The sequence below is a fragment of the Abrus precatorius genome, unplaced genomic scaffold (genome assembly GCF_003935025.1).
Source record: "Abrus precatorius isolate BTA unplaced genomic scaffold, Abrus_2018 Scaffold6, whole genome shotgun sequence".
NCBI lineage: Eukaryota > Viridiplantae > Streptophyta > Magnoliopsida > Fabales > Fabaceae > Abrus > Abrus precatorius.
The window spans coordinates 21799526-21926926 of record NW_020874406.1 but is presented as its reverse complement, the minus strand read 5'-3'; the positions used below and the strand labels follow the sequence as shown (position 1 = coordinate 21926926).

The following is a 127401-nucleotide window of genomic DNA, read 5'->3' as shown; positions in this document are numbered from 1 at the left end:
GTGTGGTATTAGATTAAAACATCTTAAACAAGAAAAGCAAAGTAAAGCAAAAACAAAAGGTTGAGGACGTCAAGGAGAGGGTAAGTGTGTGTAAAATTAGGATTGAAAGTGATGGCAATGAATAACGGTGGTCCTGATAAGTGAAGGGTCATGTCACAAAAGACTTTTGGGCAATGCCGGATGATTTGGTGCCAAAAGTTATGTTTGAAAATGAAATTTAGGTTATGCTAGCTAGGTTCATATTAATCAATTCAAACACTCTGTCCATTTTCTAGAAAAAATTATTCTTTAGACTATAAAAGGTCTCAATATTATTTGAAGTTATTAATTATGCTGTTTTTCTTAATTAATATAAATTAAATGTTTCATAGATTTTACTCCGGACTGATAAATTGTAAAACAATTCCTTTTTCAAAAAGAAGCAAATTTCATCTTCAAATATAACTATAATAAGTATATATTATGTGAAAAGTTTGTATTTTTAAAATAATAATAAATTAAAGAAAATATATGCATACATAATTAATTTAAGTACAAAGTTTAACTATAAATTAACAGGTAAAAAATTATAAAAATATAAATGTTTAAATAAAAATATTTTAAATTTAAAACTTAAACAAAAGACGAGTTTTAAGAATAAAAAGTATCATTTTCTAAGAGAGAATATACTAAAATTTTAAATCTTTTAAGATGATGTATTATCTAATTTAATATATTTGACGGAATTAGCTTAAAATTGGAGCAAAACATCACATAAAAATAATTATTTTGGAGTGAAACAATTAAAAAAAAAGGAAACATAAAGAAATTATTTGGAGAATATCATTTCTAAGCTCATATTATGGAAGAAATTATAGATTTTAATATTAAATGAAAATTATAGGTAATTAAATAAATAAGAATTTTTAAAAATCGAGTAAGAACTTTATTTTATTAAAAAAGAAATTACTTTTTAAATTAATATATATGAGAGAGAGATACTATTACTTGTATGTAACTAAAATAAATAATTATGTAATTATAAAAAGCGAGTAATTTTGTAAAATATCGAACTTTCTAAATGATTGTTGTGACTGCCACAGGCATAAAAAATTATGTAAATAGTAAAGCAAAAATATTAAGTATCATTCTTACAAAGATTTCATAACAATTACTCATTTACATATGTAATAGACATTCTTTGGACTACATTGATTGAAGGGAGTTTTACTAGTAAATAAATGACCACATAGAACAGGCAAAGCATCTTTGGTTTCATGAAAACACAAAAGTAACGATCTGAAACATATGAAAGAAATCATAATTAAAGGCATGATGTTCAAACATCACTTGGTCCTTGCTACATTATTCAATCAAAATTCAAGTTCTCAATCTTCAATTCTTGTTAAATTTCCACTTTTAATTAAAATTCAATTCCTTGGTATTTTAACAAGTTTGTCAATCAATTAAAATGACATGATACCTTAATATGATCTTAATTAAAATAGACATTGGAAAACAAGGGAATTCGAAGAGGGCCACATGAAAGACTACATTTATTCCTAAATATCATATGCTAATTTCCTAAAACATGTAAATTATCTTCCATTCATCTAATAAATAACTAGTTCAATAAACAATAACAAAAATAATCACCCAATTAAATAAAAAAAATTGAATGAAGTTCAATTATATAATAACATTAAGTTTAATTTAAGACCGGTCTCACTAACAAGCAGGTTTAATTACACACGGAGAAGAAAAGAGAAAATGTAAAGATAAAGCAAAACTCAATTGATTGAAATTGAAGGATTTGATCATTGATGCTTCCACACACCCTGGATCCATATCTTTATTAAAATTCAACCTCTAGAGTTGTACTTTTAGATTAGAAAAATGTATAAGAAAAAAATGTTATCTTTTATCTTTTCTATTTTTTTATATTAGGTAAAAGTAGTTGTTAGTACCTTAGTAATGATTTCATGAGTCACTAACTCATATAAAAAATTAAAAAATTTTGAAATATTTTATTGAATTTAAATTATAAGTTAATATAATTAATTAAAAAATTCAATAGAATATTGTATTGTTGGAAATTGAGAAATCATGTATATTTTGATTGCTAGTATATGAATTTTGTAGGAATTAGAAGAAGAAAATTGGCAAATGGACTAAAGTGCATAACTTAAGTGCTGCAGTACTCAATTGTAGGAACACAAATTTTTTATTGTGGGGACACGAGACTGACTGAACATATAAAAGCAAAAAAATTCTAAAAAGAAAGATATTTTATTTCTTTCCTTTTTAATACATTCCAGAGTGTAGAAAACTAAATTTTACATATGGGTTACGTAGAATATAGTAGCTAGGGTATTTTCTTTACATCTTTACTAGAGAATTTTTATGAGAACTTGGATTTCATCTTATTTTCTCTGGTTTATGTAATGGAACAATAACTTTCTCATTTCATCTATTTGTTGTAAGCGTTTCTGTAAACATGAATTCTGTTTCTGTAATATATTTCAGTTTTATATTATTTACTTTCATTATGTCTAGCTAAATATCTTTGGGTTGAGTGAGGATGAACCTATACTTTTGCCTTTTGCAATGAACTAATACTGAATATAGTTCAAGATACATACTTTAATCTAACATATTGATTCTGAACTAAATGCTTTTCTGTTCTACGTAAATGAGATTGATGAAAAAGAGTTTATTGCTGGAAAGTAATGAACTTTCTTGAAAAATGATTAATTTGCTCATTATGAATTATCTAGAAATAGAAATTTTTGATAATGTGGTTAATGGATTTAATTATTAATGCTGAATATCTTTAGTTGTATCTAAGGAATTAGGACACTAATTTCATTTTAGAACCAATTACCAAGGAATTGGGTTAGGTACTTTAGAAAATCTGATCATTAGATGAAATTGTATTTTAAGTTATACATATATTTACATGCAAAGAGAGAAGGATAAGAGATTCCAAACTCAACTTGCTTTTAATTGTGTTTATACTCATCTCCAGTAATTTAGACATTTATATTCTGTAATTATTTTAATTCTTACTTCATTTTTAGTCTCGCAGTTTCTATTCATTTATAAATATTAAATTCGACACTTTTAATTTTGTTTTTACGATTCTGCACTGAGTTAAATTTTGTTCTATTTTTACTTTGTTCTTGGTGACTTAACTAGTATCATTCTTGTGATTTGGTATTTAGCATTAATTTCTGTGAACAATAATCTTTTGTTACTTCAAACAATTTGGTACATTTGTTAAAAAGTTTATCAATTTCTCAATACTAGGGTGATATATGCCTAAGAAAGCCTTATGATTCACACGTATCTAGTGCTAAAATCCTAGAGTGCCACCGTTATGGCAGGTACCTAGTCTTATATATAGCATTAACATTTTAGCACTAAGCTTAAGCCGCTGGATATATATATCAAAGGAAAAAAAATAAAAATTCTTCCAATGCTTTTGATGATACTAATGATATTGACCATGACAATTTTATTCAACAATTATACCATCAGCATATTTATTTTAAAAAGGAAAATTCCTTCTTTGTTTACTGTCTTGCCATTGATAATTTTCATTAGATAAAAGTATACTTTCTCATAATGTTGGTAAAATATTTTATAAAATAAAAAAATTAGAATAAAGTATCCTTTTTTTATTTAGTTAAATCGGAGATATACAATTATTTTTTGTGTAAATTATCTTATTTGATATATTAAAGAAATGTAATTAAAATGTTATAAAAATATTGTTAATAAGTATTGACTCAATTACTATGAGTAAAGACTAAGTTGAGCTTGCATGTCCACTCAAGTATGAGATAAGATGTCAAATTACTTTGCGTATGATCAAGTTAGCAAGGGGATTAGATTCATGGTAAATGTGAATACTAAAATTTTGATTTAAAAATTTTTTACTTTAAAAAAAAATCTGAATTTTAATATTACAAAAGGATAATGAAAACAAAAGGTTTTAAGAAAAAACAAAAATTTACCTTAATAAAATACGAAAATTTCAGAATTAATTTTTTAAAAAGAAAATAAAATATTACAAATAATTAAACTCTTTAACCAAAAGGAAAAATTCAGAATTTTTGACATTTTGTAAAAACCTTAGCAATAAGAGGGGGAAAAAATCATGGAGAGAGGGGGTATCAAAGGGGTTGAAAATTTTGTTTAAGTGAAAATATTTTAAACCCAAAGAGAAAGAGGTTGAAAGAGGGTAGAAGCAAAAATAAAAGTAAGAAAAATTTCAAAAACATGTAAGTTTCATCATGTATTTTATACATTTTTTTTATGTATATTAATATTTTAAGTGAACATTTCATATATCAAATTAATTTTAAATGGCAAAATAATAATAATAATAAGCTTTACCATTCTTTATCTCTTTCTTTTCTCCAAACCACACCACATTCAACCATCCAAAAATTCACCCTTTTTTTCATTCATTTTTTTTTTCTTTTCCAAACTACCACTTCAAGCATCAAGACACACCATCTCTCCACCCATTCCTTTATCCATCATCATTCCAAACACAAAACTCATTAAAGAATTTCCTTCCCTACATTTTCTCCTTTCTCTTCTTTTTTCTCACACTAATTTTCATCACCCAAAACCATGGCCTCCATTAACTTCACATCTACCTTTTCATAACTTTTTTATTTTTCTTAGAGAAAAGTACACCCTTAACCCGAAGGTTCTTCCCTCTCAAATCTAAAAATTTTAAATTTTGGACCATTTTACCCTTTTTTTATTTTTTTATTATTTTTTTGTCCTAATTTTTTATTTATTTTTATGTTACCTTTTTTTATTATTTAGCTCAACATACAATTTTTTATTTTAGTTTTATTTATTTATTCATCATCATTATTTATTATTATGACAATTATTAATTTATTTAATGAATGAGTTCTTATTATTTATTTTTGTTTTTTTATGTTAGCCTAGTTTAAATTATTTTATTTTATTTTAATTTAATTTATCTGTTTATTTTAATTCTCTTGATACCATTTATTTTACAATATTATATTTAAGTTATTATTTTTTTTAATTTATCTCATTCTAACATTAACAATAAATATTCCTTTTTTATATATTTTATTATTTATATTTTAATTATCATGCTGATTTTTTTTACTTTTTAGGATTGTTATCTTTTATTTTATTTATTATATATTTGTAGAATATTGATGTAATTTAATTTTATATTTATGATTACTTTATCTTATATTGTAAATAGCAAATTACTTTTTTTTGTATAATTAATTAATAAATAATAATATAATTGTCTCAATTTATAATATTAACGTACAACTTTTCTAGCGTCATGTTTTATAAATTGATAAAGTCTAAGTATACTTGCGTTACCAAGACTTTATGCAATATTAATTTATTATATATTATCATTAATTAATTAGTTAACCACTTTAATAATAAATCAAGATATATTTCTCTTCTAATTACTAATTTATGAATCAATCAACTAATTTAAATCTAAATTATTTTATTAACGAAACAATTTATAATGCTAATGTGTAACGACTCTACCTTTATGCGTTATAAATTGTCAAAAATCTATGTGTATCAATGTTACCTTAAGTTTTATATGATATAAATCTATCAAATGAAATTTGTAATCTTTTTATTAAATGAGTATCTTCTTTAATCAATTTAAATAAATTTATATTTTTTATTAAAATGAAAGTAATTTCATATTTTAAAATTTCTTGAATCGTATTTCTAATTTTGATAAATTAAATAACTAATTATTTCTCAATTTTCATTTTATTATACAAATATTTGCAATATCGTTGTGTGATTTACATTACCTTCGATTATCCAAAAATTATAAGAGATTAATATATAACTTACGCTATCTTAAATTCTCTTTTAACATTAATTATAATCAAAATTAAAATTCAAATACTTTGTTTACGAATAAAATATTTTTTTAGGATTTGCAGTATAATTGTGTGATATTCCTTCACATTCTGTATTGTTTCTTGTAGGGTACATGTATAATCGCGTTATTTTATATCCTAAACATTATAATTTTACAAAAATAATTTTAATTTCAAAATAAATTTTCTTTTATTACATTTATTTTTAATCAATCAATTTGTAATTTTTAAATAGAACTATGTGACTTTGAGTTTTTCATTGCACCTGTGGATATGTCGGAGTGGAACCAAACCTGTCAAGTCAAAATATTTTTCAAAATAAATTTTATTTATTAAGATATCCAAATAATATCTCAATAAATAATATTTCTTCTTCTAAATTGAAAATAAAAAAATAATTATTATTTAGGGATTAAATAAATATTTTCAAAATTAAGATGAATTTACACAATTAATTTAAGGTAACCGTTTTTAAACGGACATTATGGGATGTTAATACCTTCCCTGCACATAAATGACTCTTGAACTCATTTTTTGTTTCAAAGATCATATTATTCTAAAAAAAAAATTCAAAGTTTTCTTAAAATAAACTTTGGTGGCGACTCCTTTGGTTTTTAGGAAAATATTTTTATTCTTGAAAGATATTTTTCTTAAACTTCATTGCGTCCATAATAAAGACGTTTACTGTCTACTCTTGATTCAAAACACTTCCACTGTAGTGTCCGAGTTGATACTCTTATTTTCTCTCGAACCATAGTAATATATATATATATATATATATATATATATATATATTTGATCAAACCCTTGAATTGTTTATTTCTCTTGAAATCTTTTTCATGTTTATTTTTAATTTTACACACGTCTTTTTTTCGGAGACTTACATCCATTATGTGGCATAGGGGTTACATCCTGTATAAAATTTAATAGTATACCATTTATACGAATAGCTCTTAATGCCGCATCTCTTCCGAGACCGGGGCTTTTTATCATGACTTCTGCTTGTTGCATGCCTTGATCCGCTACTGTTCGAATAGCATTTCCTGCTGCGGTTTGAGTGGCAAATGGTGTACCCCTTCGTGTACCCTTGAATCCACAAGTACCGGCGGAGGACCAAGAAATAACCTGACCACGTACATCTGTAACAGTCACAATAGTATTGTTAAAACTAGCTTGAACATGAATAACTCCCTTTGGTATTTTATGAGCATGCTTACGCGAACCAATACGTCCATTTTTACGTAAACTCATTTTTGGTATAGGTTTTGTCATATTTGATTATTTCATAAAAATAAGTCCGAGATATATGGATATATCCATTTCATTCAAAAACGGATCCTTTACTTTTTTTCTAACTAGTTTCTAACTAGAATTCATATTTGATTTATATATATCAATTGTATTTTTATATTAATCGACATCGAATATGAATTTTTGAAATAAAATTTCAAATTGGAAATACCAATAATAAAAAATTTCTTCTAATATTTTATAAAATATATATTCTAATATTTTTATATTCTATTTTTATAAAAAATCCTCTTTTGTGGAAATATTATCCTTGTCTTTGTTTATGTTTTGGATTGGAACAAATTACTAGAATTCGCTCTTGCCTGTGAATTAATCGACATTTTTTACAAATTTTATGGACGGAGGCCTCTATTTTCATATTTGTAATTCCTTAATAAGTTAATACCAAATCTATTTATTGGAAGAAAATAAGGTTTCCTTACATTTTGAACTTGTACCCAAAAAAAAAAGGATTGTTGAAATTAAAAAATAGTCTAATACCAAATCTATTTGTCGTACTGTTGCAACCGCCTAATTACAACAGTCACTAATAATTATTTGTGTATTTCACTGCTTAATTGTCTATTGTTTACATAATCAAAATTCATACCACAAACTTTCAGGTTGATTTAAAGTAAATTATTAATTTAAAAATAAATTAATTAATGTAATAATATGAAGTAATGTAAGACCATTAATGTACTAACATTATATATTCTTACGTTAGTAGCTACATCTATAATTTGTCCCTCAAATTAACAAAGCTTAATACGAATCTTATTATCATGAATTATAGATTTTCATTCATAGAGCATGCCAACGCTTATGGTTCGCAAACTGTATCAACTATTAATAGGAAACCAATGGTTTTGTACAAAATATTTTAATTTTATTATTTTTGTTTTGGTTTTATTAAGAACAATAAGTCGAGAGTAACGACAGAGATATAAAAAGAAATAGTTACCTAGTTGTACAGCCCAAATATTTATTAATCCATTGATAGCAACTTTTTTAAGGTGTACTTGATACTTGAAATTAGAATTGTAGTATAAAGATATTATTTTAATTTTAATTATGTTAGAGTTAGAATTTATTTAGAATAATAATTCTTAAATTCTGGTTGTGAATTAGAGCATGTAATTATTATTTAAAGTTGATTTTTAATTATTTCTTTTACTCTTTTAACTAATTTGGGATAGTCGTGAATAAGATTACGTCAAATTTCAGTGAATAAGTGACTGGTATTGACGATAATTAGTAATAGTAAAGATAATGAAAGTAAATAATTAATGACAATAACAATTATGATAAAAATTAATAATAACAAGAATTACAATGAAATTGATAATAACAGTGGTAATGGTAATGGTAAATACACGGTGATAAATTCAAAGTGACAATAATTAATGATAGTAACAGAGATAACAAAAATGATAAAAATAAATAAAATTAAGCAGCTACGTAATTTAAAGTGAAATTAAAAATTATAACTTGAAAGATAAATATTAGAAATTATTATTTATAGTTATATTAATTTTTTTTGAATAAAACCTTAGAATTATTATTCTAATTTTTAAAGAACTCATAATCGCCATAATTATAATTTCAATATAAATTCTATATCGAATTTCATGCATCGTACACACACATTGGTTTTTACCATTTTCTATATATACTCAATTCTGAAAACAAGAAATCAAATAAAAATAATGTGACATTTTATATTTAAAAATAAAAATATTTTCTCAAATCGAAGAATTTCTTAGGGATCATTTAGTTTGAAAATTATTTTTTGTTTGTTTATAAAAAATATTAGTGTTTTTATCTTATTTTCTATTTTTAAATTTTGCATAAAAATAAAAAAATAATTATTTTGCATATGAATTTTTAAATTAAATTAAAAATAAGAATATTTTGATAATTAAATATAAAAATAAAAACATCTTTTGAGAGAAAAATATAAAATATTTAGTGGAATTTTTTAAGGAAAATTGTTTTATGTATATTTTTTTAAAGATAATTTTAATTGGTTATTTTATTTTTAAATATATTTTTATTATATATAATAAAAATAAAAAAGATTTATACAATATACTATATTACATTAATTTTTTTAATCATTCACATAAATTTGAAGTACGGATAGAATAGTACTGAGCGCTAGTAACTCCGCTGTCGTCATTGTCTTCACGGTCTTCTCTCGCTTCGTTTTTCTTTTGATTAATGGCAATGAAGATAAAGCATTCTTGTTCCTGCGTGTCGAAATCTCATTGCATTCTTATCAAATTCAGAGCTCATTGCTTATCACTTATGAAGACGTTTCTTAGTATTTGGTTAGCTTAAAATTGAATGAAATTAATTTATAACCTTTTTTAAGATATGTAGAAATCAATCTGATCATTGACAGCTATTGAGCGGGTGAGAGTGGATTATTATAATTTTCAACACATAATTGTGTACAATTTGAATAATTTAAAGATTATAATGAAATTTGGAGTGTCATCTAGTAATTCACGAAGATAAAATGTTGGAATATGTTAAGACAAGATTTCTGTTAACGTTCCGGCGAAAAAGCATTGCAAATTGACGGAAAAAAGGGGGTAACGTCAACTTTTCTTATAAAGATCTTCAAATAGAATTTCAGAGGAAATTTTAATTTGAGTTTCTTCATTAACAATGTGCATAAACCTATGTCAGTGTTGTAGCAGCTGATCTTAATAGATTTGACAATGATTTGATGTTGATGGCTCACCAAAAATTTTCCAGCAGTTTTCTTTTGTGCATTCACAATGTGTGAAACCATCTGGCCTAAGAAGACTGCCATATCGTATATTTTATTGGGTGGGTCCACATAATGCATTATTTTCAAACTAGTTGCATGACACGTGATTGACTCATCACAATATCATAGTTGTAATTTTTGGGGTCCTAAGAGTGCCACCTCTAATGCGTTGCATCATTTTGACACAGTCCTTTGCTTAAACATTAGCATAGATGTGGAATGGGTTGCATCATTTTGGCTACATGTGGAATGGACACACTAATCTAAATGCATGCCTAAGAAAGATACAATTTGCATGGAATGCGATGGTTGAAACTAAGACCCTTGTTTCTAATTGGGCTTTTAAGGTTAGAGGTCTTTGCCTTGCTTTCTTTGATTCAACCCCAAGATTTTATATGCACCTTTCAAAGGGGGCAAACACAGTTGCTAGATTGAAGCAAGCTTTTGAGCTTGTCCATCATAGTTCTACTGTATATGTGAGAGAGATGTGCTGTACATTTGAGCCATCCATTACTGTGAACATGATTGACAAATGTCTAACATTCTTAAGGAGACAATGCCTATGCTATGAAGTGGAAAACAGATCTCACTCAAAACACCAGAAGGCGGGTAATTCATTATTCCTCCATTAATTCAGTAAATCTTCAAATTAGTCTTCTAAATTATATGAAAAAGACATTTTAATCCTTAAAATCTTAAAAAATCCTTAATTAATCTCAAATAAATGACATCTTGGAAAATCAAGAATTACTAAACTATTTTTAAAATCTCAAAAAACAAAAATACCCGATTCATACGGTCTTAAGGACCAATCTAAGTCTGATAGTCATTAAATTAATGATGATAAAATCCTTTCTTATTCGGATCATTCAAAGGATGTGAAATCCGTGAAATTCTTACCTAGGCATTGGTAGCATCTAATAGATGTGCTAATACATGATGAAATATAACAAAAGAAATTATATTTTGTTTAATTTGTTTTAAGAACAAAACAGAACAGAAAATGAAATTAAAAATTCGACTCAATTTGATTTCACTTAAAAAAAGAAACCAAAAAAAGATTGGAGCATAGTAGGATGTTTCATTCCATCCTACCCTGGCGTCAAACACTATCATTATCTATTACATGTACTCAAATTGAAAACTGACAAGTATAGAGACATTTTAAAAATGAGTTCATTTCTAACACGAAACATATGTAACATCCTATTGATTTGAAAGTCTATAGTAGCAAGTGCCTGCTTAAAAGTTTCTCTTCAAGCATTTAATCATTTTGTCTATAACTACTTTGTCCACCAAAACTCAATAATACATAACCCTACAGCAGGTGGCTATGGTCCTTTTGTGCTGCAATCACAGTGCTTCCAGGAAGCACGTTGTTTCTGTCCCAGATTGCTGGGTATAAAGCAACACAAAAAAAGTAACTCTAACAATTATTATAAACTGTAATCCAGCACCACCAAAAAGGAAAAAAGTCACTGACATTTCTAAACAACACATTATTCTCGCTCGTTACTAATGACAATCCTAACAAGTTAATAACTGCATGAAATATGACTAAATGCCAAAAAAAACAAGGAAAGTACTTCTGGGCCATGGAAAAAACACGAGGAATATACAGTGATCAAAATGGGAATGACACAATTTTTCAACGACACTCTAATAACAATGTTAAGGTCTTGGTTCCTCATACTTGAGCATTAACTTGCTCCAAGCACACCTATGGTCTTGTATCAAAAAGACCCCAGTCAATAACCCTGAAGCTTGTAACAGCAAGTTTAAAGACCTCATCCATGGGCAAACATCCAGCTTGGGCAGCTGGAACAGCTATACCAGCACCGACTGTGTCTGCACTTTCACTCAAAGGGCTGCAGAGATAAAATATAATGAAATGTCTTGCACACTGATAGCTTCCACAAAATCAGATTTCTTATTTCTATTTTCTGATTTAATCTCTAATCTGAATAGCGCAAGCATTAGGCTTGTTATGAAAAAGATATTCCAAAACTTACTTAATAACGATGGGCTCATATGCAGTCACTAGTACGTCAGTTTCAACTCCTTTAAGACGCAAATTTGCCAAATAAACCTGAACAAATCAAACAATTTAGGAATGATTCATCAGAACAGTGTCAAATTAGCATTTGCAGTAATTCAACACATGCCAGTTGCCAGGTAAAGTAGAACATACCTTCACAATATTTTGCGCTTCCCTTCCTTGCCGTCCCTTAGAAATTGCCTAGCAATGATTATGGATGACAGAGTGAGGGATAAAAACAAGTACAATGGCATAAAAAACTTTAAAAAGTCACACACACACACACACACAACACGTAAAAGAATAATCTTACTAAGGGCCATATGAAAGAAATATCAATTTTCTCTTGCAAAGAAAACAAGAATAGCTACATATCAATGAGTAAAAATACATATATCATATTCCTATCCTTTAAATGAATTAACTTAAGAGTAGCATCTGAAATGCAAACAACAAATTAATATTGTATTTAACTAGTACAGGACATCTGTTATTAAATCAACAGACCTATAATAGAAGTAAACAAAAATGTGTGTTCCAGTTTGCACAGCCTCAACAAGAAAATCAGATAGAAAAGCTTGATAAACCTAAATGACCATTGTAAAGGACGTTTTTAGATAAATTAATGCCACAGTTTCCTGGTCTTCAAATCACAAAAATTCAAGAATTTTTTCTTATTTTCACAAGTCAAGACTGAGAAGTTAAAGAAACTTTTGCAACAACTCGTGGACCAAAGATGGATTAAGGAAAAGTTGGCATCTTTGTATTATTATGCAGATATGGTGCTTGTGCTTGGACCAATTACAATATGCTGCTTCATAACCATGGAGAGACATTTCATGTGTCCCATTCAGGAAGGATATAGAACAAATTTAAACATATTTCACAGACAAAACTCAACGTCTCATCTGATAATTTCATATCGAAATAGACATAGGTCAACAACATGGCAATCATTGTTCCCACTGAGAAACATCCGAGTTCTTGACAATACAAGCAGAATTCACAAAACCAATGAATTACAAGCATATATTGGGAATTTTATCAGCAGTATGCAGACAATAAGGTAATCAACAAAAATGTCTAAGGAAAGAGGTAAAACAGGCTATATGCTTTGGCTGTAAAGAAGTCCTCCTAGGCCTAGCATAACCCCAAAGGAAAAATCCATACAACATCTCAGACTGCCTCTGAAAAATAATAAGGGAAATCTGCTCATACTTATTGAAAAATTTTAAAAAGTAGGTAGATATCAATTTACCAGTATGGACAAATTGATGGCCACCAAGATACCAAAATTAAAAAGACAGATACAATTCATACTACATGGGGAACATAACGAGGTTACAATACAATTACTCAAGTAATCATGCAAAAAAATGTCACAAAATAATATCAAGATCAAGAGCAACAAATAATAGATAGGTAGGTATTTACTATATGAGGAAGTCAATAAAATTTTTCCCACTTAACACTGTCTTTACATGCCCTCAATCTATGTACTCTGAATATAGAAAATAACAAAGCACGTAAGGCATGAGTGGATTAGAAAATGTAATTAAAAAGCCAAAGTGTAAGAACAGAATGTATGAACATTAATCCAAGGTGACTCATTTAGATGACCAGGATATGACATGGTAACACATAATCAAAGTCAAAAAAAGTATTGAAACTTTACCATTTGACCCACTGCAGTTGTTACAACGGCAGGTGTATTGTTATACATTAAACCAAGAGCTTCAAGTATTCCCGACTGCTCTAAAACCTGAAGTAATTTAAATGAAAAAGACGATCAGGAAACACAATAAACTTCTGCAACAAATAAGACACTAAAACTAACCGAAGGAAAGCTAACTTCTCCGACAGAAATACCTTTTCCTGTGTGCTGGGAGGTAATACATGCACACACCCAAACAGAGCCCCACATGAATTTTATCCAATAATAGAGAGTTAATTGAAAACAATGTGTTAGAAAGTGTATTGCTAGCATTTCTCAAAAGAAGAAATATCACCTTACATGCAATGTTATAATATGCTGAATGGGGAAATAGAGTCTATTAATCATTAACAACAGCCAAACCTCCCAAGACACATACAAAACATTCACACAAAGTCAAAGATCATCATAATACCCAACCTCAGGCATGATAGACAATATTAAATAGTTAAATTAAGCAACGAAACCACTACCATTAACCAAAAAACTTTTACAAGCTTTGATAAATTAAATAAATAGCAAATAGCACACTTAATGAAACTAAACCAACCAAGCCACCTAAGCACTTATTTTCATTGAACTTAATAGTTTGGGATAACAATCAAAGACTCAAAAAGACACCTACACTTGGTACTGCACACACATTACATGAACATTTTTTACCCATGCATAGGAAGACCACAACAAAATCCAGTTCCTATATACCGATTACAGAGTCACACTTCATAAATCTTGTAACTTAAAAGAGACTATAATGAAATAATGACATACCACACTTCCTTCAGCATCTTGCTCGCTGCCAAGGTCTTGAAGAAACCATGCAGCACTTCCATTATCAGCAACATCAGACTTTAATTCTAAAAGCTCAAAGATCAAGCTCTCATCACGGCTCGGGTCTGCAAACACCTCCTATAGAGCATCGAGACCAAAAAGTAAGTTAGCAAAAGGATTAAACAGCTCATAAAATACAATGAAAGACAAAGCATTACAAACCTGATGATCAGGTACTTCTCTAATGTTGCTGACATCCTACAAGCTCAGCAAAACAAAATTCACAGTTACAGTGGTTGATGCAAAGAACAGATAACACAACAACAATCTGGGAATAATAATAATAATAACAACAACAACGATGAATGACCTGAAACCTGTTGGGAAACGTGCTTAATATTTTGCCCCCAAACAACGGATGTTCGAAAACAATATCTTCTGGCATTTTTGCGCTAATAAGAAAAACAGGAGACACCACCACCGCCCTAGTTCGTATAAAAATGCAAACCAACCACCAATGTTAGGAATTCACATGAACCATAACCCAAAAATCGATGCCTTTTTAAAAATTCTTGGTTTCGACGATAATCAACCCAACACGAACAAACAAAAGCTGTCACAGTGTTGGCTATCCCACCCTTCATTCAAAAAGTTCCGAAAGTTTGAAGCCACAGTTGAAAAACGTTGTCGTGGAAAAAAAATCCTAAGTGGGATTTACCTGGGATTGCTGAGAGTAACTATCGAATATGAACAGAAGAGCCTAGCTTGTTCTGTCACTGCTTCCTTTGCTAATTGTTTGCCGCTGATGTTGCATTACTGCTTCCAATGTAAGCTTTCTTTCTGGGCTCTTTTTTATACATGAAATTTTGAGAAAAATTACATAAATATAAAAAACTTTTATAAATGGTCTGATAGCGTAAATTTTTTATAATTTTAAAATAATTTAATGACAACGATTTGTAGTATTTTAAACTTTTTTAACATTTCTTTAAAAATTTAACAATGATAATTTTAGTATTTTATATTTTTAAAGTTTTTTATCTCTTAATTTATATACCTTTAATGATAATATATTATTTTATATTTTTTAAATTTTTTCTAAAATTTCATTTCAATATATATTTTTTAAAATACTGTATAAAAATAAAATTTATTTTTTTTATTTTTTTCTATTTTATAAAAATGACAAAAAAAAAATGCACATTTAGTTTAAAAATTAAAGTATTTGCGACTATATTTCTGCTGAAAATAGTTTGACTCCTAGTAAATATGCTGTAATTTTTATTAAAATATTTTGTATAAAATAAATTTAAAATTTATTTTTTAAATATAAAAAATATACTTTTCAACAAATAACAAATTTATTATTTATTAAATAACAATAAATTTTTATTATATTAAATAAAATATTAAATGCATTTATAAAAAATTACATATTTTTTATATTAAATCCAATAAGTTTTCATTAATCTTTACTAAATTTTTTATGAATTTTAAAAATTATGAATTAGTTATTATTTAAGTTTATACATAATAAGGTTATTTCAATAAAAATATAAAGTAAACTTAGTATTTTTATCTTTAGGTAAGTTTTGAAGTACAATTTTTTTTATTCTTCTTTCTAGTCTTTTAATTTTTTTAGAAATTTTTAAAATAAGTCATTTTTCACTAAAAATATTAACTTGTTAAAAGTTTTTTTTTTTCACGTGTATCGTTATATATTATTCATTATATATTTTAAATTTTAAATTAAAATGAGAGGTCTCTCATATTCTCACTAAAAATTAAAATTGGCATAAAAATTAAGTTAATCTTTTGAAGCTCGGAACATGGTTAAAAAAAACAAAAATAGTTAGTTTGCATTTTAGATACAAATTAAAAGATTATTCAAAGAGTTGGAAAATGAAATTAAAACTTCCTCAAAAGTATAAGTGGTAAACACTAAAATGCCTAAATATAAATATGTAAAACATTATATTATGATTTTTAGTGATTTTACATAAATGCACAGATATAGGTAGATCATTTGTTTAAAATATTTTTGTAAAATATATATATATATATAACTGTAAATATATTTTTAAAATATAATAATTCATAAATATTTATAGAAATCAGCAAATAAAAATAGAAATTAAAAATTAAATTATCATTTTATTTATTATTTTATATATAATATATAATTAACTATTAATTTATAATATATTTAATCTTTTGTTGGTTCAAAATAATTTTTTTTATAAAATTAAAATTGTAATTATATGTATTTAAAATTACAACCGCTAATATAAACTTATATAGATCATTTTTTAAAAACAATTCTAAAAGCGAAATATATATTTGTAAATATATACTTAAAATATAATGATTGATAAATATTTAAAAATAAAAAAAAAATTAGAAACTAAAACTTAAATTATTATTTTATTTATCAAATTTGTATATAATACATAATTAAATATTTAAATTTATTGTGAAGTTAATATACCCTTTTATGTTATATTAACGTTGTAATGTAATTTTACAATTATTTGTAGTTAATCAATTGTTATTATTATTATTTTTAAAAAATAAATTTTATGAATATAAGTAGTTACAAATTTAATATTAATAATAATTTTAATTTATTGTATAGTTAATATATTTTTGTGATTACAAGTAGTTGCAAATTTAATCAATTGTCATTATTTAATTTTTTTCAAATTTTTTTTATGAATATAAGTAGTTACAAATTTAATATCAATAATTAGTTAAATTTATCATATTAATTCTAATATTTTTCTGTAAATTAGGTCTAATCAATCATTTTTATTTTTTCCAAAGTTATTTTTTTAAAATATTAATGGTTACAAAATAAATATATTCAACTTTCGTTATTTAGTTTGTTGTTACTTTTTATAAATTTTAATGACTATTTATTTTATTATAAATATATATAATATTATATAATGCAGGTATATATATATATATATATATATATATATATATATATATAATCTAAAAAACTAACGTCAAACAACTCTTAAGAATATATAGCATGCTTGCAAAGGATTTCTTTAATAAAAATAAAATTATTAAACATATTTCTTACAATATTGATAAAAGTTTTTAAAATAAAATTATTTTAAGAACGTATTGCATTTATATTAACTTATAAAATCATTATTATTACTTAGCTTTAAAAGTTAGATTTACTTGCACATAATTAGTAAATTGTCGACAAAACTCTAAAATGGTAATTCTTTTTACTTGATTTTTTTTTTCTCTTTATCATTCAAAAAAGTCATGAAAATTTTAGGATAACAAACATTTTTTAAAATTTTGTTTAAATTCAAACCCATAACTAATGATAGAACTAACATAAGTATTTATATTTTCTACTCACGAGTCCATATCCTTGCTTTTCTATCAATCTTTAATTATAATCTCTCCTTATTTTGATATAGACCGAAATTCTGTTATGATCCAATTCTCATCCGTAATAGATATCAGGGAGAGATTTATGGAGAATTTTCTTAAACAATTAAAACATAATTAAAGTTGTTTATTAAAAATTAAAAGAAATATATATTAACAATATCATAAATACACAGATATATTCTATTACAATTTTGACTAATGATTTTATTAACAGTTATAATTCTATTTTTTGTCTTTGGAGTGAACCTCTTACTTTAAAAAAAGTCTAATCGTTAAAACTAGTAAGTAAGAATCTCAACATAAATGCTAAAGTAGGAGTATGATAGGACACATTAGCAGTCATCGGTTCCGTTTGTTCTGTTCTCAACGTAGCCTTCCATGCTGGTTCTATTATGACTTTCAAGTGTGCTTCTTTTCTAGTCTGCCATTGAAGCATCATCATCCTCTTTTATCTGGGACATTTTATTGTAATTGTGGTAATTTGTTGAAGATTTGTTTTTTTCTATTCCTATACATTTCACCAAAACTTAGTAAAATATAAATCCATACTAATATATCTTGAATTTTCAATAATCTTCCTTATCTCCATATTCGTATTGTACAGTACCGGTGTCATACTATGTATTTGGGCTTCATACTCTATAACCGTTTCCTTGAAATGCTAAATGAAAGTGAATTACAAACTTCAATAAACCTGTTCACAGCACTTTAATTGTGTAGCAAAATATGGATCATTGATTTTATCATGCAAATACAATCAAACGATTATCAGCAGTTAGAAAGGCATAAACCATTTGGAAGTTTAGAATAGTCATCACTTGCAGTCACTAGAAAATGGAACCACAGGGTCTACCATTAACTTGCAGAATAAAAAGCAACTAAATGATGTAGTTAGTCAGCTTTTTTTCATCCTATTACAAGCAATTATCCAGTCCAAAAGTTTATATAGATATCAAATTTGCATTCACAATGCAATTCGTGGCCTTCCTAACCAGCCATTTGTTTTGCACAGATTACAAATATTCAAAACCAGACACCGGATTGACAGAAACAAGCAACATGTTCAAAATGAAATCCAAACCAGTATTGTACAAGAGGAAAACAAATAAAACAGAACCACCCCGCTCAATACTCAAAATAGATCAACAAGGACAAACACAAGATATCCCCCAAGTAAACCAAGGTATGATAAGTTTTCATTTTTATAACTGGATAAATTTAAGGAGAAAAATTGACCTATATGAGAGAAGACTAAGCTATACTACTATACACGATACAGAAGAAAGTAGTAAAAAACCCGATTAGTGTGCTAAATTCTCCAACCATTTTCCATATCAGATAGAAAAACAGCCTTGAATAAATGACATGGAACTCAAGTTAGAACCAGCTAACTATCACGATTTCCAAACTCCAAAATAGATTCTCTAAATAATATCACACTCAAAATTCAGGAAAAAGGAAAATAACAAAAACTTTATTAATCTGAAAAAAAGTATACTTTGAAGAGGGTGCTTATTTATATAGCTCCTATGCTACTCTTAATTGACACCCTTCTATTGCGGGACTTCCACAACATACAAGTAACAACTAAGTCATCTTGGGCATTATTTGAAACAAGAAATATAACAAATCAAGTCTGAAAAAAAATGCATTTATTGATAAGACTTCCTTGCTTTGCTCTATCAGTCTTTGCCATAAACTCCTGGACTTGTTCATTAATAAGCCATTGGAAAAGGACAAAAGAGAAGCCCCAAAAACAACCTTGCCTCAGCTCTGGAGAAATGGATGTCTTTGCTAAAATGCACACATAGCACTCTAACCACATTCATTATCCACAATGGATTGAAGTTTCTTCTTCCAGTAACTGCTATTATAACTTATACATTTTTAACCCTAGCCCTTGGAAGTAATAGATACCTTCTAATTGCTAGTATAAGCACCCAGGTAGAAGCAGATATCTTTTCCTTGATCATTAACAACAGTGCTGAGCTCAAAACAGTTTTTAAGATCTGAGCATGCAATCCTTTAAAATATCCCAGTATGCCCTCCCTTTTCCATATTCCATAGAAAACTCTAGACACTGTTTTCTGTTGTTTTGTCTTTGTTTTGGAGGTTTCTTCATTTGAGTCTGCAGATTGAATGATAACTTTACACCTACAAGAAGAAAAAGATCTTAGAAGGGTCCTGGAGACTAAGGTTCATAAGTCAAAACAAGCTGGAAGGAACAAATTATATACCTGATAGCAGGATATGTTAAACAGGTAGCAACACTCTTTGAAATAGCACCTAAAAGAAAAGCCATAAATGCAGAAAGGGATGCTGGAGTTCCTTTATCGTCTGTTTGTTTATTCTTCAGGGCTCGTTGTTTCAGCTGATCAAACACTGTATACTGTAGCAAATGGTAGTTTCAAATTACGCTGTTTTGGACTGAGATCAAGCTTTCTCCAATAATATAACTTAACAGAAAGCGTACAAACACGATACAGAGTTCCAGTTGTGTAAAAGTACAGTTTGACCAACCTGAATTGCAGGGTTTGAGGTCAGCAGCAAGGAAATGCTGAGGCCATCAAAAGCATCCCTCCATGTTCCTTCTGTAAGTGTTTTCAACAGCCCTTTAGATTTTCCAAAGTCACTTGTCTGCATTCTTGAAGAGGCTGTATCGAGGGGCTACACAGTGATCAATGAGACAAGCTTTGAATTAAGCTTACAAAGTTTGATAAGATACCATATGTCTCAAACACAACTTGTAGTATATACCTATAATTTATTACCAAATACTTCCTTAACAGCATGGATGATAGAACAAAACTCAAAATATTAAGAGTATGTTTGTTTTTCATTTTAAAAACAGTTTTCTGTTTTTAAAATAAAATATTATACAAAACTTTAACAGTTTTTTATGTATAACATGATCAAACAAAACTTTTTCCAAAGATACATCAGATCCTCTCCTTTGGGTTCCACATTCCAACTATGAATCACCCAAAATTCATAAAAAATACTTCAATCACAATTTTGTGCTGTCCAAAACAGTAATACCAATATGATGAAAATTCATTACCAACTTATCCTGCTCCAAACATCATAAAAGAAACGCTTTAAATGCACTGTTGTTTTAAACTAGGAATAGTTAATGCCACCTCACCTGAGTCACAATGGCTGTGCAAGCTCCAGCAGCAGCAGCAATAACCAAGTTTGCTTTTGTTCCGATGGATTTATAACCACTTTTTTCAAGATAAAGTCTTTTAAAGTAGCTGTAGCCATAGAAGTAGACAAATTGTGAAATGAAGGATTGAAGATTCTTTGTTTCAAGGCCCTGGTAAAGCGAAAGCACCTGACGGGTAGATATTGCCTCCCATAATACATCACTAAGATTCCTGCAAAAGTAAAACAAGTAGAATACATTAAGTTGGCAAATCTTTATACACAATGGCCAAGAAGTAAGATCAATCAACCTACATACTCAGGCCAGCAAATTCTGATAACTACAGAAAGATAATTTTGATGCAAATTGGCACTCCGCATGCTGAACATCTTTATCATTTGCAAAATTCAAATGCATCACACTTCATGTCCATGTTTAATTCACTTAAAACATATTTTTTCCTCAATAAGGTCCCTCTACTTCTAAGTTTCTCAATTGAATCCTTAAATGTTTTAAGTTGTTCCAACGTGTGGATTCCTACATTCTATAAACTTTCAACCAAAAATAAAGACTAGTGTCAATGTCAGACAACCAAAAGTTTGTTTTTAAAATCATACATTAAAAAAAATCCTCCTCGGGAACCTCAGATCTCTAGTTCTGTACAGTGTCTCCAACGAATTACCAATTCTCTCTCTAAGAAACCATTTTTACATCAACAGAGCAAACCCAGAAAGCGATATTTACAACAGGAACAAATAAAATAAAATAAAAAATCAACGATGAATCAATGATTGCAATTAAATTTAAAAAGATGGGTAGGGTAGGGATCAAGAAAAAGAGAAGAGAAACTGAGGAACCTGTATTTTCGGCGACCGTGGGAACGAGCCTCAGCTTGGTACTTGGTCTTGCAGGTGTCAAGAGGGTAAAGAATAGTTGTGCTGAGCAATGATCCTATGGCTCCAGAAGTGGCCTCTGCCAAGGATTCCAGATCCACGTTCATCTTCTTCTGAAATCAAAGGAAAGTGTGTGCCAGGATGGTATTGCTAATTCGCTTGGTGGTGGTTGTGATATTAATTAAATTATTTTTAGAATATATATATATATATATATATATATATATATATATATATATATTAGTATTATACAAGAGTAGGACAAATGCAAATGGGTTAGAGTCACAAGGAAAAGGAAAAGGAAAAGGAAAAGATGAATAGAAATTTGGATCAACGCATGGGGACAAAAAAGGGTCATCAATTCATTCATAAATCATGATTCATGGGACGCCACCACGTAACGTTGGGAACACTAACAAGGAAAACGTGTGTAGCGTGCTTAAGTAAAAGTCCCTCTAGTACTGCTACCGCATCTTCCTCTCTATGTGCTGCCCGCTCCACTAAGAATTGTTAAGAGAAAGGGCTTTTTTACAGTAATCTTCTAAACTTGATTATTAAAATCAATTATTATAATTTTTCTGCGTAAAATTTACCTTCTTAAGAAATGCTTTTAACTTCTAAGACAGAGGTTCAATATTTAAAATATATATATTAAAAAATAAAGTCCCATATTTTAATTTTATAGTTCAACAAATCAAACTATAAAATTTAAAAAAATAATTAAATCAAAAGCCCAAAGATTGAAAATAAAAAATCCTATATTTTACTATTATAATTTAATTCTCTCTGTTATACTGCGTGACTCTTGAAATAGTATATTTCAACAATATTAAGAATTTTAAATAATTTTTGTTTCTACTCTTGATGGACCTAAGAGAAACTCACAAGTATTTCGTAGTAGAGTATTAAAAATGACTATTTAAAACTTCTAGTAGTGTCTTATAAAAATTATCCTAACAAAAATTAGATCTATTTTTTAGATTATAGAAAGTTTATGCGGTTGTAAATTATAATAAAAAATTAAAATCTAAAATAACTAAATAGTAAAAAAAGAAGGAAAATGAATTCAGCAAGCACTCGAAAGATTAACTAATTATAAACAGACTGTATTTTATCTATGAGCCTATTGATCTTTTTCTCGTTTTATCATTTTATAAATTGATCATTGACCTTGTGATTAATCATTAATTCTAATTTTACTATTACCCAGTGATTATATAACATTAGTATTTTATTATATTTTTTATTGATATTTTCAATAATTATGCAAGATAATTAATAATGAAGAAAATAAATATTTTATGAGTTTATTAATTTTTAATAATTAATTAAAAAAGTTAAAATTTTAATCAATATTCAAAAAAATTAACTTCAGTATTTTAACAAATCTACTAATTAGATAATACTACAATGTATATTATGTAATTGACTAAAGATTATTAAATATGCATACACACACTTTGCTTTAATTTTTTTAAATTTGAATTGAGTACGACTGTGTTGGTTCTGTATTCTTTTTTTTTTTCTTTTTCAAAATGCACCCTTTAATCTCTTTATCTATTTTTATCATAAAATAAAATAAAATAAAATAAAATTTTCGATCAACTAATGAGTCTAAACAATATCATTCACCTAAAATTTTACAAATAAACTATAAAATAGTAGTTTATTTATTATATTTTATGAAAACTAATCTTTTTACCTCTATTTCATCATTACCTTGCATAAATATGTGATATTTCTACTTACTTTAAACTTTTACACTATTTTTTCAACCCTGTATCATTTATTTTTCATTATTTACTAACAAATTCACCATTCTCTTATAAGTTGACATATTTAATAGATATTTTTCTCCACGATTTTTATTTTCTCAACAAGTTTACACAAAATTTGTCCTGGATGATCTGAAAGAAAAATACATTTATATTTAATATGAATTTTAAGCATGGAAGTCAGGATGGCCGAGTGGTCTAAGGCGCCAGACTCAAGTTCTGGTCCTCGTGAGAGGGCGTGGGTTCAAATCCCACTTCTGACACAAAATCCATACCTCTAAGTTTTCTAATGAACGGTTTTGGGCTAAATTGGATTGTGACCCACTCCCACTGGGCCCAATTGAGGCGATTGACAATTAACAGTAAATTAGTAAACCATTATCTTAATTCAGATGAAGTAGATATCTTAATTTTTTACAAAAATTAATATTAAAATGTAAACAGAATATAAAGGTAATTATCATTTTTTCTTCTATTTAAAATTATGTGTATGATACGTCAATTTAATTTGATGGTAAGGACAAAAATACTCATACCTGAAGATATCCACATGAATTAGCTATGATGGGGTAGAAGATGAATAAACAATAAGTGAGTATGTATATTATATTATTTGTTTATTGGATATTTATTTTATTTATATTTTTATTAATATTATATATAAATTTTTACCATTTTAAGATGAGATTTTATTTTATTTTATCATGATTTTTTTGGTAAATAAGCACACAGTGACATTTTGCAATGTTAATATAATATTATATTGCATAATTATTTTTGTAAATTTTTATATATAGTTGCAAGTTGCAATTGATATAAATAAAATGGATATGGGAGAATTATTATTATACTTGTTTCGCTCTATTGACATCCTTAGCATTATAAGAATGTTGATGAGTTTGTGGCATTGGAACATTTTAATCTCCAATTGAGCTGTAAACGTTTTCTCTTCTGGCTGAAGAGCTACATCCAAGTTCAAGTCTAATCATCTAATGCTGCAACTGCCCATAACTGTAAGAAAATGATAATGTGAGCAGCATGCAAGTGACACAAAAGGAACTGGTCCCCAACCACTTCTTTTCTAATTAATTGGGACCCTTTCCTTAAGAACCATCAAACATGTTTTATCATAAAATACGTGTGATTGTCAAAACCACACCTTTGCTCACAATGCAACACGTGTCGATGGTTGAAATTTCACCATGCAGTTCCAACATATGTTCATTTCTTAATCAATACATTTCTGCCACATTTTCATCCAAGTGAAATATTGTACAGTTATTGTCATGCACAAGTTCTCTTTGATTTTTTATGTTTCGGTTATTCAGTAGAGCTCGTTTGAATAAATTTTCATAAAAATATTTGTATAATAAAATATATAAAACAAATAATTATTTTTTATAGATTAAATCAATTTATACACTTCATATTTTGAGGAAGTTAATTGAAAAAACTTCTAAAAAATTACAAAATTTTAATAAATTTTATGATTAAATTTATTGTCTGATTCATAATTTAATATCAACTTACTGTAACCTGCTGTGGCCACTAACTACTAATGTTTTCTTGAAATTGCCTTAGCTATAAAACAAGCAAGTATCAATCAGCACAAAGAACGTCTTATAGTTTTCTAACAATTATTAGTGTTGTTACATTCCTTCTTTCATGGCCTCCATGAGGGGAGTCAGATATTTTATCTTAAAAGAAAAAGGGATAATAAAGTTTAGAATTGACAATTTTTTTATTTGTTGTGATCAATGATTAAACATTTATTAAAAAATAATAGTCTTTAAGAAAACTTTGTTGTTGGGCCATGGAAACCGCCAGCCGAATACCATCCACCACTGGGTTGCCCTATTTGTCAAGAGCATGTTTGAACAGATGCCACATTGAGTGGGATGGGCAATGATTTTATGATCACAAGCAATGCAGTGTAGTGACATGTTGTCTACATTAGTTAGGGAAGCTTCAAGGAGTTGAAGAGAGGCTCAGTGATGATCAAGGTCACTTTCTAGTGGGTTCATCATAGATAAGGAGTAAGTATATTTCAACAAGAGAACAAAGAATGCAAATTAGATGCAGGAATTATGGTGATAGAGTCACATATGGATTTTTCTTCTAACATCCTTTGTCCTTTGTGCCCTCCTTGTCTGGCTTATTTTCAACGGGGAGCATATGATATGATAACCTTTTCTAAGTGTGCCATGAATTAGTAAATGTCAATGACATAAATGAAATATTCACACTAGAAGATCACTAATAAAGTTGAAATCCAAACATATATACCAAGTTTTTTGTAAAATATTCAGGTTGACCTTTTAACATCTTCACTCAGGTACACTCTCTTTGGTTATGATTTTGTGTTCTGCAGCAAACATTCCCTAACTACTTCATGTCTGGAGAAGAATATATATTTTTTCTAAAGTTTTGGGGTAGATAATATAAATATAGTTTACTACCTCAAAGGAAAAAAAAATTGTTCTCTATCCCCGAAATTGTTGTGAATGTGAAACATTGAGAAATTAAAATTTTTCTTTAATATTATTATATTTTATTCTTTTAGACTTTCATTGATACTATAGTTTGATTATCCCATTAATTTTTTTCTGGCTCAGTTCCTGCCCTTGTTGGTTTGTTGCAATTGCAGTCAGATTAAGTTTGTGAATGCTTAACATAGCAACCACAGAGAAACACTCTTGCACAAAGTGCCACCCTGCTATATGTGTAGCACGTTATGTCTTGATACCTTGTCTCACAAAGGCAGAAAAATGAGGTTTTTTCAAAGCATTTGACATTTAGAGGGACCCCTACCTCTCTAGGAAATAACATTGAGAATGGGAAAGAAATGCTACTTTATTTTTTGGTCATTGGGAAAGAAATACTACTGAAGAAAGAGAATACAAAGACTTGTGATGGTCCTTTGGTGATCTTTATTAGCTATAACCCAACATTTTATGATGATAATTCAAGCTGTTAAAGATTTAGGTTTCTCTTTTAAACTCTTATCATTGTTTACAAATTGGACATCCTGTTTTCTCTTGGCAGAGCTTATGTGCTAGAAGCATTAATTTCATTGCTTAGGCCTTAGGGTAACCTTGATCCAAAACCTCCAGCTAAAATTGTCTTTTAATATATAAGTAAAACATGCATAGTTGTGATATTGATTATTACCTATACAAAATCAAGTAGCAATAGGATCCAACATTTCCTGAAATTTGGTATTATAAATCCCTTGGCTAGTATCTAACAAAACGCACTGCATGGTTTAGCAGAGAGATAAAAGGTAACATTTAAAAGAGAAGAAAAGAGAAACTACACCAAGAACAAAAGTTGGAATGCTCAATCAGCCACCATTGTTTCTAGGAGCTCTCCACTTCCTCCTTCTACAATTCACTTCTCTTTACCTGATAAGGATCATTTTCCTGAAATTAGGAAGAGAAGTAATTTTATTTTCCTAGGTATATATACGCACATACACACACATTAAAATAGAAATGAAATGAAATGAAATAAAAGCATGGCTATACCTATTGATCTTTTACAATGGAGAACTGCTTCATAAATTGAGTTCTCATGATCATGCAAATCACCAATAGGATGGGATGTAATTAGTTTTGGAGATGCTGTCTGTGAACTGCTCAAACATTTAACTTGCCAATCTGTCTTATCAATATCATCAACTCTAATACTCTTCCTTGAGCGTCCTACTTTCTGCCTTAACTGGTTGACATACCTAAAGAAATCCACCAAGGTTCGCCGGGTCGATTTTCTCCACCTTGTTAGGAATCCATGATGAATTTCCATAGTTCTTGAAGAAAAAGAAGAAACAAGCTTATTTAGAGTAGAATCTGAGGGGGTATTGCAAAACTCTACTTTGGAAGAGTCAACAAACATAGGCCTAAGAAGACCATCAGAGAAAATTTCATCAGCAGGAACAAGAAGAAGAGGTGAGTGAGGGATAGAAATATCAAAATTAAAGTTTTGGCATTCTGGCAATAAATCATCTGAGCTTTTCACACTGAAGTTGAATTCTTCTGAGGTGTCTCCATAGGAACTATAAACAGATTCTCTAAGAGTATCTGCAGGGGATTTAGAGTTTGATAACCAACTATATGAAAAACTATCACTGGCTAGAGGCACTGAGGTTTCCATTTTGCAAGGATTTTAGGCAAATAATGATGAATGAAAAAAAAGTTATATACTCCTAAGGACAAATTGATGTTATTGATAGCTTATAGTGACAAAACAATGGTGACCACAAGGGGAAACTTTGTCTATTCTATCAAGGTCAAGTAGGGAACAAATGGAACAATATAAATGCAAAATTGTATTGACTTTAAGTAGTAAGTTTAGCTTGCTTTCTCATCTATATAGTTATGGTTGTCTGCAATTTCTTCTCTATTGGACAAACAAAATTTCATAAATAAATCAAAGTTTTGCTTGCTTTCTCAGTCTTTATAATTTGTAAGAAAATTAAGTAGTCCATTAACTTAATTTGCTTGATAAGATAACCCTTCGTATTTCAAGGAAGAATCTAAAACACCAAATAATAATAATGATAATAAAAGGAGCGTGACGATTGCCATGTTTCATGATCTAAAACGGGGTTCTTAGGATTTGGCGTATGAATAGCATGATAAATGCCATAAAGTTTGGTATGAAAACTACTTGAATGATACAATATAATATCCTTAATTGTAAAGTATGCTAGTTAAACAGTTGTGATTATTTTTAATAAAATAAAATACTTTAGATAATATTTTACTTCGTAAGACTTAAGAATTAAAAATATTTAATACTCTTTAACTAATTATCTTAACACACTCGTTTACAAGATCCCAAAAAACTTTCAAATATATATTCATGTCTATTTCAGTGCACATTGATTTGGTGATCTGAAATTTTTGGGCCTAGAGTTTCAAATATCCATCACAAAAATTGAGGGATGTACTTATAATAGAAATAAGGTCGACCTTTATCAAAGCATCAACCTATTCATCCAAGAACGCCTAACCAGAATGAAAACATGCCCCACAATATTGAACATAATGTCAATCATACATAATAGAATTATAGAACCATAAAACAACACAAACAGCCAGAGAAAAGGTTAATGGCTATGTCTCACCAATCAACTGAAACTACGCTTTCTGCTCAGATACAAAGAGATGCTATAATAATAGTTCACACTTACCACCCCATTGCCTTTTCCACTGTGTCTATATATTATACACGAGTAAATGCCTATTTTAATTCTTAAAATTATAAATATTGATTAATTTAACTTTACAAAAATTGTATTTTGGTTTTTAATATTTAAAAATTACTATTTTAGCTTCTTCTTTTTTATTTCTGTTTCATATACATAATGATTAAAACAAATGTCGTTTTATAAATTTAGGAAATTAAAATAAATACTTATTTCGGTTTACCCTGAAGAAGAAAAAAACTTCTTACTTAAGTTTTGAAAAACATTTACCTTAAAAATCAAACCCTATTCATTGTCTCAACCGTCGCTTTATGTTTAAACATAAGTAGATAATACCAACCACAGCCATTAATTCAAGGTACATCTCAACTGAAAATCTAATGGGACCAAAAGAATAACAGCAGGTAAAAGCCAAAGTTGTGAATGACTCTAGTCGATAGCTACATATATTTATAAATATCTCTATACCTAATTAAAATAAAAAAGAAACTAACAAGGTTCTAATTGTTTGTTGTAAGATTCTAACCTAATTTACATGAAACTTATATTGCAGTTTTCCGGTAAGTTAGGGAAATCACTGTCTCTATGGACAAACAAAGCTGAGATTCGATGCACCACATTCAGCAAACTATTATAAATTAAACAAGAAAATACAAGTAGAATAGTAGAACCAATGAGGCATTGTACTAAATTATTTTTCTTTAATAAAAAGTGTAGAACAGTTGCTAGTTATTTCAATTGGATGGAGAATGGTAGGAAAAAACTAGTTTTTCTGACATGTGATTCATAAACACGTGTTAAGAAGCTAAAAATAATTTTTTTATTCCAGCAAAAAAAATAATTTTTTTATTAAAAATAAGAATTGACAGAGTCTTCAAAATTGACAAAGCCAAGGTGAAAATTGATCACAACAATTAGTGTTAAACTTAGGAGTCGATTATTCTAGAGGAGACAAAGAAATTAAATGAGATAAAAATAACCTAACCCCAACGCCATTTATACCGAGCTCATAATATACATGATAATAAAAATTAATATATATAATAACATAATAAAATATCTTAATAAAATATAAATATGTTAGTTATATAATAAAAAATTACGTACCTTTTATTCAACTTAGCATAGTTTTTTTAATTCTTTCTCGAGTTTTAATTTTTAAAAAAAACATAGAAATTATTGTATAGTTTAAAATTTTGTTAACAGTGTATAAATTTATAATTTATATATTAATTTTTATATTTTGATAAATTTAATATTTTTATGATTAGAGATTAACTTAAAAAATATTATTTTTAAGTCATTTTCTTTTATTTTAATACTTAATATGTCCAAATTCTCTTATTTATTAATATTTAAATATTACCTCATGATTAAATAAAGGTAGTGTATTGTATACCTTATAAATAAATGAATAAAATAACATAGTATAACAAATTTTTAAAAATTATATTATTATATATTAATTTTTAAATATTTTACAAGTTAAAGATATTAAAATAATATATATTTAAAATAGATCTTTTTAAGTATTTTTTAATAAATTCTACCAGCTAGGCAGATAAATTTAGTAATTGTAGTTTAAATTTAAAGTTAAAAATGTGAAAGAGATATTTAAGTAATTAAGTTAAAAGATTCAATAAAATCAAATAATTTCTACTTAATTAAACTTTAAATAGTGCACAATGAAATAAAAATGGTTTATAAAATATTTAAATCAGAAAGTATAATAAAAAATACAATTTATAATGATAAACTATTCAAGATGAATCAAAAGATATATAAGTTTCTTTTTACACTTTTTATGTTATTTTTAATCTAATTTTAATTCTCTTTTTTTTATTGTCAATTATACTAATATTATTAACATCCAATGATTATACAATACTAGCAATAATTTTTTTAAAATTATTATTCACAATGGATATGTAAGACAAAAAAAAAACAAAAAAAAAACATAAATAGCCTATAAATTTGATAATTTAATAACTAGTTAAAAAAGAAAAATTAAGTTTAGTCAATATACTTCTTTATTTCATTTTATTCTATAGTTTTATTAACTACATATATTGTCGCTTACAATGTAACTAATTATGAGATATAAAGAGACGTCAATTTTCAAAGTATTTAACAACGCTAGAGCAAAACCAATAAAAAAAGAGAATCATAATTTTCATTAAATACAAAAATCACACAAAGTAAGCAAATGATTCACTTTAGGTCTAGTTACAAATTTAGCTACTCATAGTGATGTGATCAAAGAAAATAAATGTAAAAAAATTCATATTCATTTAATATATATATATATATATATATATATATATATATATAAAGCAAACTAGAGGAATTTCAACGAAAAAAAGATGATAAGAGTTTTTGTTTTCAAAATGTGTTTTCAATCACTTATTTAGACAATGGAAAGATATCCTCAAAGGAGAAAAAGACTAAAAGAGTTTTCATTTCCAAAACATGTTTTCAATCATTTGTTTAGATTATGGAAAAATATTATATGTCTTTTGTCTATGATCTCCACTTTCAAACATCTCTAAAATTTGTCAAAAGTCAGCAAAGTAAAGATGTTTTTTTTTGTAGGTTCTCTTGTTCCTGAAATACAATTCTTAAAATCCTAAAAAATATTTTAAATTTGAATCATTAGATAGAAAGCAGGGTCATGCATGCCTTTAAACACAGTAATGCATGTCATTAAAATACTCCAGTGAGATTGTTGAGTAAGAGTGTGCTTCATGCCTCAAATTTTATGTAATTATAACAAACAAAAATTCTTAACAATGCATTGGTAACCTCTTTATGCTAAACTATAACAAATAATAAATAAATTAGTAAAAAATAGTACAAAACTCTCATTAAATAATGGTCAAATATATAAAAATAATATATAAAATACTGCAAAATATAAACTTATTAATAGCAATGTAGAAATTTGATTTAATTATTTCTTATCCTACTTGAATATCACTTATACCTAATTACTCCATCTTAAGTAGCATGTAAACTTATTTCTCAAATCCAACAACTCAAATAATCGTATTATATTTGCATTATCATACTTTAAATTGAAATATTTGTTGTAGGTAAAACTAATTAAATTAAAAAATATCATATACTCATCTCAATTATCTTAATAACAAACAACTTAGCAAAATTAAAATAAATGTAATAATTAAAAAGATATGGTTGAATATAAATAAATATAATAAAATCATTATTTATAAGTTTCGCTTCAGCAATACAATATTTGATTGAGCTAAATTTATATAATAATAACCATACAAATTGCACCAATTTTGGTTTAATTTATTTTTTTCACTTAAGTTAAAAATGTAAGAATTATTTATTTGCACAATTTGCTTAAGCAATATCAATTCCACTTAGCTAATAGTTATTCATTTAGTTAAATTTATGCAATAATAACAATACAAAATTTACCAATTTTTGCTTAAACTATTATTTTTTACTTAAGTTAAAAATGCAAGAATTATTTGTTTACATAAATTGCTTAAGCCATATCAATTTTATTTAACTAATAGTTGTTTAAATAAGTAAAAAATATATTCTTAAATTACTTTCAACACTGTTTAAGTGATATTCTTTTATTAAATAATTTTTTTAACTTATATATATAATATAATTATATAAAGATCTAAAATAATAATTTTTGAGTGCTTAAAGAATAATTTTATAAATTTTTATAAAAAAAAAAGTAAAATTTATAAAAACTGATACTATTAAATACAATTAAAAAATTAAAATTTATTTTATTTTAAAATATATCCAAGTATTTACATATGCTTATTTGCTTATGCATCAATTAGTTACCTTGATACTATTCTTTATTTGAATTTATCGTTTATAGTACATAAATAAAAAATATTTATTTATTGTCCTATTTCTAAGTAGAAGGAACATTTTTTCTTTCCCTTCTGCCTTCGTGTTCAGTAGTTGGGAGAAATAGTTGGAATGCACTCCTTTCACGTATTTTAAGGGACCAAACATCAAAGTAAAATTTTGTTTCGCCCACGTGACGCTGCGTCGACTCATCGAGATTGCGAAACAAACACATGCTGACCTTTTTATTTTTCTATATTATTTTTTAAAATTTTTATTTTCGGCTTAAACTTTTCACATTCGATAGGGCTTTGTTGATTGTTTTTATCAACTAAACACAAGGTAAATTAAGTGTGTGCTTGGGTGACTGTTTTGAAATTTGAATTAGAATGTATTTAATTATATAGAATTGATTTTAAAAACGAGTTAAAATTAATTTTATAAATTTTAAGCCACCTAAACTGCAAAGTTTTATTAAATAATTTTTCCAATTATTTTATTCAAATTTAAATTTAAAATTAATCAATCAATAATTATTTTAAAAAAATAATGTAAAAGAGTTATATTGGTTTAAAAAAGTAAATGTTTTATGATGCACTATTACTTATGTATTACACTATCAACTAACATCATTAAAAAGAAAAAAAAGTCATTATTAAATACTATAAAAAATATATAAAGGCAATATTAAAAATACAACTTGTAATGAAATAGTTAATAAATCACCTCAATGCTTTTATAATAATTTCACAAAAAAACAACAAATGTATATTAATGATTTTTATGAAAATACACATATTATATTAAAATACAACGAATATATTGTGCACGATATTTTATATGGTAAACTAAGCATATAACTTTTACTGTTAATTTATAATGAAAAGCTATTATGATTTGTGGATGCAGAACGGTGATTTTAGACAGAGAGGAGGTAAACTCGGAATTAGCACGTTCCAGAAATGACGGTGAGAGCGTCAAGTATCTATCATGTGCTGTGGGGGCGCGTGAGAAGAAGAATCATTCAATAGCACTGGGCCCCACCACTCAGAAGAGACACTTTTCCATATACCTGTCTCATAAACTTTACAGTGCATTATCTCTATTATAATTTGTCTTTGTTAATTTTCATTCTTAAAATTAAATTTAAAATTTCAGAAATAATAAATTTTCGTTATAATATTAGAAACATAAAATATAATAAATATTTTATTTTTTAATAAATTTTTTATTAAGTATTTTAAAAATAAAAATAAAATTGACAATTTATTAACACACGTGTTTTTAATTTTTAAATATTGTTTAGAAAAATATTTAAATAAAAGAAATAAAAATAAGAGATATAATAGATAATATAGCATAATAAAAAATATGTGTGGTTGACCCCTAGTCATATGTTAAAAGGAAGGGACCCGACATTAAGCAAGACCCAAGAGTGTAGGGGTATCACACATAATATCTTCAATACTGTTATTTCAACTCTTTTTTTTTAATATATATAATACTTTTACAATAAAACAGAGGTAAGAAAAAAAGTAAAATGAGATAAATAGTGTAATGAAAATTAATAAAATATATGCATTATGAAAAGTTATTTTGACCAAAAAAAAGCACTAACATTATTCTAATGTCCATTTGGGAGGTACCCATCTGGTGATCTGTATGCATTGATGTATATGGTTGGCAGGACAGATGGAAATAAAGCAGGATCGTGATGAAATGACTGTTATTTATTCTTTTAATCAAAACTTATATATCATGCTCTGTCATGTTTTAATATATTTACAAAAACCATGTCAGAAATATCTTCTTTTAATTTAGAGTTTTTATTTGAAACTTTTAAGATTGAATTATTTTAATATTTAGTTATAAATATAATTAATTATACGAAATAGGCTTATATTTGAATGTATTAGATAAAAAAATAAGATAATTTATTTTTTTCATCTAATTTAATTTATATTTAATGTAAATCACATATTTAAATATAGTGAATAAGTTTATTATTAAAAATATTTTATATATATAAAAATTTAAATTTAAAATTTTATTTATAATATTAAATTACTTATCACTCAGACAAAATTCTGATGATAAATAATTTGTTATTTTAAATGTATGGTGTTGATTTTACAAGGATAACGATGGTCTCTAATTTTTTAAGAAATAATTGGTTAACTTAAAAGAAGGAAAAAACTGTTGTTTCACATTTCTATTAACTTTCTGTTCAACTGCCAACTTTTCTAATAATATAAAACAACATTATTTTAAAAGATCATACAATAAAAAATACAGATAATTACAATAATAAACAAAAGTTATATGGTGTCGTTATCAATTATTCCCAATTTCCTACGCGAGACATACAATGCAATTTCCATTACTTTTGGGCGGATACTCCGATCTACCTATCTAAGATCAAGGGTCGTTTGTTTTAATTTTTTTTTAAAACTTTTCAGTGTATTCGTTTAAATTTTTGAAATTTTAAAAAAATATTTGAATAACCTCTTAAAAAATCACAGTTACGACTATCTTTTAATATAAATAATATTTTACAATTGTAACTAAACAAAACAACATTTATTTTATATAAATTGACCAGAAAAAGGTAAAATGTTAATTACCTTTTATTACATTCTTATTTAAAAAAAAAAGAAAGATTGAAATCTTTAGTCTACACTATAATTTCCACAAGGTTGAATCCTTCTAGTAGGTTTCCTTTGAAATCGTCCATAATAAATAGAAAAAGACTTGTTCAAAGAACAATAAGTTCCTTTCCATATATAGGGATATTTTTTTCGTAGTGCCAACGGTTTTCAATTACTCCCAATTTCGTATCTAAGTGATGCACTGCAAGTGCAATTTGCACAAGTTTTGGATTTATATGGAGAAATTCTGACTCAAAGTTTTTGATTACTTGCTGTAATTTTGACAAAGTGTACTATCTTGTACTAGGTTTCCTTTCAAATTAAGCACGATAATTAATTCGAACGAGACTTTTCTGTTTTGAATTAAACTTTTTGGTAATTTGTGATAATTACCTTTTCTGGATTTATAATTTTTTCAATAAAAAAAGCCTCTTATCTAATAAACACATTACAAATAGTAAATATATTATTTCAATTAAATTTATATTTATCTCAACCTTATTCATTATCAATCTTAATCGATAATTATAATTTGATATTTGTTTCCATCAAATAGATTTCTCAGTTTCCATTATCGTTACAGAAAATAAGTCAGATGAAATAAAATATATTAAAACTAATTACAAATGGAGATTATTTTCTTAAAAAAAGGAATAAAGAAATAGGTCTGTGAAATTGCTGACAGAGCAGTGACACGCTGCAGGGTGGTTCATGTGAAGCTAAACTGCTGAAAAGCGCGTTCGCAATTTTCCAAAAATAAATTGTCTTATGCTATAATCTAACCTTCGAAAAATGAGTAATTCAGTTGAGTAGCCTCTGCTCTAAGAGCCGTTGAAAGCAGAGGGACCATATCATCCAGCGAAGCAATTGCGTTGGCCCACTCACGAATATAACCCCATGTCACTCTCAAAGGGTCCCATCAACATGTTCCAGCCACAACTTTTTAAATTACATGCTTCTTTTATTTATTTATTTATTATTATTATTATTATGGTTATTTTTTTAAAAAAATTAGGTTTAAACAATTAAACTTTTCGTTTCTGTGCTGTATGTAACGCAAGTTGTGGCACCTTAAAAGATTCAAACTCGCTCAGAACGATAACAAAGTTCAACAACAACTTAGGTAACAGAGAGAGAGAGAGAGAGAGAGAGAGAGAGAGAGAGAGAGAGAGAGAAGCTAAAAGGGTTTTAGATCCCTGAACCAGATCAAATCGAAATCCCTTTCATGGGGTTGTTTTCGTAACCCCATTGCAGTTAAAGGGGATTCCTTGATTAAAATTTTTGTTGCATTGCAGAATCGGATACCAACCCATCATTATATTCATCTTCGTCTTATTATTCTTATTCTCATTGTGTTTGTTTGATTTGTGTTTTTGTTGGCACAAGAGAGAACAATGGAGGGTGAGAAGAAGTACATCACCTCTGCGGAGCTGAAAGAGCACAACAAAGAGGGAGATTTGTGGATCTCAATTCAAGGGAAGGTTTACAATGTCACAGATTGGGTCAAGGAGCATCCTGGTGGTGATGTTCCACTATTGAACCTTGCTGGTCAAGATGTCACAGATGCATTCATAGCCTACCATCCTGGCACAGCGTGGAAATTTCTTGACAAGTTTTTCACTGGGTATTACCTACGAGATTTCAAGGTTTCTGAGGTTTCCAGGGATTACAGAAAGCTTGCATCTGAGTTCTCAAAACTGGGTCTTTTTGACAAGAAGGAGCATGTTACCTCTTGCACACTTGCATCTGTTGCTGTCATGTTCCTTGTTGTTCTTTATGGGGTTTTGAGATGCAGCAGCGTGTGGGCTCATTTGGGTTCTGCTATGTTGTTGGGTTTGCTCTGGATGCAAAGTGCTTATGTGGGCCATGATTCTGGCCACTATGTGGTCATGACAAGTCATGGTTTCAACAAGTTTGCACAGATCCTTACTGGGAATTGCTTGACTGGGATAAGCATGGCTTGGTGGAAGTGGACTCACAATGCTCATCACATTGCCTGCAATAGCCTTGACCATGACCCTGATCTGCAGCACATGCCAGTCTTTGCCGTGTCTTCACGTTTCTTCAACTCAATCACATCTAGGTTCTATGGAAGGGAATTAAAGTTTGATTCTTTTGCCAGGTTCTTCATCAGTTACCAGCACTGGACTTTTTATCCAGTTATGTGCGTTGCAAGGGTCAACTTGTATGTGCAAACACTTCTGCTTTTGTTTTCTAAGCGTAAAGTCCAAGATAGAGCTTTGAACATAGTGGGAATCCTTGTGTTTTGGACTTGGTTCCCTCTTCTTGTTTCTTACCTCCCAAATCTGCCAGAGAAGGTTATGTTTGTGTTAGCTAGCTTTGCTGTTTGTTCCATTCAACATATTCAGTTCTGTTTGAATCACTTTGCTGCAAATGTTTATGTTGGGCCACCAAGTGGCAATGACTGGTTTGAGAAGCAGACAAGTGGGACATTGGATATCTCTTGCTCCTCTTGGATGGATTGGTTCTTTGGGGGGTTGCAGTTTCAGCTTGAGCATCATTTGTTTCCAAGGCTACCTAGGTGCCAATTGAGGAAGATTTCCCCTTTGGTTAGAGACCTATGCAAGAAGCATAATTTGCCTTATAGAAGCTTGTCATTTTGGGAGGCCAATCAATGGACAATTAGGACCCTTAGGAGTGCTGCTTTGCAGGCCAGGGACCTAACTAACCCTGTGCCCAAGAATTTGTTGTGGGAAGCTGTTCATACTCATGGCTGAGACATTTAATTTTGGATTTTAGGATACTGTTAAGGTCTTATTTTGTTCTTGAAAAAAAAAATTATCACTTTGTAAGCCCCTACATTTCCAAGTTGGGGCATTGAATTTAACTTTTTGCTTAGGTGTGGTGTAGAAATTATGATTCAGATATTACAGTTCATTTGCTTTGCATCGATACAAAGTTCATATCCTTATATGCCTTTTCACTTCTTTTTCTTACATTGGCATTGGTTGTTTGCTTCTGAAATTTATACCATTCCATCAAATCTTGTATGTGTTTTCCTATTCATCAGTGTTCGAGCAGAATATTTGTTTTTTCTTTCATTCTGGTTTTTGAGCAGAACTGTGGCGTATTGGTTTTCAAGCCACTTTGTGTTTGTGCCTGAAAAATAAGAAGAAAATAATCAAGAAGCTTGTCATAATGTCAATGTTATGGCTCAATCCTTGCATTCGAAGTTAAGGCTTGAGTTAGCAATTTGATGGCATTGTTATCCTTGGCTCAAGAATGAATTTAGCTTTTGCTAGAAGATAGATAAATCTTGTGGCATCAGCAAGGTTAAACAGCGTGGATTATTCTCAGCCACTGAAGATAAATTCCATAGTAAGCAATATTTGGTAAGGGTAAATAAAAGTAGTTTAGCAGAGTTTGAGAATTGATGTATTTGAGGATGTGAAAATGAATTTGAACCTGATATAGGGTTTTGTTAATAGCTCTATTGCTAAATCAAATCATAAACGTAAATTGGTTTTTGTATTTTGCTCGTTTTATAATTTGCATAAGAATAATTTCTCTAAATTTTATGATTTAAAAAATTAATTAAGAAGTTGATACCTCTTGTGGTAGTGTCATTGAAAAATACTGTAGAGGATCGTGATTTGAAAATAATCTAGTGGTATCAAAAAGGTAAAACAACGATGGTTCACAGGCAGCTTGAAATGGATTGATCGTTAAATGTTTATCCTTTTTTGTGCTAATTGTTTGTTAAATGTTAACTAATACAGAGTTGGAATGTGATATAGAATAAGATCAGGTCAACATCAAACATCTTCTCAGTCTCGCGGCCTGAGGAAAATAAAGTTCATATTAAACCTTAGTGTGAAATTTTGAAACGCAAAAACACGTTTATTGTATAAGATAAATAAAAAAATAAATTTTTTTATTTAATTGTTAGTATTTATTTAATAAGATAGGATATGTTTATATTATAAAATTTATCTTATAAAAAATAGTTAAAAGAAAGTAAAATAAACTTACTGTTTTATCATGCATTAAATATAAATTAAAATTAAAAAAATCATCTTATCGTTATCATATATTACTTTTACTATATTTTATTGTTATTTGAATCCTATATTTTATCATCAAATAAACTTTAAATGTTAGCTTAAAAATATTAGCTTGAAAAATCTTATATTAGCTTAAATGATTGAGATTGTTTCAAAGATCTTGCCTTATCGTGTTCATAATTCAAAATTTGTACAATAATGGGCTGGATTATGAAAGAGTTGGGTAAGTTTATGTATTTTTCACTCTTAATATCCTCTCTTATCTTATCTATCATTGTTCTATTTTAATCATTGCATGAGTCTTAGCTTTAGATTTACATTTTTAAGAGTGAGCACTCAAATTTAATGTACAAGAGATGTTCTCTTCAATTTTTATTTTTTTTTATTTTTTAGTGTATTCTTATATAATGAAATAAAATTTTCGTTACTGATAATAAAGACATTTTTTGTTATACATTCTTGTTTCTTAACCCGTGTCATTATTATTTAATATTGGTGATATTTTTCTTATATATTTCTATTATTTTTTAAAAATTTAGAAATGCAAGTAATGTTTTCTGATGATTTTTTTTTAAATTGTTCTTTGATCCATAACTTTACACACATGCATGCTTAATAGGTTCCATCATTTTTTTAAAAATTTTATTAAAAAAAATAAAATTTATCAGTTACAATGGCATAAAAAATTAATTTTAAAAAATTACATTTTAGTATATATTTTTTTAAAAATTATAAAAAAGCCTATAAATTTTCTAAGTTGTTTTGGATCACTAATTTAGATTAAACAAATGGATGTATAACAATAGTAATTTGAGAAAATAGAAAACAATATCTAAGAATTTTTTCTATCATCTCAAACGACTCGACTATTGTCATAGTTCTAAAAAAAAAAATAATAATCGAGCTTTTATGTTTGAAAAAAATATTTGATAATAAATTTATTTTTCATATAAAAAATAAAAAATAAAAACAAATAATAATAATAATACAACGTATGTATTTTTATAAATAATTAAACAGAGAGTAGTGGGCTCCGACAACCAACAAATTTGTGGTGTCTGTGAGATGCATAGATTAGCCCAAAAGGGAGAGATGGTCCCAAGAATAATACACAGATCCACCTTATAAAACTACAGCATGGGTCTGAGAGTCATATTTTAAATAGTATTCTTCTCTCGATTCATTAAATGTTATTACAATAAAGTAGTTTTTAATAGAACGAATCTTATTTTTTATTTTTATTTCATTATAATATATTGAAACAATGTAACAAAATATTTACTACTCTGCTACATTTACTCCACTCCATTCTATTTTAATCTATCTTATTTTACTCCATTATTTCTTATTGGACCAAGCATATCCTTAAAGACGTATTAAACAAACCATTTTATACTGTATAAGTTATCAAATAATAATAATATGTAGATTTATATTTCAAAACTAACTACATTTCATTTAAAATATATCATCAACTTGAAAAAAATCACATGTATTGTTTGATTCCAAGATATGACAAGAATAATATAAAGAACATAATTTAAAATCTTCTTGAATTATTACCTTACTTTAATAGATACTTTTAATTATATGAAGAATGAAGATGGAAGTTCCACCATCTTTCACACCAAAACAAAATTCTCGTATACTAAATTAGGAATGAGAATAAATAAGACACTGTAATACTCATCCTTATATCCATATTTTAAAGAACTTACTCAGCATCTACCTTTATATTTTTGTTGGTAATAAATTTAACCTTTATAGTATTTACATATCTATATTTGTATTTATTAATTTAAAAAAAATATGTTTATATAATTTTATATAAATAATATAATAATATAAAAATTCAACACATAATTATAAAACAAAAGTTTAAACATAAATAAAAATTCATATAAATAGCATAATATATATATATATATATATATATATATATAAGATAAGATATATATTTAAGTATTAGTGTTTACATTTGTCTCTCTTTAATTCTGTGAGTATTTTTCTGTACCTGTTTAACTAATAAAAACTCTACTTTTTAACGACAAATTTTGTAAGAATCTATCGAACACTTTACAAGTTATTATTCTTATTTTAACTAACATACAATATTGTTAATCAATTGTACTTTAATATTAAGTAAAGTAAAGGAAATATTTAATAATATTGATTGTGATAAAAATAATTTTAGACCATTAAATGTGATTGATTGTCATCCAATCTATATACATTATGAGTTTGGTACATATTTAAAAGTAAAATTAAGAAAAATGAATATACCGGTGATTTCTAACTCGTTGAGCAAAAATATAAAGGAATATTATAAATGTAAATATAAGAGAAAATTGTTATTTTGTCTTAATTAAATGCATTTTCATTCTGCTAAACTAATCTTTTTAATAAATCAAATTCAATTAACATATATTTGACTCATTATAAATACATGATAACATTACACTGTTTCTTTTACAATTTTATTTGGAAGTTAATTTTTGGAGAAAGAGAAATGAAAAAAAAAATATAATATTTAATTATATTTAAGAATTTTTAAAAAGAGATGAGAGTTTATAAATTATTAAAAAAATTTATAATCTTATATTTTTAAGTGTCTTCAATTTTTAAAAAATTATGTTAACTAGTCCTTTTGCCTTTATTTTTTTTAAATCCTTTTATTTTCTCTTCCTCTAAATTTTTTTAAACTTGAATCATTTAACTGCAGTATATATTTTTTAATTAAAGTTGTTTTTCCTTTAAAATTTATATATAAACTAATATGATAGATTATAACTCTCGTATTGAGTTAAAAAATTATATCAAAATTGTTCTTGTTTGAAAAATAATAATCTTCAAGTCTCTGATCTGTAGCAATGACATCTTTCTGACGGTTGCTGACGTGGGAGGGTATCTGCAAAAGGCACTCCGATGCTAAAGTCAAAATTCAGTTATGAGCACTAAATGCTATTTAATAATGAAAGTCCACCTTTACTTGTACTTCCTACTTTCCTTTTATAGGCATTATTATGGGCTAATGGGCTTGCTGAGTCAGCCTTGATTTTGGCCTTTTAGTTAACATCGATAATACTCTGATTATTATTCTTAATTGGGTCAATTACCTTGTAATCCTGATAACTAGGTATTCGACCAAACTAGGCCGAATAAGTATTTGGTTTACTTTTTCTACATATGGGACCGAGCAGTTCCCTTTCCAGTACACTAGCCCCCCAAGCCCGAAGAGGTACAAGGTTTAGGGCTTTTAAAGACGAACAAGTATCAAACAGATAGATGAGGGGTATTCGGTTTGTTAGGAGGGCAGAATACCAAGGGGGATATTTAGTTTAAATGGCGAATCAGGAATACCGAGGGAGTATTCGGTTTGAAGAGATGCAAACTAGGCTGAATAGGGTATTCGGTTAAAATACTTGTAACCTTTTTTGGTGGCCGGGGTGCATATTAAAGGGTATTCGGATTTTCAAAAAAGTGGTGTAGATTGAAAAAGTAAAAAATAAAAGATAAATTATAAATAAAAAAAAAACATCATTCTAGAACTCAAGGTTTTTAGGGTTTTTTCGATGTGTGTGCGCAAGATGAAGGGTTGCCCGCTCTTAACTGTTGATCTAGAAAAGATCTAACATTTCAGAAGGGAGGTGAATCTTCGTACACTCGACCGCTCCTCTCCTATAAGTATCTGGTGGTCCAGGTCTTTTGTTCTCCACTTTTTCTCTGAGTCGAATAGTATTCATTGTTGTTTCAAACCGAAGGGTACTCAAATTTCTGTCTTCCAAACCAACTACTTGTGAGGTACGCTTTGTTTTCTTTTTCTTTCCATATTTAAACCATGGCCGGATCCTTAAAATGGGAGGACTCGTTGTCGGATTCATCTATGCCGACTAGTGTCGATGAACAAAATGTCGACAAAACCGAAAGGGGGGTGGAAACTTCTTCAAGGCCGAATAGGGTAACCAAAGAAGTAGAAACTCACCTTAGAGAATGTAGTGACGAGGCCGAATCATTTGAGTCAACTGACTCTGACTCTGCTGAGCTTCTTTGAAGCATGAGTCCTCCTAGGGAAAGACTAGTATTCCCTCATTGTACAGTTCCTGGATATGAGTGGGTACACGGTGAAGTAGCCGCCTACTTCTCTCGGTTTAATAAAAATAGGAGTCTTCAATCTTTCCTGGACCATTGTGATATTTCACTATGGGAACCTTCTGATCCCTATCCCATATCCATTGACCCTTGCCGAGGGGATGAAACCGAGAACCCTGAATTTATTTTTCTAGGGGGTGCCGGGATGACCGACACCTTCTTTGTATATGAGTATATGTTTAGAAAACTAGGTATATTAAGGGTTTTAAATGTGGCACCGACGCAACTCCATTTGAATGGGTGGGCGGCTATCCAAGCCTTTAGAGTACTTTGTAAATTTCATTATATAGAACCTAGTGTAGGCTTATTTCTTTATTTCTTCTGTACTCGTTCATCAGACTTGGCAAGATGGATATCTTTAATAAGGCAGCCAGAATTGCCATTGTTTAAGCCCTACGCTTCGTCTTTCAAGGGTTTTAAGACTGGTTACTTCAAAGTAACCGTCCGCCCTGTAGGTAAGAATTTTTTTCTTTGATAGTGAAAATAATTTCCTTTTTCCTTTCCACTGGACTCGAGTGCCTCGCCGGTACGACTGGATTTCTAAGGACTTGTTATCGGCTAGGGAGTTGTTGGCTTTGGATTATTTGAAGTCTCTACCCCGATAACTTCCTGCCCGACACATACTCTTAGTGTTAAAATCTCCTCATCCTCGCCTTGACATGGAGGGTACGTTTCGTCCCTATACTTGTTTTTTAATTCAATTTGTATTGATTTGACTTGTTATTTTTATTGCAGGTCTGATGGCTCAACGTGGTGTTGACATGCCGACTTTTCATCTTACTTTGAAGAAAAGGATACGCGAAAGTACACCAATTGAGGAACACCGACACCTTCAACTTGATCATCTTCCCAATGTGTCCGAGCCTCGCCCTCCTCCCCAAGCACAAGGACAAGGGCAAAAGCAAAGAACCCGAGAAGGAGAAAAAAAGAAAATATGCCCATTCGGGTGTGCTGAGTGGTGTAGAGGAGACGCGTAAGCAAACCTGAACCGCTATTATAGAAGGGGCTAGTAGTTCCTCCCATTCGGTAGTTCCTATTGCTATGTTTACTGAGTTTTTCTTGGCATCTGGTACACATACTGGCCGGGTAGCTGCTCCTGATTTGCTGTCTGATTCGGGAAAAGAATTAGTCGACAGCTTAGACCTTGAATCTCTTTGGCACTGCTTTGTGGAGCTACAAGTGCGATCGATAACTATGCTCCGAAGGCTGGTTGTGGATCTTATTCTTGAGATGAAGAATATGCAGAAAGCGTATTCAATTTCTCAACAAGCTTTGGCCGAAAGCAGAGAGACTCAATCCAGTCTTGCCGAGACTATTCAATCGCTAGAAGTTGAGGTGAGTCAATATAAAGAGCACTACCGCATCGTGGAGGGTCAAGTTTAGGCGACCGAGGAGGCATTGAAGGTCAAGGAAGAGGAAATGGAGACGCTAAGGGTGAAATCTTCACAAATGGAGGAGGCCTTAAGGGCCAAATCAACCGAGATGGAAGAAGCCCTAGCACGTGAAAGGCAGAGGGCTGAAACCGACATGAAGGCTTTTGCCGAGAAGTGTTCACATCAAGTTGCTTTTGAACATGAGTCTGGTTTCAATCATGCCATTCCATTCGTCAATGCCATGGATTCTGTCAAGTCCCGGCTGATTTCCATTTTGATATTACTAAAGACTTCTTCGGCGGTAGATTCATACCATATAATGAAGTAGATAATGATGTGGAACCTGACGCCGAAGCCCCTAGCCGAGCTGCCAATAATGAAAACACTCCTGCTTTTGAGGCCCCCAGCCTTGATGCCGAAGAAGGGGAAACTTAGAACTTTCTTTTTTGATTTTCTTTGTATTCATGGGCCAATAGTGCCTCAATTTTGTAATTCCACTTAATTTTGAAATACAATTTCTCTTTTTTCTTCAATTCTTGTACCATGTATTGGAAGCTTTAAATAACTCAACTAAACATAACCAAATGCTTGCTATATAATTTGACAACTATTCATAAAGATAACGTTTGTAAGGGTACTCGAGAAGGAATTTTAAAGAGTCATTCTTGGCCGAGTAGGGGTACTCGGGAGGGAATTAATTAATTCGGCCTTAGCCAAGTAATACTTGAGGAATTTTTAATAATGATTCATCCTTGGCCGAGTAGAGTGATGAGTTCACATTTTACTACATTTTTATACATAATTTATTACTTCTTATAGAAAAGAATAGACTTAGATAGTGTAAATAAGATGAATATTCCAATTAGGCTAAATAATATAGCTTTCTTAGTTTTTTGTTAATTTACATGAATTTAGATAGTTTATTTTACATATTTTGATCATTTGAATAATATGGCAGGAATCCCCAAGCTTATTTTGAAGAATTATTGGATTTTGAGGAATTTGAGTTGAAAGTAACTACTTTCAATATTGATAGTGACAACTACAGCAAGCCACTTCCAGCAAAGGGACCAAAGTGATCACTTTCAAAGCTTAAAGTGACAACTACAGTAGCCCAGAATCAACCAAACCTGCGCGTGGTTACTATGAATATTCATAGTAGTCACACCAGAGCATGCAGAATTGAAGGTGCTGCGCGTAGTTACTATCAAAATTTATAGTGACAACTCCAGAGAGTCCAAAATGTCCCAGTGTTGCGCGTGATTACTATGAATATTCATAGTAATCACTCCAGAGAGGCAAAACTCAACTGATGTTGTGCGTGTTTACTATGAAAGAATGAGAGTAACTACTTTGGAGGGCGCCATCTTTAGTATAAATTGATTTTTACCAAATTAGGGTAGAGAGTTTTTTACACTTTTTGAACCTTTTCTCTTCTTTACTCAATTTAGAATATTTTCCAGAGCTTAGGGCAACCTTGGGTGACAGCCAAGGGTCCAACCTAGGGTTTGGTTTCTCATTTCTCTTGCTTTTACATTAATGTTAATGAGTTTTCTGCATTTCCCAATTGCGTTTTTGACCCCCATTTCCATGGAGGGCTAAGTTTGTGTAATCCTTAGTGAATTCACATGGGTTCTTGAGTTCCTTGAATTTAATGATAATATAATTCCTTTCTTTCATGAATTACTTCTTCCTTGTCTCTTGAATTGAATTAATGGTGAATGAGGGGGGTATTGCTCAATTAACCCTAATTTCCTTTTAAGGAGATTCTAAACTAAGGGTTGCTTAATCCTAGGTTTAATTCTAAGGTTGCGTAATTTTGGGATGAGAGATTAGAGCCTAACAAATTGCGTAATTTCGTTGGGACCATAAGGTTGATTTTCGCTTGTTAAATTAACCTAATTCATGGAAGAGAGGATGAATGTTAAATCTTGAGTGGAATGAGGATAGAATCTATGTGGATGAACTAAGGATTGATGTTTTCTATTATTTGAATTAATTAAACTCATTTGCTCATTGCTCTTTATTTTGATTTGAAACCACAAAACCCCCCATTTTAATTGCTTGTTTAATTTATGCCTTCAACATGTTTAATGAAGATTAATAACCAATGTTCATGGGAGACAATCTAGGGTTACCCTAGTACTACATTAATTTGTTTAAATTTTGATGAGGATTTACGACAAATCTTTTAAACACCTCGAAAAAGACCATCATCATAGAGGTACTCGAGAGGGAATTTAAATAATGATTTATCCTTGGCCGAGTAGGAGTACTCGGGAGGGAATTTAAATAATTCAACCTTAGCCAAGTAACACTTAGGAGGGAATTTTAATAGATTCATCCTTGGCTGAGTAAGGGTACTCGGGAGAGAAATTAAATAATGATTCATCCTTGGCCGAGTAGGGGTACTCGGGAAGAAATTTTAATAGATTCATCCTTGGCTGAGTAGGGGTACTCAGGAGGAAAATTAAATAATTCAAATGATTACTTGAAAGAAATCTTGATGCATTAAATCCATAACTGAGAAGGAGTATTTTATTGATAAGGTGTTTCGTTAAAAACCTTCCCAGGAAAACCCCTTTTCACTTTCTTTTAAGAGGACAAAACCTGGGCGAAGAAAAGAGTACACCGGTTGCAAATTACAAGTCTTTAACTAAAGTAATGTTTCAAGTGTGTCACATTCCAAGTTTTCGGTATAAGCTTTCCTTCCAATGTCTCCAACTTGTATGCTCCATTGTCTAATCTTGTTGCTACCCGTCCCAGTTAGCTGCCAACTTCCCTTCTCATCGATCCTGTCGTGCATCCCCAGTTACTCGCCATACCAAGTCATTCTCATAAAATTGTCTTGGGTTGATTTTGGAATTAAATTTTCTTGCCATCATTCTTCTGCTAGCCTCGGTCATAATGGCTGCTTAGCCACGTAACTCATCCATTAAATCTAAGTTGACGGCTAAAGATTCGTTAACCAATCTCTACCAGCACCATGACATCAGTACCATAGGTAAGCCGAAAAGGAGTCTCCTTGGTGGTGGTTTACGGCATGCACAAATAAGCCTATAGTACCTCAGGTAGCTTCTCTGCCCATTCTCTTTTTGCCGACGCCAACCTTCTTTTTAACTCACGCAAGATGACTTTATTTGCAGCCTCGGATTGGCCATTAGTTTGAGGATGTTCGACGGACGTGACCCTATGTTTGATGTGGAGCCCTTCCAAAAATTTATTGAATCGTCGATCGGTAAATTGCAACCCATTATCTGTAACTAATGCATGAGGGAGACTGAAACATGTGATGATGTTCTTCCACATGAAATTTTAAACATTATTAGCTGTGATGATAGCAAGGGGCTTGGCTTCAATCCACTTAGTGAAGTAATCCACGACGACAATGAGAAATTTACACTGCTCTTTTGCTAAGGAAAAAGGGCCGAGGAGATCCATACCCCAAATAGCAAAGGACCAAGGAGAGCTAATAGGGCGGAGGGTGTCAACATGTTGGTGTAGGTAAGGACCGCGTTGTTGACAAGGGATGCATTTCTTTACAAACATGTGGCTATCTTGGGTGAGTGTCGGCCAATAGTACCCAGCTCTGAGTATTTTTGCTGCCATGGTTCGTCCACCTGAATGGGTACCACAAATACCTTCGTGAATCTCCCTCATGACATAGCTAGCTTGGTCATCGTTAAGGCATTTAAGCATAGGTGTTGAAATCCCTCTTCTATACAAGTCTTTGCCAAAAATGAGGTATTTAGCTGCATGCATTCTTATTTTCTTAGCCGAGTCTAGATTATTTGGCAGACTGTTGTTGGTAAGGTATTAGATAATGGGGGTCATCCAATTGTGAGACATATTTTCTATGTCCATGCACTCTTGTTTAGCTATGCTTGGTTTAAGGATTCTCTGGTGAATTAAGCTTTTTAATTGCCCAGGTTTTCTTTAACTAGCCAACCTAGCAAGCCTATCAGCTTGTTCATTCATTGTTCTCGGTGTGTATCAAACACATACCTTGTCGAATTCAGCTTCTATATTTTTAAATTCTTGGTAATATTGGAGCATGACCGAGTCCTTCACCTGATATGTTCCATTGACTTGTTCGGCCACTATCTTTGAATCACTCCAACAAGTGATACGTTTTACTCTAACATCCTTTGCCAATTTGAGACCGGCCAGTAGGGCTTCACACTCAGCTTGATTATTGGAAGCTTCGAATCCAAACCAAATAGATTGTTCGATTGTTACAGTGTTCGGTCCTTCAAGTATAATTCCTGCTCCACTCCCCAATCGGTTTGATGATCCATCAACATGCAGGTTCCACATATCCAAGCTGGTGTGTGGTTGGGCAGTAAATTCATTGACAAAGTCGACAAGTACTTGAGCTTTAAGGAGGCATCGATTTTCAAAGTTTATATCAAATTGGGATAATTCTATCGCCCATGCTACCAACCGACCAGCCAACTCTGATTTTTTTAACACTTTAGACATTGGACAATCTGTGCGTACCACCACCCGATAACTCTGAAAGTAATGTCTTAACCGACAAGCTGTGTGGACTAGGGCGAGCACCACTTTCTCCATTAATTGATAACAAAATTCAGGACCTTGGAGTGTTCTGCTAATGAAATAGACTGTAGTCGGTTCAGGTTTTTCTTGTAACAGAAACGAACTGATGACATTATCCGACACAGCCAGGTAGATAATCATCTCTTTATCATGCTTCGGTTTTGCTAACACGGGCAGTGCTGCCAACATATTTTTGTATTGGGTGAAGGCGGTCTCACATTCGTCAGTCCAAGCGAATTTTTGAGATTTTTTGAGCAAGTTAATGAAAGGCCGAGATCTTTCTGCCATTACAGGAAGGAATCTGGAAAGGGCAACAATCCTGCCGGCAAGTCGTTGAACTTCCTTGACATTCCGAGGACTAGCCATGTTGATGATAGCTTGACATTTATCAGGGTTTGCCTCGATCCCCTTTTCGGATAACATGAAACCCAAGAATTTACCGCGCGGCTACTCCAAATGTATATTTTTCAGGACTGAACCGCATTCCATGTTGTCGAGTCTGACCGAATACCTCTTTTAAATGCATGAGGTGGTGTTCTAATTTGGCAGATTTGATCACCATGTCATCAACATATACTTCCATGCATTTTCCTATTTGTCCCTCAATAATTTTATTCATCAGCCTCTAGTAGGTTGCCCCCGCATTCTTCAAACTGAAGGGCATTACTCGGTAACAAAAATTAGCAGAGTCAGTGATGAATGCAGTTTTTTTTCTTATCCGGTGGATACATTCGGATTTGGTTATACCTAGAGTAGGCATCTGAGAAACTGAACATTCTGTGGCTTGCTGCACAGTCTACTAGGGCGTCAATGCTCGGGAGAGGGTAAGCATCTTTTGGGCATGCTTTTGTTTAGATCTGTGCAGTCGGTACACATTCGCCATTTGCCATTTGCTTTTTTGACCATGACTACATTGGCTAACCAAGAAGAGTATTTAACAAACCATCCTGTATTAACTTAGCAGTCTCCTTCTTTACCGCTTTCGCTCTGTCGCCTCCCAATTTCTTTTTCTTTTGTGTTATTGGTTTTGCTGCTTTATAAACCGAGAGGTGATGACAAAGAAATGTTGAATCAATTCCGGGCATGTCTGAAGCTGACCAGGCAAATAGATTAGCATTTTGTATCAATGTTTTCTGGAGCTCCTGTTTTTCTTGGCCGGATAGGCCGACTCCCAAGTAAGTAACCTGCTCAGGCTTTGGTTCAAGCTAAAAAGGTTGCTTATTTTCATTGGGCTCAACCCGACACCCTTCGTCAGTCCTAGGATCAAGTTCAATATCTAAGTCCTCCCCAGACCTAGGGGTGACATTGTTGACATCTTGTCCGTAGTCTTGGAGTGGTTTGATGCGTAAGCTTGCAAAATAGCACTCCCTCGCTTTCTTCTGATCAACATGAACTGTGACTATTCGGCCCTTTTCAGATGGAAATTTCATAGCCAAATGTGGAGTAGATACTATGGCTTTAAGTTTGTTAAGGGACGGCCTGCCGAGTAATATGTTGTACGAGGTATTTGCGTGAACTACCAGGTACGTGACCTTGATGTGCTTTCCTTCATGCTCTGATCCAAATGACGTGTAAAGGCCAATACACCCACGAGTCTCCACCCGTTCTCCTGAAAAACCGACTAGGGGTTCATGGTATTCTTTGAGTTCCTCCTCTGGTATTTCCAGTTGCTTAAAAGTATTCTAGTAGAGGATGTCGGCTGAACTCCCCTGATCAATGAGTGTTTTCTGGACAGTGCAGTTGAGAATGTCTATACTTATCACCATGGGGTCGTCTTGTACAGGGTCCACTCCTTGAAAGTCTTCATCAGTAAATGTAATAGGGGGGGATCTAAATCCTACTACCAAGTGAGATATTGTTGACTGATCTGACTTGTCTCAAATGTCTCTTTCTGGCCGAATGGGTAGGTCCTCCACCGGCAAACCCTCCAGCTATGGTATTAATGACCCTTTTAGGATACTTCTCACGTTCATCGTATCGTCTAGTTGGGGGCTCCCTGGATCTACTCCTCTATCGTTCAAGTCTTTTATCATCGTATCTCCTCGATGACTCAGGGTAACGGTCTCTTCCTCTATTGGATTGACCGACGGGGTTTGTCTGCACAAAATCTTTTAAATGTCCTTCCTTGATTAATTCTTCAATTTTATCCTTCAGCATTGTGCACTCCTCGGTGGTGTGACTCCTGTTTTGATGGTAGCGGTAAACCTTGCTTTTATCTGCCCGAGGAGGGGTGTTGGCGCGTCTAGGCATTCTCAGTATTTCTGTGGCCAATGCCTAATCAAGTACTCTGGACAGATCAATGTTGAGCGTAGTGTAGGAAGGATATTTGGGTCCCCTGGGCGGCCTTTCAAGTTCATTTCTTTTCTCCTTATTTTCCTGCCTAGACTTGAAAGTTTCTCTCCTATCTGTATTTTTTGAATTGGACCCCTGGTCCATCCGTACCTGGTTTTGGTACTCGGACAATTCCTCCATCTGCATATACTTTGCAGCCCGACTTCTCAACTTGTCTAGGTCAGCAGGTGGTTTCTTGCAGATGTTGTTAACAAAAGGTCTTGGCTTAAGGGCCGTTGTGAGGTGGTACATAGCCACTGCTGGTTCCAAGTTATGGATCGAAAGGCTCACTTTGCCGAAGCGTTCCAAGAATGCTCTAAGTGATTCTCCCTTTTCTTGCCTAATATTGACCAGCGCCAAGGATGTTAAGGGATGAGGTCAGCTTGTGGCGAATTGCAAGCTGAACTGTCTTGTGAGGGTTGCAAAAGAGTCGATGGATAAAGGGGGAAGTCGGGTGAACCAATTGAGGGCTAGTCCTCGAAGTGAGGTGGGAAAAATCCTACACCATAAAGAATCGTTCTCGGTGTACAGACCGACCTGGGTTGTGAAGACGTCCAAGTGTTCCCCAGGATCAGATGTACCATCATATTTTTCTATTGTTAAGCCTCTCCAGTTGTCGGGTAGCTTAGCTTCCAAGATGTGGTGAATGAATGGGCTCCGACTCACAAGATCGTCTCGGTCATTTTTGGCTTCAGATTGAAAAACTTGCTTTGATTTCTCCTGCAACGCCGAGGATTCCCCCTGATCCTGGACAAAGGGTGTAGTTTGGGAAGAGATGTGTGTTCTTATTTCTTCTCTCAAGTTAGCATTTTCCCTTCTTAGAGCCGAGAGCTCCAGTGCATCCTTTTCTCTCTCCCTTTTCATCTCCGTCATTTTTGCTTTGAGCTGTCTTAGTACAGCTAAGAGGCTCTCGTCAGTTCCTCCTTGCATCACAACTTCAAGTGTTGGTTCATCTGGTGTGACACCCTCCAGTTGTTGCCGAGAGGTTCCTCTCTATTGAGCATGTCCTTCCTGCTAGCTTCTCATTAGTACCATGATTAATCTAAAAAACGAGGCTAATTGTGCCCCACAGTGGGCGCCAAAATGTTTTTGCTTGAAAAATACTAATATTCAAGTCTATGATCTGTAGCGATGACATCTTTCTTACCGTTGCTGACGTGGGAGGGTACCTGCAAAAGACACTCCAATGCTGAAGTCAAGATTCGGTTCTGAGCAATAAATGCTATTTAATAATAAAAGTCCACCTTTACCTGTACTTCCTACCTTCCTTTTATAGGCATTATTATGGGCTAATGGGCTTGTTGAGTCAGCCTTGATTTTGGCCTTTAGTTAACATCGATAATGCTCTGATTATTTTTCTTAATTGGATCAATTATCTTGTAATCCTGATAACTAGGTATTCGGCCAAACTAGGCCGAATAGGTATTTGGTTTATTTTTTCTAAATATGGGACCGAACAGTTTCCTTTTCAGTACAAAAATATATTATATATTTATATTTAAAAAATTATAAACATAAATTACATAACTTTAAACATACTTTTAAATAAAACAAATTCTATAAAATTTAGTTAATTTAAATTCAGATTTTCAAACATCCACCCATGTACTTACTCGATAAACACTATGCATTAAACTCACGGACAATGCTTATTCAAGGTAGCTTCCATGTTTTATTAGGGTAGATAAAATTTAGCTATAACTTTTTATGGATTATTACATATTAAACGACAAAATTTAATTTTCATATATTACAGTTTTTTATATGATCAATCAAATAAACAGTGATAATATATTTTAATTAGATTATTTAACAAAGAGTAAATTCCTAGACTGATTACGTGGATCGTGTTCAAACACTTTCCGGTTTTGTTGATCCCTTTCCTTTCCAATGTAATAAGAAAGGCAGATAACGAGTGTGAAGACATGCTAAAGATTCTATGCCTATATTTGTGGGTTTCTTATGACTCAGCGTTTGCAAGTTATTATCATCCACCTCTTTAGCTTTTTTACCCTAACTGAATTTTAATACACTATAAACGATTTTTTATTTTATTCTCTAAAATTATAATCATTAATTAATTTTCTTAATTTTATAATTTTTTCTTAATTTTTTTTATTTTATAAACATTATTTATTTATTGTTATCTCATGTATAAAAAGAAAATCATCATTTTATAAAATCAAAACTGAAATGATCGCTTACAATAAATCTAAGGAATTAAATATAGCAAAAAATAATAATCTAAGGAATTAAAATAAAGTTTATTCAAATTTTTTAATCACACTAAAAACCCCAATTGTATCTTAATTTACCCCGATCTTACTTCAAAACAGTTTTCTGATCATAAAATAAATTTGTATCATGTTTATTTATTTATTCATTTTTGCTGCCGCTCAACCTAGTAGGCCCGCTGAAAATATTCAACTGCGAAACGTTAAAAAACATGAATATGCGAAACGTTTCGCAGAGCCTCATCATTGATCAAACATCTTCTCCACATAGAACTCCAAAGAAACAAGAAATTGCTCTTGGCCAATCCCAATCAATTTTCCTGAAGCTTCGTTTTCACTCAATCATTTCAACACCTTCATAAAGATTCATCATCTTCCCCAGTTTTTGCGTATTTTTATACATAAAAAAAAAAAAAATCCTCTTTATTTTTTTTTCTTGATTTTAATTTCTCCTGCAACGCCATCGATCTTTTGTTTTTCTTTAATTTGAGGGGATTTTGGGATCTGGGTCCGGAGAAAGTTGTGTTTTTGGGTTGTGGGTATTTGGGTTTTTGTTAGAAGGAGAAGATGAACCAGAAGAAGAGGAATTTTCAGATAGAAGCGTTCAAGCACCGTGTTGTTATTGATCCGAAATATGCAGACAAGACATGGAACATTCTGGAACATGCAATTCATGAGATATACAACCACAACGCTAGTGGTCTCAGTTTTGAAGAGCTTTACAGGTTCTTCCTTAATTCTCTCTCAGGATTCCCACTATGTGCTGTTGCTTGTTGGAAAGCTTTGTCTTCACGTGATTTCATTGTGTTTGATTTTGATTACCACTGTGCAATTATTTGGCTTATTTTTGAAGATTTTTGGAATGTTCAACTTGGTGCCTGAAAAATAAAAAAAGCATATTCTATCATTTTTGGGGTTTGTTGCTTTTTTCCTTTCAACCCTTCTTTTTTTTTTTCTTGGGGTTGTGGAATTAAGGAATCACTTCCACATGTGACGTGTTTATCGAGTCTGTGATTGTGCTGTTATGATTTTGGGGATCAGCTACTATGATGTTGCATTTCTTAATTGTTGGACTTGTTCATTACTTGTTTGTAACACTTAGCTCATGAGTGGCTTTATTTGTTCCTTATTCTTCACCCTTTTGAACTTATGTGCTCTTCTGTGTTGGCCTTATAATCATATTCAGCTCCTCCTCTCTCTCTCTTTCATTTTTTGTTTATATTCACAGAATTATGCTTTGTCAGAATTAGGTGTTATGCTGGACAATGTTTCATGATGATTAGATGAATTTCTTGTCAGTGGATTTTTATTAGGATATGACGAGGTGTCTGACTGTGTGATATAAATCTTACACAACCGGTCACCATATGTTTTATGATGCATAATTACATATCTTCTTGGTGTTTGGCATTGTATCGTATGTCAAAGTGCACAATCACTTGCTTGCAGCTATCCCTTTTGTAGCAAACCATAGGGATATATGATGTTAACTGATCCTTGCGTGAAGGTTACAAACTACTCAAGAAAAAGAACATAGGATCTATCGGAATTAAGTAAATCTACGTCAATCCTCCTGACATGCTAATTACTTAAAGAACATCACTATTTCACACAAAATCATTTTCACATGTTCAATCTGAATGACGTGGCTATGGATTTTTATTAATAAACAGTTTTGCTTTTGACAATATTGTTAAGCTGGTATTCAACATTAAAGATGTTGTATGCCTACAATTCATTTGTGCACCATTTTAAAAAATTGCATTTCATTAAATTCAGCATTTCTCTTATGTAAAACAAAAAGTATTAAATGAAGAGTAGTAGCACTTAAAATAATGGAAACCCAAAAAGCATTTAATACTTTCTTCCTTAAATAAATTTTAGAATTATTAGGTTGATTAAGTAGGAGGATATAAATTCAATCATCGGAATTTACACCAGTTTATGAAACTTAGTTTTGCATGTCATGAAATTTAGCAGTGGTAATTAAATTGAAAATTATATGGTGGTAGCAACATTGAACACGTTGCAAATATATGGCAGTTTCAATTGTAAATGTAGTGAATTGACACAGTATTGTGATAAAGAATTATCATCCTTATTCCTTTATTATCAATAGCTTGCTATAGTGTTGTGGTGCTGCCTTGGGTCGCTACAAAATTTGCACAGCAGTGTATTTCTGAATAGCTCCTGTTGTGGCACTATAGCAGGATTACTGTGAGGAATATTGAAAACTCATTTTTGCCTTTGAAACTGCATCATTTTGTTCTGTTGGGGGGGGGGGGGTGTTGTTTGACATTTCCTTCACCTCTTTTCTGAACTTTAAAAAAACTAATTGAATGTAGTTTCCCATGTTCCTCTCTTGTGTGGCCAACGCCCACCCACCCATCCTTTTTGCTGTTCTGTTGGTGAAGACCTATACCCAAACTGTGACACATTTGCTCTAGACCTATGATTTTTTATTATAATTATGAATGTGTTATGAATTTTGAGTAAATTTTCTAATTTCTAAGCATTTATATGTATATAGTTTAAATTATATAATTTGTATGAAAAATTTCAAAATAGCAACCACCCCACTATGCTTTATCTTGATATTGCATTTTCAGGGCTGGCCACTATGTGCCACTAATCCAAGATTGATAACTGCACTTTCATTGTTTAGCTGCAAACAAGGATAGGATCTATTAATGGAAATAATCTAGTGGAAAATGTAGTAATTGACAGTTCTTACAAGTAATTTAAGTTCTTCTAATGTTATGTTAAGGATAATTAGATTATAGATACACAAGCTGTAGTTGGACATCTGTTGGAGTTTATGGCCAACTTTCTTTGTTATTCTCTCCTCCTTGATTTGTTAGTTTAGGTTGGAACTATGTAAATCATGTCTTGGTTCATTAGAGTAACCATAATAATGTAACTAGGGTACTCATGATCTTTGTTTTTAGTATTTTTCATCAATATTTTTTTCCATCGTTGTGTGGCTGAACACAGATGAACCATGTGCCTCTCTTTTCTCTCTCTTTCAATGGTTTATACCATCTGAACTAATTTATAACTCTCTCCAGTCCTCTCTACAGGAAACTAATCACTAATTTTATCAAGATTAATGAAAAACAATTATATGTCATAGATTTATATTTTATTCTACAAATTCCCGCACTATTAAATGGCTGAATATATCCATTTACATGAAAAATACGTGAGTCTATGAGTGTCTCGTTAAAACAAATACCACAATAAAATAAAGGTATGAAAGGAACTTAACAATTAATACATCTAAAAATGAATCTATACTTCTCATAATTAGGGCAAAGAAAATACTCCTACATTTCTTATAATTAGAACCAAAGGGAGTATATTGGTATATAAGCTGAATTGTTTTGCAGGTTTTCCTTTGGATGTGTGCATGTTAAAAGTATGTAGTATTTATTTTTTTCTTTCCATGAGGACAATGAATTTCTTGTTTCTAATATTTTTTTTCCTTTATTATTGTGTTTATTTAGAAATGCATACAACATGGTTCTTCACAAATTTGGTGAGAAGCTATACACAGGACTGGTTGCTACCATGACTGCTCATCTCAAAGAGATAGCTAGATCCATTGAAGCTACTCAAGGAGGTTCCTTTCTGGAAGAAATGAACAGGAAATGGAATGATCATAATAAGGCATTACAAATGATTAGAGACATTCTGATGTACATGGATAGGACTTACATCCCAAGTGCCCAGAAGACCCCTGTTCATGAACTTGGCCTGAACCTGTGGAGAGAAAATGTTATATATTCAAACCAGATAAGAACTCGGCTCTTGAATACACTTTTGGAATTGGTGTGCAATGAGCGTGCTGGTGATGTTATTAATAGAGGACTGTTTAGAAATATAACAAAGATGCTAATGGATTTGGGTCCTTCTGTTTATGGGCAAGAATTTGAGACTCCTTTTCTTCAAGTTTCAGCTGAATTTTACAGGGTAGAATCCCAGAAATTTATTGAGTGTTGTGATTGTGGGGATTATCTGAAGAAAGCTGAGAGGCGTCTGAATGAGGAAATGGATAGAGTGAGCCATTACTTGGATCCCAGGACTGAAAAGAAGATTACTAATGTGGTGGAGAAGGAGATGATTGAAAATCACATGCTTAGATTAATACATATGGAGAATTCTGGGTTAGTAAGCATGCTTTGTGATGATAAATATGAAGATTTGGGTAGAATGTATAACTTGTTCCGTCGTGTTAATGATGGTCTGTCAAAAATACGAGAAGTGATGACTTCACACATTAGAGAGTCTGGTAAGCAGCTTGTCACTGATCCTGAAAGGTTGAAAGATCCTGTTGAATTTGTGCAGAGGCTCTTAGATGAGAAAGATAAGTATGACAAGATTATAAATTTGGCATTTAATAATGACAAGTTGTTCCAGAATGCCTTGAATTCCTCATTTGAATACTTCATTAACTTGAATCCTCGTTCTCCAGAGTTCATTTCACTATTTGTAGATGATAAGCTTCGGAAAGGTCTCAAGGGAGTTAGTGAGGATGATGTAGAGATTACTCTTGACAAAGTGATGATGCTATTCCGATACTTGCAAGAAAAAGATGTGTTTGAGAAGTATTACAAACAGCATCTGGCAAAGCGGCTTTTGTCTGGAAAAACAGTTTCTGATGATGCAGAAAGAAGTCTCATAGTCAAGCTCAAGACAGAATGCGGTTATCAATTCACCTCTAAATTAGAGGGCATGTTTACTGACATGAAAACCTCTCTAGACACAATGCAGGGCTTTTATGCCAGCCACCCTGAGTTAAGTGACGGTCCTACACTTACCGTGCAGGTTTTGACAACAGGTTCTTGGCCTACTCAATCTAGTGTTACATGTAACCTGCCAGCCGAAATGTCTGCACTTTGTGAGAAATTTCGATCGTATTACCTTGGCACCCATACTGGTAGGAGATTGTCCTGGCAAAGTAATATGGGCACCGCAGACTTAAAAGCTACCTTTGGGAAAGGTCAGAAACATGAGTTAAATGTCTCCACTTTCCAAATGTGTGTCCTCATGCTGTTTAACAATGCTGATAGACTAAGCTACAAGGAAATTGAGCAAGCAACTGAGATTCCAGCTTCAGATCTGAAGAGGTGCCTACAATCATTGGCTTTGGTTAAGGGAAGAAATGTCCTTAAGAAGGAGCCCATGAGTAAAGATGTTGGTGAGGATGATGCATTCTTCGTTAATGACAAGTTCAGTAGCAAACTATACAAGGTAAAAATAGGGACTGTAGTTGCACAAAAGGAATCAGAACCTGAGAAACTGGAAACTCGACAAAGAGTGGAGGAGGATAGGAAGCCCCAGATTGAGGCAGCGATAGTTCGGATCATGAAATCAAGGAAGCAACTTGATCATAACAATCTTATTGCTGAGGTCACAAAGCAGTTGCAGTCACGATTCCTTGCAAATCCAACGGAGGTAAAGAAACGGATTGAGTCCCTCATTGAGCGGGACTTTTTGGAGAGAGATGATAGTGACAGAAAATTGTATCGATATCTTGCCTAGAAATGGTAAGCTTGTTTGTTTCAGTAAAATTACAGTGATACAAATGTTGCATCTAGTGTAGTGAACTAAGTGAAAAATAACCTTTTAACAGATCCATTGATTATTAATGTACATCAATTTGTTCTTCCTATTGGTCGTGCCTAGTTTAAAAATTAATAGGAAAATAACAACACCCATCATTGAATAAAAAAATTGATATTTTAATTTGAGATTAAAATTTGAATTTGAATGAAACTTCAATCTAAACAAAGTGATCACACTAAAGCTCTCATATTTTATTAACACAAAGTCAATTAAAATTTAAAAATATTTAGAATTTAATCAAAATGTATTAATTTTTTGCAACACTTAATTAATCTTAATTTTCTAAAATTGATTTGCACATTTTTAACGAATAATGATGAATTAATTAATTCTCAATTAAAATTAGAATAAATATCTTTAATTCATGAAATTAAATAGATTAAAAAAAAATTTAAATTAAGAAAAAACATTATAAACTGATTCTAAAAAAAAAGTATTGTGCTTCTTTTATTTTTGAATTAGATAATGAAAAATTATTTTCTATAGGTGGAAGAGAATGAAAACTCAAAGTTTAAAGAATAGGAAAGAAGACAAAAAAAAAAAAAAGAAACAAGAATAAAAGATAATTTTAATTCTACTCCTAATAATAAGTAATTAAATTGTACCAAATTTAGAATTTGAAAAGATACCATATCTTAAGAAAAGAAAAGAGATATCTTAAATGATAATCATCCAATATTTTAAAATAAATTTGTAACTTGCTTATTTATTTTAGTCAAAATTTGTATCTATTTAGATTCGTGATATGAAGATTAGTTAATTAAAAGCTTGAATATTAGCTTTTAAATTCTATTGGAATGAATCTAATTAAATATTTGTGAACTAAAATATGACTCAAACATTGCACACTTATCATAATTTATATTTACCTCATTTCTCTTTTAATTTTAGTCCAATTGTAACTCTTGACGTTAAAATTTAGTCTCTTATGTCTCTATTAGAGTTATAGATTTATTTCTTAACTTTACTACAAAACAAAAATCACATTAAAGTCATAACTTATGACAGGATAAAAAGAAGAAAGTTGAATGAATGCCATGTTAGAGACATGTATCACTTTCATTGTTTAGCACTATGTAACTAATAATGTACGGTATAAAAAGCATATTTGATTCAAGGAACTATTTCAGATTCTATTGTTTGTTTCCATTAATAATTATGTCTTTTTTTTTCTTGTTTTTAAATATTTGAATAAAAAGGGTGATAAAAGGAATAAAATAAAAATAAGGTGTCATTTTCGTAAAAAATAGTCAACATATACATCCTTTCAATTCGTTAAGTTGATGAAATGGAAAAGGTCTATGCACATTTCAGGTTCCAAACTACGCAAAAATAAAGGGATTCTTGGTATGCTTAAAATGAGAGAGCAAGAAAAATAGACGATGATGATGAGAGTTTTAGTGTAAATAACAAATTTGGCCTACAAATAGGTATGAATTATCAAAACACGGGAAGGAAACAATTGTGACAAATCAAGTCAGCAGCATGGAATTTGATAAAATAATACACTCGTTCGAGAGATGCACACTTTAGTATACTTGACTATAATATGTGATATAAAATCTTAACATTTATTATACATTTGGTTTAATTTATTCTAAAAGAATAATCACATTATTTACCAGTCCTCTAAGATAATTTTAAAAAAATATTTCTGAAAAAATAGTTGTTTATTAGGAAAAAAGATTATGGGATAACAAAAGTTAAAGGAACTTTAGCAAAAAAATCTGAAAATGGTTTAGTGCATTTTTATTAGTCAAGAAAGGAAAATGTATATCACAATCATTTTTTATTGGATCCAAAGACACATAATAAATATATATTTATATATATATATATATATATATATATATATATAGTAATTTTATAATACATTGATCATATAAATATCATAATTATCAATAAAAATTACTATTTATTAATTTTTTATTGTTTATTCTTGGACACATTGTCAAATACTTACATTTTGTAGGGAAGAGAAAGTATTTTCCTAAATCCAGATCTTTTATAATTTTGGTAAAAACTGAAATATACAAAAAGTAATTTTTACTTAAGTCAGTAGAATTCACTCTAGTAAAAATATAAAATTTTGCTTTAACGAAAGAAAAAGAAGAAAAGGGTTAAAAGAAAGAGATGGGTGGAAGGGAACAGAAGAATCCATTTTCGAAATAAAATACACTTTGAGGGGCAATGTGAAAAAGTGATGGATAGTTCTCTCCTTAATGTTCAACTACTTCAATGGCTTTTTAGAAGCTTTAAAAACACGATTTCTAGTCATAAGCTATCAGAACGGGTTACGTTGGAGTTTGCTTTACAATGTCCCAATGTATTTATCTACCTAATTAAATGCTTGATTTCAGCATGACAAATCGGAGCAACAAACAACATTTTAGAGGAATCGCTCAAATGAGAAAAAAGTATACATATCAAGGATTGACCTATTGATCGAAGCTCACAAGTGAATTATGCCTCTTAATTGAGGAAGCGGATTTGTATATCATAAAATGTCTTCACATCAATCCCCCACAACCTGCTTTGACAGATCAATTTAAAATATTTATTAAGATATAAAAAAATCAATTTAAAATCCAACAAAAATAAAATTAACATGAATGATTAGCCAGAGACATTTCTGACAGAATAATTATAAACATTAACGAGCAATGATTATTTCAGAAAAGAAAGCTCTTACCAGCAATCTATACCCACAGCATTGGCCCCCAGTTTATCTGCCTTTTGATCGTCTCCAATGTGTAAGGCTTTGCAAGCCTCTACATTTACCTGATCTAGGAAACGGAAAACATTGGACATGAAACTCAATCAACATAAGCAATATGGTTAACACGACAGTAAATGATGCCATATTTTTTTCCCTCATTCCATTTGAAAAATGTAGTATGCTACATTCTTATGGAAATGATATTGTCTAACAATTTGTTTACAACTAAATGAGATGAAAAATTATTAGTCATATCCAAAGACAGTTAGTTAATTTATGTCTGTCCATTTATTGTACTACTGTTTCTTACAAGATCCACCTAATGGGAAAAGCATGGTGTTTGTTGTTTGTTACTCTAGAAGTGGGATACAGTACATTTTTCTTCCAGAAAAGAATCAAAAGATGAAGTTGGTTTTGCCATATACTATTTTAAAAGTGGTGTTCCAATTAACAACTCAAGAAAAATATGAAAAAACTTCCACCATTTCTCATTGTTCCACAAGAAAGCCAAGGGCTGATTACAAAGATGAAAGATAAAACGCATTGCAATTGTTCTTTAATTTATAACAAGAAATAGGTGGTGGTAATGCAAGAATCAATTTATGTTAAGCAGAAAATAGACTACATAACATTTTTGTAAATTACATTTGCAGGAGAGTAATTAATAACCATATATACCTAGAGCAGCTTGAAATATTCTTGGGTCTGGTTTTTCATATCCAACCTCTGATGATACAATGACAGCATCAAACCTGAGGTGCAAACCAGAAAAAATGTGTTAAAAATTAGTTATGAGATGTATTATGTATACATCAGATTTTGTGAGATTTTTCATATTATACACCTCAAAGATGCCAATAAAATGTTTTTAAAATGCAATACAATTGAGCATGTTGAAGGAATGAATGACACTCACAGATTTAAAACATTGAGATCCTTCAATAGCTTCCTTAAGCGGGAGTCAAAATTGGATACAACAGCCATTTTAACTGTCACTGCTTGTCGTTAGTAAGGACACTTCAAAGAATGTAGATAACTTACAGGGCTAAAAATTTTAGCAGTTTAGGATAAAAGAAATAATTAATTTATGTGACCTCCTGCGTCTTTGAGAAGAGTTATTGTTTCATAAGCTCCGTCTGGAAGATGCCATGCATCACCTTTTGCATAGTACTGACACAAACAACACCTAAAGTTCAGATGCAGTAAGGGCGCCTCACATCATTAATTAGAATACAAAATCTCAACTTTTAAAGCAGTCTCCAGGCAATTAATTTTTCCTCGGTAAGTGTAATAATATCTAGAAAAACAAGATTAAAATTCTGGAACCAACAAGAGAAAGACCAGAAACTACAATGTTAAAACCATAGATCATATATTCTGGTCGTGTTCCAAAGGAACTGATGAAAAGCAAAGAGAACTTGCAATTTTTGTTAAATCATTTTAACGGGTGTTTAGTTTTCAAAAGGATCAAAGCATTCTAAAGGCAAATTTGCTTTGGTTTATAGAATAGTTTTAAAAAGTGAAAATGAGGGAATGACAACTAGGACAGTCAGCTTCCAAGAAATGTTACCTCATAAACTTCCTCAAAATAATCTTCATCTCTACAACCAGTGGCTTCAGAAACTACAAGTCTCCAAAATGGCCTCCCATCTCCCTGTAGTGAATACAACTTAAAAAGTTTATATCACTGCCATAATAAACACCATTTGCTCTTTAAATGTCTTTCTGTATACAATTTACATATCATGTTGAAAGATATTAAATATGTGCTATGTTTTATGTTAAAAATTATGTATTAGATGAACAACCATTGGGACATCAATATCCTGAGATGGCTAAAATGACACAGAAAGTTGATCCATTATATCATTCCTGTAAACTTTACTCATACAACGTCTTCCTGTTTCTTTTTCCTCTATTTCCTTTAAAGCTATGATGCACAAATACTTCAAAATTGGCAATGTAAATGTATCATAGCCATTCTGAATATCAATACACATATTATACAATTGCATTTGTATCCAACCTTGACTGCCTCATCTACATACCTCTTTAATATACATTTTTTCTACAGACAATGAAGTGATTATGAAAATTTGAATAAAAAGCTTTTATTTAAATTTAATTATGAATATATTTTTAATAAGATTTTCAAGAGATTGAAGAGCAGTAATTACACAATGCCAAGGGCAAACCGATATAATAAGAATATCAACTATATTAAGAAAAACAAACAAATCAAGTTAAATATATTAATACAATATAATCAATTTATAAATATAATTATATTTTACTTAACATACAGAGTCTAACCTATATCCTAATTTTTTAAAAGATTATGATATTTACGTATCGTTGAATCCAATATTCGTACCCGCGCAAGACAAATCCAGAGACAAAAGGAAGATTATAAGTACAGCTCATACTTCATATTATTAAATACATTTTTGCTAAACACTATATTTGCGGAGTTATAATACCATAGCACAAATGCAGATGCACAATGACAAGACAATGATATGCAGAATAAAAGGGATAAATAATGAAAGGTAGAGAGCATTGCACAGACCTTGTAACGTAAGTTATGGGGCCAGGGTGCAGCAAATGCTCTCTTAAATCCTTGCTTTATCTCAACTGGATTCAAATTCAAACCTGAAGAGAGGCATGAAATGAAATGTTTATATATTTATAATTTGGGCTTTGGCCCGATAGCGAAAAGACGAAGAAATAACCGTATTTGGTTGCAATATCGGCGTAAGTGTGCTCAACTGGCTTGGCCAATTGCAAAAGAGTGCCTCCAGCATCCAATAGCAATGCATCGTATGCGTTCTTCTTCTTACCAGCTGTTGTGAGAGTGAAGGAGCAATATCATTATTCATTTGGATCAAATTCGAGATAAATTAGGATCGAAAAGGGAATCGCTAAATTTGAAACCTTCGTTGATGAGCGTTGAAGAGAGTCCAAATGAAGTGGGAATGAGAAGGTTCTTTGAATTGTGGGGTTTGGGTTTCAAAGCGTTGAAGAGAGCGTTGTTGGCGTGAGAGCATCTCATCGTCTCCTTGCCTCGTTCACCACCATACCACCCATATTTGTCCTACACGGTGTCTTTTTCTTTTTCTTCGTAAACAAAAGAATAATAATGTTAAAATTAATAATGAGAAATTAAAACGTTAATTAGAAGTTTAAAATCTAACTCAATTTTAAAAACGTTCAGAAAGATGTTTCAAAATTATATTATAAACTATGACAAATACATGAATGTGGTATGAAATGGGCAATTATTGTAATTTCATCCGTGTATACATTTTTTAAATGATTATTTAAGTTAAAGCTTCGACTCACATCACAGGTAATTCTCAATATTATAAGAATATTTTTTTTATGATATTTTGTTATAAAAATATTTATTTATGAACCAAAAATTAAAAAATATATATAATGATTTTTGAAAATTAGCTAATAAAAAGCTATTTTAAATAACATTTAATTGGGTAAAATTCAACACAAATATATTGTAGATTTTTTATTATTGACTTTTTAAATAATTTGCACTCACAAAATAACTTTAACTCTTTGTCACCACCTCATTCCATTTTCTCTGTTCTACTCCAAAAGCTTGGCTACATACTTACAACACTTTACCATCAAATAACATATATTTTCTTAAGATTGTGGTAAAAATTAACTTCCAATCATAAGAAAGTTATATTAGAAATAATTGGCCTCAATCGTGTTAAACATTATTTTTAAAAATACATTTGTAATGGGTAACAAATTTTTAATATAAACTTAAGTTCGTAAACTCATAATTGAAATTATTAGTAACCCAGTCATAATAAAAATAATAATATAAACTTTAAAAAATAAGAAAGAGCATAAGAGAAAAAAAGATGGAGCGAAAAAAAGAAGGTAGTAATAGGATTTCACTTGTTATAAATATTTATTAAGAAGAAATAGTGGATTGTTATAGTAAATAAACACTTATTGATTAAAAAAATTTCCAAAATATTATCTAAGCAAACTTTTAGTAAAATAATTTATAAAATAAAAAATTAATTACAGAAAAATGAACTCTCATAACATTTTTTAAATATATAAAAAATATATTATCTAACATTTCTTATAAACAAATCAAGACACCTCTTCGACCATGAGCTAACACTTTATAAACCATTTACCGCACTTCAAAGTTTACCCAATTTGTCATTATCACTCTGCGCATCAATTATCTATAATAATTACTATTATCACATTTACCATAAACCACTTTCAACAATGGTTTGTATTTGTTGAAATCTACCAACAAACACTCCTACTAACAACTTGCACGTGGTATACTGATAGACTTGTGTAATAAAATTCACAAAAGTTAATTTTGGTGAATAACGGTGGCATAAATAGATATTATAATGACACTGAGATACTTAGTTTTAGTAGGGTCTATTGATGTGAGTATAATTTTTTTAGAATGATGAGTAGTTTACAGCAAGTATCACTACACCACACAGTAGTGGTAGTAGTAACTTAAGACATTGGTTGCGAAAATTTACAATATAGTGCAGTGATTTGTTGATAGTGTTTATGTGACAGATGAAAGATGGTTTCTTGAGATGAAAATAACTTCAGATACTGATATAGTGATGGTGAGAGTAAGAAGATCAAGAGGATATGAAAAGAGGAAAAGTGAAGAATAAGGTATAAGAAGACGATAACAATAAGTGAAAAGTACTTAATTAAGAAAAATAATTGAGTTAACTTTCTTTTATTTTTTTTAAACACAAAAATAAAAATAAAACAAAAAATAAAAATAGTGATGTTCTAATTTAGCTTAAAAATTATATAAAAACAATGTAAAATTATCAAAGTTGAGTGGTAATCATCAAGAGAAAAAAAGGAAAAAGTGGAGCTTTAAAAGCGCATAGCACAAGGCGGTAAAAGCTGGAAAACAAAATTTTAGCAGCAGAGGGCGCCAAACAAAACCTTTCGCTGGAAACAGTGCGCGCCTTAACGTTCAAAAAATGAACCACAAAACGGCGCATTGGCAACCAGAATCAATCTATTTCTTTCTATTTCTCCATTCATTCAAAATGCAAACGTGAAATCACTTTTCCCTCAAAAATCATAACAATGGACATTTCCGAGTTAGCCAAGAAGCTCCAACTCTCCGATTCCAAACTCCTCATTCGTAAAGCCGCTGAACTCCGTCGCCTCTGTGACGTCCAATTCGATTCTTCGGTTATCGGAGTCGTAAGCCCTATTTTTCCCTCTTTTCACTTCCCTCTATTTTATTTCACTCCATTCACTGCCTTTATTCTTTGTTTCGCTAGGGCGAGGTTGCTAAATCTCTCATCTGCTTGGAAATTGCCGCAACTAGGCTCAACGTTCTCTTTGATCGATCTTCTGCGGTGAGGCTCAGCGGAATGTCCGAAAGGGCTTATATCAGATCCTACAATTCCCTCCATAACGGCCTTGGCGTCAAGTGATTTCCCTTCTATTTCAATTCCTTCAAATTTTCCTCTCTTTTGTTCTCTTTTTAATTGAAGTGTTTCTGTTTTCAGGATGAAGCTTGATGTTAGGGAATTAGCTATTCAGTTTGGTTGTGTTCGCATTATTCCTCTCGTTCGTGACGGTCTCAAGCTGTGAGTTACCCTCCACTTGTTTGATAAATCTTTTTTTAGAAATTTTATGTGTTGTTGAAATTTATTTTATCTTCTTTGTGGACAGTTATAAAGATCGATTTGTTTCGTCATTGCCTGCCTCTCGCCGTGCTAGTGCTGATTTCACTCGTCCTGTGTTCACTGCAGTTGCTTTTTATTTATGTGCTAAAAAACACAAGGTACCTTACCTATGATTATTTGAGGGGTTAAATATGATGTTCATGGAATGCCAAGTATTTGCATGAGTTGTAAATTATTAGATTGGATTGGATAGCTTTAATGAGAGTTGACATGAATTACTCCTTTGTTTTAATTGACATATTGTTCTTTTTCCGTATGCAGTTGAAGGTAGACAAGCTTAAGCTAATTGAACTTTGTGGTACATCTGAATCTGAATTTTCTAGTGTAAGTTTTATATACATATAATGGATGTTGAAGGCTTGATTTTTATTTTTACTTTTTTGTTACTAGTGTTTAATGATTTTGAACTAGTTGTGCATGGTTTGGTTTCTGCAGGTTTTTACTACCATGAAGGATTTATGTCATGACGTTTTTGGAGTTGCCAAGGAAAAGAAAGATCCTAAGGAAGTAAAATCAAATCGAGGTATATTACTTTTCCTTTTTGGTTGATCATGATGTATCAACTTCACAGCTTGTTTTGCTTTAAGTAGTCTATTTTGTTCAAATTTTTAATTTCTAAATTATAGACTAAACTTTTATTTCTCTCCCTCTTTGTGCAGACTTACTTGATGTTTTACCAAGTAAAAGAAAACTTGAAGAAGGTGGTTATTTGTCTGATGATGGTGCTGAGGTACTTGTCTCTTAACATATTACTAGCATATTTCAAGCTCATATCACAAATTAAATGAAGAAACTTATTGGCATAAGCTAAAATAGCTTATTTTGATAAGCTATGTGAAGAAACTTATTGAAATAAGCTGAAAATAGTTCATGGAGTCATCAGTTGTTTATATGTTCTTACAAACGAATCCTTTATCTTGGTTTTATCATAGCTTGATGCAACACATTCAGCATAACTCTTTGCAGATTATTTTGTAACCAAATGTTCTGTACTATAATGTTGGGTTTTAACAGTAAAAAGTTGGAATCTTTCTAAAATTAATTTGATTTGTTGGTTTCTCTTGCTTCAGTAGTGTAATGATAAACTATAATTTCCAAATTTTGATGCAAAGTCCTATTGTGGATAACTCTGTTGAATTAATTAATTAAGGTCCTTTTGCAATTTCAATCCAACATATATAGGAGGCTAGCTTTCATTTGATATGGGATAGTGGATATCAGGATAGTAGAGCTAAATTGCTCACTTAGGTATTAAAAAGCCACCACAGGTGTTTAAACTTTCACCTATCACATTCTTCCAGTTTACTCAGTATTTATGAGCATTTGTGTTGCGTTTTTTCATTGTAGCTGTCCTATCTATTTAGCAAAGGATCATTTTTAACTGATCCCACTAAGTTGTAACCTCAATTTGGAAAAAATAATTTTTTCATAATTATGAATTTAAATGAATGCACAAGAATGTACACTTGGATTCTTTCTGTTTGAAAATAAATTCACCAAAATCTAGTTTCCATCCTGTAATCTTTACAAAGTATTGATAGCATGGTTAAATGCAAAGATCACCATTGTCTGCCTTTTGATCACTTTATTATTCTATTTACTCTCATCATCGTGTTTTGATGTATATTTGTTTAATATTTTTCATGAATATTTGCTATAAAGTGTCTGTATAATTTTGACTATGGAATTTGACTAACATTTGTTTTGTATCCAGCTTTCAAGTTATAAAAAACGCAAGCAAACTGAAAAACGTGATTATGAGAAGTGGAAATCTTCTGTGCTTGCATCCAACAAAGAAAACAACACAGAAGGTATTGACTATTGAGACAGTTCTTGCATTTTCTTCTTATTCCCCAACTGAACTGAAGAGGTTGACTCTATTTGTTTTGTACTTTTCCTTTTATTTTCTGTAGCGCCTTGCAAGCGAACCAAACAGGCTCGCCTCAACTTTCTCAATGAATCTTCTGAGACTCAGAAGTTGGAAGCCATGTGAGATGGCATTGTTTCTCTTCATGATGATTTTGGTGGAAGTTCCTCAAAGTATAAGGAAAAAGACTAAGAAAGATGGCGTTAACTAATATTGTTACCCAGTAGAACTGCTCTGGTTGATTTAACTTACCACACCAGCGTTCTCAATTTTGTTTGAAGTGTTTTTGATGGAATTACCAAAGCATTGATTTATTGCCTGTACATGCTGTCATTCCTTTTTTTTTATCATTCATTGATATTTTAGATTCAAAACGGTTCACGCATAGTTACACTTTTATATACGCTAAGATGGTGTATATGTACATTTTTTTTTTTTGTGTGTATATTCAGCACCTTTTACTTCATATTACGTTTGGTTTTCAGTATTTTATTTCATTGTTTGAAATAACTATAGTTGGAGACATGCATGATAATATTGATAACATAGCTGGAAACGGGTTACTTACATAATTTGTCATACAAATGATTCTTAACAAAATAAAACTTAACCCATTATATTTTTTACACTTAGGTATTTGCTTAATTTTTTCTCACTTCATAAAATTTTGTTTTTTGCTTTTTGTTTAATGTCTTTGCTTCACTCATTGAATCCTTTATTTATACAAATAAAAAGCAATAAGGACTTCACAAATTTTTTCCTTTGTCTAAAGGAGATATTGTTAACTGTGCATAGGGTTGAAACTATTGTCATTATACAAGAAGAATGATATTTTGTGATGTACCATTCTTGTGATTCTATCTAAAATATTTTCTTTTAATTTTGAAGTTTTACTAAAAGATATTTTGTGATGCTATTCAAACAAATAATAATCATAAAGATTGTACCTTTGGTAGATGGAAAGATGAATTTTTATATCAAAATTTATAATTTTTGTTCACTTAAATGAGTTAGCCTATTGTTCCACACATTTGGTGAAGCATCATTCTTAATTATATTCAATCTATCTTTAATTAACTTGATTTGAATTTTTTATAATGTTAAATACATTATTTCTTTAACTATCATCAATATCTCTTTAAAAGCTATTTTTCATCATCAAAGTATTTATTATTTATCCTAACATTTTTTGCATTGTTGTTAATTATCTTTACTTTACCAAAGTATCTTGCTTTGTATGTAGTGAAAATTTTATTGTTCGAAGTAAAGTTATAAAATATTGTTTCAGTTAACTACTTATTAAATATATGAATTTGCAATATAACATTCTTCTTCTTTAATGGTAAACAACATTACTTTCTCACTAGTTACTTGAGTTTTGGTATTTTATTATTTTTTAATATTTGATTTTTCCTTTTTTTTTTAATGTTCTTCTAAGCTTTACAATTATTTTTTATGCATCATTTTTTATCATAATGATAATTATTAAACTTTCTTTGAGGTTGAAACTACGATTTATCTTTGAATTTATTAAGTTATCATTTACTTTTATATTTCTCTCTCTTTCTTGTGACAAAAATCTAAGAATAATTTTTTTATAAATAATTTTTTTTGTTTTTTTGTTCAACATACTATCTTTAACTTGAGAGATTAGGAACAGAGTTACTTAATAACACTACCAATGTTACCTATATTTTTGGCAAGTAACTCAAAAGCAATAATGCTTGTAATTCATCTTCAGAACTAGCTTCATGAAACTAGTTGATTTACAAAGTCTTGAAAGTCACTCAAGTGTTTATGTTTTGCTATTGATCTTCCTCTCTTATATTTTAAATTGACTAACTTTTCGATAAAAAAAAAGTTTTATTCTATGCGGGGTTTCTTTGATAAATTTTCTTAATATTCTTCCATAGAGTTTGGACATTTGTCTTTATGGTTACATGGTAGAATAATAAGATCCACCCACTCTCAAAATAAACCGATAGCCCTTCAATGAGTCTTCTTCCAATCTTCAATTGACACATTATTTGACTCTGCATTTCCTTTTTCTACAGGGTCATTCATAGTATAGAAAAAGTATATCCTTCATTTTTGTCTTTCAAATAGAATAGTTTGTAAAAATGAATTTGATCATAATATTTGTATTCTCCATTTAATTTACACTTTCAATTTTGAGCCTGAACTAAAGCTCTGATGTCACTTGTTTGATTCAACATCCAATAAGTGTAGTATGAGTGTAAATTAAAATTTTAAATAAGATAAATCAAAATAATTTTAGTATAATAAAATTAGATTTTACCGCCCAACAATGTTATACATAAAAATATTAACATTTAATGTAAAAAATCTTTTAATGGTGAAAAAAAAAGCACAAAACAAGTTTCAAAAAATATTTCACTATATCACGAAACAATTACAATATCATTCTTACTTTCTCTATGCATAAGATACAAACTATAATATTTTTTCAGTGAGACCTACTTTTACTGATATTCTACAAATTTTGAAGGACTAAAAGTTTATAAAAATAATACTCAATTTAATATATTTTTCCCACATACTTAAAATTTACTCACTTCACTTTAGAAGCTTTTATTTTCTTATTTTTATTTAACTTCTTTTCCTTCACCTACTCAATCTTCTGTTATAAAAAATAAAAATAATATTAACATGCAAACTATGTTATAAATTTTTACACCATATATATAAAACATGCACACCTTGCCTCCCCAAACGCTTTACATGATAAAAACGTCACAATTCATAACAAAAATCTTTCATACATAAGTTTAATATTGGGAGGTTAAAGTCAAAGCTCTTTTCCTTTAGCATAAAAGTCAAAATTGGAAGCGTCACCTAGACGGCTTGAACAGAGTCTGATGGATTTGACCCCCCCAATATCCTCAACTCAAAAACCAAGCAACTTTGGCCCTTTCAGTTTTTAAATTTCTAGATATGTTTTAGCTATTTCCTTCTATCTGTGGGCTTCTGTTTTAAATTTCAAGATCTTCTCTGTTTTATACCATGGGCGTCTGTTTTAAACTACTCAGTCATTTTCAAATTTCAAGATAAATGTAAAAGTACTTTTATTTTTTATCCGTTACTCTTTTTGGCTTCTATAAAAATAAATTATAAATACTAATTATTTTCTATTTATAATAATATTCAAAATAGTTTCCAATTTTTTATTTTATAGTTATACTTTATTATCTTACTGCAAAATAACCAATGAGTTAATTATATACATTTTATCAATCAGATTTTCTTAATAGGTCAACAATAATTATTATATACTTTATAATTCAATTTCTACTTTAAGATGTTACCATACGTGTATTTAATTGTACTTCAACTAGTATTACTTCTTACGAAAAATATGAAAAAAAAAGTGTCTGTTTAAAAATTTGTTGGCAAAATGCAGCACGATTAATGAGAAGAGATTAATATTCTGGTGTTTGCGGCGTGAATCCCGAGAAATGTTAGCGACAATAACTATTTTTTAGCATTCGTCAAAACAGAGGATAATGTGTCATAAAAATACTAATCATTTTCTATTTATAATAATAATTTTGTCTTTGTTGAAGAGAAAATAAAGAAAAAAATTAGAGAAAAAGTAAATTATAAAAGTAAAAATTCAAAGATTTCATATTATTTTTTCACTAAAGCAACAATAATAAATTATTAAAAGAGTAGTTAATCTTAATTTGGAAGTATGTTTTTGACGATCCGTTTCACTTGTCTCGCGAAATGTAATGTGTCGTTTCATAACTGACTGACTTTGTGTCAACTCAAACGGCCACACATTCAAAACAGGTTCCCCAGCTTGCCCGGTCAAACTCGGCGTCGTTTGCATAATCCCACGGATTCAATCCTCTGCAGACGCAACCACGTAAATCCCCTACATTCCAACCAATAAGAATCGTTTTTACGATACAAGACCACACCCACTTTGCCACACGTTCGATGGCACCACCAGAACGTCGAACACCGTGGCGCACACGATTGTCCGATATTTTCCTTTGTGCTACGAGTCATAAACCTGCGAACAATTTCAATATTCTCTCTCTTTCGTTTTCTTCGGAATCTTCCTTATGAGTGGAACCCTAACTCTGATTACGTACCTACCCATTATTTAATTGGTTCGTTATTTTATTTGGGGTTGCCGACTGAACCAATCAATAATTTGGGGTTGGAGGAATAAGAGAAGTGAGATGTTCAATTTTTCGGTTTTTTGTTAGGGTTTCTTATTTTGTCATCAATCCTCTTGTTTCTGGGTTTTTTGAAATTAATGCAAATTTTGGGTCTGGCTGGTCGTTGCTAAATCAAATCAACGGGAAAAAAAAATTGATTTTTTCCTTCTGGCGGGTGGGAAAATGGATTTGGGGGTTTCTGATGAGGTGTTAGGCACTTTTGTTCCAATAGTAGTTTACTGGATTTATTCTGGGATTTACGTTGTTCTGGGTTCGTTTGCTGAGAATTATCGGTTACACTCGAAGAAGGATGAGGATGAAAAGAATTTGGTGTCTAAGGGTGCTGTGGTTAAAGGTGTTCTCCTTCAACAGCTAGTTCAGGCTGTGGTTGCAACCCTCTTGTTTGCGGTAAGTTTTTTTGGTGACAATGTTTCTATTTTTCCTTTTTATGTGTGATTCTTCACTTGAACATGAAATGATTGAGTCAACGTTGCTTTGTAAAACCAGCTTTTTAATTGCTCAACAGGCTTCTGTTTTGGCTCCTTTATGTCTTTTGATGAAACGTTGACAGCTAACAAAGTGTTTTTGTTTTCTTATTCTTTCATTTGGTTATGTTATTGTATTACAAATAATCCTCAAAGAATTTGTGTGCTATTGCAGATTCTGATAAGGTTTTGTTACTATTTGGTATATATGAATATAGTACTCAATCTTCTATTAGGGGTTGGGGATTTAATGCTGTACGTGATTGAATTGTTTTTCGGCCTACATCTTTTATCATAGGCTGCTTCTAAGGGAGAAGTTGGTATCAGTAGATACTTCACTCGATTATTATGCTTATGCCCAACTTGGATAATTTTCTTAGTAAGTAAGTATAGTAGAAGAAACAGGAAGGCAAAATGAATTTAATTTATTCCAAAAGTTAAAATTATGTTATGCACCTCAGTTCTAGAGAACTTCGTTAAAAGGTTAAGTACATATATATATATATATTTATTTATTTATTTATTTATATTATTTGTCTTTAATTTTTTTATACAAGAAGAAATCCATTTAGACAGAAAAAATTACAAAGAGATGGGAGCATATGGAATCCACCTGATCATACGAACATATGTAAAACAACAATGAAAGGAGAAAAACATTGGAGCTACCCAATTATTTGGCATTTCTGTTAGGGAAAAGGACATGACTTTACACTAAATGACCAAATTCCAAATCGTAGATCAAATCTAATGATACAGCATTGAGAGCTCCTTAAAAATGAGTTTTGCATTCATAAATAGCAATAATTAATGTGAATAGGGAATTGATTTGCTACTCTAAATTGTTCTTTCTTTTTAAAATTTAGAAAAGAGTTGTGGACATTTACCAACATTGACTAACTATTCAAATATTTGAATCAATTTAAAGGTTTGCATTTACTAACAATGGGGTGTTTTCTGCCAAAATTTTATGTTAAATTTTTTTTGGAATTCAATTTGTTGATCTATTTGTGCTTTTTGTGTTTAATATGTTGAGTTATTGTAACATTATGATTGAATCTGGATAACAAAATTGTAATTGGGTCTTTTTTGTTATTGTGTAGGTGACCGGAAGTGATAGCCAAAATACCAACAATCAGAAAACTTCTCTACTTGTTTCAGCAAGACAATTTATTACTGCTATGCTGGTAATGGACGCATGGCAATACTTTATGCACAGATACATGCATCACAACAAGTTCCTATACAAACATATCCACTCTCTACATCACAGACTCGTTGTACCCTATGCATTTGGAGCTCTGTACAATCACCCTGTGGAGGGGCTTCTTAATGACACTGTAGGTGGGGCTCTATCTTTCCTAGTCTCGGGTATGAGTCCCCGAGCCTCCATCTTCTTCTTCTCCTTTGCCACCATTAAAACTGTGGATGATCACTGTGGGTTGCTACTTCCTGGGAACCTTTTCCACATATTCTTCAAAAACAACTCTGCTTACCACGATGTACACCATCAGCTCTATGGTAACAAGTACAACTTCTCGCAGCCATTCTTCATAATGTGGGATCGAATCTTGGGTACCTACATGCCATACTCATTGGAGGAGAGGCCAGGTGGTGGTTTCGAAACTAAACCTTGCAAAGTTTACAAGGATGATTAACCTTTTTGCCTGATGAGCATTCTTGATCGGTACTAGTAGTGCTTATCCTTGGTATGAGCAGCACTGCCTGAGTGTGATCATGCCTGTATATACATATGATGTGTCCTATTCTATATTTTTGTTTCCCTTATGTTCATACCAGATAGACTTAATAAAGGAAATTAAGGAGCTACCTTACTTATTACGGTTTGATTTTCAACTTGTATTGCTTGCTGTTATAGCCATACCTTGTAGCTTTGGTCTCATACACTTGTTTAACTTGCTTACTCATGCAATCTTTGATATCCTAATACGTAATTTCTTTTGCGAATTTTTTGTATCTGGTTTTATTTTCTACTATAAAGGTCAATTTATGGCCTTACTGGTACGGTTATGTAATGATTGTTGTATCTGTAAATGGACTTATATCTAATCCTGTACACTGTGGAGCCCTCAAGTATTTATGATTGAACGAGATAGTTGTATGTATCCACTAACCATTTGTATTCTAGTGATCTCATAATTGTCTCTGGGGATTGTGTGTATTCTGATGGGAAAAAATGCCAAAATTTCTGAGGCGTCTCCTTTCTCAAGTAATTGAGCTGTCTGATCCTATAGGCACTAGATCTGAACAAAAACATTGAATTGTGTTTTGTTTCTTTTTTTCCTTTTTTACCTAGATTTAAAAGGAGACACCCTTTTGAAAACTGCATTTAGAAGATTTTGTTCTCGTATTCATAGAAAACATGTTAGTGGAAAAAAAATTAGAGCTGTTGGAAGAGATCATATACTAAATTCAAAAAAATTTAAAAAGGGCATTCATTCGAGAGATTTTTTTTACGAGGATACCATCCTATATATATATATATATATATATACACACACACACACACCAAGTATTGATAAGTAATTACTAAGGTTATTGATATTATAACGCAAAGGGTACCGATTAACTTTTCTTTCCAAAACTGCAGTAATACACTAATACAGTAATATATAATGTTAATATAAACTTTTAAATATAAATTGAAGCACCTAAAAGTGATAATTTATTATTATAATTATCAGTTTTGTTAAGCTTAACCATAAGAGAGTTTAAATATCTATAAATAAAAAAATTTTATGAAAAAAAATATACAGTTATATTGAAGTTATAAAAATATAATAAATATTTTTTCTAATAAAATTTTATTATTATTAGCTGCTTATTCTCTATCATTAGAGTAGAGGTTAACAAAATCCTATAATTATTAGTATGTTTTTATCAAAATTTAAATGAAGAAAATTGTGATTGAATGAAAAGTTAAGTAAAATTTTTATATTTATCTTTTTATTATTATAATTATTAGTATCTTTTTAATTATAGAATAACTTTTCTACATTCATTATAACGAGATAAGAGTAAACTTGGGTTTTAAGTTTCATAAGCAAAGTTTAACTTAATCAAAATAGAATGGAGTCATGTGTACAAACTTGTATAGCTGGAATACACACTTTAAAAAGAAAGATATTCACATTATAAAAGAAAAAAGTCATTTGCATATTGCTATGTAAACAGACTTTGCGAAGCAGTGTGACTGTGTGAGCAGCATTTAAACATTTCGCTGCAGAAATTTAATTAAACATTTTTCAATTCTTTAATTATCTCATTAAATGTTAAATTTCTTTATTTCTCTTTTGAAAAAAGTAATCACTTACCATGAAGGAGTTGGATCCTGCCAAAGAAAGGATTTTGTACAAAGTTGAAGCTTATCTACAAAATTGAATATTCATGTATTGCTTTATAATACATCATTATAATAGAATGAAATAAAAGTGAAACGGAATGATAACTAAATTTATAAACAAGTTAATTTTATCCAGTTACTAAATTACAGTTTAAACAAGTTTAAGCAATGACAATTAATGTCATTTTAGTTGATTTGACTCCATTTTATCCCTTTTATCAATTTTTAGATGACTTCAGGACGGGCGAATCCAAAAACCTCACGAAGGACCCGAAAATAAACAAAAATAAATGTATAAGATTATATAAGTAATACAAGATTTCGTATGCTAAAAGGAAGTAGAGTAATAAAATAAATGCCTTTAATTTGCGTACATTATCAAAAGAAGAAATTTTCAAGCAAAGGAAGTAGAGTAATAAAAAAAGTCTTGCTAATAAGTATTTTTAGGACATTGCTTAAAAGATAAATAAATAAAAATTTATTAGAGATCATGCTAATGATGCACTAAAAATCACGTTAAAACTATTTTAAAATTCTTTAATCAATGCACTAATTAATATTTACCTTACAAAAAGGAAATGGACTATAACTCAAAGACTCATTATTTTATTATATAGTGAATAAATATCAAATGCATTGAATATCCAATAAAAATTCTCTCATTAACATTACTTATCAAATGTATAAAATACTCGAGTTACGTAGGACTTGTATAAATATATAAAAAAAAAGTTATAAATATACAAAAAATATATTAAAGTTTATTAATTTGTTATAAGTAATTCATTGTAGAAAATATTTTTAATATAATATATGTATTTTCAAAAACACAATATGATTCTTTAGCTTTTTTTTTTTTAGTAAGATTATGATAAAATTTAAATATGTTGAAGTAGATTATTAAATACTTTATTGGCCACTACTTTTAAAATATAATTTGCATATACCCGTCTAGTTTAATAATAAAACTTTTTAACTCTTTTTTTCGCTAATAACTTTTTAACTCTTTTGATGATATCACTTTTGATAATGAAATATATAACTACTTTTGCATGATAAAATACTAAATTATAGTAGTTACTTTGCCAAAATTGTTTGAGATTCTATATTATTTTGTTGTTGCTTTAATACGTAGACAATGTAACTATTAATCTTATCAACAATGTTTTTATAAAGGAATAGGTATTAAGTACTTTTCTTTTAAATATTTTTTAACTCTTATTAATTATTGAAAATTTGGATATTGTAAATGTTTTATTTTGGTCAAAATCATTCATTTACTTAAGCAGATATTATTTGGTTTAATATTTAAAAAATTCCACAAGTTATATAATATTTTTTTACAACTAAATTCATAAAATAAACGTTAATGAAAAATAATGTTTGCGTTAAATTGTTTAAATGTAAAAATATTAAAGTTATTGTATTTTTTGTTTAAAATGTGTTTAAAACTAATAAAAAATAGTTTAATAACAATTCAAATTAATTTGGATTAGTTTATTTACAATAATTAAACAAAAAAAATTAAGTAATGAATTATATATTCATCAATTTTTATATATTATAGAGATTTTGACTTAAATTGTTATTTTTTAATATTTTTATAACTATATTTATTTTAAATAATAATTGAAATAATAGTTTTTAGTATATAATTTAAGATTTTAAATTTATAATTCTTTTGCTTAGGAAGAATTTTTCAATAAATTTTAGTAAGATGAATAATCATACATCTAATAAATATATTATAACTAATAAACATACTATTTAATAAATGTAAGCATTCGCGCACTAACACAATAATTTTTTACAAACATAAATTTTATTAATTAAATTGTGTAACATTATTTGCATTATTAAATGTAAAATTTTAGAACAATTAAATATTTGTAAGTAGGTAATTTTTTTTAAAGACACAGTATACCTTAAAATAAAATTATTGAATGAAGAATTAAACTATTTTATAAATTTTATCAAGTTATTAAAAATTCTTAAATTATAGTTGGATTCATAAAATTTAATATTTATAAAAAATTATTAAATGAAATAAGTTAATAGACTTACTTTTAAAATAAATAAATACCCTAGCAAAATAAAATAAAAAATAAAAACCTTTCCATGTTATTAATAAACAACCAAGGAAATTATTTTTGCATGATATATAATTATGAATAATGGTATTCGTACAACAATGAGCTTAGTTGGCGGCAGGTATGCCTACAACTCATTAATTAGATTCATATGTTTTAGATGCAATTTTTTCTTTCAATTAAATCCTTATTTTAATTTCTGAAATGATAAATGTTAGTTGCTTTTAGTCTTTTATTTTATAAGATCTTATTCACTTTTATATTTTTTTTTATGAAAAAGGAGATTAAAATTTTTAAAAAGCTTTTGTAAAAAGTAAGGAGTAAAATTTGAAAATTTTGTACAGCAATGGACTATAAAATTTCAAGGATTAGAAAGGAGCTATATTACATGACAAACAAATCTGTAGTATTATTTTAATCATAGACATTATACAAGGCAGAGCCATGGATTTGTTGAACATCAAATCCTCTTGTGACTTGTGATTTCTATAGAAAGGACTGGTATTTTTATCCTTTCTTTGCCATTATTGATACAAGTACCAAACATGTTTTTCCATCCATCTAAATCAACAAACTAAAACCCTTAAATGTATTGAAACAATGTGTGGTTAGAATCATAAATCAACAATGTAAGGTCTTATTCATCATCTAACTATGAACAGATATACCTTAATTAATAACCCTCTTGGCTCATGATGAAGATATTAGACACTAGATGACTAGAATATGACCTGCAGATATTACTGGTATTTTTTCAAGTTTAATGGATTAATCTTTAGAGGCTCTTTTTAGCTCCACGTGAGGGCTATTGGGACCCAATCAAAGAGCTTAAATGCTATAATCTCTTTTGTGGCCCATGACTATCACATATGGTCACAATGATAATCTTTAGTCAGTGATGTATTAACTAATAATGCATAGACATTAAAAATGACAACTGCTTAATATTCTGATTTGTTGATTGGAGTGGACCATTAATCTGTTAATTTGCACCACATACAAGGTTGCCCAACCAATAAAGTTGGCAGGATCATATTATATTTTGCATATATATCCTCTCTTTTTGTGGCATTAATATCTTATCATCTCTTGCTTTTTCAGAACTAAATAGTTTAACCACAGAATCACATGGTTGCATGCTTGTCCATTATGTGTGTAAAAACTTCATTAACTGCTTAAAAGGAAAATGTTCAAATTTGTTGCATTTTAGAGAGGGAATGCAGCCTACTTCTAGGAGCAGGCCTTAATCAGATACCGCCGTATATATGCTTGGATGGGAGTAATGAATTAAACTTCATTTGATTCATCAAGTATTGATACATAGTATAGCCTCTATTTTTCAGTTCAGCAAAATGCCAGAATCAAATTGCAAGAGGCTTCTAGCATGTAAACTAATTCTTATCTCTCTGTCTATTATATCTGATGGATATCTGGATGAATGGAATGACACAAGAAAGATGATTAAGTTGATGGACCACTTTATTGATGAGGTGGGTTTAGAACTAAATGCAGCTAGCTTCATTCCTTGGTGCTCATATTAAGGTGTCGCTTTTGCTAGTTGAATGTTGCTGTAAAGACATTCTCTCCTTGAGGTTTGAAAGTTATTTTTTGGACAATGGACAGTTGTATGATCAGTAAGCTCCTCATTAGTATCACCTTTTGTCTGCAATAGGAATATAGCCTCTCATTATCACATGATTAAAAAGTGCTTCTGGCTTGAATTTTTCATCTATTGCATAACAAAAGGAGAAACGATTAGAACTTAATTGTCTATCATTAACCCTCATTGTATTTAAAGAATCATTAACTTTATAATTAGCTTTATCAAGTAGATACATCTCACTTTTTTTGGTTTCGTTTTCTTTTGCTTGTGGTCCTATAAGAAAAATATCCTGAAAAGTGGAAAGGAAAATACTTTTGAAAATTTATGCTATGCGCATTTTTCTAAACGGCTATGGTCCTTGGGATCAGATCCAACAATGCATAAAAACAAAAAGCTATGCAACAAGCAGGCTCTTCGATAGGAGAGAGCATATGAATAGGCAGTTTCCATTGCCTTGACAATACGAGGGCACATTTCATATCCAAACCTTTCTTTATGTGAGACCAAATGCATGAATACAACGCATACTTTAATTCTATCAAGATATTCTACCAGAAACTGCACAAACTGAATGAAAGTACATATCAAAGCAAACAGAAGAATACATGAAGATCAGCAAAAGGGAGACACAAGAACCTTCCCACTTGAGATGATGATTTGATGCCCATAAGATTCTTTCTTTGCCTTGCGGACTCTGGACTAAAAGCTTATCTACTTTACTACTTCTGCTACCATTATTGTTGGAAAAACACAAGAACCAACAAAATAAAAACTCTTATCACACAAATTCAAGACTTACGATTCATAACTGAACCAAGAGTAAACCCTCACTTTTATCTCTGGTATGTGTCAGTCATTTTAGTCTTACCTGCATTAACTTTCACCTTAGTTCCTAACTTCATAAAACATCATTCACATCAATTTTCATTTTTTTCCACTAATGTTAAGAACTAAAGTGAATGACGTTTTTCAAAGTCAAGGACTTACGGGAAAATTTAATAGTTAGAGACTAAAATGATTGATGCATACAGAATAAGTGAGGGTTTACTCGTTGAACAAATTCCAAAGACAGAAAAAGATACACAAATATCCAAGCAGCAGCTAAATGTACAAGAGTTGTGAAGGATGTGGAGAGTGTGAGCGCTGAAGTGTTGTTGTAGCATAAGCATGTTGCCTATGTCTTGCACCAAAATTTACCTCCTTTGTCTTAAATTGTGTCACCGGAGGGAAGGTGTCTGACCTGCGCCGAATATGCGCGTTAGAACTTGATTTCTCATATGTTGTGAAGGCATGCTCAGCAACTCCTATAGCTTTCTGGCTCTTGCAACCCAAAAGCATGGTAGGATGACGCTTCTGCATCTCTTTGATGACTTTCGGTTTAGCATTTGATGAAACTAAGGATGTCCTTATTGGACTCCTTGTGGTTGCTATTGACCTTTGATCATCATAATCTGACATGGCTGAGTACTCCAAGGCACTTGCAGTGACCACACTCCATTCTATGCTTGCCTCACTTGGTGCATAACAAGTTGTGGGGCTGGCACAGCTAGAAACAACATTCGATGTTGGTTTAGCAATGAAGGAATTGGATTTTCCTGTGAGGCTTTCAATCTCAAACAAGTCTGAACTTGCATCACTCTCAGCATCATTGTAGTTTCCACCAGAATTTGCTGATAAGTCAGTTTCTTCCATTTTAGGAGCAGCATCCCAAGAAGTCCTTGTCAACCTTTTATCAAAGCTCAAGGACTTGCACCTGCTATCCATTATTGGGGAGCCAAACACTTCCAATGATTTCCTTGGCTTCTCTACTTGTTGAAGTTGCATTTTGACAAGTTGGTTTCCTGAGCTAGAATTCAAAGTAGGGAATGCTAAACTGTTTTCTCTGTTCATTCCCACTCCTAACTTCTCTGGCTTATGGAAGTAGACATCTCTATTGATTAAGAGTTCTGAATGAGGCTTGATCATTTTAACTGAATGTTTAGCATCTGGATCAGCATTGAACACGTTTTTTGTTCTTCCATGAACTACATCATAAGTAGCATTTTTGTTAAAACTGATCTCACCTGCATGGTCACTTATATCAACAGAATTCTTATCAGAACAATAGCATTTGCAACCAAGACCAGCCAGAAAACTCATTCTTTGTAATTTGTTTTTCATGTTCCGTGAAGAATTCTTCATAGAACTTTTTAACATTGCACTTTGGCTGTTCAAACTGGATTCAGAGAGAACACTAGGAGTTCCCCACTGAACCTTGTACTTCCTAGTTTCTCGAGCTGTTTTTTCATCTTTCTGACACTGGTACTTATTTGCATCATTGTAAACAAATATTTGGGGGCTCTCCATATCTTCTCCGTTGAAGTACTTTTCAGCCTCAAATACTTCAATTTCTCCATCATCTTCCTTCTTTACTCCTTGGTAAAGAGGATCCTTTCCGTTGCTGATAAAGGGGTGGCTTGATTCAGCCAAGTTCCCTTCATTGTTGTTCAAGTATGAAGAGAAGGAAGCATCACGGAGGTGGTTGTTATTCTGAGAGTTGAATGTTTGCAACTGATGGAGGTTGTTGGAAGTGGTTGCTTTGATAACCATAGTTAGAGTATCAAAGTACCCACAGAAAGTGGCCTAAAAATAACCTGTTCGTTGAGAGGCTGATAGAAGAAAAGGCCCAAAAGGAACAAAATGAGATTGGAAAACGAAAAGTGGTGTAGGCAAAGATACCAAAACACTTTGAACTATAAGAATTAATATTACGATAAATTATGAGTGCAAAAGGGCCAGAAGAATAAGGAAAGGTAGCAAGGTTGAAAGGAAAACTTTTATGTGAAGGCAAGGCTAAAACTAGATAGAGGGAAAGGAAGTGGATGCAAGAGAGAATTTGAAATGAATAGCTGAATAACTGCCTGGCTCATTCAAGAGTAACTACACAAGTAGGCTAATGGAATATGCTAAATGTCAAATATGTAGGGCCATGTGCTTGTAGCCTAATTGACACTTCATAAATAGTTTTAAAGCAGAAATTTCTTGAATTCAGAGTTCGGACGGATAAAGGGTCTAATTAATAGTCTACCCAACATGTAATAGCACATTTTTTTCGAAAATATGGTGAGTTTAGCTCCCTATACTAACAAGGGAAATGCTAGGGGTACTAGTTAAAAAGTAAAAAAATAGAAATTTTTTATTAAACAGTTTTGTTAATGTTAGTTCTTAGGTTGAATTTAAGCATATAAAATGAGTAAATTATTATTCTTTTCAAAAGTAAATTATTGCTTCATTTTCAGTAAAATTTTACTACTCTTAATAGCTTAAATCCAACCCTAAAATCTTAAGGTTACAAAACTGTTTATTAGAAGGTACTATTAATGCACTTTCACCATGATTTCCATTGTACCTCCAATGTGATTTTCAATGAAGTTTTATACATTGATTCTTTAACTAGTGTCTGAAGGGCGGGCAGTTAACAAGACCATATTAACAACGGTGTGTTCCTTATATTGGAAACCCCTCTGATTTGTCTCCTTCCAGGAGAAAGGGTGATAACAACAAGAGAGAAACATGTTCTGATCCACTTTGATTGTATATGTAGTCCCATCATTTTATACGTGTTGCGCTTTTCCTTTTCACAGTTGTTTCTAAATACCTAGTGAATAGTCCATTCTAGTTTAATACACATTTAACTAAAATATTAAAGAAACCAAGCATGTTATTGAGATTCAATAATGAAAGATACTGAAGAGAAGGGACACAAAGGAACTTATTGGTACTTGAATACAGTTAATGCATTGTTTTCTGTTTGGTTGGGCCATACTAAAACCTTGGTTAAATTTTGGAAAATGAACAAAGGTTCATGCTTTTGAAATGCCAAAACCACAAAAACAAGGGTCCAAGGCACCTAGCAACTAGCAAAAACTTGTCTGTTTGATTCAAAGATATACTGTCCACACAAACTTGGCAGTAATAACAAAGCAAAAATATTTCTTAACAGTGGCATTAGTTAGCTATCATATCTACCCAATATATCCAAACCAGACATAAAATATTGACAAGATTTCATAACGTTTATTCTACACCACACTCTAAGCTAAAACCAAACGAGGGATAGATAATAAATAGCTTCCGCGGACCCCGGTCACAGTGGCTTTAATATAGACAACCAAGGTGACCCTTCACTTAGTTTGAATCCGTTAATTAATTGAAGGCTTTTAATCAAGTTATATAACTGGTTAACCATAAATTACTTAAGTGACCCTTTTTGATTTTGTACAATAAGGACATACTCAGATTAGATTTGGTGCCATTTGATATTAACAATGTGCTTTGGTTTTAGCTTAAGTTATAGTAAATAATATTTTTTAATTAAAAAACATTTTTTTAGTCCATAATTAAAGAAACTCTTTCAAAAACTGTTAAATCACCTGTTCTGTCCTTATCCAACATCATAGCTTAAATTACGTTTAGGAATTTCCTTGCAATTAATTTCACACCAACCTTCCTTGCTAGTCTTATTGTGTAACATGAACTTGCAAGCAACCAGGGACCCCCCATGACCACCCTGTCTTGGATTCACAGCAGTGTACCTTGTCTGGAATGAAAGTTTTACACCACCCACCTTGTTTTTCATCATTTCTGATCGTGTTAAGGCCACATTTGGATACAGCTTAATTAAGCATTTATTAATTAAGTTCTTTCTAAATGATGACTTATGCCATAAAATTTAACCATGAATCTTGTTGGAATAAGTTGAAAGCTTCTTATTTTGACAAGTTACACTAAGAAGCAATTAAAAAAAGCTTATGAAAGTGCTAAGTTATTTTTTCCATAAGCTCTTTCAAGCATACCTTAAATAATCTTTAAAATTCTGGATATGAATTTGATCTTGGAAATTATTAACAAATTACATTCAGAATTACATATCTAAATGAGTATTTAAAAACCCATCTAGAATTTTTATTATAGAATGTATCAAACATTCTTCTAAAAATTAAATTTAAAAAATATTTATATATGTTTCTACAAATTTAGTTCTGGATGAAAATTTAATCTTGAAATTGATTAGCAAATTACATCTGAAATTTAATTTTTGAAATATATTAAATTCTTCTGTAATTAAATTTCAGAAGTAATGTAAAAAAGGAAAGTGCAGAAAATAATTACCATCTAGATTTGACATGTGATCTATAATGTCCACTGAGGTAAATATCATTCTTGGAGGCTTCAGCCCGTGACCCATAACTAGAACCAAGATTGGTATTGGAATGTTCGGAAAAACCTAGGCTTGTCTTGTGGTTGTGGGTAGAAGAGTTCTGATCATGACTGAGTTGAAAATTTTGGCACATTTTGTTCTTTAATTTCCATGGCAACATATCTCTGACATTTCACAAAAGCTAATTCACTACTGTATTGGTATTTTGACTATTTTCTTTTCATTTCCATCGGTGAGAAAGGAGCAACAAAGAATTGGGCACCAACAATGCTGAGTGGAGCCTATCACTGTCATATAAGAATTGTCAAAACAATATATGCTGCTTGGTCACCCTCTTAAAGCTGTGGAACATTTCTATCACTGTTAATGTAATGAAAAGGTGGGTGTAATATTGATGAATATTCTCCTCCACTCTCCCAAAAGCCTTACTTATAGCATTCATTTTTTGTCAAGATTATGGTTGTTATTTTCATTTCTATCACGATTATGGTTGTTACTTGTCAAAATGCCTATAGTGAAAACATTCATTTTTCTTAACATTGAAATTTTCAGAATCACTTTTAAACAAACTATAGGTATAAACAACAATGGTTCTGTTAGGTCGAACATTAGCTTTGATAAAAATAATTGATACTCTTTCCTTTCAATCTAATTTTATTAGACCTAATTTAGTCATTGTAAAAAAACAAGTCATCAAATAGTCCTTCGACATTAGAAAATAATGACATATTAATCCTTACATTCATCAAATATCAGAACTTGTGCCTCATTTTTATAATTTTTCGGGACTAAAATTATTCCTTTTTTTTCGAGGATCAAAGTGCCATTGACATTATTTTTCAAGGACTAATTTGAATATTCACCCTTATATTTTAATTTTAATTTTTTGCATCAAGTAAATTTTTTTACTACGAAGTAGGAACTAAATTTTAAGATTAAACTTCTCAAACAAATCATATCATTTTAAATTCATTTTTAAAACAAAACTAATTCTACAAAATTAAATTAATTCAAAGTCAAGTTTGCGTGCTTATCCGAACACACTTAATCCCACATCCTTCTTGGACAATAAAAGAACTTAGGACAGCCGAATCAGGGAGCAGTTCAGTAGTTGTCTTTCAACTTGGTGTTCAGTGATTATTGTGTTGATGTGGCATTTGAACCAACAACCCAATACTGCTTGACAGCAATTAGGATCTTCTCAGGAACAAGTGGACCATCCTCATGATCAACCATTTTAGTATCCCATCTCATTCCTCCAACTATTTTCTTTACCTTAATTAAGACATCCACTTCATCGCGGAATATTACAGCACCTTCTGGTCGTAAAATCCGGTCCATCTCCAGAAGAATGTCTTCTATATTACATCTGCGTTTAATTATCACAGCATGCTTTTCAGTTATGCAAGAATGAATACAATTTCTGACCAAAGGAAACAGAAAGAACCAAAACATGAGAGAGAAAAATAGACCAATGAATCAGATTCGGTGAAATAAAACCATATTAGCTGTTATAGCAATCTCACTGCAAAGCATAAATACTAGCTGATTTCCTATGGAGCATCATAAAAAGAACATCTCAGAGAACAATGAAACCAGGGATTCATGACAAGTTGACAACATATAATCATCATCAAATCGCAATGTGAACACTTTCAATCTTTCATACGATAATCACAATAAAAAATATAAATAATAAAGCAAAGGTCATAATATTTTTTTAACTTTTAACCATACAGGGTGTACAGACCATATTAGACTCAATAAATGTCCTGAACAAATATGAACACTTGCCCATTCCGTTTCAAATCTGGAGGGAAGTTGTTTAGGCTCATTACCCAGAAATCATTTTCATACCATCTACACCATAATTGCATGCTAAGCATGTCCAAAAATATTGATTATGAATTGATATTGAATTAAAATTTAAAACTAACGGGAAGAATAATTGAATAACCATTTAAACAAAGGAATACTTACTTATCCTTGTACAGACTGAAGAGACCATGGCTATGAATGAGATCGTACGTCCTTGGGTATGTGGAGAAAGCTTCACACCTGGATCATAAACACACATAAATAAATAAGGAAAAACATGTGATGAAGGAGGCTGATTACGAAAAAGTGTACAGCTAGTCACATCACAATTTTATAAAAGATGGCATAATAATTGGCAGACTACATGTTTAAATCAAATCATAATTATGGAAATTTGAAAATTTTATTCAAATAACAGTATAAGATTAGTAGTTACTACAAGTATTTAAATATATAAGATCAAGACATGCCATTAAAAATATAGGAGGAAGAAGTTAAAAAACCATACCAATCATGATAGATACCAATAAGTCCTCGTTCATATATGACACCCAGTGTACTTTTCTCCGCTATAGTAGGCACAACATTCATGACCCATAATTTAGATGATTGAATAGCTGCTCCAAAACTGCCCAATCCAGCATTCATATCCATAATGTTGCGATACCTTCCAGAGTCTAGGAGCCTATTAATTTTCTTATAAGCATTTACATGTTTTTTCCACTTCTTGTTATCATCTTGGTATGTCTCATCCGAAACTCCAGGAACAGAGCCACTAGCAATTCTAGGGGGGATGGCATACAGCCTATCTGGAAATGGCTTAAGATCACCAGAAACTTTAGGACTCGGGGTAATGCAGACCTCCATTTTCTTATACCTGTAGTCACAAAACAAAGCCATACCAAGTCAGCAGACCATTTGCTTTTGAACGTAATCATCACTCAGATTTTCAGCATATGTAAAATCCATACAGAGACACCCTTAAATGAAAATAAAGAAAAGGATTAATTTGTTAATACTTAATGTGATATACAAAACAATGATAAATTGGAATGGTCACAGTTTTTTTATAATTACATGTGCAAACATCAAAGAAGTAACAACAACAATTACATATTTTGCCTCATTTGAGACTGGGAAGGGGAGGATGGTGCATGGCACCTCCAAAACCATATGGGACTTGGTACTTGATTACCGATTATCTTTTTAATAGAATAACCAATTGTTTTTACTTTTTTTTATCATTTTCTCCACAACTTTTCTCATGGCTTTATGCACTCCTGTATGTTTGTGCCTATTACTAGTAAAAAGAAATATAAGGTATATTAATAAAAGGATGTTAGATAAAAATTGTTTAACACCAAATGAAGGGTCATACCAGACATCATCAACATCTGTCACTTCACAGAATTTTACACTGGAATCTTCTTGTCTGTTCCGACATGATTCAGAATCTACAGTTTTTTGCCAAATGGCAATTTCAGACTTCTCAGACTTCTTCTCCCAGCAAAGGAGCTTAGCAATCTCTTCAATCTTTCTCTGTTCTTCTTCCAGCTCTTCCTTAGGTCTTTGCCAGGCTTTGTAATTAACCTTCCAATTGATTGGAGGCCCCGAAAGTACCCAATAACCACCAGGCCTTAGAACTCGGTCAACTTCCATCATATACATTCCATCTGCAAAATAAGCAACCCAAAATGCATTTGTAAATAGCTGTTGTCACAAGTTATATGATATAAGGGGTGAAATCTAAGAGAACAGGAATGAGTGCATAATCATTGCGCTCTCTTATTTACAGAAAGTGCTTCTTAGAGAATATTATATTTAATGTAAATATCTCACCATTTGCTCCCCAAGGAATCAAGCAGCGAGAGCAATGTGCCATGTCAAAGGCTGCAGATGGATAAGGCAATTTTATGGTTCCCAGAACACCAATGACAGCAGGTACACCCCTTTCAAGAGCAAACTGTACTTGTGCTTCGTGAGAGTCCCTTGGTGCAAACGACATGGCAATAACATTTCTGCTCCAGAGATATGCGCCCCAACTGGCAACCTGAACAAAACAACTTTACATTTATAAGGATACAAAGCTAAAAACAAACTGATTAGGTTGTTAATCAAATTAACATGTACAAGAATGAAAACAGAATTTTGATATAAGCCTAAGGGAATCTGCATTCTGCAATGACAAACATACCCCACAACCAGTGTCAAGTGCTGTCCTAACCGTCCCATCTTTAATAGGTATCACAGAAGCGAGTTGGTCAATATATTTATCTGCACCTTGAGGAAACTGAGTTCCACCACCAGGGAATCTAAACACATTTCCCTCATATTGGATCCAGTTCTGAATGGCCTTCTCGACTGTTAGGCTCTTGTAGGGTGCATTTGCATATGGAACATAATCACGGCTCTTTGGCCATGGAAACGGAGTTACATACCCCTTTGGTGCTGGGATCAAACAGTGTAACTTCTCTTCCTCAGGGGGGCAGTGCCTCTCTCGATAGTTCATGTTTTCTCTAGGAAAGGTCATGGCACGCCGTTGATCTTGGCAGGGAGTGTAATCAGTATAACGAGCATCGCAAGATTTAAAAACCTTGGGTTTTGACTCAAACTCGTCAATTTTACTAACTTCTCCACCATGGTGAGAGTCAAAACTTAAATTAGGAACTATATTACAGTCTGCGCCTTTCTTGGTAATCTCCAATGCTATGCTATCTCCCTTTCCAAAACCACTTCTCTGCCATGCACCCAATATGTAGAAGAAACAGCATAGACCAACTACTATAAAGATCTGCACAGAGCTTCTAGTCCTACTATCAGCTGAACCTGGTTTTGCCATGTAGAATCTGAAAATACCAGTTCTTACTCAGAATTACATAAATGATACCCAATACGATTAACAAATTCCCAACACTAAATGCTACATCAGTTATTCAAGATCCAGAACAAAAAACATAAATCAAACAAAGATAATTGCTTCCAACGAACAAATTAACAACTTGCAACTCCTAACGAACAAAATTAAGGTCCAATGAATCATGTCAGTTCACTTTCAATCACCATCACGAAGCAATTATTAGTCTATAAGATACTATAAAAGTATTGGGGGGGGGGGGGGGGGGATGAAAAGCAAGCTCGAGATCTTCTCAACAGCATGGAGCTTAAACTCCATTGCTAGCACACGTTTTTCTAAGCGATCGACAAGGGAAACGCGTTTGTGTACTGCCCACAACAACAAAAACATTTAAAGATAAACAAAAAAAAAAAAAAACAAAGAACACGAAACACACTAATGAACTAACCACATGCTAGGTGAATCATATGGGATCTAACTTTAGGTAAATACGATGCAAGATGCACACGAACAGATTCAAAGTTATGAATGAAGAACGCTCACAAACCTTATACTGAAAATGATTTACTTGGGGGCACAAATGGACGTAAAAAAAACTTCAGAGTACCCAGAAGTGAAATAACCAAAAAAAAACAAAATAAAAAAAAAATGGGAGAAGAAAAGAAAAACAGGGAAAAAAATAAAGAAAATTTAAACGAGGAAAATGTCTTACCAATCATATAAAGCCAAGAGGAGCAATTGTTGGGAAGATCTGGGACTACTTAGAGTAACGAGCTAATAGAGAAAGAGAGAGAGAGGTTTTATAAATTTTCCGAGGAACCAAACAACGAATTTCTTTCGCAGTGAGAGATGTCAATAAAAGTGTAAATGTTATGAAGTTGCATCAGCATCAATCATGTTCACATGAAGGAAGAAGGGCAGAAAGGGGCAAAAGGAAAAGTGGAAAGAAAATAAAAGGAAAAAAAAAAGGGAAATGGAAAATTGTGTATGTTACGAATACGATATCTTTCTTTTTTAGTTATTTAGTTAGAGCCAAAGATGAGGTGCCTATTGACCAGTTTAATACTAGTAATTTAATTTCACCTTACTCTTCATCTCTCTCTCTAAACCAATTTTATTTTGTTTATACTTTCTACGGAAAGTGTGACACGATTTAAATTTTTTTAATAGGATTAGTTTTAATCTATTAAATTTAAATTAATAAACATTTTAAATCTATATTTATTATAGTGAGAAAAAATAATTTTAAACGTATAGCATATAGGTTCTAAAATTCTAGGGTGTTCAGTATATTTTAAAAGTAATTGAATAAATACATTTTATTAAAGTAAAAAAAATTAAAGTATTTTTCCTAAAAGTAAAATTAAGAAATTACCACTCTTTTTATATTCATATAAAATAATCTATTTCATGTAATATATCTTATATATAAAATAAATTTCACCTATTCTACTATTTTATATTTTTATAAAATATAAATTATTTATTAAATTATGTATTGTTTATTATTTTAAATATATTTATTAAATTTAACAATTATATGCACATAATACGACAATTAACATCTACTCATATTTTAAAAATATTTTATTGAAATAAAATCTATTAATCAAGTATTCATTATTTTTTAAATTTAATCTATACGAATATTATTAATCTAAAAATTAATTTATCACTGCACTTTCGTGTAGTATTATGTTCAATATGATATTTAGGCTATAAGACTATTTTTTATCTAATAGACTTTTTTTTTTTTGTTAAGTTATTTTTATATGTTTATTTCATAGTAAGTTGATATTTTTATTTAAAGTTGAGTTGAAAATAGTTACTTATAAACTAGTTTATAGTGTAAAAATATGTCAAATATTGGTAAGTGAGTAGAATTGTTCATATAAAAGAAGAAACTTAACCATTTGACTACCAGTGTCTATAGAGTGAGTGAAGTTTCTAATAATAATAATAATAAAGTTATTATTAGATTAATATCGATTAAGTGAAAATTACTATAAACATTAATTTTTAAAACGAATGATAATATTCTGAATTTTATTAAAAAATATATCCAAATAATTTTAATTATTTGTATGTAATTACGTAATAAATTAATTTATAAATATTAAATATTTTCATCTTTTATTCTTGACAAATCATATCTCTCGTGTAACAAGAAATGAACAAATTTATTATATATATAAACATTATTAATTTTAATATATTTTTATAAAATTATCATAAAAGTTAATGGTATGATTAACATAAAAATTTAGCATTAACTGGTAATATAATATGAGTGCATTGTTATCAAGAATGCATTTGAATTAAATATATATAATTTAACAACTTTAAAAAGTAAAATTATCCTAAAAAAAAGAAGAAGTGAAGATTTGATGAGTCCGCGTAGGCGTTGAAACGAAAACGATGAGGTGGGGGCACGATTGGCGGTGAACAGAAGGGTCCCACGCGCCAGTAAAGGTCGTTTTGTTACAGCTACACTCCATCATCATTCATGAAGATGCGATGCTTCACACATCTGCATCGCAGCGCGTCCATCCCACGCCTACTTGTTTTATCAATATCATCATAACAATTAATCATGCTTCCCACTTCATAAACCACGGGCTATTCTTGTGAGTTTGTAACGCTCTCTAGTTATTGATAATGTCATTTATTATACATATTCTGCTTTAGAAAATAAGTAGTTGTTTGAATTGAAATTAATAGCAAGGATGAATGGAGATTATATTAATTGATAGGCAAAAGCATTTCAAAATTTATTTCTGTTATTCAACAATACCTTGGATCTGAACAGATCACCGACAGCGAAGAACGTGGTGCCGCAAGAACATGTCAAAACACTAATGTTTTTAGCTAATATATAAAAGTAAAGGTCAAATAATTTAAAAAATAATTAAGAAGGTATCGACATTTCACGAAGCTTTGCTTTCACCTTTTCAGGTGCACAAATCACACTGACCATTGCAAAGTTAAGAACACAGATTTTTCTGTGGCCTTCATGTGTGGCCACACCTTGTTGTCTCTTCGTCCTCTTAGCTAGTTTTTTTGCAAATTCAATAGTGGCATTTGGATGGGTTGGGTGATGTTGAATTTCAAGATTTAGATCCGATAAATTTTAAGATTAACTTGACCAAGCCAATAAGTGGAAAAGGTGTAGTATGACTTATCTAACGCAAAAGAGTAGAACTTTAACTAATCCCGTAAAATGAAATTGCCGGCTAACCTAAATTAGACCAACTTCAACCATGGTCATGCAAATGGAACCGTATTTGATACTTCATTGGTCAATGGAATTCGATAATGGACTATATATATTTTAGATAATTTATTTTAAAAAACATTTTATCGGTGAAAAGGATAAAAAGAGAATCATATAAAAAAGAAATTGTTACTTATATAAATAATTATTGCATATAAAATATAGTCACATGTGTATATGAGAATTTAAAGTGTAAGAAAATTATACAAATTTTTTTAATGGTTAGAGGATAAAGATACTCTAAGATAAACAAAAGAAAATATGTCTTAATTGCTTATATCGTGTCTATTTATTTCTTTGATTTTATCTTTTATGTGCTCACTCGTAGTGTTGGGTCCACATTTGCATTTGTGTGTTGAAAATAATCTTCTAAATAATATATAAATCTTTACACCTTTTATTATTGTTGTTTTTTTAATTATAAATAGACAAAATTAGTAGATTAAACCTCTAAATTTTTTTTTAATTTTATCCTTTATTTTATTTTATTTTTATACCTTATATTTGAAATGTATTTTAAATAAAAAAATTTTATTATTCAAATTCACTCTTCTTCTATCACACCGAAGGATTATGATTTAGTTTCCTTTTTATGAGAACTGTTCAATCCAATTAATTAAAAATTTGTATTTTTGTTTGAACGAAAATGTAAAATTTACTAACGAGATCGTCTAGTTATGAGACTGAATCACAATCCCACACAAAATTTTTTATTGCTCTTTTTTTTCCTCTTCTAAACTTATTCTTTTCTCTCTCTCTAGCTCACTATTCCTCTTTCTCATCCAACTTTTTTTTTAATCTATTTTTTTCTACCTTCTTCTTGTACTGTGTTACAGTAAAAATGTTAATATAAATAAGTATAAAAAATGAGAAAAAAATGTGAGTACATGCAATTTTTAGAAAGAAAAAAGAGAAAAAAATAAAAAAAGAATGAGAAGAAGAAGAAAAAAAAACAAATGATAAATAAGAAATAAACAGTGATACAATAAAAAAATAAAAATATTAAGAAAGTTAACATAGTTAATAAAAATATTATTTCGGAGTTAAAGTATCAAACTAAATTAAAAAGTAAAATTAGAGAAGTATCAAACATATTTTAATCTAATAATTTTGTTTTATACATATTTTACAAAACATAATAATGAATTAAAAAGAGAATAAAAATATAAAACTTGAGCAATTCTAAGAAAATAATAATTGCAGATTAGTAGTAAAATATACAATACATTAAAAATAAATAATGAGTGTGCTTGATAAATTAAAGAACAATATCCACTCTTATAATTAAGGAAGAAATACCATTTGCATTAACAATTATAATAGGTTTGCAATAAGTAGATAACGATGATGTAAACTTGTAATGTCTACAAGTCTTACGATTGACAACATTCGTATCAATTATCTTATCCTCCATTCTAGTAAGAATATAAGAACCACAGGGGAGTCAAGTAATTTAAGAAGAGGAATAATGGTGAAGATAACAATAAAATAAAATAAAATCATGAAACCCTAATTTAAGTATAAATTTATAGTCTTTATACAAATCTAAACAAAAAAAGAGAGAGTAAAGAATGTGAATAATTACTCCTCATCCTATGTGGATACCATCTTTATTTCATTCTATTATGCTTTATTCTCCCCTATTTTATTTATTCTTATTAATTGAAATATAGCCTTTAATTTTTCTAGAAAGCCCCGATGATAATAAATCTTAATTTTCTAACAAATAAAATAAAACGAATGTAATTTTTTATTTTAAAATTAGTTAAATTTTCTTACATCTATTTATTACGTTCATTTATACTAACTTTTTTAAATTTATTTTTTTAAAATCATTATGCATCACATCTCTTATTAGAGGTGGAGTATGCGGGTCTACCTGGCCTCCCTTAAGGTACAAAAATTTAAGCTATAACACTTAAATTCGTGCTTAAGGACACAACATAAGGTTGTGAAAGGTAAATGCATTCCATTATCATTAAGTTAAAAAATTCAATTTTTCTTTTTTCTTTATATTAAATAATATAATAAAATTATTAATATTTTATGGAAATAAATGGATTAACTTGTAAAACTTGCATATTCAACTCATTAACCTGTAAGTTATGCGATTAGGTGTATTTGAATTCAAGTTAAATTCACTGAAAAATAATTTTCTTTAACTTAAATATAATCATTCTTTTAAAATTATTTTTTACTATGAGTTGGGCCTTGAACTGGATCCAAGTTAATGGCTTATCCGTGTGGTTTATGTTGGGCTGAGCAAACGGTCATTACCTGTTGAAGATAAAGAAGGAAGATTGTGTTGTGTTAGCATTCTCAAGTCAACTCAATACTATGATGTCGTTGATAGTTACTTCATCACCACTCCGTGTCCCCTTCCATTCTCACAAGCTGTGTTGGTCAAAAACATTATCCAAACAGGTCCCTGCATTTCTTCTCCCTACCCATACAAGCTCTTTTTCTGTTTCTGAAAGGGGTCTTCGTTCACTTTGCTTCTTCAACTCTGGAGATAACTCTCAAGCAAAGGTACCTGCTTTTTCACCTACCTTTGTTCTTCTTGTTGCCCCCTTAAGGGGAAATGAAAAAACGAAAAGGAGGTTAGTTGTATAGTGATAATTATGAAGTGGAGGTTGCTAAGTGATAAGACTTTAAGCGGGAAAAGAGCCCAATCCAAAAGACTAATCCATTATCTAGCAGTCTCTCATGACTTGAATTTTCTTGTCTTGTTCTACTCAATGGACTCATAAGAGAGGTCTTCCAAGTGTCTTTCCAAGTGTCTTACTTTTGTTTCCAAGACAGACATGAAGATAGCATTAGAATAAAACAAAATATGAAGCTGACAGAAAATCGATTAAAGTAGTTTGAAATGTGCTAAGAAGGCCACTAAAACCAACGAGGGGGAGTAGATGACATGACTTTTAGTCTGATAAAAAGAGATAGAAACAGAGATATAAGAACTTAAGAGGAAATTATTAGAAGAGATCCAGTGATAAATAGTATATCAGAGAATTTCTTGTTATTATTGTTTTATGTTTGGTGCATTCTAAGAGTGTGTATGGGACTGGAGTTTGATAAGTGGTATGTTTTGGGTCCACTGAAAAAGGTAGAACTGACGAGAACAAAATCGAATATAACGTTTCATTGTGTTTCAAGTGCTACCAATAAGAGATTATATAACTCATTTCTGTTGTTCCCTTTTCTCAGGAATCTGGATTGGAATGGCCTATTCTCCGCCGATGGGAAGTGCCTTGGCAATGGCAAACAGTTCCACTAACCTCTCTTGCTTGTGCATTGGGGTGTGTTTTGTAATAGCTATCAGGATTTCATATCGAGCATCAATACAATCTACTTATAGGAACATGCATGCAGAAAAATAAAACTTATGATGCGTGGCTATAGCATAATTTGTATTTAGTTATTTTTGACATTTTTGCATGTTTGTTTTTATTGGACTTTGATCCATTAATCTTTTTCCAGGCAGTTTTGTGTTGACAGGTTTGGTTGAGGCAACAGCTGTGCCATATCTAGGGATTCAATTTGATGAGCTAACTTTAGATGAGAAGGCAGGTATACTTTTTGTGGATCAGAGGTATGCAGGATATTCGTTTAGGAATTTACACCTTGGTACTTCTGCAAGTTATATTGCAACCAAGTTATATTTGGTTCTAGTTAGTTTTGGTTTGGTCATTGTTAAGGATATCTGATGTAATGCTGCTCGCTGAAATTTAATATATAGCCAAACCACTGATGCTCGTGATAATGAGTAATAATATGCATGTATAGGCAATCGTTAACTGCTTTATTCTCTGCATATTTCCTTGCTTCCTTCCTTGTGAATATCTGAATGCTTGCTTTGCAACATTTGCTTTTAACTTTAGGCCTTTGTTTGTTAACTAGTTTCCTGATTTTGGAAGTACAAAGCCATCTGTATCCATCCAAATGCATAAATTACCTTCTTGTACCTTATAGTTATCCTATTTTTTCTTTCTGGTGTTAAATTGCACATTACTCAAGGCTGTATTCTAATTTTATTATATTATTGGACAGCCTTACAACTGCTGTTGTACTTGGAGTTCTCTATGGTATTGCCAATGCGTACCAGCCACTCCCAGAAGACTTCTTCAAATATGGTGATGATCATTTAAAAAAATTTTCACATTTATCTTGGATTCAAGCAAAAAGTTTCTGATGTATGTATATTAGAAACCATGCTATTTGAATTCTTTTAGTCAATTTATTATTTTAAAACGTTTGGTGCTGTTAATGCCAACCAGTTTGGCCCTAGCAGAAAATGTTGTATCTTTCTCTTCATGATTATTCTCGCAGCTTGTTATATGAGCTGTTTTTAGTCAGCTGTTCATTTTGTGATTGGCATAAGTCTAACTAAATAGAATGTTAAGCACTTGCTTATATCCATTCCATGGTAAAACAATGTTTCAGATTGGAGAGAACCTTTCAATTTTGAGAAGGGGTGGCTTTTGTGGGCAGGAGTAGGACTTGCTGGTGCCCTAATTGCCATTGCAGTGACAGGAGCTGCCATGTCTTTCTTTAGTGGAGAAACCCCAGAAAGAGGGGTAAGTAATTTAGTGTTTTCACGGGCAGATGCAGATGTAGCCCATGTTTGGTAGCCAATTATTTCAGAGAAATGATCACTTATCGAAGAACTGCCTTGAGTCTTAACAGGGTTGAATTACTTTTGCCTAACTCGTTAATGCTTAGTAGGGGTTAATTTTTTGTGTATTTTTGCCTTCTGGAGATCTCTTATTTGCTTCTATGATATGCTTTTCAGAATGACACTCTGGTTACCTTGCTCCCATTAATTGGTTCTTCAAATGTCAGGTACAAGATAAAATTTCCCTATTTATATTGTTTGGGCCCTCAGATCTTCTGGCATTTCAATCTAGGTTCGTTATCCTAGGTTCATGTACAAGTTATTATTTTCATTGTAGCACTGCTTGCTTGGTGGGCATCACTGGTGTTCTTGCTCCGCTTCTTGAGGAAACTGTATTTCAAGGCTTTTTCATGGCTTCCTTGACCAAGTGGTATTGAGTGCCTGGTTGATTCTTTTTCATTTAGTTCCCCATGCTTTCTGAATCAGATTTTTTCCCTTGTCAATTTTTTGGTTCCTGTATAATTTTATGAAATATGATGGTTGAAGAAATTTCAGCTCAGCTTATAAGCAAGGTATTATTTCTAAGAAAAAAACATTAAATGACTGGATAATTTGAACAATTCTTTTTCCCCTCTAAATGCAGCTTTTGCTGTTAAAGTACTTACAAATTGTGCATTTTTTTATTACATTTTACTCTTGTTTATATGTTATGAATCTTTTGGAATCAGTATGATCATGTGATAAATCAGAGGAAGTGCAAGATAAATGGATAGACTTTATTATTGGCAGTGAGACAGGAAAACCAATATATACTCTTCAGTTACTAATTGGTTGATGACCCTTTAGTTATGACTTCAAATTCAGGCTAGAATAGGAAGTTGGTTTAAGCTTCCTAGTAAAGCTTCCCTCCTTCCCAAGGAAAAAGGGTTCATTTATGTGGTGCTAGTTAATATCTATTTTTCCTTTGAAATTATGTTTTTGACAACCCTATTTCCATCGAACACCCTTTCCTAATTCTGTTGTATGGAGTATGACAGATTTTAAACTTATAATTTAGGTAATAGCTTAACCTTCAACTTTGGTGACTGCAGACATTAGATTTTGGATTTAATGCTTAACAGATTTAGAATAGCGTATAATGAAGTGTAACTTTTAGAAAATCTGTGTGTATGTTTGGGAGTTGGGTTTTTGGGTCTAACTCTAAATTGTACTCCTTAGAACTCTAACAAATGCAATGCTTGTTTATACACAAAGCTAGTTTATTAAAATAATTTCTAAGGGGAGACTGGTTTAAGTATGTAGAGCTTGTAGTTCAAGTATGTAGGGAGTTTGGATATAGGTCAGCAGAGAATGAGATGAATTGTTAAGGGGAAAAAGAAATATAGACGAGAAGAAGAGACTAATGACTCAACCTCTAAAATACCATAAAAGTGAATTTTATCTTAAATGTAGTAAGTTTGATATCATACATTTGGATCTCCAATTGCGGGAAACTTATTGATGTTTTAGTTTATAATGATTTCAAAGCTCATCGAATTTGAACAGTTGTAAGAATAGTATTATGATAAACTCAGTCAGGTATAAACTAGTGGTGCATTTGTTTGGGCTTAAAGCTCTTGTAGTTCAATTTTTTTAGGGCTTCACCTGCTCTCATTCTTTTTAATATAAAAATGTGTTAGTATATATATTTATGTGTAGAAGTTAAGATTTAGCTAGTCCAAGTTGCTTGCTCGATTTCAGTTATTTTATCATGTTTTATGAACTGTTGGTTGTTATTGGTATACGTTCTCTCATGCTTTCATAATCTCACTGCAGGGTTCCCACACCAGTAGCTGTCATCATTAGTGCTGCTGTATTTGCTCTCGCTCACCTTGCTCCAGGAGAATTTCCGCAACTGTTTGTTTTAGGTACCGTGTAAATACAAGATATTTAACACAATCTTCAAAACTAGCTATAAAAGATTTTCATGAACATTTGTTGGGTGTATGAAGAATTCACAAATGTTATTTCAGATTTTCTGGATTTACATTTATGTAAGAACAAAAATGAAAAGCAAAAGTAGTTTCCTTTTGAAAGTAACTATTGTTCCTCCATGTGCTCTAAAGAACTAACAGAAATTTGTGACATTCGCAGGGACTGTTTTGGGGATTTCATATGCTCAAACTCACAACCTTCTTACTCCCATCACTATTCATGCTTTCTGGAACTCAGGAATTATATTACTTCTTACTTTTCTTCAGGTATAATACATACATCACTCTCTATGGGTTGTTCTAGCATACTGTGGTTTTTACTGGTGAACTTGTTGACAAATCTTTTTGGATCTGTGGTAACAATGCTACTTCTCCTGTTTGTTTGTAAATAGCTTCAAGGTTATGATATCAAAGAGTTGTTGCAGACAACCTGATGGGAACATATTCACTCCTTTGCACAGATCTGGAGCATGTAAAGATTCATATCTTTGCCCAACTTTGCTCACTTTTCCTTTTGTAAAATATAGTGAGGATGTTAAATTGATATTTGATCATGGAAAATAAAATATGCGATGAACTTTATGATGTTTTAAGCAGAATTTGATCTAGTACAAGTTTCTTTATACCATGAAAAAACGTGCATGTTTAGTTCAGTTTATTTAGAAGCATTTCTCTATATTTAAAATTTGAAAAGACATTGAAAAAGTTGTAAAATTGGATTTAAAAACTACAGTACCTTATAAATGTGAATCATAGCCACACAGTCAATTCAAACATGCACTAAGTTGAATTAAACATGCTATGCTATAAGACACACTGCCTTATTTTTAGATAATGTGTAAAATCACTTTGTTAACTTGGGTGCAACACGTTTCCAAGTGTTCTTCCTATTCAAGGTTGGACAATACTCATCTATAGTTTTTAGGTATTTTTGGTGTTATTTTCTAATTAAAGTTATTGTTATATTAGTAACTTGTGATAACCTTATATGCAATTTTTTTTATTGAGGTGAAACTTTAATTTTGACTGAACAATAATACCCGAAGTATTTGAGAATTTGCATCTAAGATTTGTACTTAAATGTTATGATTAAATCGAATTGACTGACTGGTCGTGTCCTTAAAGTTAGCTGCTTCATGTTTATTCCTCGATTTTACAAATCAACTGCGAAACGTGTTGAACCTTGTGCGTGATTAATTCTGAGACTGTTTTAAGCAAGAATCAAACCAGACTTGCAAGTGATATTAATAAATAGTAATATGCTTTATGATTATATGAAAATATTATTCTTTTTCTCTAATAATGTTTTTACTTGTTAAAATATTTGGATTATTTTATTTCTCCTAAAAACATGATTGTGTTTTATTATGAGAGTGATAAAACTACCCTTTTTCTTTGATTATGCAAATGCAAGTAGTGGCTGGTTGGTAGACTTGTATAGTGGTTTCGTTATGCAGATCCAACCCAAGTCCACCTTAAAATTTGGATCATGTGAAGGTTGAAAAATCTGCTGACACAGCCAACTTTTTATAAATGTTCTTTTTTTTAAGATCTTCGAAAATTTAGTTTTCATTCGAGCGTGTCATGTAATTTATGTAGCTTATCTCATCTAATTTATTGTTATTGTTAGTAAATATCTCTCGTCTTACAATTAACGACTAATTTCTTTTAAGCAAAGAGATGCTTAAAGTAAGCTTATAAATATAAATTTTTTTAATTAAACTAATCTTATGCAGGTTGCAATTATAAGAGTAATGTAACTAATGCAAAATGAGTTATTGTTGTATTAGTTTATGATGCTTCATTTATGTAATTTTTATTGTTAAATTATCATTAGATTTATTGAATGTGGTCAAGTAAAAATGGTCCGGTAAACTTTCTCCAACAAAAAAAAGAAGAAAAGATATTGAATGTAGTATTAATACAGAATTAGATAATAGTAAAAAAAATATTTTCATTTCCCATGCAAAAAAGTAGATACTCCCGTTATTTTCTTTTATAAACACTTTTAAATTTTTTTATCATAGTCTTTTTTATAAAGTTCCATCTAAATTATTTATATTTTTTATACTGTTTTACAAAATTGTTCTTATTTTTTCACTATTTATTTTTGGTCGATAAATAATAAATACAGTAAATAGATTTCTTGAACTCCCTTGCTCTCATGAATACGTGTATAAATGAGTTGAATTATTTATAAATTATTTTAGGTCAATTTATTAAATGTTAATTTAAATTTGTTTATTTTGTTAAACATATTAACTCAAGTTTGTTAGACTTAATTATTTAAATGAGCCACACTTAAATTTTATAAATTTGATAGTAATAATTTAGGAATGTGTAACATGATGATAATAAAAATTTAATTTTTAAGTAAATATAATAAATAAACACGTTTTTCTAACGTGTACCTTGAAACACAATAAAAATCAATAAATAAAAGAAACAAGTTTCTTAATTCTTGTGATGGTAGTTGTTATTTTTCTCACTTATATAAAACTCATGTTATTAACAAACATCAGCAAACTAGGTAGATAATTAACTACGTTATATCACGATTAGGATTCAATTCTTCATAATGTGTATATGAAAAAATATATTGTTATTTAAAAGGATAAAATTTATTCTGATATTTATATGTTAGTAAGTTGCAAAAATGATACTAAGCTATTGATTGAATAATATTTTGATGCACATAAAGTTAAAAAAAAATTAACAAATTATTTATTTTAAAGATTTTTATACAATGTTTGAATTTTATGGATGAAATTTGAGTGTTTTTAAAAGCATTGGCCTCATTACCTATCTCTTTCATTCTGTTTAAAATGGTAAAAAATGTATTGATAAAAAATTGAAAGAAATCTTCCATTTGGAAGCGGAGAGAAAAGAGAATATTTTAAGTTCTATGTTAAACCTTTTTCCCTCTAAAGTGAAAGGCATACTTCATTTATATGAACAACTTAATTTTGATTGGGGGTGAAAATATGATCAAATCTTTGAATAATCAATTCTATCGAAGTTGAAAATTCATATTGCGTTAGATGTATAGGAAACATATATGCTCACTTGAATGCTATAAAAGGTAGATTTTACATCAACGTGAGAAATTGAACATAAAATCAAATACACGCAAAATTAATTTGTTATATAATAATATATTCTTCTTTCAATGATTTTAGAGAATGAATATCCGTTTATGTAAAGGGGATATATGACTTAAGATATTATTATGTTCTTTTTATTTAATTGAACAATGCTATACAGAATGCCTTTTCTTTCTGTAGTCCTTTTTGTTTCCTCTATTTTCTTTCTTGTCATTTTCTCTTTGTTGCCAAATAAAGCGTTTCTGTATTCTTTGGTTTTAAATGTGATAGTCCATTAATAATTCAAAATTTGAGTGAAGTTATATGGTGAACGTGATGAAACACAAGGCAAACAAATTAATTGCTCTAAGGTGCATCTATTTCTGAAGCATTTTAAAGTGAGGCAACAAGTGATCATGGCCATGAGGCAACTTCTTGTTGGCATTAATTTGCTGCTGTTTTTAATGAAACTTTAGTAATTGGACTTTTGCCCCTTATTGAGAGGGTTGGCGGTGGGTTACACGTAGAAAGAGGCATTGATGTTAGGGTTTTAAGAGTTTGACTCAGGTTTAAACTTTGGTTGCACGCTTGGGAAGCAAACCCTAGGTCAAGGAACAGACAAAAATGGTTCCAACCGAGGGCTAGATTTTGGGGACCTTCACTGAATTTGGAGTCCCAAGTTTGCCATTTGACTCAATCAATTTTTTCATTAATTAGTGGTACGGCACTTGCCTTCCACCCCAAAGACATAGTATTTGGCAAAACTAAAAGGTGTCCAACTTTGGACAAAATCTAGATACACTATTATGGGTCTTTTAATTACTGTTTTTTTCTAAAGCATTAATAAATAAATATAACTTTTTGAGTGAAATACATGTAAGTTATTTTTATCAACTTTTTGAACTTTGACAACTTATTTTATTTTCAAATTTGTAGTTTTAATTTTTACAAATTGATATCCTTAAAATACACTTATTGGCATTTTTATAGCATTAAAAAGTGTGGGGTCTTTATGAATTTTTGAGACCTTTTTTTGAGTTCCATTATTGCTGAAACCTATTTGGTTTTACTAAAGCAAGAAATTGAGAAATCCCATACTTCGTATTCCCAAAGTCCACAAAAATAGAGGATTTGCCTTTCACAAGTTCTATCGCCTGGCCACCAACCCCGCAACATGACTACTCGAATTCATTCACGATTGATCATGCTACACCATGATTAAACTCATATTTTTTTATTAAAAATATTATTACACTAATATTTTTAATATAACAAATACTTACTTTTTAAAATAAAATCATACTACTTTTGAATTTTTAAAATTAGTCATTAAAAGTATGTTAATATATTTTCCTATTTTTTATAAACAGATTATATTAAAATCAAAACATTATGCGATGCATAAAATACTAGTTCCAGTCAAGCAACTTTATAAATATTTTAAAATATCATGTAACAGTGTGGTGAATTTGGAAGACTCCTATTGATACTATATAGATGATTAAATGTGAAAACTAAGTACACACACATAATTGTTTACTCATATTTTTAAAAAAAGTTCACTTAAAACAACTACCAAATTACTTTGTTTTAATTTTTTTTTCCCTAAAACAAAGTAATTTAAATATTAATTCCATCCTGTGAAGAAATATCAAAGAAACAAGGTCAAATATCGGTGAAGCACATGTTGCAGTTAAGGTTTATAGCTAACTCTGATGTTAGATACGTTGGTAGTCATAAACAAATGGTTTTAGTTAAGATTAATAATTTAATATAATGTTCCTATAAGAGCAAAGCGGTCCCCTCAACCACATTAGACTTTGATCACACGCTCGCTTGTTGTTATTTGATATTTGTCAATAATAATAATTATTATTATTTAACTGATTCAACCTGGCAAAATCAGTGGAATAGAAGCTCTGGGAATGGAATAGAAACAGGATTTTCGGATTCTGAGAAACCTTCAATAATATAATCCTTAGTGGGTCTGACTGGAATTTGCTGTTGAATTATAAATTTTTTCGGAATCTGGTTCAGGTCCACGTTTCCAAATGATATTTCAAAGTTTCAAACACTATATTATATAAATATCATTAATTACTTGGAACTTTGATCTAATGTCTTGGCTTGTAGCGGATCCACCAAAACTTTCATGACATTAATGTGTGTTTAAAGGGTAATTAACTATATAAGATTGTGATCCCCGGAAGCTTCAAATTTGGCAGTTTACACATTAAGGTCATAATCTCAGGAAAAAAAAACCTTTAAGATACAAGTAAGAAAGGGCAAAGTACATTTTATCTTTATGTAAGCTTCACATTTTCTAATTTATTTCATTATATTATCAAAAGTAATCTCTTCTTACATTACTAACCTCTCTTATTTCTAATGATATTTGAAATAATTATTATTTGAAGTCAATTAATCATTATTTTCACTATATCTATACTATTTTAACTCTAACTTAAATTTTAGAGCATGTTTAAGAAAACGTAAAAATAATAGTACAATTTAGTTTTTTAAGGAGTATTATGTAATGTATTGACTTAAATGGTTCATGGCTTTAATTTCTTTCTCGGTAATCGTTCTCTTTTAAGAGCTTTGCCCTTAATTTGCTTGTTTTCATGAACCAAACCTAAGCTATCCTCGCAAAACACAAACTCTTTTGAAAGTCACCAGAAATGACGGCTGAACCTTCGGAGGCAGACCCCTTTCAGGAAGCATATAATGCCTTCAAATTAAGTACACTTCGTTCTCACTTTCCTCTTCTTTGTCTTTCAACACTTCTCATCATTTGGACTTCATGCACTACTTTTTTTTAGGGTTGTCGTTGTTCTTCAAAACTTCTTAGACCATATATTTGAAAGCAGCTTCCACTTTCTAGTTGTGTGTTTTTGTTTCTTTCCAGAGGAGACACAACAAAGGATCTTTCTCCTTTCCCATTTTGAAAAGGGTCATATACTTTTAGAAGAAAAAAATAGGTTGAGATATGGAAGAGAGAAATGATGCTGAGAAACTTGATGAAGTTATGCTACCAGGGTTCAGGTTTCATCCAACTGATGAGGAGCTTGTTGGGTTTTACCTGAAGAGGAAGATTCAGCAACGCCCTTTGACTATTGAGCTCATCAAACAGCTTGATATCTATAAATATGACCCTTGGGATCTTCCAAGTAAGTCTTGGTTCATGTATATATAACCTCTTATATATATTGATCAACTTAGTCAGCTATATGTATATATTTAAGAACCTTTTTCTTATGCTTAAGGCATCTAATGGTATGTGTGATCTAACCATTTTTATGATTCTAATGTGTGTAGAGTTGGCCACTACAGGAGAAAAAGAGTGGTATTTCTACTGTCCCAGGGACAGAAAATACAGAAACAGTGCAAGGCCTAATAGGGTAACTGGAGCTGGCTTTTGGAAAGCTACAGGAACTGATAGGCCTATCTATTCCTCAGAAGGTTCCAAGTGTATTGGGCTGAAGAAATCCCTTGTATTTTACAAAGGCAGAGCTGCCAAAGGAGTCAAAACTGATTGGATGATGCACGAGTTCAGGCTACCTTCTGTCACAGACTCACTTTCCCCAAAGAAGTACATTGACAAGACCATTCCTGCTAATGTAAGTAACAAAACTTATACAAACTTTTGTTTCTTACCAAATTTAGGTAGCACTTTTCAAGTGCTTATGGTTGTGAATATCAATTTTAACTTGTTTTTGAAACTGCAGGAATCTTGGGCTATCTGCAGGATATTCAAGAAAACCAGTTCTACAGCTCAAAGAGCTTTGTCTCACTCTTGGGTCTCATCCATACCTGAAACAAGAACCTCTGATATGCTAACCAAAATTCAAGACAGCACCCAGTTTTGTTCAACCAACATGCCTTTGACAAAGAAAACTAGCCTAGCCAGCCAGTTCTTTACTAACAACAACGATACTCAACACTTAACCACTAATAGTAGTAGTTGTAGTACTCTTTGTCCTTTAGATGTTGCCTCATATAAATCCATTATTAACCCTTTGCTTTACACAAAAGCCTTTGATCACTTACCACCAATTTCAAATGGAGACCTTAGCACTAGCTTGTTATTCTCATCTCCACTTGAAACATCTAATACAAATAATGCCAAATCTACAATGGATGTTTCTGCCATGTTGTTGAATATGTCATCCTCTATGCTTGGAGATTTTAACAAGAGTTCAGAGGGAACAACCACAATCTTTGGTGGGTTGCAAGAGCACTATAGTGGCTATTCAATACCATTTCTACGTGATATGCAAGCCACAGTTGGCAACCAATATGATAATAATGCAATGGTAAAGGTTCCTAATGTGAATGTGCCTCTTGTTGATGACCAAGAGTTGGAAACAGTACGATCCATTGGGTTTCCATTCAGTAGTATGCCTTTCAATGTTGGTGATGCATGGAAGTCAAATATGCTTTGGGATACTTCATCTTGTCCTTGTGATGTGCCCTCTAGTTATTCCACAACCAAGTGCTATACTTAGTCCATTTTATTTTATTTTATTATATTTTATACAAATTAGGTTTATTTTCTAGCTTCTAGTGATAGGTACTCCTCAGTCTGACTTTTTAGCTTAGATTTATGTTCAATTTACATTAGCATGAAGTATTTTTTTTATTACTACTGTGTAACTTTTTGTAACTTGAGGCAATATGTGAACTCAAATGTCTATGGAATAGTTTCATAGAAAATGTGTCTTTGGAATAGAAATTTGACGGCAATACGGGAGTTTTAAAACAAGAATGAAAAGAGTTTAAGTAAATAAGGCCAAATACCAATTACCAAGCAGAGACAAGCAGATCTCAAATTCCTGACATGTACACATGATGACCCTAATGTGCCACTTTAATTAAGTATTATGTGCACTATCAACGTGCGAATATCTAATTACTTACTATACTCTAAGATGCTTAGTGAACATGATGTAAATATTTATTGACTTATGATTAAGAATCTTTCAAAACTGGCACATCGTACTATTGAATCTACTAAAACTCTTCATCACTAGCCCAACTATACTGAGTTAGTACATTTTTGTGACTAATCGTACATAGTAATAGTAATTTTCATGACTTGCTTATATATGTGTCTAATGTCTGGTTCTTTTTTGTACATAAAAAATTCATAGCAGTTACATGGACAGTCGAATTGTTAGAGTACAGGAAAAAAGAAAACAGAAAACAGGCCTTTAGTAAATAAAATTAAGGTAAAATAAAAAAATTATATTTTAAATTACAAAAGCAGAAAAAATCTCGTATATTTTTCATAGAGGACTAAAAACAGGAAAAAAAAAAACTTTCTTTACGTTCAAAAATTGTTTAGAGAAAAGTATATGTTAACATGAATTAATTGAATTATTTTCCTCTTGTAAAAGCATTGAAGGTGGAGATTCAGTGTCACATGAGGATCCACCAAATTTTGGAAACTTTTTTTTCATTACTCATTTTTATTAGTTACACCATTTGTTTAAAAGTTTGTTGAAATTTAAATTTTGAAACTGTATTTAATATATTATAGAAATTAAATTCTGGAAGCTATTTATTAATCACTTCAATTTTTTAAAATGTATGAAATCATTTTTGAAAATCAAATTGCAAAAGTGATTTATAAATAAATTTTTAAATTTGATTTCTAGTTAAACTTATTTTCAGAAAATAAATTCCAAAAATAAATTATAAATTTATTTTAGAATTTAATTTTCAAAAATAATTTTATAGGTTCTGAAAATTAAATTCTAAAAATGATAAAAAAATGAAAATAGCCAAAAAAAGAAAAAGGATAGTATCAATCCTCCAAGATCCTCAATTCAGGAGGCATTGTGTGTAGGAAAAGAAGAATTATGCAGAATAAATAAATAAAAAGTAGATGAAGAGAAAGAAAACAAATTACAAGCCCAAAGACAAAGAAAACAAATTGCAAGCCCAAATAAATTGCAAGGCAAAACCAAAAATCAACATCATTGGTCGTAAGGGCCAACCTCAGACAAGAGGCTTATAAATTAATCCACGGTACACAAAGCAGGCTTACTGCACATAAATTGAGAGTCTTAATTCTTATATAAGGAGTACTCTTAAAAAAAAATAAAATTAAAATGATATTTTAATTATATTACGTGAACTTATGTATTGATTATTTAATTTTTTAATTAAAATTTAACTTTTAAAATATAATCTTTAATTATGAAAATTTGACCTCTCTAATTTAATATCTCATGGTGAAAATTATAGATACTAAACTTTTTGTTCCCCGCAAGTTATTATTTGACTACTGCCCTTTACAACTAACAAAAGTTATGTAAGAAATTGATATTTTTGGAATCTATGACTTGATAAATCTTGACAAGACTAAATATCTTGCACTGTCAACTGTATGTAACAGTTACACAATTCATAGTAAATTACATATTTATCTTCTGAAAGTATTAAATTACATTATCTTCTCTTTTATAATCTGAATTGTTATTTTCTTACTTAACTCACAATTCATGTCATGAGGAAAAAGAGCCAACATTAACAAAAACCTCTTTTACAAGGAACATCTTTCAATCAATCATATATAGGATCAGTTTAGTTAATAAACTTTATACTATTCGTATTTCACTTATGAAAATTAACATATAAGTTAAAATTAAATTAATTATTATATTTCACCTTAAGTTACTAATGATATGTGTGCAGTAGAATGAAACAATTTTCGACTCCAGATCAGAAGCAGTAAGAAACTTTTTTTTTAATATCATAAAACAAAATAATAAAGTTTTTTTTTTACATTATTATACGTAATAAAATTTTTTAAATAATATATCTTTATAGGACATGATCTTCTTATACTGGTATAATTTTAAAAATTTTTATACTTAATTTAATTATTTTATTTAACTTAAATTTAATAAATTATAATTTATTATTTTACTAGTCGTTAAATTTAAATTAAATAAAATATTTAAATTAGATCTAAGAGTTTTTAGACTTGCATTATAAGATTATTTTTTTATTTTTATTAATATTTATAACATTTGGTAGTATTAATATATTAAATTTTAATTTTTAGTATAAAATTATTAAATATAAATTTTTATTATGTTGTACGTGATAGAAGAAACCTTCCTATATAACAATTTATCAGTCGTTTTTGATGATTGAAAAATTTCTTATTTCTGTCTCTTTCAATCTTTTTCTGTCTTTATCTACTTGACTGTTGAAAATTAAAAGAAAATCTCACATTTACCCCCATTTCTCTTCACTCGTACTCATTATATTAATCTTCATTATGAGGTTTCTTCCTATCGCTCACTGATAGTACTACTACACTACTCAACAATCTTTATCTTCTGTATGGCTACCATGATAAAGACAACATCCTCCTCCTCCTCTTCCTTTACTCATCAATGGGTTTATGATGTTTTCATTAGTTTTCGAGGTGAGGATACTCGAATGGGATTCACTGGAAGCCTTTATAATGCTTTGTGTGCAAAAGGAATTAACACCTTCTTAGATGATCATGAGCTTAAGAAAGGTGAAGAGATCACAGCAGCTTTAATGAAGGCAATCCAAAAATCTAGGATTGCAATTGTGGTATTTTCAAAAAATTATGCATCTTCTACTTTTTGTTTAGAAGAACTTGCGAAAATTATGGAGTGCTTAAAACGTAAGGGTAGATTGGTATGGCCAGTTTTTTATCAAGTGGATCCATCTCATGTGCGCCACCAAAAAGGGAGTTATGGTGAAGCATTGGCAAAGCATGAAATAAAAGTGAATGATAAGGATAAGGTGAAAAGATGGAGGTTTGCTTTGCATAAAGCAGCTAATCTCTCCGGTTGGCATTTCCAACATGGGTTAGTAATTCACCACTTTCAATATTACCTTAGTTTGCTCACGTTAATCAAGAGTTAATGAGTAAGATAAAATATAAAATTAAATAATAACTTTTACATGAATATTTTAGCGGAGAGAGCGAGTTAAAAATTATGAAATGAGTATATTATTACATTTTTGTTAATTTTTGAAGTGATGGTTAGATCAATTTGTATCTTTTCTTTAATTTTGATAAAATTGGTTTATTAATCTTGAAACCTTATTTTATTTTATTTTTATTTTGGTTTTTTTTTACTTTGTTGTATTTCTTTGACTCTTTGACTTTTTAATGTTTGACAAAGTTTATCCTTTTTGTTTTTATAGATGAAAGGATAAGCTTATTTAACGGTGCAAAGTTAAAAGAGTAAATTCAAACAACAAAGTTAATAGAGCGCAAAATTGAATATAATAAAAAAATGTATATATATCGAATAAAATAACCAAAAAGCGGAGTTAAAGTAAAACATTAATTGCTTTCATTTTGATATACAAAAACATTTGCATATTCCCTATTAAATTTGCATTCATCGTCCATATTTCTTTACATATTTAAGCAAGTAAACAATTTAATTTACATTATAATAGACAAAAACATGAGACCAATTTTATGTATTAATTTTACATCTTTTTACCTCTGAACTTCATATTCTCTTTACTAATGTTATTCCCTTTTATTAGAAATATTTATACTTCTTTTTAAACCATAAACTTATTTTCTAATTAGTCTTTGATAGTTTTTCTGAAATATCGATCATTATTTATATTTTATATAACTCATAATTTTTCCTTCATTAATTTTATCTACATATTAGATATTTAAACCTAGATTGGCCGAGTATTAAACGTCTTACAAATATCTTAATTATTTGCATATGTTTATTTGATCACACAATTATTCTTTTATTATTTTCTTTTATGGTCTTCTATCTTTTTACTATTATTATTTTAATTGCGTACTCTATCTTTGTTTCATCTATTAACTTTATTTTTTCTGTCAATATGCGATAAATAAAATAGGCAGAAAGCATGAAATTGTTACACAACACAACGTTAGAAATTAAATTGAACCCCAATGCAAAAAATTAATTAAAATTAGATCACTAAATATACTTATTTTTTCTTTATCATATATAGTTAAATTAATAAATACAACATTTAGTAATTGATATATTTTAGACTTCTTGAGTGAAATTTGACATTATTTGATTCAATTGATTTGATTTAAACCTAAATTTGCTTTGGAGCAGGTATGAATATGAATTTATTGGGAAGATCATTGAAGGGGTGTCTAAAAAGATCAATCGCATCCCTTTATATGTTGCTAATTATCCAGTAGGGTTAGAGTCTCGAGTGCAAAAAGTAAACTCACTCCTAGATGTTGAATCAAATGACGGGGTTCATGTGATAGGGATTTATGGAATTGGTGGTATTGGTAAAACAACACTTGCATGTGCAGTATATAATTTAATTGCTGATCAATTTGAAAGTCTTTGTTTTCTTGCTGATATTAGAAAAGATTCAATTAAGTATGGGTTGGTACAACTCCAAGAAACACTTCTTTCTGATTTAGTTGGAGAAGAAGACATTAAGTTGGGGAACGTAAATAAAGGAATTCCAATAGTCAAAAGGAGGCTCGTTAAAAGGAAAATTCTTTTGATTTTGGATGATGTTGACAAATTGGAGCAATTAAAAGCACTTGCTGGTGGACTTGATTGGTTTGGTTCTGGAAGCAAAATTATTATCACAACAAGGGACAAGCATTTGCTACATGTTTATGGTGTTAAAAGAACCTATGAAGTTGAAGGATTGAATCATGAAGAAGCCCTTGAATTGTTTAGTTGGAATGCTTTTAAAAGAAATCAAGTTAAGTCTAGTTATTTGGACATTTTAAAGAAAGTAATACTTTATTCTAATGGCCTTCCATTGTCTTTGGAAATAATAGGTTCTGACTTATACGGCAAAACAAAGTTGGAATGGAAGTCTGCACTAGATTCTTATGAAAAAATTCCTCATAAAAATATTTTTGAAATCCTAAGAGTAAGTTACGATGGCTTAAAGGAATTTGAGAAGGAAACTTTTTTAGACATGGCTTGCTTCTTTAAAGGGTACTACCTAAATGATGTCATAAACATAATACGCGGTGGTCGTGGCTTTGCCCCCGAGTATGGAATCCAAGTGTTGATTGATAAATGTCTCATAAAAATTGATCAACATCGTGTGAGAATGCATGACTTGATTGAGGATATGGGTAGAGAACTTGTACGGCTAGAATCACCATCAAAGCCATGTGAACGTAGTAGATTATGGTTCTCTAAAGATATTGTTCATATTTTCAAAGAGAACAAGGTATTGGTATATATAGTTTGTTTGTTGGCCCTTGACATTTTGTTTTTAGATATACATAGTGGAAGACATGATTCTTATACCCTCTGCATTTCAACTTTTTGTTCACAAATTTTATTGGTGATTAGATAAATTATTGCTGTATAGTTAGGAACTTATATTATTAATTTATTATTATTATTTTCTTAAAGGGATCTGATAAAACTGAGATCATCATGTTGCACATGCTCAAAGATAAAAAAGTGAGATGGGATGGCAATGCATTAAAGAAGATGGAAAATCTCAAAATACTTCTCATAGAAAATGCCCGCTTCTGCAAAGGACCTAATCATCTCCCAAAAAGTTTAAGAGTGCTAAAATGGCGAGAATATCCTGAACCATCTCTACCGTCTAATTTTGATCCAAAGAAACTTGTCATACTTGACTTGCCCATGAGTTCCATTAAGTTGAACAATCATGCAATCATGGTATGTACTAGTGCCATAGTTGCTAACTATGTCAATATATATATTTTTATGCTCCACTAGAAAGAATCATAAAATAATTACTCATAGTTATTGTTTGCACTTTGCAGAAATTTAAGTCTTTGACTGAAATGAAGTTAAGTGGTTGCCTACTACTAAAACAAGTACCCGACATGTCTGGTGCACCAAATTTGAAGAAATTGCATCTTGATTTTTGCAAGAATTTAGTTGTAGTCCATGATTCTGTTGGATTCCTTGACAAACTTGTAGATTTGAATCTTACTCATTGTTGCAGTCTCAAGAATCTTCCACGTGGCATCTACTTAACTTCTCTTAAAACCTTGTCTCTTGGGTATTGTGTAAGTCTCAAGAATTTTCCAGAAATTTTGGGAAAGATGGTAAAAATCAACTACCTTTGTTTGAGTGGTAGCACTATAAGAAAATTGCCCTTTTCAATTGGAAATCTTGTTGGGCTTACATTTTTGTCTGTGGATGACTGCAAAGGGCTAATTGAACTACCAAGTAGTATATTTACGTTGCCAAAGTTGAAGACTTTTCTAGCTAACTCTTGTACTATGCTTGCAAAAATAAAGAACGGCCAAGGTCAAGATCAAGGAACAATGTCTTCAAATGCGAGGAATGTCATTCTTTGTTCAGTTGGAAGAGATCGCATATGCTATGAGACAGATGAATTTCTTGCTACCCTTCTTCCTTGCTTACCACTTGTCACATTTTTGTTCCTTAATAATAGCAATATCACAGTCCTTCCATCTTGCATCAATTCTTGTCGCTCTTTGACAAAACTATATTTGGATGAATGCAAGCAGCTTCGAGAAATTAAAGCCTTGCCGCCAAATATAAAATATCTTTCAGCAGTGAATTGCACATCATTGACTTCCCAGTCCAAGGAAATGCTATTGGCTCAGGTATCATATACATATATTTTAAAGATTCCCATAGTTTTTTACCTAATAACAAAGCAAAGAAATAAGATAACATTTAAAAGCAATTCTTTAAGTGTTTTTAATGTTAGTTTTTAATTATAATTAGAATTTCATCTTAATATCACTTGTAATAACATTAAGTATAAAATTTTTATCAAAATAAAATTTTAATTTTAATAAATACCAGTACAAAAAAACTTAAGTAAATACACTTTAATTTTGCCCTAAAAGTATTGTCTCCATGATTCTGCTTGATTTTGTTCTTAATTTTTTATTTTTTAAAATTTATTCCATAAAAGTAGTTTAGAGAATTGTTTTGTGAAAAATATAGTATGAATATAATATAGTTATAGTTTATAAAGAGTAACGGGAGAAGAAAGAGGAGTCAAATTCTTCATTTTTTTTTTCGCCTCTTTCCGAAAATAAAGATAGAAAAATAAGAAGCATTAAAAGTTGTTATACTTTTGGATTTTTAGAAGAGTTGTTAGAAAACCCATAATCAATTTTTTTAATTCATAGTTTATAATTATGTGTTTGACAGGCACTAGACAGGAGAAGGGTCAGATATTTTTGTTTTCCAGGATCTACAATTCAAAGATTGTTCAATCATTGCAGCAGAAAAGAATCCTTGTCTTTCTGGTTTCGTAACAAATTCCCAGCAATTACTCTTTGCATCAATGGAGCTTTGGGTAGTTTTCTTCATTATGAGTTTGACCTGATCATTAACAGTAGTCAACGGTTCCCAAATATTGTTCAAGTTAGGTCCACAAGTTTATTTCAGACAAATCATTTAATTGTGTTTGATCTGTGGCTTGAATTTGGCAGTGGTAAATTTGAAAAGCTACACACTGAGAATGGATGGAATCATGCTGAGATTTCATTGGTGGATGGTGGAGGTAAAACAAAAATGAAATGGATGGGAGTTCATGTACAGGAACAAAAAACAAGCATGCCAAATATTCGATTTACACACACGGATCAATGTTTCAAGTTGCGAAAGGTTGTGAACAAAATTGCAATTGCACTGTGGCTTGGAAAACTTTCAAAACGGTGATATTTTGACTTAATTTGCAAAATCATTATAGTTTTTTTTTCTTTTGTGTATAGATGTGACAAGATTTGGTTACATTTAATTAGCTCTAGCTACCATGCTTTCTTCAAAGGCATGGCAATCCTTCTTTTAAATAATTTTTAAAGATAAGAGAGGATGAAACTTTTGAAGCTCATAGTGCCTTTTATTGTATGTTTTACTTTCAGAAGTTAATGAATGTATAATATTTATTTTAAATTAACATAACCAGTACTTGATTCTAAATTATGATAATGATGAGAGTAAAGCTGTTGCAATTAAAGATACAAAACTTTTTTAAAAAAGTTTCAATAATTGAGAAATTGGTTAAAATATTTATTTTAAATATTTGATACTACTGGAATTATTTATTTTAAATTTTTTGAATTAAGTAATTTAACGATATTTTGTTTTAAATTTGTTGGATAAATATTTGATATTTTAAATTTTAATGTTTCTAAAAAATATTATTAATATATTTTTTTATTGTTAATATTCCGTAAAGACCGGACTTGAACTATCATTTTAAAGTACTAAATTGATTAAAAAAATTTAATCTCGTCCATCTTAACGTGTTATCTAATGTGATGATTTTTTTCCTGTAAACATTTAACATTAATTAAAACACCTTTAGAAACAGACCAACTAATAACGATTAAAAACAATTAAGCCGTAGATCACTTATTTTCAAACAAAACAAGCAATACCAACTCGTATTCGTACTAAAAGCATTTCTCAGTGATTAAAATTTTTTATCCCATTTTTATTTTTAATATTTTTTATCGTGAAACAATTTTTTTTTTCTTAAGTTAAAATATTTCCGAGGCTTCACCTTTTGCCTAGTCCTACCAAATTATATCCCTTCGCTCCTCTTTTCTGTCATCTTTTCCTCAACATTTTTTCTATATTTTGTCAATTAATTTGTTCTTTTTACTTCAGAGGCTAATGAATCCTTTCCCTTGTGTTGATTAATCTCATGACATAGCGTGCGTGATTAAGTATCATACTTTATGTATACATTGCCTGTTTAAAAATACTAGGCAAATGGTCTTTTTTTTTCTTCTTTTTGAGTTTTCTTCGTGTCTAATTCTGATGCATCCCACAATTCTTTAGAAAATCGTTACAACTTGGTTTCTCATCTTAAAAAATGTGATCTTGTAATAGTATTATAAGTAGAAAACTTGTGAACATGTCTAATTTTTCAACTCCCTGGTATCTACAAGGAAATGACCTTCAGGCATTACAATTGTGCTGACTTTATTCTTTTCTGGCTCAATTGTTGCTTGCTCAAGCAGATTCCTGCACGTATTATCAATAATCATTTGAACTGCTAAAACTCTCTTTCTCAAGAATCATTGCTATGGCTACAATGACAAAGCCAACATCCTTGTCCTCCTCTTCCTTTTCCTATGAATGGACTCATGATGTTTTCCTTAGTTTTCGAGGTGAGGATACTCGCGCTGGTTTTACTGGTAATCTTTACAATGCTTTGTGTGAAAAAGGAATCAAGACCTTCATGGATGATCAAGAACTTGGTAAAGGAGAAGAAATCACACCAGCTCTAATGAAGGCAATCCAGGAATCTAGAATTGGAGTTGGGATATCAGAAAACTATGCATTTTCTAGTTTTTGTTTAGAAGAACTTGTGAAGATCATGGAGTGCTTAAAACACAAGGGCAGGTTGGTTTAGCCTGTTTTTTTATCAAGTTGAACCATCTGATGTTCGCCATCAGAAAGGGACTTATGCTGAAGCACTTGTTGAGCATGAAGCGAAAATCGTTGACAAGGACAAGTTGAAGATGTGGAGGTTAGCTTTGCATGAATAAGCTAGTCTATCTGGTTGGCATTTCAAACACTGGTATGTAAATCACCATTCATTTTCTATTATATACTTAATTCTTTTTGTAGAATATTACAATTTCAGTGAGTGACATCATTCAAATTTTTGCACTTGGGTAGGTATGAATATGAATTCATTAGAAAGATCACTCAAGAGGTCTCTAAGAGGATCAATCGCAACCCTTTATATGTTGCTAGTTATCCTGTTGGGTTAGAGTCTCGTATGCAGAAAGTAAAGTCACTTCTTGATGTTGAATCAAATGGAGTCTACATCGTATAGGGATTTGTGGAATATGTGGAATTGGAAAAACAACACTTGCTTTTGCAGTGTACAATTTCATTGCTGATCAATTTGAAGGTCTCTCTTTTCTTGCTGATATTAGGGAAAATTCTGCGAAGCATGGGCTGGTACAACTTCAGGAGACACTTCTTTTTGCTGTAGTTGGGGAGAAGGACATTACGTTAGGGAATGTAAATAAAGGAATTCCAATAATTAAAAGTAGGCTGTGTAAAAAGAAAATTCTTTTCATTTTGAATGATATTGACAAATTGGAACAATTGAAAGTACTTGCTGGTGGACTTGATTGGTTTGGTTCTGTCAGCAGAATTATTATATCAACTAGAGATATACATTTGCTACATGTTTATGATGTTGAGAGAATCTATAAAGTAGAAGGATTAAATCATGAAGAAGCCCTTGAATTGGTCATCTGGAATGCTTTCAGAAGAAAACAAGTTAATCCTAGTTATCTGGACATTGTTGGAATGGAAGTCAGCATTCGATGCTTATGAAAAAATTCCTCATGAAAATATTCAGGAAATCTTAAGAGTGAGCTATGATGGCTTAAAGGAATTTGAGAAGGAAATTTTTTTAGACATTGCTTGCTTCTTTAAAGGATATGAACTAAGTGATGTCATAAACATTCTACATAGTGGTCGTGGCTTTGCCTCGGACTATGTTATCCAAGTGTTGATTGAGAAATGTTTGATAAAAATTGTTCAATGTCATGTGAGAATGCATAATCTGATCGAGAATATGGGTAGAGAAATTGTGCGGCAAGAATCACCCTCAAAGACCCGGTAAACGCAGCAGATTATGGAGCTCTAAGGATATCTTCATGTTTTCAAAGAGAACAGGGTATGTGCACGGCTTTCTTGTCTCCTTGATCCTTGATTTTTCCATTTTAGACAAATGCATACGGGAATACCTGATTGTTAGCCCTCTACATTTCATTTAAGATAATATGCTTTATAAGTTGCAAAATTTATCTTAATTAGTTCTTTGGGCTTAAAGGGAACTTATAAAACTGAAATCGTCATGCTACACTTGCTCAAAGAAAAAGAAGTGCAATGGGATGGAAATGCATTGAAGAAGATGGAAAACCTTAAAATACTGGTGAAAAATGCTCGCTTTTCTAGAGGACCTAGTGCTCTACCAAAAAGTTTGAGAGTGCTAAAATGGTGTGGATCTGAATCATCGCTGCCTCTTCATTTTGATCCAAAGAAACTGTCCTTATTGGACTTGTCTATGAGTTGCTTTACATTCAAGAATCAACTGAGCATGGTATTATAGTTACTAACTATCAGATATTTATTTGGTCATGAATATATTGATAAGCTCCATTTGAAAATTTATAAAGTAGTTACTGTTATTTTTGCATTTTGCAGAAATTCAAGTCTGACAGAAATGAAGCTAAGTGGTTGCCAGTTACTGAAACAAGTAACTGACATGTCTGGAGCACCAAATTTGAGGAAACTGCATCTTGATAATTGTAAAAATTTAGTTGAAGTTCATGATTCCATTGGATTTCTTGATAAACTTGAAGATTTGAACCTTAATCATTGTGCTAGTCTTAGGGTCCTTCTTCGTGGCAGGAACTTGATTTCTCTTAATACCATGTCCCTTAGGAATTGTGCAAGTCTCATGTGTTTTCCAGAAATTTTAGGGAAGATGGAAGACCTAGGTACCTTGGTTTGAGTGATAGTGCCATAAGTAACTTGCCTTTTTCAATTGGAAATCTTGTAGGGCTCACAATCCTGACTCTGGATAGATGCAATGGGCTAGTTGAACTACCACGTAGTATTTTTACGTTGCCAAACGTTGAGAGCTTGGAAGCCAACTTTTGTGAGGGGCTTGCACAAATACAAAGTGGCAATGGTCAAGAGCAAGAAACAATGTCTTCAAATGTTAGGGATGCTAATTTCTAGCTACACTTCTTCCTTGCTTGCACCCTATGACACATTTATCCCTTAATTATAGCAGTATCACTATCCTTCCATCATCCATCAGTGCATGTCTCTCCTTGACAAAACTTTCATTGAATGAATGCAAGAGTCTTCAAGAAATCACAGTTCTGCCACCAAACATAATTGTCTAGATGATGGAAATCACAGTTCAACATAGATGATAGCAGCAACACCATTTATCCGTCTCATAAAACTCACTTACCCCCTAAAAAATAATAAACAAATGAAGGGTAGGAATTCTTACCTCATGAAGTAAAAGAAGTCAGTAACCAATGCAGGAAACTTCTCACCGTAACTATGTGACTAACCTGGAATTGGCCATCAATTATGAAAGGGAACAAATCAAGAGACAATCGATTCACAAATAACCAATATTCATACTCCATAGTCCTTATCTCTAAAGAATTGAAGGTATGATTATTGTACCAGCATCATACAACGACAAAGTGCAATAAGGTTACCATGAGAACCTGATGCAATTGAAAAGAAATATGGCTGTGCACACATACCCCAACGAAGGCAGACCTCATGAGGGATGTAAGATACCCTCCTCAGGAGAAGAACAGCCAGTGCAAGATGCATTATTTGTAAAGCCATAATGCTGCCAAAGCTTGTTAGCAGGGAAGGTTCCATGCAAAATAAGCCAAATGAAATTTCTGACCCTCTCAAGAGCCATTAACTTCCAAACCCATTTCCAATTCAAGTTTAAGACCCAATGACACTTCATATTATCTTTAATTTTAACTTACAATTCCAATTCTGCTCTGGGCTGAGATTCACCAAAATGATTTAATTTTAACCTTCAAGAGAGGTAGAAAAAAAAAAAAATTACAATTGAGAAACCTTATATTATGCTAGAACTTTGGTAATTGACTGCTATCATAACACTTGACACTTTCATGTGGCATTTTGCTTCATTATCTATCAATCTTCCTTTCCAAGAAAGCGCAGTCAAATATCTGAACCATTCCAAGGCTTATCCAACAAGTAATAGAACCATAATTCTTATTTTGTATATTACCCTTTTCTTGATTATATGCGTATGTTTTACCGACTACACAAAAAATACTAAAATGATAACAGAAATCCTGTAACTGAAATCTACATAAAAACCCACAAACTAAGAGAAAATAACCATAAACAAAAAAGCCTGAGCAATGGATGAGAAAAATAGAGAAGTTGTGTTGCTGGGATCCTGGCCTAGCGCTTACTGCACCAGGGTTGCACTAGCCCTTAAACTGAAGGGTATACCATATAAATATGTGGAGGAAGATTTGAAAAACAAAAGTGAGTTACTCATAAAGCATAATCCTGTCCACAAAAAGGTTCCAGTACTCTTGCACAAAGGAAGGTCAATTTGCGAGTCACTTGTCATTCTTGAATACATAGATGACATTTGGAACCACAGTCCCAAACTTTTACCAGAGGATCCCTATCAAAGGGCCAAAGTCCGTTTTTGGGCCAACTACTTCGATCAGAAAGTAAATCATTGTCATTAGTTATTTTCTCCTTTTCTATATTTGTGTGTGTGCCAGTGGTCATTTTGATAAACTATTAACAACATTAATTTTGCAAATCTTCAGATCATGCCGGGCACAAACTCCATCCTCTTATCAAATGGGGAAGCGAGAGAGAAAGCAATTGAAGATATGAATGAGATGCTTAGAGTGTTTGAAGAAGGGGTCAAGGAAGATTTCCATGAGCAATTGTATTTCTTTAATGAGGAAACATTAGGACTCCTTGACATTGTGGTAGGTTCAAGTTGTTGCACCTACAAAGCATATCATGAGGCCTGTAATATAGAGGTCATAGGACCCAATAAGAACCCAACATTTTTCATGTGGGTGAATGCTCTGAAGGAACATCCTCTGATGAAGGAGACACTGCCTCCTCATGACAAGTTGGTGGCCAAGATCAAAAGCATTGTTGTTCCCTCGCCCATAGCTTGATCTTGGAACTTGAACTGGAAGCACCAAGCATGTACTCTTAATTCTTGCTATGCTACTAAATAAAGTGTAACAGTAGTTTCCTATGTAATTTTCTCACGCCAGTGTATTAGAACATGCTTTACTTGGGTTACAAATAAAAGGTTGCTTTTATTTTTGTTCCATATGACAGCCCGGTTGGTTTATATGGCAATCTATGAAAAACGGTGGTCATGATTTATTTCACAAGCTTTATGAAACGTGAAACACATGAGATATTCAATCTGAGGCAAACAAAAAGGTCATTTTACATTGTACATAGTTGCAATTTCTTATCGAATATTTATAATGTTTTTCAACCAGGAACCTTTAAAAATTTTGGATGGAAATAGAATTGTGTAGTTTCATTAAGATAACTGCAGAAATACAGACAGATAAAATGTGCTTTCTTCTCTAAAAAAAAGGTATCTTGTCTTATAAGAAATGGACAATTTGTGGACATGTATAGTTTTTTTAGAAAAAGTCAACTCACTGCTGTCAGCAAGGAAATGGCCGCAAGGCATTGCAATTTGCAATAGTTTGACTTCGTTTTTCCTCTGACTTCATTGTTGCTCAAGCAGATTTATATAGAGAAATGTTATTTGTCCAAAAAAAAATGTACAATCTTTATTACAACTTTGAGATACAAGAAGAGAGGGGGGAAATTGAGAGATAAGATGGGTGATGGGATGGAAAGAGGTAGAAAAAAATTTGTTATTTTAAAAATTTGTGGTAGAAATTTATGATGGGAATATTTGCAGTCTTTCAGTGATTCATGGGAACTGCTACTTTGCTCTCCTTATTAAGAATCATTGCAATGGCTACCATCAGAAAGCCAACATCCTTGTCCTCGTGTATTCAAAGGGGACGACAATGACCTCAAAAAACAAAGCAGAAGTAATCAAAGTTTACTCTTCAAAGGAATCTATTTAATCCCATGTTAGCACTCAAAAAGGCAAATTTGCCCAACCTTTTGTTCGCTCCCAATACAGTGCTTCCATTTTTATCAGGGTACACCAGGGAGGCACTAGCCCTTAATTTTCAGGGCATACACTGCTACACAAATACGTGGATTCTATCAGTGTCAAGTCCATTTTAACCCAACTATTTTGAGAGACGCTATTGCTGCTATGAGTTCTCCTTTTCTTCTACATAAATGTATGTATGGATCAGCTGCGCCACGCAAACTTAACTAGTTTGAGACTTCAATTGTTTGAAAAACGATGAAGGGCAAGTCCACTTCTTCAACTACGAAAAGTTAGGACTCCGCGCAAATTGTGGTAGGTAATTGTCACTCCAGTTGCAAAAGCGTTGAACAAGACCTACAATATAGTGGTCATAGAACCCCTCCTTGAAATCATGCGGTAATTGTTGAACCCAACAAGCATATCATACATGAATAATGTAAACGTGCCCTGAAGGAACATAACCTGATATAGGAAACATTGCCAACTCAAACCAATTTAGCGGCTAAGATTGAAGACATGATTGCTCCCATCCTTGTTTGATCATTTGTGATTTGTTCGTTGCATGCATACAACATCCTTTTGATCCTTCCCCAACGGCACATTTTGCTTTAAACACTTTTCTGGGCACATGTTGAATATAAACAATACATTAAATCATCCAAAGTTTGCTTTTTTATTCAACTTTCTAATAGAAATAATCTTCTGTTCTAACTTCACAAAAGAAGTTTAAAAAACAAGGATTTCTGAAAAATGTTACTGATATAGTTTTACTGTTTTGGAATATTGTCGAGAAGGTTCTGCTGAAAATACGGAGAAAAAGATTGAAATTTTCCCCCAAAAAAAAAAAAAAACCATTTTAATAGCAGAATGCCACTATTATGGTAACCAGAATTGAGACATTCCGGTTGGAGTGGAATTACAAAGTCCTATTATAATATATAGAAACAAGATGATACCAATAACCCATCAATAGAAAAACTGTGACAAACAAAACTGAATCACAATGGAATTGTCGACAAAGTTTACAATTGCTCTAGAAAGAGTTCAAACAAGCCAAATAAGGACAATTAACTTAAGAACAACTCTAATAAAATTTGTGATATTACTATAACCACTCAAACCTAAACGTCCTCCAAAAAGATGAGTCTCATTTTGTAGTCTGAATTCAACCCTTCAAGGCCTGCTTTTCCTTCGCCTTCTGGATCTTCAAGACCTTCTTCACAATCTTTTGCTCCTCAACCAAGAAAGCCCGAATAATCCTGTGGAAACAGAATCAGGTATATGCAATTTACTCCACCAATTTATACAAGTTACTATCACTATATAGCCGTTAAAAGTTGACCAGAACAGACCTTTCCCGAACAGCACCTCCAGATAAGACTCCACCATATGCCCGGTTAACAGTCCTTCGGTTTCTAGGTAACCTTGACCTCTTATATTCTGCAGGCCTTAAGTGTGGAATCTGCCATTATCAAGCATATATTACAGCAACAACCTTAGAAGTTGAAACAATTATGCAAATTTATCCAAATACAGGAAACATACTATGTCTCAACTAAAGCAAAATCATCTGGTGCGAAAAATTCTGTGAAGAGCTTATACACACCCACTCACAAATCAAGCCAAGGCTGATCCACAAGCCATTCAACAACCACAAATCAATTTGAAATCCAACTAAAGCAGGAATGAACATAAATCCATCTGAAACCACATTCAATACCTATCACATGACATGAAGCTAAAAAAAGCATGTTAATTTACACGATAATCATAACACAAACTACGACGCAAAAGTTTGCATCGCCATCTTCACCTAAATGCACTAATATTAATGCTCTGTAACTTTGTCTTCCAGTCTCATGCAGCTCAATCATACACACAAACTATTATCTAGTATCATACTTAACAAATATCATTGCTAATTCAAGGCAAAGTATCATAGAGGCGGAAAAAATTTAAAAAAAAAGGAAGAGAAAAACACTCTCTACCAACACCATCTAAAAAAACATGGCAAAAAAAAAAAAAAAAAAACTTCTGCACACTGTTTCTGCAAACACAATCTAACAAAACATGGCAGAACCACAAAACCCTAAACATTTAAAAAGAAAAATTCGAAGGAGCAATGCAATACGCACCCCCTGAATTCTCTTGCCAGTAACGGGGCACTTGGGTCCACTAGCCCTCTTCTTAGTGCTCTGATAAACGAGCTTCCCACCTGCATTATTCCCACAACACAGAACACAATCAAACAAAATCGATTTAAGATTGGAAATGCAATCGCTTCGATCAGAATCACAACCGAACAACAAATACGAATATGCCACGTGTATGAACAATGCGAATTCAAAAGCGCGTTAGAGTGAGAGTAAGAGAGGTATTACCAGGGGTTTTGACAACCCTATGCTGGTTGGATTTTGTGGCATAGCTATGGCGCTTGCGATAGGTGAGACGCTGCACCATCTTCGATCGAGCTCTGTGTCCGCGTCTACGTACGTTGCTAGGGTTTTCAGAGGAGCCAGTACAAGCGCCGCAAGCAGGTATAAAAAGGTGATTACAGTGTTTTGAAGACCTAGATCTAACGGCTCTAGAGACTCACTCATTCGTCACCGTTCGATGGCTGCTCGTGTATCATAACATGCAAATTTTCAATCAATAATAAGACCAAATTAAAATAATGAGCGAAAAAAAAAAACGTTTATAATCATCAACTTTAATCATTAACAATAGTGTAAAAATTTACATTTGTAATATTATTAATTAATTCTCACAAATATATCAATTTTATTATAAGTTTGTATCTTTATTATAAATTAAACAAATAATGCTTATATGAGTAAAATTAATTTTAACCGTTTCTTTCAGTTATATTTAAAAGGAGATTTTTAGAGAGGAAGAAAGGAGAGTGTATATTTTTTAATTTTAAATTAAAAAATTTATATATTATTTATGATAATAAATACACTATTAATATTCTAATTTATATCTATTATTTTTTTAAAAATATTAATTTTAAATATATTTATTTAAAATATCAATTTTACTCTCTCTCTTTTTTTAAAATTCTCTTCTTCAAAT

General features: G+C 30.8%; 15 protein-coding genes, 1 non-coding gene and 1 pseudogene across 23 annotated transcripts; 10 read left to right on the top strand and 7 right to left on the bottom strand.

Annotated features, from left to right (window-relative positions):
- Positions 1 to 10985: 10985 nt before the first annotated feature.
- On the bottom strand, positions 10986 to 15328 carry LOC113869402 (ran guanine nucleotide release factor). 3 transcript variants are annotated; one of them, XM_027505707.1, is made up of 8 exons: positions 15220 to 15328; positions 14872 to 14986; positions 14724 to 14759; positions 14502 to 14639; positions 13692 to 13778; positions 12170 to 12217; positions 11991 to 12067; positions 10986 to 11846 (listed from the first exon to the last, which is right to left on the bottom strand). In XM_027505707.1, the coding sequence occupies exons 2-8, from the start codon at positions 14944 to 14946 to the stop codon at positions 11699 to 11701; spliced, it is 609 nt and encodes a 202-aa protein (XP_027361508.1). In that variant the 5' UTR covers positions 14947 to 14986; positions 15220 to 15328; the 3' UTR covers positions 10986 to 11698. The 3 variants fall into 3 exon arrangements, with proteins under 3 accessions (XP_027361508.1, XP_027361510.1, XP_027361509.1); XM_027505708.1 differs by having other exon boundaries at positions 11175 to 11846; positions 14872 to 15006; positions 15230 to 15300; XM_027505709.1 differs by lacking the exon at positions 14724 to 14759 and having other exon boundaries at positions 11169 to 11846.
- A 4043-nt stretch (positions 15329 to 19371) lies between these two features.
- On the bottom strand, positions 19372 to 22132 carry LOC113869575 (peroxisomal adenine nucleotide carrier 1). Its single transcript, XM_027505963.1, has 5 exons — positions 21924 to 22132; positions 21067 to 21298; positions 20442 to 20588; positions 20159 to 20310; positions 19372 to 20075 (listed from the first exon to the last, which is right to left on the bottom strand). The coding sequence occupies exons 1-5, from the start codon at positions 22064 to 22066 to the stop codon at positions 19799 to 19801; spliced, it is 951 nt and encodes a 316-aa protein (XP_027361764.1). The 5' UTR covers positions 22067 to 22132; the 3' UTR covers positions 19372 to 19798.
- A 1781-nt stretch (positions 22133 to 23913) lies between these two features.
- On the top strand, positions 23914 to 23997 carry TRNAL-CAA. Its single transcript has one exon. It is a non-coding gene; the product is annotated as a tRNA-Leu (tRNA).
- A 571-nt stretch (positions 23998 to 24568) lies between these two features.
- LOC113869912 (probable membrane-associated kinase regulator 6) lies at positions 24569 to 27940 on the bottom strand. 2 transcript variants are annotated; one of them, XR_003505499.1, is made up of 3 exons: positions 27262 to 27940; positions 27053 to 27156; positions 24569 to 24745 (listed from the first exon to the last, which is right to left on the bottom strand). XR_003505499.1 is itself a non-coding variant. In XM_027506432.1 (2 exons), the coding sequence occupies exons 1-2, from the start codon at positions 27884 to 27886 to the stop codon at positions 27149 to 27151; spliced, it is 633 nt and encodes a 210-aa protein (XP_027362233.1). In that variant the 5' UTR covers positions 27887 to 27897; the 3' UTR covers positions 24613 to 27148. The 2 variants fall into 2 exon arrangements, 1 of the variants encoding a protein (XP_027362233.1); XM_027506432.1 differs by having other exon boundaries at positions 24613 to 27156; positions 27262 to 27897.
- Positions 27941 to 36490: 8550 nt separating this feature from the next.
- On the top strand, positions 36491 to 38450 carry LOC113869188 (delta(8)-fatty-acid desaturase 2-like). Its single transcript, XM_027505394.1, has one exon. It carries the CDS (start codon positions 36832 to 36834, stop codon positions 38173 to 38175), a length of 1344 nt encoding a protein of 447 aa, XP_027361195.1. The 5' UTR covers positions 36491 to 36831; the 3' UTR covers positions 38176 to 38450.
- Positions 38451 to 54242: 15792 nt separating this feature from the next.
- LOC113869138 (cullin-3A-like) lies at positions 54243 to 59781 on the top strand. The gene is made up of 2 exons (XM_027505300.1): positions 54243 to 54834; positions 57616 to 59781. The coding sequence occupies exons 1-2, from the start codon at positions 54677 to 54679 to the stop codon at positions 59651 to 59653; spliced, it is 2196 nt and encodes a 731-aa protein (XP_027361101.1). The 5' UTR covers positions 54243 to 54676; the 3' UTR covers positions 59654 to 59781.
- A 2141-nt stretch (positions 59782 to 61922) lies between these two features.
- On the bottom strand, positions 61923 to 65703 carry LOC113869496 (haloacid dehalogenase-like hydrolase domain-containing protein 3). Of its 2 annotated transcripts, none has more exons than XM_027505830.1 (9): positions 65391 to 65703; positions 65189 to 65299; positions 65026 to 65108; positions 64027 to 64110; positions 63551 to 63626; positions 63373 to 63445; positions 63135 to 63208; positions 62430 to 62523; positions 61923 to 62267 (listed from the first exon to the last, which is right to left on the bottom strand). In XM_027505830.1, exons 1-9 carry the CDS (start codon positions 65506 to 65508, stop codon positions 62210 to 62212), a joined length of 771 nt encoding a protein of 256 aa, XP_027361631.1. In that variant the 5' UTR covers positions 65509 to 65703; the 3' UTR covers positions 61923 to 62209. The 2 variants fall into 2 exon arrangements, with proteins under 2 accessions (XP_027361631.1, XP_027361630.1); XM_027505829.1 differs by having other exon boundaries at positions 62010 to 62270; positions 65391 to 65531.
- Positions 65704 to 67583: 1880 nt separating this feature from the next.
- On the top strand, positions 67584 to 70215 carry LOC113868944 (origin of replication complex subunit 6-like). Its single transcript, XM_027504961.1, has 9 exons — positions 67584 to 67703; positions 67784 to 67935; positions 68015 to 68095; positions 68181 to 68292; positions 68456 to 68518; positions 68630 to 68717; positions 68854 to 68924; positions 69909 to 70005; positions 70108 to 70215. The coding sequence occupies exons 1-9, from the start codon at positions 67584 to 67586 to the stop codon at positions 70185 to 70187; spliced, it is 864 nt and encodes a 287-aa protein (XP_027360762.1). The 3' UTR covers positions 70188 to 70215.
- Positions 70216 to 74046: 3831 nt separating this feature from the next.
- Positions 74047 to 76885, top strand: LOC113868942 (sphinganine C4-monooxygenase 1). Of its 2 annotated transcripts, none has more exons than XM_027504960.1 (2): positions 74047 to 74701; positions 75876 to 76857. In XM_027504960.1, the coding sequence occupies exons 1-2, from the start codon at positions 74435 to 74437 to the stop codon at positions 76392 to 76394; spliced, it is 786 nt and encodes a 261-aa protein (XP_027360761.1). In that variant the 5' UTR covers positions 74047 to 74434; the 3' UTR covers positions 76395 to 76857. The 2 variants fall into 2 exon arrangements, with proteins under 2 accessions (XP_027360761.1, XP_027360760.1); XM_027504959.1 differs by having other exon boundaries at positions 74061 to 74659; positions 75840 to 76885.
- A 5428-nt stretch (positions 76886 to 82313) lies between these two features.
- Positions 82314 to 84647, bottom strand: LOC113868941 (protein PHYTOCHROME KINASE SUBSTRATE 2-like). The gene has a single exon (XM_027504958.1). The coding sequence runs from the start codon at positions 84380 to 84382 to the stop codon at positions 82895 to 82897; it is 1488 nt and encodes a 495-aa protein (XP_027360759.1). The 5' UTR covers positions 84383 to 84647; the 3' UTR covers positions 82314 to 82894.
- A 3264-nt stretch (positions 84648 to 87911) lies between these two features.
- Positions 87912 to 92641, bottom strand: LOC113868682 (probable methyltransferase PMT2). Of its 2 annotated transcripts, none has more exons than XM_027504494.1 (7): positions 92378 to 92641; positions 91006 to 91657; positions 90651 to 90861; positions 90190 to 90484; positions 89320 to 89688; positions 88974 to 89051; positions 87912 to 88362 (listed from the first exon to the last, which is right to left on the bottom strand). In XM_027504494.1, the coding sequence occupies exons 2-7, from the start codon at positions 91648 to 91650 to the stop codon at positions 88131 to 88133; spliced, it is 1830 nt and encodes a 609-aa protein (XP_027360295.1). In that variant the 5' UTR covers positions 91651 to 91657; positions 92378 to 92641; the 3' UTR covers positions 87912 to 88130. The 2 variants fall into 2 exon arrangements, with proteins under 2 accessions (XP_027360295.1, XP_027360297.1); XM_027504496.1 differs by lacking the exon at positions 92378 to 92641 and adding an exon at positions 92213 to 92331 and having other exon boundaries at positions 87939 to 88362.
- A 4518-nt stretch (positions 92642 to 97159) lies between these two features.
- LOC113868696 lies at positions 97160 to 102181 on the top strand. Of its 2 annotated transcripts, XM_027504520.1 has the most exons (10): positions 97160 to 97468; positions 98147 to 98238; positions 98424 to 98531; positions 98990 to 99072; positions 99383 to 99516; positions 99732 to 99781; positions 99892 to 99984; positions 101370 to 101461; positions 101688 to 101794; positions 101920 to 102181. In XM_027504520.1, exons 1-10 carry the CDS (start codon positions 97277 to 97279, stop codon positions 101959 to 101961), a joined length of 993 nt encoding a protein of 330 aa, XP_027360321.1. In that variant the 5' UTR covers positions 97160 to 97276; the 3' UTR covers positions 101962 to 102181. The 2 variants fall into 2 exon arrangements, with proteins under 2 accessions (XP_027360321.1, XP_027360322.1); XM_027504521.1 differs by lacking the exon at positions 101370 to 101461 and having other exon boundaries at positions 101920 to 102092.
- Positions 102182 to 107599: 5418 nt separating this feature from the next.
- Positions 107600 to 109118, top strand: LOC113869812 (putative NAC domain-containing protein 94). The gene is made up of 3 exons (XM_027506297.1): positions 107600 to 107780; positions 107929 to 108230; positions 108339 to 109118. The coding sequence occupies exons 1-3, from the start codon at positions 107600 to 107602 to the stop codon at positions 109116 to 109118; spliced, it is 1263 nt and encodes a 420-aa protein (XP_027362098.1).
- Positions 109119 to 111978: 2860 nt separating this feature from the next.
- LOC113870392 (TMV resistance protein N-like) lies at positions 111979 to 117293 on the top strand. The gene is made up of 5 exons (XM_027506985.1): positions 111979 to 112469; positions 113736 to 114834; positions 115023 to 115298; positions 115406 to 116221; positions 116781 to 117293. The coding sequence occupies exons 1-5, from the start codon at positions 111979 to 111981 to the stop codon at positions 117291 to 117293; spliced, it is 3195 nt and encodes a 1064-aa protein (XP_027362786.1).
- A 1384-nt stretch (positions 117294 to 118677) lies between these two features.
- On the top strand, positions 118678 to 121525 carry LOC113870391 (annotated as a pseudogene).
- Positions 121526 to 122551: 1026 nt separating this feature from the next.
- LOC113868838 (glutathione S-transferase U10-like) lies at positions 122552 to 125216 on the top strand. The gene is made up of 2 exons (XM_027504773.1): positions 122552 to 122875; positions 122978 to 125216. The coding sequence occupies exons 1-2, from the start codon at positions 122552 to 122554 to the stop codon at positions 123341 to 123343; spliced, it is 690 nt and encodes a 229-aa protein (XP_027360574.1). The 3' UTR covers positions 123344 to 125216.
- Positions 125217 to 125429: 213 nt separating this feature from the next.
- LOC113868839 (60S ribosomal protein L34-like) lies at positions 125430 to 126867 on the bottom strand. Its single transcript, XM_027504774.1, has 4 exons — positions 126708 to 126867; positions 126462 to 126541; positions 125679 to 125788; positions 125430 to 125585 (listed from the first exon to the last, which is right to left on the bottom strand). Exons 1-4 carry the CDS (start codon positions 126784 to 126786, stop codon positions 125492 to 125494), a joined length of 363 nt encoding a protein of 120 aa, XP_027360575.1. The 5' UTR covers positions 126787 to 126867; the 3' UTR covers positions 125430 to 125491.
- Positions 126868 to 127401: the final 534 nt, after the last annotated feature.

Excerpts from the sequence above, each read along its gene's own strand:
- LOC113869402 (XM_027505707.1), bottom strand. The coding sequence starts at position 14,946 with ATGCCAGAAGATATTGTTTTCGAACATCCGTTGTTTGGGGGCAAAATA. Across the intron at positions 14,760-14,871 it reads CGTTTCCCAACAGGTTTCAG|GATGTCAGCAACATTAGAGA; the intron begins GTCATTCATCGT and ends CTGAGCTTGTAG. Across the intron at positions 12,068-12,169 it reads AAGCGCAAAATATTGTGAAG|GTTTATTTGGCAAATTTGCG; the intron begins GTATGTTCTACT and ends TGATTTGTTCAG.
- LOC113869575 (XM_027505963.1), bottom strand. The coding sequence starts at position 22,066 with ATGAACGTGGATCTGGAATCCTTGGCAGAGGCCACTTCTGGAGCCATA. Across the intron at positions 21,299-21,923 it reads CACGGTCGCCGAAAATACAG|GAATCTTAGTGATGTATTAT; the intron begins GTTCCTCAGTTT and ends TTACTTTTGCAG. Across the intron at positions 20,311-20,441 it reads CCTCAAACCCTGCAATTCAG|TATACAGTGTTTGATCAGCT; the intron begins GTTGGTCAAACT and ends CATTTGCTACAG.
- LOC113869912 (XM_027506432.1), bottom strand. The coding sequence starts at position 27,886 with ATGGAAACCTCAGTGCCTCTAGCCAGTGATAGTTTTTCATATAGTTGG.
- LOC113869188 (XM_027505394.1), top strand. The coding sequence starts at position 36,832 with ATGGAGGGTGAGAAGAAGTACATCACCTCTGCGGAGCTGAAAGAGCAC.
- LOC113869138 (XM_027505300.1), top strand. The coding sequence starts at position 54,677 with ATGAACCAGAAGAAGAGGAATTTTCAGATAGAAGCGTTCAAGCACCGT. Across the intron at positions 54,835-57,615 it reads AGTTTTGAAGAGCTTTACAG|AAATGCATACAACATGGTTC; the intron begins GTTCTTCCTTAA and ends GTGTTTATTTAG.
- LOC113869496 (XM_027505829.1), bottom strand. The coding sequence starts at position 65,508 with ATGAGATGCTCTCACGCCAACAACGCTCTCTTCAACGCTTTGAAACCC. Across the intron at positions 65,300-65,390 it reads TTCAACGCTCATCAACGAAG|CTGGTAAGAAGAAGAACGCA; the intron begins GTTTCAAATTTA and ends CTCTCACAACAG. Across the intron at positions 63,446-63,550 it reads TCTTCTCAAAGACGCAGGAG|TTAAAATGGCTGTTGTATCC; the intron begins GTCACATAAATT and ends AAGCAGTGACAG.
- LOC113868944 (XM_027504961.1), top strand. The coding sequence starts at position 67,584 with ATGGACATTTCCGAGTTAGCCAAGAAGCTCCAACTCTCCGATTCCAAA. Across the intron at positions 67,704-67,783 it reads ATTCTTCGGTTATCGGAGTC|GGCGAGGTTGCTAAATCTCT; the intron begins GTAAGCCCTATT and ends TTGTTTCGCTAG. Across the intron at positions 67,936-68,014 it reads CATAACGGCCTTGGCGTCAA|GATGAAGCTTGATGTTAGGG; the intron begins GTGATTTCCCTT and ends TTCTGTTTTCAG.
- LOC113868942 (XM_027504960.1), top strand. The coding sequence starts at position 74,435 with ATGGATTTGGGGGTTTCTGATGAGGTGTTAGGCACTTTTGTTCCAATA. Across the intron at positions 74,702-75,875 it reads TTTCTATTTTTCCTTTTTAT|AAAACTTCTCTACTTGTTTC; the intron begins GTGTGATTCTTC and ends ACCAACAATCAG.
- LOC113868941 (XM_027504958.1), bottom strand. The coding sequence starts at position 84,382 with ATGGTTATCAAAGCAACCACTTCCAACAACCTCCATCAGTTGCAAACA.
- LOC113868682 (XM_027504494.1), bottom strand. The coding sequence starts at position 91,650 with ATGGCAAAACCAGGTTCAGCTGATAGTAGGACTAGAAGCTCTGTGCAG. Across the intron at positions 89,689-90,189 it reads ACAGATGTTGATGATGTCTG|GTATAAGAAAATGGAGGTCT; the intron begins GTATGACCCTTC and ends TTGTGACTACAG. Across the intron at positions 88,363-88,973 it reads TTCAGTCTGTACAAGGATAA|ATGTAATATAGAAGACATTC; the intron begins GTAAGTATTCCT and ends AATTAAACGCAG.
- LOC113868696 (XM_027504520.1), top strand. The coding sequence starts at position 97,277 with ATGATGTCGTTGATAGTTACTTCATCACCACTCCGTGTCCCCTTCCAT. Across the intron at positions 98,239-98,423 it reads TCTCTTGCTTGTGCATTGGG|TTTTGTGTTGACAGGTTTGG; the intron begins GTGTGTTTTGTA and ends TTTTCCAGGCAG. Across the intron at positions 99,782-99,891 it reads ATTGGTTCTTCAAATGTCAG|CACTGCTTGCTTGGTGGGCA; the intron begins GTACAAGATAAA and ends TTTTCATTGTAG.
- LOC113869812 (XM_027506297.1), top strand. The coding sequence starts at position 107,600 with ATGGAAGAGAGAAATGATGCTGAGAAACTTGATGAAGTTATGCTACCA. Across the intron at positions 107,781-107,928 it reads TGACCCTTGGGATCTTCCAA|AGTTGGCCACTACAGGAGAA; the intron begins GTAAGTCTTGGT and ends TAATGTGTGTAG. Across the intron at positions 108,231-108,338 it reads ACAAGACCATTCCTGCTAAT|GAATCTTGGGCTATCTGCAG; the intron begins GTAAGTAACAAA and ends TTGAAACTGCAG.
- LOC113870392 (XM_027506985.1), top strand. The coding sequence starts at position 111,979 with ATGATAAAGACAACATCCTCCTCCTCCTCTTCCTTTACTCATCAATGG. Across the intron at positions 114,835-115,022 it reads ATATTTTCAAAGAGAACAAG|GGATCTGATAAAACTGAGAT; the intron begins GTATTGGTATAT and ends ATTTTCTTAAAG. Across the intron at positions 115,299-115,405 it reads TGAACAATCATGCAATCATG|AAATTTAAGTCTTTGACTGA; the intron begins GTATGTACTAGT and ends TGCACTTTGCAG.
- LOC113868838 (XM_027504773.1), top strand. The coding sequence starts at position 122,552 with ATGGATGAGAAAAATAGAGAAGTTGTGTTGCTGGGATCCTGGCCTAGC. Across the intron at positions 122,876-122,977 it reads CCAACTACTTCGATCAGAAA|ATCATGCCGGGCACAAACTC; the intron begins GTAAATCATTGT and ends GCAAATCTTCAG.
- LOC113868839 (XM_027504774.1), bottom strand. The coding sequence starts at position 126,786 with ATGGTGCAGCGTCTCACCTATCGCAAGCGCCATAGCTATGCCACAAAA. Across the intron at positions 125,789-126,461 it reads CTGGCAAGAGAATTCAGGGG|ATTCCACACTTAAGGCCTGC; the intron begins GTGCGTATTGCA and ends TGATAATGGCAG. Across the intron at positions 125,586-125,678 it reads GGAGGTGCTGTTCGGGAAAG|GATTATTCGGGCTTTCTTGG; the intron begins GTCTGTTCTGGT and ends CTGTTTCCACAG.